The sequence below is a fragment of the Pantherophis guttatus genome, chromosome 6 (genome assembly GCF_059756535.1).
Source record: "Pantherophis guttatus breed Tessera chromosome 6, ASM5975653v1, whole genome shotgun sequence".
Classification (NCBI taxonomy): Eukaryota; Metazoa; Chordata; class Lepidosauria; order Squamata; family Colubridae; genus Pantherophis; species Pantherophis guttatus.
In genome coordinates, this window is record NC_142068.1 from 39079233 (window position 1) to 39194126 (window position 114894).

A 114894-nucleotide genomic window follows, 5' to 3' on the forward strand; every position below is an offset into this window, starting at 1 on the left:
ATGGTTCCCATGTGGCTGTCGGATACCAAAGTACTTTTAGCTGGTCTATATGTCTACTATGTGGCCTGCTGGTAGTTCCCCCTCCCCCCATCAGTCTTAACTACGTTCTTTCTCTTTATTACTATCTCCAGTCTAAATGACATCCCAATATCCTCACTGTAGATCCACATTAGGTCAATCAATGTCTCACTTACGTGACACCATCAATGTACAGGAGGTGGCTGATTATAGTTCCATTATTGAACTGATACTAATACTCATAGTATCTGGTTCTTGTGATAATCCAGCCAAGGGAACATATGCAGAGGAGCAGTGGGGACACTGCATTATCTTGTTATATGCCTCACTTAATAGCCATTTATGTGAGCTGTCTTGAGTTCACTCTCAGTGTTGTCTCCCACAGTCCTCTTGGGGAAGATCCTTAGTGTCCTGTTGACTTTGTGTAGTGCCAGGCATTCACAGATCTGTCTGTTTTCCCCTGAGGCTCTCCTGTAGTCAATCCAGGTTGTGCTCAGATTGGTCTGTCTAGATCTTGAGTGTTGAGGATGGCTCTATTTATCTATAAGCATCTGGTGTTTTGAACTTTTGGTGTTGTTCCAAGTGCCTTTCTGAGCTGTGCTCATGTAGTGGCACATATGGTCCTGTAGTTTGATGGCTATGGTACCTGATAGGATTTTCCATGTTTTGTGAAGATAGGCTAATGGACAATAATTGGACAGTGCTGTTCCTTTGTGGTGGTCTTTTATGATCAGCAATATCCTTCCTTATATTAGCCAATCTGGGTGGGACCCTGGTGCTAGCAGCTGGTTCATCTGTCCTATTAGGTATTCATGCACTACTGTTAACCAGCAGGTGTAGATCATGTCTGGATCAGCTGCTATATAGCATTTCACGTTCTTGAATTACTGTTGGCTATCTGCTACTGCGATTGTAACTGGTTCCTGTTGTGGGAGATTGTATGCTCTGCAGCCACCTGGTGCTATGTGTCTTCTCTTTCTCCCATACGTTCTTCCAGTACTGCTGTTATTGTGTTGCACTGCTGTTAGGTATACACCATGGATGGTTGTTTGGAGAACAGGGCATTTGTCTTCTTGACATCTGCTTCTCTAGTGTTATCTCCTTAGGTTGGTAGCCAGGACTGTAAACCTTTGTTTAGCAGTCTCTAGATCTTCGGATGGAGACAGATCCTTGTGTTTTTTCAGTATCTGAGTTTTATTCTTTCTTCTCCTATTTTCAACCTGAGGTTTCCACCTATCTCCCTGACATTACACACACAACCATCCATCCAGATTTCCTGTTCCTCACACCACAATCTGTAAAATATGATTTACAGTTATATAAAGCTGGGTTTTTTTTAATGTTAAAGTAATGAAGACAGATTGTAGTATAATCAAATTATATGCTTTCAAACAGCAAATGCTTAGAGGAACAGTAGGAAGACATGAGAAGTATAAAATTATATTATACAACACAATCTAATCTATATGGGTGCAGAGATGCTGCTATCTTGGACTAAATAAAGATATAGCTGTCAATCTAGTAAGCTTCTATATAGAAACAGAAAGTATTGCAATTCTTTTAGGCATGTCCTATTTACTTATGTAGCAACGAGGTTTAGTTGCATCTTCTTCTCTGATTCAGCAATTCTCTTTAATTCCTGTTCCCTGAAATCTGACTGGAATCTTCTATTGATCTGAATGTAATTTCAGTTCCCAAACCTTCTAAGATCTGCAGATCAAGCTATTTGTTACAAATCTAGTTACAAGGAACATTTTTTACTTCTATTGCAATAAAATTAGTTTGCTTTTTAAAAATGTGTTTTAGACATGTTGTAAAAACACAGAAGATTGGGCTGAAGGCGCAATGCTAGACTTATAAGCGGTGGCTGAAAGAATGCTTTAGATGCAGTTTTAGAACCCTGAAAACGTGGCAAATTATTAGTAGTTTCATATATTTATTAAACTGAAAACTATTTAACTTTCCTTTCAAATGTCAAAATTTTCTTTATGGTTTTCAGATATATGGATTTTGCAACATATAAAACATGCAATAATTAACTACTCAACTTTGCTTTGAAAACAAATTTATTATGTATATCAAAAGTGTATGTTGTACATGTGTGTGTTTACAATAGCAGCAGAAGGAATGGTACTGTACACTTGGACATAAAAACACATATAGCTCTCCAAACCATTTTCCTATCCAAATTGTACTATTTTATTTTGCCATCATAGGGTTCCCAAATAAATGTTAAACTTAGTAGAAACTAGAAATGAGGTGGGGTGGGGGCGTTGTTTGGGTCAACTGAACAACTGAATAATGTTTAAACTCCCATTGCCAACCCAACGCTTAAAATTACATCTTCTTATGCCTTGCAAGTTAAAATGACTCATGTGGTTTTCTCTCACTGGCTCTGTTTACAATATGTATTTCATTTTCTTATTGTTCATAAAACCAAAAATCAGCAAAAAAACAAGCTGTACTTTAAATTGCTCTATTGCTCAGTTTTGGCACGCAGTATAAGAAAACAACTCTGAATGTTAAGCATAACAAAATATAACTGTCATAAATCAATGTGCCACTAGGTGGTGGTACAACATTTCTTTGTGGTAAGTTTTTTTTTAATGCAGATATTAAAAAACAAACAAAGGTTTGAAGGAACCACCATATTTATGGAGCTGGAAAATGACCTACACTTTCCTCAAACTTTATAGTTTTGTAAACATGTGCAGTTGTTCCCCAATTGTGCACCGCTCTCTTTAAGGCATGCTTCCTAATCAGTTTATTAATCCAGTCGTTTATTTGCATCTTGCTCTTTAGTGTCCTCAAGCAGAATAGAGAATAGAACACTCACTGTGATAAGTGAGTCAAATCTCAAGCAAATATAATGCCGCATAAACTAAACAGCATATTAGTGGTTTTAGATTTAAGAAACTTAACAGACTTGGCTCAGTGGCTAAGACACTGAGCTTGTCGATCAGAAAGGTCAGCAGTTCGGCAGTTCGAATCCCTAGTACAGGTCTCATGCGTGAGCAGCGGGTTGGATTAGATGACCTCCAAGCTCCCTTCCAACACTGTTACTGTTACTTTATCTTTTTGTCTCCCCAAGTACTCTTCAGTTTTGGGAAGTGAGGGAAAGACCAAAATAACAAGTTTTAAGTTAAAGAGAAAGTAACATGAGAAATGTATTTCTTGATGAAATAGCATAGATTTTCATTACTGTAATTGAAAGCTGTCCCTTGACTAAAAATATTCATAGAATTAAAATTTGGATTAGTACCATGTCAAAAAATTCCAAAGTCAAACACATATATGCCTCTAGCAACCAGAAGGCTCAAAGGCAGGGAAAATATTGGAAAAAGTGGCTTCTTCAAAATCTGCCAGTAAAAAAACAGTAAGAACGAACTAGAAAAAAGTTTTTTTTATTTAAAAGTGTACATGTCATAACAACCAACTTTATACATCGACTGGGATTTTTATCCATTCTGGCCTGTATAGTGAAGGAAGTAAAGGAAGAAGCAAAGGCATGAGAGAGGGCAGACAAGTTGAGATTGCTTCTCCCTTGGTCCCGTCCCTTTGGCAAGCCTGGATAATGCGTCAAAGTTGATTGAGTAGAACAGTCTAAGACCCCATAGCCAAATTGGATGGTTTCCCCCTGCTAGCAACTTTTAAGTGACTCATACGATTCTTTTCAGTGTAACAGTTTTCACTTGCCATCTCCATTGTTTTGACATAAAAGCAAGAGAACCCGTTGTCTTCCAAACATCTGTACATCTCTGGCCCAGTCTTGAAGATGCCTCTACCACTGTAGCCAAGGGGGGAGGTTCTCTTTTGCTGGCTGTAGGTGTTCATTTCAATGCCTCTCAATGAGATGAGTTGGCTGTGTGATCTCTGTTCCCCAATACAAATATGTTCTTTTAGCTGGACTACATGCAGCAGAAACTGTTCAAGTTCAGCTGCGAATATAAAATGGTGCCTGTATTGTAAAAAAATAAAAATAAAATAAAAGGCACAAAGGCCAAGTTAATAAGTAAATTTAATCATCATACAAAATGATGCTTGAAGCAGGTCTTGTTGTAGTGTAGAGCTATTCTGGGTGAACAGCTTTATCTTGCATATTGTATTGCTTGTTCCTGGTCAGCTTCCAGCTGAGGAAAGATAATAGCAGAATGCCAATAATTTTGTAGCTAACTTGGAGGCCTAAGTACCTGGAATAATAAAGAGAGAGAAAGAGAGAGATCATTTCTTTTGAAATGCAACTTACCACATTTGTAGAGATGCAATAATAAAACTTTTCTGAATGACTGAGAAAAAATGAGTCATTTGCAAAACATATTAAACTAACCAATGCTGAATTTGAAACAAAATGTTTTGAACTCCAAACAGTTACCCGAGTACAAAGCAAATGTTTCACTGAAACTGGCTATTTCAATAATTTTTTTAAGTGTTTCAAAATGCTCTGTTTTAAGCTCTGTACACTTCCAAAATGATTCAAGTCAGATCTGAATGCAGAAATATGAATTTCAGTTTCTATGAAAATTGAAATTCCAGAACTGGGTGTGAGTTTTGACAGTGAGAACAATTAATCCAGTGGAATGGCTTGCTCCAGAAATTGTAAGTGCCCCATCACTGGAAGTTATCAAGGAGACACTGGACAGCCACTTGTCTTGAATAGTACAAGGTCTCCTGTTTGAGCAGGGGGTCAGACTGAAAGACCTCCAAGGTCCCTTCCAAACCTGTTATTCTATGTAATTCTATGTTGTCAAGAAAAGAAAGCAGAAGGGGGGGGGAAACTCCTCTTTAAGGGACAAAAAACAGATTTATTTATTTATTTATTTATTTATTAGTTAATTAGTTAATTAATTAATTATATTTTTATACTGCCTTTCTCCCGTAGGACTCAAGGCACTGTACAGTCAAGAAAAATATAGACACACAAACATCATAAAATTGCTAATTAAAATTATTACTTAGTTTGGTCAATTAAATAAAACCCAGAATTAGATCACATTTAAAAAATCATTCACATGTTCATATGTTTAGCCCCACCTGTTGGAACATCAGGGTCTTGAGGGCACGGCGGAAAGCACGGAGATCAGGGATATTCCGTATCTCCGGGGGCAGTTCATTCCAAAGGGTTGGAGCCCTCACAGAGAAGGCCCTCCCCCTGGGAGTCGCCATTCGACATAATTTGACTGACGGTACCCTGAGTAGTCCCTCCCTGTGAGAACGAACTGGTCGGTGGGAGGCTATTGGTGGCAAAAGATGGTCTCGTAGGTACCCAGGTCCTAAGCCATGGAGCGCTTTAAAGGTGATAAATAACACCTTGAATCGCACCCGGAAGACCACCAGGAGCCAGTGCAGCTCGCATAGGAGAGGTGTTACATGGGCGTAACGAGCTGCGCCCATAATCACCCGCGCGGCTACGTTCTGGACCAGTTGGAGCCTCCGGGTGCTTTTCAAGGGGAGCCCCATGTAGAGAGCATTACAGTAGTCCATACGGGAGGTAACTAGGGCATGAGTGACCATGCGCAAGGCATCCCGATCCAGAAAGGGACGCAACTGGCGGATCAGGCGAACCTGATAAAAGGCACCCCTGGCCACGGCCGTCAAATGATCTTCTAAAGATAGCCGTGAATCCAGGAGGACACCCAAATTGCGGGCCCTCTCTGTGGGGAGCAAGATCTCATCCCCTATTGTCAGTGATGGTACCAGCTGACTATACCGGGACGCCGGAAGCCACAGCCACTCGGTCTTGGAGGGGTTGAGTCTGAGCTTGTTTCTCCCCATCCAGATCCGCACGGCCTCCAGGCAACGGGACATCACAGCAAGGGCATCATTGGGGTGGTCTGGGGTGGAGATGTATAGCTGTGTGTCATCAGCATACTGATGAACACTCACCCCAAAACCACGGATGATCTCGCCTAGCGGTTTTACATAAATGTTGAACAGAAGGGGTGAGAGGACTGACCCTGGCGGCACTCCACAAATAAGGTGCCTCGAGGTCGACCTCTGCCCCCCTGCCAACACAAACTGCAAACGGTCAGAGAGGTAGGAGGAGAACCACCGAAGCACGGTGCCCCCTATTCCTAACCCCTCTAGTCGGTGCAGTAAGATACCATGGTCGATGGTATCAAAAGCCACTGAGAGATCTAATACGACCAGGATAGAGGAGCAACCTCTGTCCCGAGCCCTCCAGAGATCATCCACCAACGCGACCAATGCCGTTTCCGTGCTGTATCGTGACCTGAAGCCCGACTGGAACAGATCCAGATAGACAACTTCATCCAGGTATCGGGGTAGTTGTCGCGCCACCACACTCTCAACAACCTTCGCAACAAAGCGAAGATTGGAGACTGGACGATAATTTGATAATATAGCTGGGTCCAGGGAAGGCTTCTTGAGGAGGGCCTTCACAACCGCCTCTTTCAAGGCAGCGGGAAAGACACCCTCACTCAGAGAAGCATTTATAATCCCCTGGAGCCAGCCTCGTGTAACCTCCCGGGAGGCCAGTACCAACCAGGAGGGACACGGGTCCAATAAACATGTGGCAGCGTTAAGCTTGCCCAGAATCCTGTCCACGTCCTCAGGAGTCACAGAGTCAAACTCTTCCCAGATAACGCTCTCAAGACCTGCCCCTGTCTCCTCCCCTGGATCTACCCAATTGGAGTCCAGGCCTTCCCGAATCTGAGCAACTTTATCATGCAGGAATTGTACAAAATCCTCAGCTCGACCCTTTAAGGGATCTTCCCGTACCCCCACCTGAAGTAGGGAGTGGGTCACCCTAAACAGCGCGGCTGGGCGGTTCTCTGCAGATGCAATAAGAGCGGAGAAGTAGCTAGACTTCGCCACTCTTATCGCCACTAGGTAGGTCTTAATATAAGATCTCACCTGTGTTCGGTCAGATTCAGATCGGCTTGTCCTCCAATCGCTTTCCAAGCGTCTTTTCCGATGTTTCATCTCTCTCAGCTCCTCGGAAAACCAAGGAGCTAGACGAGATTGGCATCGGGTCAGAGGCCGCAAAGGCACGACGCGATCCAAGGCCGCAGTAGCCGCCCTGTCCCAGGCGACCACCAGGTCCTCAGTCGAATCGTGAGCCAGAGTCTCAGGAAATGGCCCAAGCTCCATCAGGAACCTTTCGGGGTCCATCAGGCGCCTGGGACGGAACCATTTGGTTGGTTCCGTCTCCCTGCGGTGGGAGGAAGTGACTTGAAAGTCCATGTGAAGGAGAGAATGATCAGACCATGACAAGGGCTTGATGTCTATATCCCCTATTCTTAGATCATTCAGCCACTGATCAGAGACAAAAATCAAGTCCAGAGTGTGATTCCCCAAGTGGGTGGGGCCTTGAACTACCTGGGTCAGGTCCATGGCCGTCATGGAAGCCATGAACTCTCGAGCCATCTCCAACATCTCATCAGCGGATGGCAGGTTAAAATCCCCCATAACAATAAGTCTGGGGGTTTCCACCGTCACCCCGGCTATAATGTCGAGCAGCTCAGGCAGGACCGCTGTTACGTGGCAGGGAGCCAGGTACGCAATCTGTAGGCCCATCTGAATCCCCTGACCCCACTTCACAAGGAGGGATTCACATCCGGCTATCTGAGGAACAGTGGCCTCCCTCGGGCAAAGACTTTCTCTAATGATTGCTGCCACTCCCCCAACCCTTCCCTGAGTCCTTGGCTGATGGAATGCATGGAAACCTGGCGGGCACATTTCCACAAGTAATATTTCTTTTGGAGAATTAACAAAGAGGTGGAGATAAATAGTAATTTTTCAATCATTTTATGAAGCGGAATGTTACACCTGGCTGGCGTAACAAGTCTTCCAGGATCAAGCTGTCCTGAACTTCCAGATAACTCCTAGTCATATGATTTTTCAAAAAGAAAAAAAAATGAGGTTATAAGATAGCAGCAATACTATAGAGGTGAGGAATTCATAGTTACTCAGTGAAGCAGTTCCTATCATGGCAGATAAGGGTTAGTAAGTGTGATTCAGTATGCCCAAATATTTTCTGCTGTCTGGAGATCATAAGATGTGCAAGCCAAGTTAATGATTTATAATTATAAAGGCAGGAATATGCTTGCCCCAGACTGGTTTCCATTTTATTTTCATTTTAAGATAAAATTCCTTCCTTCCTTGAATCCATATTACAATCTTCTCAGCCACCAATGATATGAGTCTCCAATTTCCATTATGTATAGATTGGTACCACTACATGTGTTGGAACTGCAAGCCATAGATTTCTGACCATTCATGTCCCATCTGGAGGCAGCAGGTTGGAGAGCTCCTCTACCAATGGCTTTGACTCAAGGGCCTGCACCCTGAGTAGCTGTGGAACTGTGCATTACTATTTGTTCCCCATTCAGTTAGCCCCCGTTAACTGCTCTATTCTAGGAAGGGAAGTCACCTCCACCTCCTAGTTGTTCCTTGGGAGGAAGAATGAAGGGACAAATTGAAAATCAGGATCTTGGCTAAGGCTATACTCAATGGATGCTTAATTCACTCCCACAGCTGGTATGCTAGGAAATATCTGAGATTCCTTGTGAGGTGAATCTCCTGACGCACCAACAGAACAGTCACTGCAGAATGTAGTAAGAGATGCCAAAGGGCCACTGAAAAGACTTCCTTTGTTACTGATTAAAGTCTCAAAGCTTTACTAATGTCGGGGTTACTGGAGTCTTGTTTGGTGGGATGGAAGGAAAGCTCAACCCATCTGCATCCCAAGGAGGAAATTGCTAATGCACTGACAGCCAAGCTTGTTTTCTTAACTTCACCTAGCCAGAGGCAGGCATGAATCAAGGGCAGAAAGGGTATACAGTATATCCCTGCTCTTGAGACATAGAACATTACTGGGGATTTCCTGGCAAGATGCATTCCATTTTTTCTTATTTATTTGTGTTAGTCAAATTCTCTATTGAGGTTCTTCTTTGTAAGTGCTCTGTACCGCAGGAGCTTGCTTCCCTTGTAGATGGCAGAAGCCTGAGGATCAAAGGGAAGAAGTCCTCATCCTCAAATTAAATCTTTGAGACTATACTTTCCTAACGTCCTTAAAGGGCCTGTCCTGGAAATAGTTATTCAGTGATGAATAGCCACAGCTAGTTCATGTTCATAATGCACATAACTTTCCTATAGCATTTGATACACAAACATTTCCCCCAAAAGCCAATGTATTTCAAAATCATGCAGGAGGACAGGACGGGTGGCCTTCTCTCATTTTATTCAATAACCCTACCAGACATTTTGAGCACAGGGTGACTGACTGGCAAAAGTCACCCAGTAAACTCTAACTTCAAATAGGAATATGCATGTGGGTCTTCCTAGACCCAGTAAAATACACTAAAATGGGAGTTCATATATTTTCCCTGAAGCCTGCAACAAATGTGCTTAAAAGTAAGTGAAAAAGACGGCACTTTTGAGAAGACAGCAGTATTTTTGCATTAGGATGGGCGGGGGGGGGTGTTCCTCTCAGAAGAGTGATATAAGGAGATTATGCTTACAGAAGAGGCACATGGCAAAAGTTCTGAGAAAAAGGAATGGGGCAATTCCTGGGAATTTACCTTCTCCTCAAAAACCAAGTCAAAACAAGTATTCTCAAACGATTTTGTGTGCATGTATATAAAAATCCTAAGTGGTTTGTAAAGGAATGCCAAGACATTCACACATTAGGCTCCAGGAGTATAAATAAGTCTGTCTCCCCCAAAATAGTACATTTCTTAAGCTGATTAAACAACAACAACAGCCTTCAGATTCAGCCGATTCAGATGCATAGGTGGAGCAACAATCAAAGCACGGGTGGGTAGGTGGAAGGGGGGGTGGGTGGGCTAAACATAAGAAAGAAGAGCCAAGAAGATTCAGGCATCGACCACCTTTGTTCATACATAGTCAGATGCAGAGATAACTGCATCAAAGTCTTTTAAGAGAGAACCAGAACAAAGCCACATTATGAACAGAAGATTGTCCTGCTATTGCTTTAAGCTTTGTAATTATTAATTTTTCATCTTGCAGACTTGTACCCTGATTGCTAAGCACAATACAGAAAATATTGGACAAATTACTACATTAGATTATGCTGCAGATATTACTACTACTACTACTACTACTACTACTACTACTACTATATTAATGGATGTCAGCATTTTTGAAGGGCCCTGTAAATACTAGCTTTATGATATGATTTATAGAAGGCAACTGTCTATCAGTTCTAACTATCTACCCCAGATAAGAAAATCCCTTGTCTAATTCACACAGAAAACTATTACTATTCCCATCTCTTACCTGCTGCGGAAGAAGCTATTGTTATAATAATGGCAGGCTCCACTCTTACGGTTGCAGACTTTCTTCCACCATATGCAGGAAGAGTCAATCAGGATGCCAAAGAGGGTAGGAGCTGGCAGCCAGGCTTGAAAAGAAAGAAAGGGGGAAAAAACCTACTAGTATTTCACAGCCAAGTACACAACACTACACATTTTTCACCTTCACAAAAATCCCAATGGGCCTACTCAACAAAACCCTTTTATCTTTTAGTTATATCTCTTCCAAGGGAAAAATAATCAAGGAATCATCTGAATCAATATTGGATCCAGATTACAATTAATTTAATGTAACAGTTCATATTATATTTTCAAGGATATGAAAGATCACACTTTGTTGATATCGTTCTCTATTTTGATTTGAAATTACAGTAAAACAAAACAGTAACATTGAAACAAAACAGTAAATTTCTCCAAATCCAATAGCAAATGAAAATTATTCCCTTATCTGAAATTATATTTAAGAAATGTGAAATGTACTGAAATACGAAGAACAATGGATTTAAGATAATCTACACCTGATTTAAACCCTGGGAGGAAGACATTTGTGCACCTTTGCATACGAATAAAGTTTTTACCAATATTATGGGAAGTACAATCGGTATGCTTTTGTGTCATTAAATTCTCATTTATTGTTTAAAACTTCAGTTCATCAAAACATCCATTGTTTTCAATTTTTGATTTATTCTTTTTCTTTGTTTTTGGATTATTAAAATTTGTGTTTAGCTAATTTCTTCTCCTTTATTTGTTGATTAAAGGCAAATAAAATATTTTATAAAGAAGCCTTATTACAGCTAAGTGCAATATGTACATCTAGCCAATGAATTTCTGAGTCGTCATCTTCTCCATTTAGAGCACACTGTTTTCAATAAGTCTTTGGCTCTTTTCTTAGCAATCCCAAATCTATACTTGGCCACACCCTTATATTCAGCATAGCAAAGAAAAGGAGAACTTACTTAAGGATTGGTTACTGGGATTGTCCTGGGTATACGTGTTATACGTGTGTGAAATGGGGGAGAAGAATTATCCAAATGTGATTCGAATCCAGTTCTCATTATTGGAGTTCTGACTGTTAAGCTAGACACTGGTATTTAGATAACTGAATTTCTAAGGCTGTTCAACTTTACAGTGACTTTGATTGCATTTGAAGGAAAATGCAGCCCAACAACATCTAGAGAATGAGAAGTCCTGTTCTGAACTAAATGTCATGTCTTCAAACTAGAAGAGTGTTTCCCAAACTTTTGACATATGTGTACCCCTTCTATAATTTTCGTAATGCTGAGTACCCCTCATAAAAAACATATGGTACCCCTGGGAGTACGCGTAGCACACTTTGGGAAACACTTAGATAACACTGCAATTCTCCGGCGTTTAAACAGCTCCGCGGCTCAACGTCAACTGTTAATGTTCCCTCAGTTTAAAAATGGCCGAACCCGAGCTGCGCGAAGGATGCGCAGAAGTTCCCGCCATAATGAGTTGCGATACGATGTACGATGGCCCCAGTTCCCATGTAAAAACTGCGATACGCGCCTATTTCTTTCCTTGTTCTGTGGGCGCAGCTAAGCATGGTGCAGTGGATCCCACGTGATCCCCACCAAATTCCGGTGCAACGCGTATCCCCACCAAACTCTTCCAGTACCCCTGAGGGTACGCGTACCACACTTTGGGAAACACTGAACTAGAGTATGGAATTTATGCTCTTCATTGTGGCTGATTTTCTTACACTAAATGCAGTTCAGTTATGGAACGAACTGTACAGAGAACTCCCTTTTACCTGATAATTGCAAGCATATGGCTAGCCATCCAATTTTCTGGAATTCTTTAATTTGGATTCTTGTACTAAATAGAGGGTTGAACGTAATGGCCTAAATGGGCCCTTGCAATTTTTTGAGTCTATTGAACCCAATACATCTGGTGGACAGAAGTTTCTCAATCCTCATTTTAAAAAAATTCTCCTTGGGGAAAAAAATCAGATTTAACTCCTACAATGTTTCTGTCCTGCTCTCCCCCCTCTTTTTTTTTTTTTTTATAATCCTTAGTTCATCTTACCTGGAAGACCATAGTAACTACAGGTAGTCCTCGATTTACAACAGTTCACTTAATGACCACTTGAAATTACAACGGCACTGAAAAAAGTGACTTATGACCATTTCTCACACTTATGACCGTTGCAGCATCCCCATGGTCATGTGATTTACATTCGGATGCTTGGTAACTGGTTCATATTTATGACGGCCCTGGGGTCATGTGATCACCTTTTGTGACCTTCTGACAAGCAAAGTCAATGAGGAAACCAGATTCACTTAACAACTGTGTTACTAATTTAACAACTGCAGTGACTCACCTAACCAATTTCTCACTTAGCAACATAAATTTTGGGCCCAATTGTGGTTGTAAATTGAGGACTACCTGTGCACATTTCTGATAAAAACCTTCAAATAGTATTACCAACCTTTGCATGTATATGTAGCAGAGGTGGATTTAAGCAGGTTCTGACCAGTTCCGGAGAACCGGTAGCGGAAATTTTGTGTAGTTCAGAGACCTGGTAGTAAAAATTCTGACTGGCCCTGCCCACATCTATTCTCTGCCTCCCAAGTCCCAGTTGATTGGGAGGAAATGGGGATTTTGCAGTAACCTTCCCCTGGAGTGGGGTGGGAATGGAGATTTTACGGTATCCTTCCCCTGCCATGCCCACCAAGCCATGCCAAGCCCACCAAGCCACACCCGCCAAACCGGTAGTAAAAACCCACCACTGATATGCAGATGCAAATCCCTACTATGTTCAGTGTAGGTTATTGCTTTATAAATAATTCTAGGATTGCTGATACTCACCTAGTAATCTCATCAACAGGAACTGGACTCCAATAGCAAAAGACTTTTCATCATGGGACACCACTCTGTTTAGAATCAAAATACAATAAAGTATGTCAGAAAACCAGACAGGGAGAGCAATGATTTGTTCCTGATCTGGGAAAAGCTAAAAAGCTTAATGATGATTATAAATGGTTGTGGAACAGCTATAATGAATTAGTTACATATTTATTTAGCATATGGCATGTCATACATGGAGTAGCAATATATATTAACATTTCACCTAGATTAATAAAACACAGTAAAATATAAATGTTAAAAAGTTATCTGTTGAAATACCAATGTCAAGGTCATCTAGCCATTTAAGCGCAGCATCATTTATATTTTTTAAAAATCAGATACTGGACTGGTATATGCTCAGTTTACAGTCAGTCACAATGTGATCTACAGTTTGATGTGGGACGCAGCAGTCACACTGAGGAGAGGATACTATGCCCCATTTATACAGAGTCCCAGCAGATGCTGTGTGAGGTGAAATCCTATTCAGGATTGTCCATTGCTGACATGGCAGTTCAAAGCCTGAACTACCTTTTTTTGTGCGGTTAATTATATGACCTCCTACCGTAAGTCTGGGTGCTCAGTGACCCATTTGGCTTTAACCGTTTAGTTATTTAGTCATTTAGTTACATAAAAAGAGGGTTAAAATTGAAAAGGGCATATAAAGTAAAATATTTCTGGTGGCAGTACACTTTCTACACTTTGTAAAATAAGACCAGGTGAAATTTAATCTCTCTTACTTTTAGAAGGCACCTGACTGGCCTGCTGATGGTTAGATTTCAATTTCAAGGCATTTCAGCAAATATTGGTTCAGGAATTTTGGAAGTCGATTCAAATATCAGTAGAGCATACAGATTGGGAAAAGCTGTATGAAAGCATATCAAGGTTTTAGGATTTCTTTTATTTGATTCCATATTGCTATGCTACAGTTGGCATCTGTGTTTATTACAAATTACTAATGTATTGCATTGGACGATCTACTAATGCCTTAGCTCAAGGATGGGCAACTGTGGCCCTTTTACAACCTGGGGACTTCAACTCCCAGAATTCCTGAGACAGCCAAGCTGCCCATCCCTGCCTTAGCTCCTTCTTACCGTAACACCATCATGTAGAGAGGGTTGTGAGATAGACAGGCAATCAATGCAGAAAATGAGATGATGAATATAACAGGCAACAAGAGATGGGCACAGCTAACAGAGCAAGATCCAGTCTTTGCGGAAGATTGTCCATTCTTGGTGGAGATACAGGAGCAATTTGTGTAGATCTAGTTGAAAGAAAAGAAGGGAAATCAATTCACTTCAAGATCAGACCATAACTCAATGGTAAAGCATCAAAATCAGAAGTACTCAGGTTCAATCCCTGGCTTTTCTAGCTAAAAGTACAAATGTTAAAAAAAACCTCTGTCCTAAATGCCCAATTGGTCAGAATGTACAACACTGAATTAGCAAATAGTTTGATACACTATAAATCAGTTGCCAGTGATTCATGACTTAATTACTTCCTGCCCAATTCACTGTTTGGCTGCTGAGAGAATTGTGAGTATACGTTTGAAGGAAAAGGGGAGTTTAGTTGTAGTATTACTCTAGTTTATAGACATTGTATGCACATTTCAAATTATATATTGATATTACATTTGTGAACTACTTTCTGAAACTTTAGAGCAGGAATTAATAAAAACAAATATCTAAGTAGATAAATAAATTAAAAAGTACAGTGCTGATACTGCATCTTAAGCAAATAGCTTTGATCACAAAAAGCAATTTTAAAAGTAAAGCAGGACTTCTAAAGCTAACATATTTTAGATTCTGCAATTCTTGAAGTATATATGAAAACCCAATTAATAAACATCAGACATTATAAGAAGGCTGTTTAGCACATCAATATAAAATCTGTGGTCTCAGCCCTATAAAAAGGTAAAGGTTTCCCTGTCAGTCATGTCTGACTCTAGGGCATGGTGCTCATCTCCGTTTCTTGGCCGAGGGAGCCAGCATTGTCCAAAGACAATTTCAGTGGCCAAAGGCACACTGGAAGGCTTTTACCTTCTCACTGAAGTGGTACCTATTAATCTATTTGTATTTGTATGCTTTCGAATCCAAAAATTATTATATACTGTGATTTTTATTACGAGGAGGAGGAAATGATTAAATACATGGACAATAAATATATTTACAATACTTAATTTACTGATCTGATGCTAAATTTTAATTTAAGCAACAAAATCAACTTTGTTCTGGCCTCACCCATTTTTAAGTGGAGCGTCCCTTTTCACCATACCCCTCAAAATTTAAATGTATCTCCTGGCCTGAAAAAAAATTGTTTACTTCTGTTTGAGAGTGATTATAGATGTGATGAGATATTAAAGAAATTGATTCTTTTTAAATAAATAGGACTCATATGAAACCTGGGGGACATTAAAAAGCTAGTATTGTTTTGATACTACTAGTAAAGCCATCTTATTGTACTACCAATCATGTATTTTTATTATTCAGGTATTTCTTCAATTTTTTTCTTGAGAAGTATATTTTTTAAATTAAAATAATCAGAATTAAAACTGAGATTCTCTGCATGAAAAGCATATATTCTGAGTATTGAATCCTGCTTTAACACCATAATTAAGGAGAAAGCACTTGAAATTCCTGCAGAATGCATGGCATATTGCCTTCCTTATCCATAAGTGATTTGGCCATATTCCCACCCTGTCTATATGATGAGTGTTAGATAGATTTGAATCCACTCTGCATCCTTAACCTCTTACAATTCCAGATGTTGAAGAATTGGAGAAGAAACCAGTACAGCCAGCATGACAGGGAGAGAGGTACTCCACACCATTGTCTCCGCAGACTGGATGGAAGAGATACTTTGAGCAGGAGCAACGAAGGTTACATGGATCTTGTTCTGGGGAACTTGATGTACTGCCAGAAAAAAAGGAAACAAAATAACATGGAACCAATGAGTGAAATATGTTTTCTTGAGTGGACTGGTGATTCCCAGCCTGTTATTTTTGGGTTCTTGCCATCTTGAACCTTGGCCTATTGCCGTCTGAAAGTATTGCTAACATTGTTTAGTTAAATCATATATAATTATTAGATACGCAAACATGTGTAGATAATTTGGGGAGCAATTTATTTGATTCCCGAAATAATCTATCCAATACAAGCCTGTCAGTAGAAATCAAGTGGAAACCAAGGGGGAAAATGTCAAAATGATATTGGAATTAAAATGGAAAAGCTTCTTAAGGCAAAAGTATATTCTCAAGGCAGAATCACATTCTTACAAATCTCTTTTTGAATTGGATCCCTCATTCCCCCAAAATTATGAACTCCTGACCAATGACAATTTAACATTATGAATCAATGGAACACATTATCTAAGCTTTCTCGAGAACTAAGAGCGGAGCCACTTTCATTATAAACATAGATCATACTGTGAAGTGGCATTTGCAAGTTGACACATACATACTATTAGTGAGCATTTATCTCTCTAAAATATCAGGGGAAATGCTTACTAAATATTGGGATTTGCTTGAAACTCTTCTGGGAAAGAGCTTAAAATCTTTTGAATGAATAAGACTTCCATCACTGTAGTTTCTCTATGCTCAGGTTCTTGGAAGAGTTAATGAAAACTGATACAGGACGTTCTCGATTTACAGCCATTCGTTTAGTGACCATTTGAAGTTACAATGGCACTGAAAAAAGTGACATGACTATTTTTCATACGATCATTGCAGCATCCCCATAGTCATGGGATCAAAATTTGGATGTTTGGCAATTGGTTCATATTTATGATGGTTGCAGTATCCAGAGTTATGTGATCACCTTTTGTGACTTTCTAATAAGCAAAGTCAATGGGGAAGTCAGATTCACTTAACAACCGTCTTACTTAACTTAACAAGTACAGTGATTCACTTACAACTACAGCAAGTAAGGTTATAAAATGGGACAAAATTCATAATTTGGAGCTTTTTGCAGTATTATAATATAAGAACAGCTCTACTAAATTGGGCCAAAAATTCAAGTGAGTAGTTTACCATGGGAATTACTGGGATATTCACAGGCAGAGCATGGACACTAACTCTCTTGCTGGTTATTTCAAAGCAATTTGCATTAACTGCCTTCATATCCTGGAATTGGGAAGACCAACAGCCATCCTAACTGACAGCTATCTTTTCCTTCTATTTATCTTTTAAAGCCATTTAAAATAGTGGGAATTCCACCTAATTCCATAATTTAATTATGGATAGTCAGAATAAGCACTCTATGGAGAAGAGTTCATCCCAGATATCACACAGTGCCAGTGATATATAGCCCCATAACATGCAGCAAGGAAATGTGTAAGCATCATTGGAAAACATAAGTCAGAATAGCAAAAACAGTAAAACCACAACAAAACACTAGCTAAAGAATCCGTTTCAGAGTTTATCGTTTAACTCAGTCAACATATTTGTTAGATAAAGAAGAATGAAATAAATAAAATAAAATTTAAAAAATGAAATAAAAATCTAAAGGCTGGGACAAGGAGAAATTGTCAATCTATATATATAAAAGCGAAATACAACTCATGCATCATCACAAAATCTCCAGAACCGTAAAGCCTACAAACTTGAAATTTGCCATGTATGTTCCTCTTGGCTTCTAGGTGCTCACTAAGAAAGGATTTTTCGAAATGACTATCAGAGCATTAGTATTTCCTATATTATTATTAACACGCTCTGATGCTAAGGAGTTCTACGCCCCCTCCCCACCTGAAAAGAAATCTGTTCCAAATGCAAAACACAAGCAGAGGAGAGGAGTTTCAGTTTTAGTTTTACTTTCACAGCAGCAAGCAGGGGATAGGATACAATAGGCTTCTGTGGGGCAAGCCTGAGGGAGAGAAGGGTAGAGGAGAGGCCGATCATAAATTACTCATTAATTTTCAAGCTGTAAGTGTCGATTTATCAAGCCTGATCACATTGTTTCGTAGCAGAGCACGGGTATTCAGCTAGTTCAAGATAAAAAGAAATCTCTGTGCCATGATTTTATAGCACTATGTTCTGCAGGTAGTTGCCACAGAGTACTGCCAGAAGAGTAGAGCGTATTACCTGGACAGATGAATTCCAGCCACGGTCTGTGAAGAGCAGCCCATAAAAAAGAGTGGAAGATAACAAAGGGTGGAGAAAAGTAACACCACAATGGTGAAACGTGGGATGGTTTTGAGTGAGAAAGCAAAACGTTTCATGATGAACCCTCCAAAGAGCATCCCTAGTGCAGCTGAAGGTAAATTCACAGATCCTACAAAGGAAAGGAAGGAGTCGAGTTACAAATCCTTAACAATTGGAAACAGTGCTACACAACTGAAGACAAAAATCTCTTGATGGAGATGGAATCAAGATGGAATCAGTCTTAAGATTGGTGCAGAAAGGATTGCATGTTCTTTTTGCATAAAAAAAACATTCTTTATTTTTATTGCGAGGATCGGATAATCAATTCTGCTATTGCACTTTGAAATTCTTATTGGGATTTTTTTTCTGCATATACAACTGAAAGAATCCTGCATCTTGCACATTAAAAATCCAGCAAAGGTAGACAATTTCTACAGGAAAGGCAACTGCAAACACAGGAATAGGCAATTCTTTTGCAGAGAATACTGTGCCCTCCCAGAGTTCAGATAGTTGTTCTTGTTTTCATGACATTACTAGAAGTTGATGAAGCAAAAATGCCAGCCCTTCATTTAGGTTTTGACGAGCTAAATTGTTGGTTTGCAAGGTCCCTTCCAACTCTGTTAATCTGAGGCAAACCAACATTTTAGCTTGTCAAAACCCAAATAAAGTCCTATGAAACCCAAATGAAGGGCTGGTCATCTAGTCCAACCCACTGTCCAAGCAGGAGACCCTACATCTGCCACTACCTAGGATCGAACTCCCAACCTCTTGATTGTGAGGCAAGAGCTCCACCTCTAGGCCACAGCTTCTTTCTTTAACTCTTTTCAAAGGAGGAGAAAATACATGCAGGGATTTTTGTTTTAAAGATGTGAAATGGAGGCCTTAAGGTTTTGCAAATTAAAACATTCATGCAGTACCTTCAATCCTACGCCCCCCTCCTTCATAAAACTTAAACGAATAGATAAATATTGATGTTCTTCACTTCAAAAGTGACTTGGAAGAGTACAAATGGTTGCTGTAAGGTGCAGGCAACCTTTGCATGTAAGCCAGGGGGAAAATGACATTGTCTCCTTCCAACATAACATTCTCAATGATAGGGAAAACAGTGAACATGCTCCTCTCATTAAAAGAGTTCTAGTTCACTGCTGCCACATGGCAAAAGAGGAGCAGTACTGAGCCAATTATTTTTTTCACAGTAACAGCAACAGCAAGAAAGCCCTAGGCTCTAACCTCCTACACGGTATCTATTTGATGTATAGAGGACGTTTAATTTATCATAAGGATATTGGGTTATCAGGGTTCTTTGGTGCTTTCTGAAGTTGGTTATTTTCTTGCACGTGTTTCATTATCCAAAGTAGGTAACCTGATCAGTGCTAGGAAGGAGTGAGCACCAAAGATCCCTCATTTCAACCCTGAGCTAGAAATATTTTCTTTTATCGATATTGAGGTATTTTATCCATTTAATTCAAAGTGCCTCTTAACTATTTACAGCAGCAATACAGGCCTCAAAGGTGAAGTTGCACAGCCACTATATTTTTTTAAACAAAATAACAAACATATGTATAAAAGGAAGGATTTTGGATGGATTGGCAACTAGAATGCGTAGAAATGCTTGATAAGTTACCTGCAACCACTCTACTGCAGATGCATTCAGAGCAATATTCTCGTTGAGAGAATTTTTGACGCAGATATAAAAAAAAGCATGGTTTCATCCTGACATGTTTTAAGATTTATCAAATCAAGTTGTGCTTCAACTTCTAACTAATTTTCATTGCCCTCAACTTAGTGTTGTTAACAGATAATTTGTTAACAGATATTTGTTTGCACACTGTTGGCAGCCCACAGAAGATTATTTGCTAATTTTTCTATGCTTTCCAATTTCTCGGATTAGATTTTCAAGCTCAATACTGTGGTTGCTCTCTGGTGCCTTATTGGATGAAATGAATATGGAGAATTACCTAAGCACTCTGTTTAAATAGCCAGTGCTTTGTTCTCAAAAAGCCTCAGCCACTATCTCAAATTAGATGGGTTATTCTAGTTTCCTTACCAATGAGGAAGTTAGCATAAGAGGAGGTAACACCAAATTGTTTTTCCAAGTACTTGTTGAGGAAGGTAGCGAGCCCAGCAAGAATAGAGGAGAAGCTGCATTGTGTCAAGACCAGCAAAATGAAGAGTGGATTGAGGAGCAGTCTTAAGAAGCCTTGTGGGAACTCTGAAAATAAAAATAGAAGAGTATGAAGTTTAAAAAAGGAAAAGGGCTTCAGGACATGGGTACACCCAAAGAATTATTATAGCATCTTATTAAGGATGTCAGTTACAACAAGAAGACCAATTCTTAAGGTAGGTCTACCTGGTGTCTTGAGCTTAAATGGACTCCAGAGGATGGTAGAGGACAGGAAAACCTGGAGGAATGTTGTCTATGCGGTTGCGATGGGTCAGACATGACTTCGCAACTAACAACAACCTGGTGTCTATTCTTAAAGATGCTTATGCTTTCCTAGACTAAGGTTCCCCAATCTGATATTCTTCAGATGTATTTAACTAGGTGAAAATGTAGGGTTGAAGTTCAACATATCTGGAAACCACTAGACTGGAGAAGACCAGGCTTGATTGATTTGGGTTTAATGGTTTTCTGCTAAAAGATCATGGAAAAAAAAAAAAAAAGACAAGAGTATGAGGGGAAAGACAAGGCTCTTTAGAATCTTTTTTCCCTCTTTGTCTCCTTTCCCTTCCATCTCACAATAGTGCTAAAGAAGTGTATAAGATAGCTAACACAGATAACATTTACTCATACTTTCACTGTCTTATGTTGAGAGTTATCTCTGAATTGGAGTCTAAGAGACTTAAGTCTAAAATTCTCAAACTGTTAAGGCACATATCTCATTCAGAGCTATATTCCTCTACCTTGTGGACTTTTCACTATGCTCATCAAGTAAAAGTCAACAAGCAAAATCAATATCAACAAAGTATAAAATTACTTTTGGAAAGCAAGCATCGGATGGGAAGAAGGAACCAAGGTTATAGAGTAATCTCTAAGATTAGCTCTCTGTATCTCAGCAGAAACTTCAATCTCAGATGCTGTATGGAAAGTTTGAGATTAAACTTTTTTCCATTCAATCATGTCTGATTCTCGTAAACTGCCTGGACATGTCCCTGCAATTACTTGGCAAGTTCCCCCCCTCCCTCAAAGTGGTTTGCCATTTCTAGCTTCTTAGGACTGGCTTTGTGCCAAAACTGGGTCTAGAATTCAAAGCCTTCCAGTTTCAAGTCTTATTCTTTAGTATGCCAAACTAGCTCAATTAGATTTATCTTATACGGGTGGTCCTTGATTTAAACAGTTCATTTAGTGATCATTCAAGTTACATTTGAAAAAGTGACTTTTGACCGTTTTTCACACTTATGACCGTGGCAGCATCCCTATAGTCATGGGATAAAAATTCAGATGTTTGGCAATTGATTCCTCTTTATGATAGTTGCAATGTCCCAAGGTCATGTGGTCATCTTTTGTGACCTTCTGACATGCAAAGTCCATAGGGAAGTTAGATTCACTTAACAACCATGATATTAACTTAACAAGTACAGTGGTTCACTTAACAACTGTGGCAAGAAAGGTCATAAAATGGGACAAAATTCATTTAATGGCTGTCTTGCTTAGCAACAGAAATTTTGGGCTCAATTATGGTCGTAAGTCGAGGAGTACCTGTATATTATAAAAAGTCATGTGCATATACATTAGCTTACAAAGTACTGAACACTTTACTTGGAAATGAGATTTCTATTTTGAAAAAAAAACTATTAGAAGATATGTGCCAAACAGCTGAGTTAGCCATCAGTTGGAACTAGTGAACAATTTTGTAAGATTACTATACAGTATGCCTAACTGATTATTAGGGCATTTTTTTCAATCATATTTCATTCAGTGTGGAATATCTATTGTCTCTTGGAGTAGAATTTTAAAATTCCTCTACCAGCTAGGCCAGCTACTATGATGTCACCTAAAAATACTGAAAGATGAGTCGATTAGATGGCTATCTCAAATCATAATAGAACGAGTAAGAAATAAATAGCTATTTTTAGTTATCCTGTTTAGTTTAGTTTAGTTTTCAATATTGCTACAAAAATTGAATGAAATCTGGTATGGATTGACTTGAACTATCAAACAATTAATCCATATTAAACTTGCAAATATGAACAGGATGGTTGCATATGTACATATTTTGTTGTTTCCCCCCTAAATAGGTATAATTATTTAGCAAAACAATCATTTACTTTTATTGGAAATACACTTTCATTAAAATTACTTTACTTTTGATAAAAACCATCAGGGACTCTTCCTCTGCCTTTGTTTTCTCAATCTTCTTCAAGATATCTGCTTCAGATGCTTTCTGATGGAAGAGAAAGATTTTTTTTTTTAAAAAAAAAAAATTCACTGCTGGGGATCAGTGAATTTTTTTCCAGGTTCTGTTTTAAAGCATTACCACATTTTTGGGATTCCTCTTTGAAGACCTGAGATTGCTAGGAAGGACTGTTAAGGAGCAGGTAGCAGAAAGCAAAAGTTTAATGTGATGGAAAAAGATTAATGAAATAAGGCTTTTTAATGTAAGAAAACAGAAGGTCATTTGGAAGGTCACGGAATATAAACTGCAGCATGTCCAAAATGCAGTATCCAAGCTTATTTTGGAAATCTGGTGGCCTTGTGCAACATTGGCTGCATTGGCTTCCAGTTGCCTTCCATGTCAAAATAAATTTGTTTTATTTATAAAATCCTATATGGCTTAACTAACATGTAGTATCATTTTTATCTTTTCATTATCTCTGGATCTATTGTTTTCATTATGTATATCAAGATGTTTGTCTATGAATTTAATTCATATATTAAAATGAGGACAGTTTGAGGCAGTTTGAGGACAGTAAAAAAAGAGTTTATACTTTTTCAAAAAATGGCTAATCTAGAACAAGAAATAATCACTTCCCACTGGCAAAGTGAAAGTAAATAGGTATTTTTCTCTTATATAACATGCTATATTCCATTATGGACATGACAGTGGCAATTTAGCAAGATCATCTCCAATGCAATATTTGAGACTTACCTTCCCTTTCAGCATATATCGAGGGAAGAAGAAATAGGGAATGGAACAGAGTAGCAAACAACCAGCAGCAACAAGAAGACCCAACCACCATGCTCCAATCCAACGTGGGTCACTTGGGGTCAGGTTTACATCCTCTAAGAGACATATGGGAAAAGCAAATCACACAGTGAAGTCACCAGACCAGACTTCTAACCTGGCATTTTTAAAATGTACTGGATCTGCAATTCCCCGAATTCTCAGGAAGCATGACCCAAAGTCACCTTGTGAATTGTAATCCCATTGTATCTGGAAGGTACCAGACTGGAGAAATCTGCATTAAGTAATTTGTTACCAAGAAGTTACATTACAATTCTGCCAATACAGAATTGGCATACAGAAAATATGATCCTTCTTGTTCAGTGGCCAAATGCCATAAAATTCAAATTCTTTCTATTGTTAGAATCTATTTTCTCACAGACCAATCCATCACAGGATTTCTTAAAAAAAAAAAAAAAAGCCAGCAATGCTGTCACATTTGATCTGTGGTCCTGTTTCCCATCCTCCCTTCTTTAAAGTTATAGTCAACCACAATTATCTATTATTCAGTAATCCTAACCCTAACCCTAACAATATTTCTTTGTTTAGTTAGTTGGATTATAATTGTCATAATTCCAACAAACCTTAGCAGGACTTCAGCAAGTATTAGTTTTAATGCAAGTTAGCATAGCTTTACATTTTAATAGTGTTTTACAAATCTAGTATTACTTATGTTTTTTTATAGTTTCTATCGTTTCTATCTTAGTTATCTATGGTATTTAGTTGATTGATGGTAATATCGATTGTAATTTTACAGGGTCTCCCTCAAGTTTTGATTCCTGTATTTTGAAATTTTACATTAATAATTTTATTTTACCTTATTTTGTTATTATGATTTTTAATTTTTTTTTCTATTTTAGAGTTACTGTTATATTGTTAGTTTTATGCTGGTCTGTGACTGAAATGAAATAAATATGTATTATTTAGTATAATTTCATTAAGTTGGATTGAAGAAGTGATTCAGAATTTTTAAGGAAAAACTGCTCTAATAATTGACAGGAAATATTATCTAATGACAATTTCTTAGAAGAAACAACCTCTAATGGAATTGTGAATAAAGAACCATAAGTAATGGAGAAACCAAAAGAAAACCTATCTATAGGACCAGGCACCAAATATGAACTTCTGATGAGGCAGAAACTTAGTAGTATCACGTGGTGAAAGGCATTTGTTTAAAATACAGACTTTTAATAGTCTACACCGGAAATGTGAGGTACAGAGAGGCAATGTGGCATGTCGCATTCACTTGTGGAATTGCTGTATTAATTATAGAAACCGTTCTATTCCGAAAAAAAATTCTAGACACCTGATGATTTTTTAAACTGATAGCCAACAATATAAATAGTCAACATAGCTGGAAATATTAACTGGCCTTTCTCTGAAAAGAATCTCATTAGAGCAGCTGTCTTAATAGAGCCAACATTTGGAGCCACTATTCTCCTGAGATCTTAGAGAAGGGACCTCAAATCAGTGTATTTTGAGAGCGGACATCCTCTCAGCAGGAGGTCTTGCTTCAAACAGGCTGCAGATCACTGAAGCTGGCATAGAAAGTGTCGCTCCACATTGTTAATGAGCAGGAAGGAATAAATAGCAATCTTCAGATTTTTCCAGCTCTGTCCAGGTTTCCTGCCCTTCTTCATTAAAAAGCATGCAGGCAAGAAGAACCCACACCCCATTTAAACAATGGTATAAATTTCCTGGATGTGACTAGCCCACTCAAAATTGGGTGACATAATCAAGGGGCAACTAATGAAAAGAAACCCATTGCCACTTCCCGCTCTCAGCTCATTTATTTGCTTAATATAGGACAAGATGTCAGCAACCATTCTGAAATTCCAGTCTGCCAGGATGTTCCTGTCTGATTTACCTGACATCACAAACTTTCTGCTGCTACTTTTAACTGCTTGATCAATTAGGGAAGGTCCTTTCTAAGTTTCTTCCTCTGACTGTTAAGCCACTGGGGGCTCCTGACTTTCTTGTCTGATTCTTTCCTATGCAGAATCTTTTCCCGTCATTTCCCAAGGTCATCCACATGTTACATTACACTTACTGTAAGCTTATAAATCCAAATTCTTAATTTGATGCATATTCCACAAAACCTATTATAATAAAATGTGAATTTCTCCCTAGAAATTCAATGATAAATAATAGAGATGTATCAAGAAATGATATTTGGTTAGATTGGATATGGGAGAATTGGATAAGAAAAGATTGAAGCCGATCTCTCCATTCAAGGGATCCATCTTGACACACAGTTTCTGTAAATTTGATCTGAGTCCTTGTCAACACATTACATGCCTATTATCCACAAATACAAGATAATATCTCATTCGAAGCATTATTCAAGCCAGAGTAGTTTATATATGCATATCCAACTGACTTTATTATGCGACAACAAAATTACCTCCTCCCAATTTGATAATATTCATATTAGAATAATATTCTAATAAACATATCTGCATACTTCCTACTGTTTCTGAACAAGGAGGCATAAATGGCTTTTTGCTTCAAGAACAAAGAACTGCAGAATTTCACAGTGTCTCAAAAATATGCTTGCAAGTGGCAAATGGAGACAGGAACATATTCTGTGTGATTGTAGCTTAATTTTCAGGTCTCTGGTTATTCAAAGCTTATGTGTGAGAGCCCATGGCTTCCCTAAATTAAACCAAACACTTACTCTGGCTAACCCGTCCAAAATCCACAAAAATCTTCAATGCTGCAGAGCCAAGTAGGTAGCCAAAAGCTGGACCAAACACTGAGATGGAAAATAAGATTGCTGAAAAGAAAAAAAAATGAAAAAGTGTATTATTTTGCATGGAATATTTTTTTTCAATGATAATTCATTGGTCTTAATTCTTCCCAGACTTGATATGAATATTTTTTTGTACTACAAACTACCTGGGTAGAGTACTGTGGTAAAATAAATTGTATAATTAAGACTTACTGCAGTAGATTGTTACAGATCTTCTTTAGCAAATCCACTCTTATTTGGCACTGAAAGAAACCCCTAACAATTTTCCAAAAATAAAAAGCATCTCCACTTTAAATGCACAAAATCACATAGCGCAATGCAGGGCAGGAACACTAAAGCTGGAAGAATTTGGACCTAGAGCATACTTGCAACTTATTGAGGGGAGTTGCACGAGGGGATAGATGGTTGACAAGGAGATAGATGGGGAACTCATCAAATTTGCAGATGATACCAAGCTGGCAGAAATAGCCAACACTCCAGAAGATAGGCTTAAGATACAGAAGGATCTTGACAGACTTGAACATTGGGCACTATCTAACAAAATGAAATTCAATGGTGAAAAAAGTAAGGTTCTACATTTAGGCAAGAAAAACAAAATGCACAGGTACAGTATATGTGGTACCTTGCTCAATAGTAGTAACTGTGAGAGGGATCTTGGAGTCCTAGTGGACAACCCTGTAAATATGAGCCAGCAGTATGCATCAGCTGCCAAAAAAGCCAACACAGTTCTAGGCTGCATAAACAGAGGGATAGAATCAAGATCACATGAAGTATTAATACCACTTTATAATGCCTTGGTAAGGCCACACTTGGAATATTGCATCCAGTTTTGGTCGCCATGATGTAAAAAAGATGTTGAAACCCTAGAAAGAGTGCAGAGAAGAACAACAAAGATGATTAGGGGACTGGAGGCTAAAACATATGAAGAACGGTTGCAGGAACTGGGTATGTCTACTTTAATGAAAAGAAGACTAGGGGAAACATGATAGCTGTGTTCCAATATCTCAGGGGCTGCCACAAAGAAGAGGGAGGCAAGTTATTCTCCAAAGCACCCGAGGGTAGGACAAGAAGCAATGGGTGGAAACTAATCAAGGAGAGAAGCAACTTAGAACTAAGGAGAAATTTCCTGACAGTTAGAACAATTAATCAGTGGAACAACTTGCCTCCAGAAGTTGTAAATGTTCCAACACTGGAAGTTTTAAAGAAGATGTTGGGTAACCATTTGTCTGAAGTGGTGTAAGGTTTTCTGCCTAAGCAGGAGGTTGGACCTCCAAGGTCCCTTCCGAATTCTGTTATTCTAATGTTTTTCTAATGTTTTCATCCATTTTCAGCTGCTAAATATAATTTTTTGCTCATGAAGTCTTTCAAACTAATATTTTGCATGCATAAGGACAACCGAATCCCTGAATAAAGAGTTGAAAGTTCCCATTGTCCTAAAAATGATATGAAATGGCATAAGAGCAACAATAATTCAAGGACTTTTTTGTATTGAGGAAAGAAACATCCTTATACTATGCCAAATAATCTTTCCTAATTTATATCTAACTGCTGAGCAATCTTTTTTCCTCGAGAATCATCATAATATTGTATACATGCCTAACCAATCAGGCCAACCTTAAATCATTTTTAGTTGTGCCATTGTTAAAATAGTATTTGTATCCAGAGTTTATATTTATGTTGTAGATACAATCTGATGCCCTTCACCAACTATTTGATGGTAGCGAAGGAGATGCATCCCAGCAGCTGTTATGGACCTTATAAACCAGATTGCCACACTATGCTTATACTTATAAGCCTGAGCAGCAGCTGAAGAGCAAGATGGGGTGGGAAGAACAGCAAGTGAAGCAGGGAAAAGATGGTCCTTTCTCCTCCTTCATAGCACAACACTCAAACACCTGTCAAATGTTGTTTTGGCTGCTTCTGAATATTGGTTTAGTGCTTTTTTGGAATAAGGTTAAGCCTGTATCTAAAAGTAACTTGACTATCAGTTGGTTTTTCTCTGAACATACATAGACCAACTACTTATAAAAATAACCCAGTGTTAAACATGGGTCTAGTATCTGTTAAAATCTTACTTTCTCCATGTAAAAGAAAGTGATTGGTGATGACTTCCCAATGGAACTGGATATTTAATGGGAGACGAAGGAAATGGCCACTTGGTATTACCCTTAATAATTCTGGAACACCATGAATTAGGACCACAAGATCTGCTAGTAATGTGCTTCTGGCAGGATATGGATCACCAAGTGGGAATAGCAAATGTTACAGTGGTCTTGTTTTCTCTTAGCATAAGGACTGGCAACTAACACTGGCATACCAATAACAAAGATGAGATGATTGATAGATGACCAAAGAATCATAGAAACAAAACCAGGATGTAACTGGTTTTATCAGTTTTGATCCATACCTACTATATCTATTCCATTTTTAAATCATTCTTTTAAAGGCTGAAAATGGGGGGGGGGGGGGCTTAAGAGGAGGAAAAGCCTTTTGTCTCAGTCTCTTGTTCAAAATAACAAGCCTCCTTGAACTGAATCCAAACAACAAACAAAAGCCTTGTTTTAATTAACAAATACCAAATTAAAACATGTGGTAAAATTACTTAAGAGCATTTAGAGTTTGACTGGTAACTAAGCATTTGTACAGCATGTCTTTATGCATGTAGGTCAGCCTTGTGGCTGCCAGTTTGTCCCCTTCCTCTCTTTTCCTGCTTAAGCTTAACAGAAATTGCATCTAGTAAGAAGACACAGGAGCATCAGACAGATGGACAACTTGCTTCATCACATAGGGCAGTGGGTTATTTTAAAGAGGTATCAACACTGGTGCTACCATACAGCATATAATGCTGCAATTGCTGGATATGCTGTGGTGAGTTGGTATCTGGCAATTGCCAGAAGACTGTTACTGGTAAAGGCCGCAAAACATCAGTTCTGGAGGATCAAGTGTGCAATGAAACTGCAAAAACCTTACCGTACGAAATGCCAATGGCCACAGATATTATGGCAGAAAACCTCTAAGTTTATTTCTTAAGATTCTTTTCATAAGAGAAGTTCATGAGGCAAAAGCTGCATTACCTATCAGAACACACCTTAAGTCTGTCATCATGTTGTCAATAGTTACCACAATTGAATATGGGTCTCACCTCCTTCCTGGACAGAGATTTTTATTACAAGATTATGTTCCTGACTTATGTTACATCAAAAACAGTTCTTCTGCATCAGTGACACATCCATGACAATTTGCTTAGCACAGTGTTTCTTAACCTTGGAAGCTTGAAGATGGGTGGACTTCAACTCCCAGAATCCCCCAGCCAGCGCTTAGCAGATACCTTCTCAGCCAGCACCACACTGATATTAAAGCAATACAAACCAGACAATAAGGATGTTACAGTACAACTTTCAAACAAATATTTACCTATGTACAAAGCAGAATTGTTTGGCTCAGCGAAGTCATCCACATAGGAAATTCCAAAAGGCTGGATAGGGACTGTTCCAATTCCAGCCAAGAGTTGGGCAAGTATCATTAATCCCCACATGATAGTGGCCTCTGCCTGGATGTTCACAGTGGCATTCAAACACTTAAATCCTCCTTGGCAGAGCTCTAATCTGGACTGGCTGCTTTGGTTATCTGTAACAAAATCAACAATAATTTCAGAGGAACACACTGGGAATTAACTCTTTATGATGCTAAATTCTTATATTAAATCCTATGTTAGCATTTTTGTTTGAAAAAGAAAATTACTACAGGTAGTCCTTGACTTACAACAATTCATTTAGTGACTGTTCAAAGTTACAACGGCACTGAAAAAAGTGATGGATTGAGGAGGTAGCACAAGACACATTTCCTATGATTATTGGTATGCATATTTAGGGTCCAGAAGAACAAAGACTCATTTAACAACAGGGGCTCTGGGGGCACAATAACTCTCTTTGGGATCTAAAGGCCTCACAAGTGGAAAGTGAACATTTTGGAGGAGGAGGGGGAGAAAGCTGAAAACTCCCACAAGCACCTGAAGCACCTTATGCTGGCTAACACTCATTCAGAATAATCCTTTGTAAGAGCAACATCATGGGTGGTAACAACTGCAACTCTTGTAATCTCAGGGATCTACTAGCAAGATCAAGATAGACATGAAAGGTGAATTATATCTTTAAATTTGCTTAATGGTTTCTCATTCCTGGATTGCTGGAGAATTGCCAGACCTATAAACTTTTTTAGTTTAATTAGTACCTGTCATCAATTGTTCTGTCAAGATATGACAGGGGTATGTTCAGAAATATTTTTGGAACTGGGGTTCTAAGGGTGAAGGGAGGAAAAGCAGAGACGCATCAAAAGACAAGAGGATAGTTATTATAGGACCTAAGCAAAGTTAAAACACACATAATGTCCTTGCCTTTCATTCAGTTTTCCTACAACCTAGGTCTTCTTATTTGTATTTTCACTGTTAGTTCAAATATTACCACAATTTTTCAGCACTTAATGAATTACCATGCAGGTTTGTGTACTTCTATGAATTTGAAAGTGAGCAAAACAAAACATGCTGAGCAGTTAATGAAGGGAATTCACTTAATACACTGTACTAACATTTCCATATAAATTAATTACAGCAACAATATTACAGCACAGGAGGCCAGGATGTAATTCCAGAATGTAGGAGCCTTCATAAAAATTTCAATTTTCAATTTTTTTTTTTTTTTTTTTTTGTATAATTCAATTCCCACATGTTTGAGACACATTTCATGACAAAGTACAATTTTTAAAATTGCAACTGTTTGGAGGTAAATGAGAAAAATAATACAATCCAACAATTTCTTTTTTGTTTGTTTATATAAATGCTCTTAATTTTCACTTCCCATCTCTTACTGAAGAGATTCTGAGGAGATCAGAAAGGATCTTTCTGGAAAAGAAAATGGTTTACTGCCCTCACACACATACAATTGAGGTAAATATGTTTTATACTGTATATATACATGTGGAATTGAAATGAATCTACAGATGACATTTAAGCGGTAACTAAGAATTGTTCATTAGAAACAACAAACAACCCTACTTAGAAAAGTATACTGGAGGCAAACTTATAAAAATGAATACATTCCATGATGAAGAAAACTATGTTTAAAAATGCCTCAATACACCTAAGAATATATTCTTATATATTATTTATTAAGGAGGTATGGTCCAGAAGATCATTTAGCTTGAATATGTCTAATAAACATAACTGAAAATGCCCAGTCTCAATTCCCAGAAATTCCCCGAAAGATGAGAGAGGTCTTTATTGCCTTTACCATTAACAAGTGAACTTTATATAATGACTTTGTCTCCAGAGAACTGATTACATCTTCCCCAAGATCTTCAGAACCTCTTCATTAGCCTTAATTTTTGTTTCTAAAGATTGTTTGGCATGATCATTTGGATGAAATGTTTTTTTTTTGATTTTGACTAATGATAGTCCATAATATCCATAATACAGTAGCATTTTGGAACTATTGCCTGCAGCGGAGCATCGAGGAGGTAAATACACAATTTTCTTTGTTTTTCTTAGCTTAATATGAAATGGCCACTTCATTTTACTGAGAATAATGTGAAGGTCGTGTGCATGGTTAGGGAGGGAGGGAGGGAGGGAGGGGGAGAGAGAGAGAGAGAGAGAGAGAGAGAGAGAGAGAGAAAGAGAAAGAGAGAGAGAAGCTTGGAGCTACTTTCAAAGCAATTGTGCAGGTTTAGAAAGAGACTAAGCTTCTTTAATTATTTGAAGAGATAATTCATACATGCTTTCATGTGTTCTAAGGCAATCTTTTGAAAGATTTGCAGAGCCATAGTAAATAAAAATCCACAATCTAGGTAATAACATTTTTGCTGAATCTTCTGCCAAGATCTTTCTTACCAAATTCATAAGCATTTTCAAGATCATAGCATTTTCTATAAAGGTACTTTCCAGTAATTTTATTCCATCATGGTTTGCATAAAGATGGCTCTGTAAAATGAGAGTTATAACAAAAATCTCGAGAAAATGCTGTAAGATGTTATGCTTGTGCTTGTCAGTGACTGTGAATATCCAGATTTCTTCTTCCAGGAACAAATGAGAATAATGTTTTCCTGCATACTTGCTGGATACTTTATAGATAAATATCATGACCGCGTAAAAGATACTATTACATGTTTAGAAGTTTAGGAGACGCCAAATGTACCTGTCAATGCTTCCTAAATGAATTATCTTACCCATCATCCTGAGTTGTTTTTTGATGAATAGCATACTGTTTACAAATTCAGAATTTGAATCCAAATCCTTGGCGACTGAGCAATCAAATCCAGCTGATTTCACTAGAAACAATTGCTCCTGCCAACCTGATGTTGAACTCTTTTCGAGTAAGTACATCAGGCTCCTTGTTTCTACCTGATATTAAAAGGAAATATGGGAAATGCCGGAAGCCAAGCTGACTATATAACAAATCAATGTATAAATCAATAGTTTCCTTTTAAGTCTAAATAGAAATGAGCAATAATACGGAAGTTTAAAACATAATGCACTATAGCAATATTAAAGTAGAGGAAAAAAAGAACCAAAAAGAGAGGGCAATAATAATTTTTTTCTTAGGCACATTTTTTTTGTTTTTTAATTTTTTTTTTATAATCATATCAAATCTCAACTTTTGAATTTTCATTTCAATCTTCATCTCAATGTAAAGCTTATATATCATCAATTATGGCATTAAGCTTAAAAAAGATAAATAACATAGATGGATAATTACGATATATTGCTATGTATGTATATGTATTCTGTTCCTTTCCCTTTTTTTCTTTGTTTTGTTTTTCCTATTGATGTTTTCCTTAATACAGATAAAATACTATATCATATATATATTGAACATTCTCTTTTTATCAGACTTTTCCACAAAAAAAGCTTGTACTATGAAGCAATATCCTGATTACCATTACTTCTCTATCTGCAGACAGTTTCAACTCATTTTGGTAGCATCAAAGAATCCTGATACTTTCAGAGCAGCAATTCAATATATAGAACAATAATTAATGAAACCCAAAACTTGCACTGCTTCTGATTCAACTGGTCCTGATCCAGCTTGGCATGCTCAGAGTAGACAAGTCATTACACAGAGACTGCACATAGCCCTGCAGGGAACGTTGGAAGTTAAGATGGCCAAAGGCCAAGTTACTTTAACATGCAACTAACCTTCCAGACTTACCTGCTAGGCAGAATCACAGGATTCTGTGTTAAATCCCACAGGATTTAACAAGAACAAATCAAGAATTTTGGGATCCTTCCAAATTGAAGGAAAGAAAGTAAAAGCAAAAAAAAAAAAAAAAGGTAGGGAGCTCCACTAAACTTTTAAATATCTACAAAGGGCTTGGAGAAGAAAAGAGTTAAAGAAAGTTACATACTGATTTGTGCTGAAGAATATTCGTATCGACCAGAAAGGAAATGCGGAAGAGTCAAAAGGAAGGCCCCTAGTGCCAACAGCAGACCTCCCAGGCCAATGATCCGAGGTCGATGAACTCGACTACCAAAGTAGCTCACAAAGATGATGAGGATGACATTGCCAATCTGTGGAGAGACAAAAATATACAGATTTGTTAAGAGAGTCCCAAAGGAGGACACAGGTTAATGACTCCACATGATAAGGAGGAGGAGGATCATTTGGATCTCTTCTTTTCCTCCTTCATTTGCTTGTTTTCTGTCTTAGATAGAACGAGAACAGATTCTCTAATTGTGGATTCATACACACACACACACACACACACACACACACCATTAATGCACATATACACTGTCATCCTTTCTTGGTTTTACAGCTAATGGAATCGTTTTTTTAATATACAATTTTATAAGATTTTTTTTAATGTAATACTAATACAAATCAATATAAAGTGAAAAAGAGAAAAGAAGAATATAGAAATCAAAGAGAAAGCTAAAAATGCACAAAAGGAGAGACAAGTTTTAAAAAAAGAAACAAAAGAAAAAAGATGCAAAGAATTAGCTTCTGATCTTTACAGCAGATATAAATTCTATTACAGGTTTACGTCTTCTTCTATTACTACAGCATAACTCTCTTCTTTCTATAATCTATTTAATCCTCAAAGCATAAATCATAAATTCATTATTTTCTGTTTCAAGCAAAAAGTCTATAAGGGGCCTCAGTCAGCATTTAATATAGATGTTGTCATTTCTCTGATCAAAGAAGTCAATTTAGCCTCCTCAGCAAGTTCTATCAATTATTATATATAAAAATAAGTTCCATGACTTTTTTTCAATTATTTGTCCATCAATCCTAAAAGAAAAACATCTCACTCCATTTTGATATTAACCTTTAAATTCTTTTAGTTAATGAATGTATTTGAATTCAGAATTTTCTAGCTTTTGACACATTCATCAGAGATGATAAAATGTCCCTTCTTGTTGTTCACATTTCCAACATAAATTTGATTGTCCATATTATGGACAATCTCCGTTGACATATATTAATAGTTTTTATTTTAAAAATATTTAAGATTATAGTAATGTAAATTTCAACCCTTTCATCCAAATATTTTTCTATTATTCCATCTGTACATTAGAAACATTTTTTTTTTTTGGCCCAGCTATTGGAATTATTCTAACACATAGCCAAGAAAACCTACAATGCCAGTGATCAGGCAGGGGAGCTTGTAGAAAAAGCATGAAAAATAGTTCCAAGCAAAAACATATGTACTTGGCAGGACAGTAAAGATAGCTGTTTGTGGGCTAGAATAAATATGACCATGAAGGCATTTTCGGGGAAGAACATCACAAAGCAGACATTATGGTGACCCTCAAGAGTAAGACCACATCTTTTTAATATAAAAAATATTTAAGAAGTTCCTGTGTTTCCTACCGTAAACGAGGCAATGTGCTTGGAGTTCTGTTGGAACAGCTTTCTGTTGGGTGTCCTCCAGGTATGTGGACCAGCTCCTAAAATTTCTTGCCAGAATGGCCTTTGCTGAAAATTCTAGGAATTGTAGTCCACACATCTGGAGGCTGTTCAGTTTGAGACAAAGAGTTTTGATGTTTGTAACATATTAGTTGCAAAACATTTCTACTGATTTTTAGAACTGCATCTGCAGGCATTTTGTTGAATTTCTACATATTTTATAGTTTACAGAATAAATCACAGTGGGGTCATATGACAAATCCAAACAACACACAATTTGTGTGAATCCAGTCTTTACATGTATCAGCTCATCTTAATGGGATCCACTTCTACATATACAGTCTTTTGATTGCCCAGTTTCAAGACTTTCCAATGATTCTCATAGAAAACACCTATTCCCTTAGAAAAGCAAATGGCATGGAACTGAAATTTGCAGAGATGTGTAAAAATCAATGTGTACTCAGACATACCTAACATACCAACAACATCACATCATGCTGACTGGTAGTGGCTCTCTAATGCCTATTTTAGGATGCTAAAAATTGAACTTTAGGCCTTCTTCAGGAATGAAAATCATGTCCTCTGACACTGAGCTACATACTCTGCTCTTCCCAAAATAAAACTTTCAGCTATAAACCTCTATACAGGAATAACCTTCATAAAATAGCTCTGGGAATTGTGTAAAAAAACCAGTCTTGACTGGCCAATGGGCTACCAGACACATTGCAATTGACTTTCCAGAATGTTTGATCAGAATGGCTAATATAAACCCTGATTGGAATTTTTTTCATTTCAATGCATCTGGAGAGTCATAGTTAGGGGAAGGTACCCTAAAACAATCCTGAACAACAAACTTAATACTATGGTGAGTTAATAGAAATATTTTAACATTCACCACAATGAAAGGTAAAAACGTTTGTCTTCACTTTGCATCTTAGAAGAGATTTATTGCCACTTTTAAGTCCAGGAGAAAAGTCCTTAAATCCGTTCCTCAAAAGAGGATTATTCTTTCCAACCTACCCAAATGTGGGAACCAGAAATCTCTAGAAGCAACAATTTGGAATCTTGAATAAAATAGGTTAAAAAGAAATTAGTTGAGAAGGAGTTCAAGGATTCTAACTCTGGCATTTTACCCATCATGTAAAGAGCCAAGGTGGCGCAGTGGTTAGGGTGCACTACTGCAGCTACTTCAGCTGACTGCTAGTTCAGCAGATCAGCAGATCAAATCTCACCAGCTCAAGGTTGACTCAGCCTTCCATCCTTCTGAGGTCGGTAAAATGAGGACCCAGATTGTTGGGGGCAATATGCTATTTAGTATACTGTCTTTGGTGTAAGCCGCCCAGAGTCCTCGGAGAGTGGGCGGCATAGAAATAATAATAATAATAATAATAATAATAATAATAATAATAATAATAATAATAATAAGTAACTGAGCAATCTGAAAGAAATGCATGGTTATTATTGTAATCATCAGAAACAAAAGCCAGTAACCTACAGCCCTCTTAAACTTTAATTCCCATAGCTCCAACCATCATGGTCAACTGAAGGAATTATGGAAACTAATCTGAAGCATCTGGAAATGTGGTTGTACCAGTATCTACTGAATTACATTGGATTAATAGGCTACATATAGGCTATCCATTTTTTTCACAGAAAAAATAGGCATTTTTCCTATTACACTATCTAATGAGAAGTGCTGATAAAAATGTAACTGCTTTTATATTCACAGTTAATGTGAGATTTGGCAATTCTTTTTTCCTTATGAAATTATACAATACTTTTATCTTAATTTCTAATCAGTGATTCTGCTCTTCTTTTTATTCTTTCCAACCTACTCAAATGTGGAAAGAAATTCTGTAAAGGGCTCAGGATGCCTTCCATCAACGAATTATTTCTCTGAAAATCAAACAGAATGGAACTAAACAGTATAAGAAAAATAAGCAAAAGTCCAGTAATCTATTTTTTTTAATGGACCAGGTCTGATTTGAGGTTGCAATAAAAAGGTATTTCAGAAAAAATACATCTCCGAATACATCCATTTAGAGGCAATGCCTCAATGCTGCTGATTCCTCCATTTGAAGATCATTTCCATATTAGTAATTTATAGTAGCATATTCCAGACTTTTATTTTTTAAACTCAGCATCTTTAAGATGTGTGGACTTTACTTCAGGCTGGCTGTGGAATTCTGGGAAGTTGCCACAGTCATCCAGCCATTGCTATACAAATCTCATGTTATAGGTGGCTCGATGATGCTACAATATACAATAATTCATTGACATAGAAATTACCTAAGGCCCCTGTCCTGGATGCATTACCCAGAGTGGAGTGCCTGTACTCTACTCCCTATGCTTCCCAGTGCACATGTAGATGCAGATAGACAATGTTTGTAATACTACTTATTACTTCTTATTTGTAATTTAGATGCCATAGAAAACATGGTATCTTAGACGATCCACAGTGTAGAGATAGATAACATGTGACATATACCATACTCACTATGCCTCATTTTTACATTCTCAGATTAATCTGTGATAAAATGTATAGCCTATTAATCCTATGTAATTCAGTAGATACTAATACAACCACATTTCTATCACTTTTTGGAAGTTCAGCTAGAGTAACTCTACCACAGCTTCACCCAGAAGCAGTTCCGCTGATACAATTACCTCATGTAAACTGGAGATAAAGCCAGAGGACAAACTGGAGAGGCCAAAGCGCTTCTCGATGGTAGTCAAGCTACTCTTAAAGTAAGCACTGTAGAGGAGTTGAGACAGCTGCATCAGGCCATGGCAGAACACAAACACCTGTTAGCAAGAAGATGCATAGTTAGATGTATTACCATGATGGAAAGCTAGGAAATACCAATATATACTGTATCTGGATAATATTGTTGGATGATTCTTTATATAATGTTTATATAAACTTAAAACCAAAGTCACAAACATCTGAAGTGTTTGCTTATCTGAAAAACAAGCTTTTTTAAAAATGGGGATCTATTGCCATACATGCTGGTTTCAAGGTCAGTGAGTTCTCATTTTCAATACTGGAGGGGGTTGTATTTTTACTCAAAGTGAAATGTGAGATTTCTACAAATCCAGGTACCTAATTGTTAATGTTGGGATTCTTGCTCAACTATATATATACCATATATATACCAAGAATTATGATATTGAAAGAAAAGTTTAAATATTGTGACAGGAGTTGTAAGGAAGATGGAAAAAATCTTTTTGCTTTTGTGATTTGTATAATTTTTGTCGCATGTCAGACTGACAGTGGGTTACACAGTATATAGACTGTGATTGCTGAAGGCATTGCCTTCTGATGGTCAAAACTTTATGCAACAATCATTAATTTAGCTCTTGTTTGACATAGGGATCATGTCTTCATGTTCTGCTTTTAACATGAAATAAATGCTTGTTAAAACAAACAAGGAAATCAATCTGGCATTAGGCTAAAAAAACCCTGGATTTATGTTATTCTTTCCCTCCAACTCTGTGATCCAGCCATATTTTTCCTCTCCTCCCCTACTGGATTGCTCTGAGTTGGTTTTTTTTTTTTTGTTCCTTTTGAGTTTTTAACATTTTATTTTATTTTTTGCATTTTTGTAACTTTGGGCTAAATTTTCTTTTCTTTCTTAGTGGGCTCATTTTGTCCGTATTTCCTTGTGTTTAAAACACTTTTCTAGGATTTGACAGCTACAATCACAACAAAAAAAATACCTGCTTGTTTGAAATGTGTTATATTAATAAAATAAAGATAAAAATAAAGCATAGCTCCTTGCCATCATTTTAAAAAATGAAATATGAAAGACCCCTACCCAATTTGAATGTGTATTAAAAAAAAGCCTTAAAGAAACATTGTAGCGAAATACCGTATTTTTCGGAGTATAAGACGCACCAGAGCATAAGACGCACCTTAATTTTTGGGGAGGAAAATAAGAAAAAAGCTGATTGGCAGGTAGATCGGCTTCCCGGAATACCCCCAATCAGCTGTTCCCAGAGATGAATTTTAGCAACAGGTTCCTTGGTTGTGAGCTCCGTGCCTTGCTTTTTTTGCTTTTTTTTCTGACTCTGAAACTTCTGAAACTCTGTTTCAGAAAAAAAAAATCCTGCCTCTGAAAGCCTCCGAAATGGAGCTTCAGAAAAAAACCTCTGAAGCTCTGTTTGGAGGCTTTTTTTTCTGAAGCTCTGTTTGGGGGCTTCTTTTCTGAAGTTTTGTTTCTGATGCTTTTTTCAGCCTCTGAAACCTTCGTTTGAGAAGCTGGATGGGGCTACATTCAGATTATAAAACACCCCCAGATTTTCACCCTCTTTTTTGGGGGGGAAAAGGTGCCTTTTATAGTCCAAAAAATACGGGGTAATAGAGATTGTGAGATTACAACAGCATATGTATCAGAAAAATCAGCAATAAAAATGAAGTAAGTTTTAAGAAGAAATAAGATAACATGTAAAATAGAATCACAGAATCTGAAGGAACCATTTTGGCATTAAGTCCAACCCCTGTTCAATGCATGAATGAAAAGTAAAGCATCTGGCTGTCGAGTCCCGCTTTAACACAACCAGTGATTGTGATTCCATTCTTAACTGCTTATTCCTTTCAATGTTGCATTGCTCTTACTATTACATGTTTAATAGTAAGCAGATTTATAGGATCTATCTTCCTGTAACATAACTCTTGTCTTCCTTGTCCTGAATTCCGAAAAGACAGACAACAGGCCTTAATCTTTTTCTCTGTGACATTCTTCCAGATATTTAACTGGTGCTATCCCATTTCCTCTCAGTCTCTTTTTTTAGGTCTAAATATTTCAGTTGCTTCATGCCATTCAAAGTACCTTCAAGGTACTTTCACAGTAACCAGGTAAGCAAAATACGTTAGGGAGATCTGCTGTTCTACTTGCAACTGCATTCTCCCCTCCCTGAATCAAATGAATCTGGCTGTGTTGAGCAAATACTGGCTTTTAGTACTGCTTGGCATGATACTATGCAAGTTTAATGGCCAAGTACAGTAGTTTTCTTTAATTCCTTTCTGGAATTTTTATAAAGAGATCAACTATGGGAATATTTGATAAAGAGAACGCAGTAGTAAAATCTTTAACCAAAAACTTGCTTACGTGCTGATGGTGACTGTTTGCTTGTTCGATATTATGTTCTTGCTTGGTCAATTATGGTAGGGAGAGGCATTGAAATATGTATTTTTGAGTGAAAGAAGAGCCAAAAACGATATAAAACATAATAGCAGGATAAAAATTGAATAAATCACTAAATAATCACAACGTGAAATTTGAAATGCAAAAGAGCTTTAAGATCATAAATTAAGAACCCACATTGCCCAGCTGGTAATAGATGCATAGTTTAAATAAATATTAACATGACATATACAAATTAAGTTATACAACACTTTTTTCCAACTCTTGGCTTTTCTAATTCTCAATTCCCCATTGTTGCCGATTGATCTTTTTTAGAAGGGTTATCATAAACATAATTGTTTCCAGTATTTGTTTATGCTTGACATAGAACAGGCATCCATGAGATCCTTTGGCCTCTGTTCCAATGCTAAGGCTGGCAATAGTAATAACATTTTGTGTGTGTGTGTGTGTGTGTGTGTGTGTGTGTGTGTATGTGTGTGTGTGTGTATGCAAACCTAATTTTTGCATGACATTTTTGTTTAACCAATGACAATAAAGAACAGTTTCCCAATCAAGGCCACCAGTAGAACATTCCTTTCCCTCTTGTAGCTCTTAACTCAAATAATATTTAACAAATATGACAGAAACACAGAAAGACAAAAGGAAAGTGAGGTTAGAAAAGGAAGGGACAAAGTTGAGTTTCACAGTTCGAAGGGAAAAAGAGAAATTCATGCCAAATCCTCCTCTATATTATTACTTTTTAAAATTCTCTACTCTTTCTTATTACTAGTCCTCTCAAAACTCTTTTCTACATAACAAAAGTGGCTGTTACTGCTAGTCATTTTCCTGACACAACTTATTACTTTGCATCATTAACTGCAAAACAGGTTACTGCCTTTTTTTTACTCATGAAAAAGAGTAGACTAATCTTTATTTACTCAGCTTTTATAATTTGGTGAAAATGTTCCAATGTTTTTATGTCAGCATTATTCACACATTAGTTATGAATGACAAACAGGGAAGTGCACAGTTTAAGAACAAAGGCTGTGATTGTGAACGTCCCCCAATATCCATAAGCAAGATATGCATGAAAAAATAGTGGTAAAAAACATTATCCTGGCCCACGAAACAGTGCCTTTTGAGATAAAACAGCATGGCCTACAGAAATGAGATATATTGGGAAGCTGATTTATGTGTATAGAAAGGAAAATCAAAAGCATTCCCAAGTTCTGGACTACGATCAAAAAAGCAGACACTAGAATTTCTTAATAGTATCCAGATCAGATTCTTGGTTCTTTTCCTTGGAATTCAGACTGACACTACGGAAGCATAGCCTACTGTTCAGCACACTATGTTTTCTGTATGGCTTTTAACAATTGTGAATGAAGCTGCCATGTTTTCACTGGCTTTGTTGAGTTACAAATACATTAAAATTATTTGACAAAGACTTAACTGGTTAAGTCTTAATTTATTTTTAGCCAACTTATAATAATACTAGTAAGCTCAGTTAGAGAGAAGTGCTTTAGGAACAAGAACATTTATAAAGTGAGTATCAAACAAATTCAGTTCTTGTGTTTTTTTTTAATTAAAAACTGATTGTCTTCCATATGCTGCTTTATACTTATTAGGGCAACTACACCTTAATCTAATGGATTTACCTCTATTATTTGAGCCAGAAAGAAGCTCTATAGTACTATGTATGCTCAATATGTTTTCATCTATATGCTTATTCATGATGGGGTCTAGTGGTAGTAGGGCAATAAAGTATTACAAATGCTGAGTCCCAAGTAGCGTACAGTAAAAAAAACAGCATTTCTCAACATGCATTGAGATTTTGGTTTCCCAGCCAACCTCCATTCAGCTATGCCTTCTGGAAATAATACTAGTTCAGTTCTATACAACCATATAGGGAAGCAATGAATCCAAGGTGTCCATAAGAAGGAAATTCAAGCTCCTTAACAGGAAAATGCCCTAATGTATTTATTTGAAGGGCCCATTTCTTGTTGCTTATTGTTGAGCTAATTAGGCTGCTATTTGCTACTAATACATACAGATAATTCAAAGGAGCCTGTATCAGAGGTGGGTTTCAGCAGGTTCTGACCAATTCTGGAGAACCGGTAGCGGAAATTTTGAGTAGTTCAGAGAACCGGTAGTAAAAATTCTGACTGGCCCCGCCCCTATCCTCTGCCTCCCAAGTCCCAGCTGATTGGGAGGAAATGGGGATTTTGCAGTAACCTTCCCCTGTATTGGGGAAGAAATGGAGATTTTATGGTATCCTTCCCCTGGAGTGGGGAGGGAATGGAGATTTTACCGTATCCTTCCCCTGCCACGCCCACCAAGCCATGCCACCAAGCCATGCCACGCCCATCAAGCCATACCCACAGAACCGGTAGTAAAATTTTTTGAAAACCACCACTGGCCTGTATGTATTTGTGACTGGAGGGGCCCATGTTCTATATATGAATTTTGATTTTATTTTCACAGGTATACCTTTAAGATGATATTTGCTGGTGCAATTTTAATGTTAGTTTTCTGTGGCATTCTAAACTTGCCTATTCAGTCAAACCCACAGTATTTTCATGTAAGCAGGTAAACATAAAACTAATAAAGAATTATTTTAATCTTACATTAATAATTAAAGATATTTCCTCCTACAGGAGAAAAAAGAAGAGAGAACAAGCAATAATGAAAAATAGAATCCAGATGGGCATAGCAGTTAACCTTTCCATGAAAGTAAGTCAGAGGAAATATATATATATTTTAAAAAAACTTACAACTGATATCAAAAGTGTCCTGATTTTAGGCAGATGCATGTTAAAAGTTGAGAGAAAGGACAGCCAAATCCTCCATTTGACAGAAAAAGACATTGGGATTGTCCATTAAAAGGCATCTGGCTAAAATCAGTTGAGCTACCCAGGTTTCTCAATGGGAGTGAGACACTAGCTCCTTCTGAGATATATTACCGTAGTATTTTTCCAGGAAGCGTGTTTCTTTTCATTAGTACAATCATCTGTAGAAAATAATTTTGGGCTCTCTTGAATTGAATGGTAAAAATAAGTCAGTGTGGTTCTAACGCATTAGAAAGGCAGTTACTGGGAAAGAGTGATCTTAGTACGTCATAAAAGGTGCTCCATATGGGAAATTCAATCTGCCATTCAGCTTTGTGAGTGTGGATAAGTCCTACAGGCTGATGGTTTTCTGTATGAATTGACCTAGGAAAACTAGAGGTGTCAAAAAGTATGGTAGCTCTAGGTAATTCTGAGATATCCCTTGTATAGCACAGAGCCAGTCCCCCAGGCCAAAACAGGGTTTTCCCCTTGACATATTTATTTATTTATTTTATTTATTTGTTTAAATTTCTATACCGCCCTTCTCCAATATAGGACTCAGGGCGGTGAACAGCCAAAGTAAAAACAAGACATACATACAAAACATACAAAATCTAAAAACTGATTAAAATAATTAAATATCTTGGCCGTAATTAAAACTGTTCCAATTTAAAATCAATTTAAAATTTGACTCAAGCCAGCCCAGGAACATTTGAAAAGAGTCTCAAACACTGTCACCTAACATTCTACATCTGTGTTTTCTTAAGCCCCCTATTCATTGCCTGGATGTTTATTTGAAAGTTGGACGAATCACCATAATGGCAAAGTGTTTATAGAAATAGCTTAATTCCAACCACAATTTATTTTTAAAATGTCTATTTTTCCCTGCCCAACTCCTATAAAACAGATCCATCACAGAAATGTTATGATTTGCTATAATAGAACCTGGCATAGTATTCATGGGTATGTAATTCACCATAATACATATCCATGTTCAATTATAGAAAAAGGAGTATGCAGTTATAGAAAAAAGCATGCATAGAAACTTACATGCCAGAATGACAAAATAGGCAACAATTACATGTAGAAATTACATAACTAAAATGTAGATATTATATATGTATGTATGTATGTATGTATGTATGTATGTATGTATGTATGTATACACACTTATTAGGAATATTTGATTAAGAAAATAAATGAAAAATTTCAAAATGTAGAATTTATTTATTTATTTATTTAATTTTTATACCGCCCTTCTCCCGAAGGACTCAGGGCGGTGAACAGTCAAAATAACATACATATAAAAATGTGAAATAGAAGCAATTTAAAATAATTAAGCCAATTTGTCTCATCAGTTAAGTTAAGATCTTCAGCATAAAATTTAGACAATTAGAAAAATTTATGCCAGCCCGGCTTGGTGAAACGGAAAGGTCTTAAGTGCATGACGGAAAGTACGGAGATCTGGGATCATTCATATCCTTGGGGGTATCCTGTTCCAAAGGGTAGGTGCCCCCACAGAGAAGGCTCTCCCCCGGGAACCACCAGTCGACATTGCTTTAGTGACGGTACCCTGAGAAGGCCCACTCTGTGGGAGCGTACTGGTTGATGGGAGGTTATCGGTTGCAGAAGGTAGTCTTGTAGGTACCCAGGTCCTAAGCCATGGAGCACTTTAAAGGTAAGAACCAACACCTTGAAGCACACTCAGAAGGCCACTGGGAGCCAGTGCAGCTCGCGTAGAAGGTGTTACATGTGAGCGCCATGTCGCTCTCAATATCACCCGCGTGGCCGCATTCTGGACCAGTTGGAGCCTCCGCATGCACTTCAAGGTTGACAGAATTGACAGAATAGTCTACCTTCTAAGACTTAGTTGCAGAAGATGAGTAGCATAGAAGATCAATAGCACAGCAATTGGAAAAAAGAATTGGAGGATGCAATTCTTTTTATTAAAATGAAACATATATGGAAAAGGATATAGGTCACTGCTAGAGGAGTGGTGTTTTTTTTTTAAAAAAGAGTAAATTATTATTATGAGCTTTTGTGTTATAGCATATCTTGGTATCTGAAACACCCTTAGCATTAAAGCATAAAGTAATGAAATCTATTTTTTCTCTGGTGTTGGGTATCAGAGTAATTAATGTAAATGTATCCTGTCCACATTAGGCAACTAGAATAGCTTATATAAAATAACACAATCAACAACTTTGCTTACCCTTCTAAAGGCAACATTAAAACATCTGCTATAAAAATATAAGCACTGTTGAACATTTCCAGAGATTTGGCAGAAAAAAGTCTGTGCCATTGTTGCAGCATTAGCTAACAAAAATCAAAGTTCATGTATATAGTAACTCCCCTGGAATTAATTATCAAGAAAATCCTACTACGGTTTAGAGTTAAAGGCTTTACTCTCTGTGTTTCAAGAAAAGCAACTTCCCCTTTATACCTTTATATAAAATCAGAGATTAGGATTAAAGCACGGACTCAACCTATCATGCAAGATAATGTTATGAGGTAGAACAGTACAGAGCAAATCTAAATTTGGCACAAAGCCTTCATTTGAAGAATCTTTGCCAGAGGAAAAATAGAGGGAGGAGGTATCTGAAAGCCTTCTCATCATCTTGAGAAACAAAGAACCAAAGACTATCATTCTTATTTGTATTGTAGTTTTCCAGTTTAAATATGTCTAAGTGATGCAAAGGGAATTGTTGAGGTATAAATGTTACCAAGTTGTGGGAAGGAGGAGTTGTAGCAGAACACAGCATAAATACTCAGAGAGTTTAAACATTCAAACATCTAAAACTGTTCTCAAAAGATTGTAACAGATGATCCTCACTTAAATTGAATATTTGGGATTTTAAAAAAATGTTATCACTAATAATTTATACCACGTCTTTCTTTCTTCCTTCCTTCCTTCCTTCCTTCCTTCCTTCCTTCCTTCCTTCCTTCCTTCCTTCCTTCCTTCTTTCCTTCACACAAACATAATTTTCTTTCCACCTCCTATTTTCCCACAACTGCATCCCCATAAGGTAAGTTGAGCTGAAAGAGAGTGACTGACCCAAAGTCACCCCGCTAGCGGAACTAGAACTCACACTCTCCTGGTTTCTAGCCAGCATGTTAATCTCTACACCGAACTGGCTCTCTCTTTTCTTACTAAAAGGTTGTTGCATAAAATGTTTTGGAACTTTACTTGTGGAAAGTTTCCATCTCATTGTCTACCCAAGAGCTGTAATTGTCAGTCAAATCCCTAAGAATTAAGTTTATGCCATAAACTATATATTTTTCTTGGTTTAAGTTTGCTATGGGGTCCTCACTGCTATCTGAGCTTGGTAGTTTTCTTGTAGACATTTCATTACCAAACTAGGTAAAGTCATCAGTGGTTTGCTGGGAACTTGTACTTAGGAAAAATCTTGGAATCTGAACATTTGTCACTTTTTCAAAACTTTAAAAGCTTAGAAAGTATTGCATTCTTCATTCTATATATGGGTTACTAACAAAGTATGGGTGAAATACTATACCTGAGTTTGATCATTCTTTTCATATATAAAAATAATACATGAAAATCAAAAATTAAAAATAGCAAGGAATTTATCTTTCCACTGGAGAACCAAGGAAGTCATTTCACTGAGTTGCCTTTCCAGGTATTTTGTACTAAGAAAAAGGTTGGGGCAAACCCAGACTTAATAATTAATTATACAATTATAACAATAGAGTCTAGGAAATAGAACAGAGGTTATACAAGGATCCCAAATCCATCAGACCTATATTTATAACCTCTGGCCCAGAAAAATTTAATTATATTCTTTAACACAATTTTGGGAACACTTTAAAGTCTGTTTTAAATAATCAGACATGACCACCGAAGTAAAGGGATCAGAAAAAACAAAAAACAAGATAAAAGGGAACATGAGTCAGATGTGCTGAGTGCAAGTGGTTATTATAGATCTATGATGGTGAACCTATGGCACGGGTGCCACATGTGGCACATGGAGGTGTATCAGTGGGCACGCGAGCATTGCCGTAGCTCAGCTCCAGTACCCATACGTGCACTGGCCAGCTGATTTTTGGGCCTTCCGGTCCCACCAGAAGTTGGGAAATGGGCTGTTTCCAGCCTCCGGGGGGCCTCCGGGGGTGGGGAAGGCTGTTTTCGCCCTCCCCAGGCTCCTAGAAAGCCTCTGGAGCCTGGGGAGGGTGAAAACGGGCCTACTGGGCCCACTGTGCCATCACATGCTAAAAATGGGGGGGCGCATGTGCGGGGCAGGACGCATTATGGGTGTGGGCATGCACTTGGGCTACCTCCCCGCACTCCCCCCACTTTTGGCACACGATGGCAAAAAGGTTAGCCATCAATGTTATAGATACTGTGGCCATAGAAAGTTTAGGAAATGAAAAATTGGTGCAAGTTATTTTACAACAATCATGGGGTTCTGCAAGCACTTTTGAATTAAAACTTTAAAGCATGATGATGAGGATATTAAAACTCAGAATCTATATCAATGGTAGATTTTGCCACCAATTAACTACTTCCGTCCAATTGTCACTAACCAGGTTTCAAAGTATCACAAGTTAAGATTGAACAAGAAGAGGGTAGGGAAGAGAAAGACTGAAAAGTGGGGGCTGAAAAATAGTATCTGTAAGTTAAAAGGATATCCATGTTCTCAAAATGAAGATCAGTGCATCTAAGATCAAGTTTCAGTAAAGCAGAAGTAGGCAAGTAGGTAAGGTTAGTACAGAAAAAGATGTTTTGGAACAACTCATGAAGCAATGCTATTAGAAAGAATGGTGGGGGGGGAATGACAACTCCAACATTTGGAAAGCATCAGGTTGTCTGCGCCTATAGTCATGTCAGACTAGTTAATTTTCATCTGTACAACACCTGTTTGCTACTTGGCCCAAAACTGAAATTATATATCGCTTGAAAGCGAAAACACTACTGTTCCTTTAGGGAAACTGCAGCAACAGACTTTTAAATAGCCCCTTAATACTCTTCTATCCCTTTACTATACCCCAAATCAGTTGTGCAAAGTAGCTGCCACACTTTGTCAAATGACAGGGCCAGCTCTAGAGTTCCAGTAACAGATCCTTCCTGGGATGCTACATTACAAAAGCACATTGTCTATGATCCCTGATTTGCATGCATTTCCAAAAAAATGCTTTGAAAGTTGCCACTTCAAAGTAATTATTCACAGAAAGGGAATTATTAAATACTGTACATGGGGAGTAAGCCTATTACCTCATTTAACTAACTTAATTATATAAAATCAAATTAGTCTCCTTACTTTTTGGAGTGTATTCCAGGCATATCATCTAAAGACCAATTACAAATCTTGGCTCTAGAAAAAGTCGCACATCCCTAATATACAAGGCCATTGTCTTTGGATTAATGAGAAATGACTAAGACAATCTGAGTGCTCTAATTGAAACTCTTTTCTCCTAATTTAGGGGCCAATTTATGTCTTGGCTGGGGATTGCTATTATTCAAGAAATCTGCTAGCAAACAGTGAGGTATCTGGATGAAGTTAATGTTTGAAAAAGTACTGGCCTTTTTAGGAAATTCTGCTTAAGTAATTCTCAACATTCTCATTTGTCTCAATTTCAGCAGTGCCCTGAAAAGCACAAAACTGTTCCTTGTTTCCCCCACCCATGGCTTATAAAGATCTTGATATAGACTAGGAATAAAATTAATATTTCAAACAAACAGTTGTTTGTATTATCATTATCCCACTACACATACAGCTGAAGGGCTGCATAATGCCAGTAATCTTGTTCTTTCCCAGGGAGACTTTTACATTGAATGTATGAATGGCTGCAGAAAGACTTCAGGATGCTAATATAATTGAAGCAACACTGTCATAGGAACAAAACCTAATAAGAGGTTGTACTTATCATGTTGAAGTAAAGCTTAAATTGGCTATTGAATCACATGTAGTTTTATCATGTCAAAGGAAGGTAAAACTGAGATAGACTGACAACCCGTCATTCAAACAACTATCAAATATATATATATATATATATATATATATATATATATATATATATATATATATATATATATATATATATATATATATACAGACCTCCTTCCTTTAAAATCTCAGATCAGAGAGATACAGATATTAACTGTCAGGCCTTCATGTGTGGAATTTTACATGACTTCTCGATTTTATAATCTATATTCTAACCTGCTACTGTATTTTTAGCAGTGGCCACCAGGAGATGCCATGTGACCAGTTTCATCCTATTGGAACTCATCAGACATTTCTTTTCCTGCAACTACTAAGCCCCAGAACTTAGATAGCTCCTAAAGTTAATATAATGCATATAGTCGTTGAAAGAGCAAAGATCTGTGAATTCAATTCCTGATGCTTTTTGAATCTCATAACTAGCTATCCATATCTGATGAGATTTAATAGGATGAAATGGTGTCTTCTGGTAATCAATGTAACTATAATTAAGGAAATAAGATTGCTGGAATATGAATCCAGGCTCCTTGGATCAAACCCCCAATTGGTTACACTAAATTTAACTCTAATATTCCAAATCATATAGGAGCACTGGAATCTCTTCTTTACCTACAATCATCTTTTTCCCCATTCAGGTTTTGAAGCCCAAGCTTGTTTGTTCCCTAAGGCAGTATTTCTGAACCTTTATGATATGTGGATTGGCTAAGGGAATTCACATCTTAAATTGGCTGAGACTGAGAGATACTACTCTGAGGCTTGATATGTTTCTGATTAGCACTTGCTTTCTTAGATGTGGGAAGAGGTATTGGCTAGAAGACCTAGGCCGAAATCTTCTTTCAGCCCTGGGACTCACTGGGACAAGTTACTACTTTAGTCTGCACATTGCACTATAGCGAAATGTTATTTGGTTTTGGCTTATAGTGTGATCTGAAAAGCCAGTTTACGTGATTTGTAAACAGAAGTTTATCCAAAAAATCAAACATGCATGAATTCAGTCATTATTAACCCAATCGAGAAAGGGCAGGCGAAACCCATGCAAACTGTCTTGAATTCTATGAGTAAAGGATAAAATTAAAATGTATAAATATTCTGCCACATGCTGATTACAGAGTCCAAAGTTTCTTCCCAAAACCTGTAGTATAAATCTATCAGCTTTGTTAGCAATTGATTAAAACAGTTCCTATTGCTGTTGTTAAAAACAGTCCTTCAGTTTCAATTTGGCTTATTTGCAAACTCATAGTTCCTCCCTGTGTATGTTTTTACCCCATGTTTTCCCAATTTCTATGGTGTTTTTTCCTCATTTAGAAAATAAACGGCACTAATTATAGTCTCCTCTTAGTCTATAATCCTTCAGTTCACTTTCACTTCTCTTGATCTAAACTGATTAACTTTCCTTCTCCTACTAATATCCTACCTAGACTTTGCTCCCAACTGCTCCAGTATTAAATAACCTATCCTTCCTTCTTAGGCTAATCTTATTTTGGAGGGACATTCCTCCCTGAGATTTAAGACTTCAGAATTTGGAATATGCCTTTAGGCATTGAGAACACTGCTCAACATAGAAATCCCAATTAAAACATTCCCAGTGACTCTTTTGCCTTTATTTGAACCCCTCCACTCCCTCAGGAATTAATTCCACTGGCAAATTGCTCTGTTAGAGAAACAAGTTCCTAATATGCAATACAATCTGCCTTCATAGAACTTAAATTTATTATACTGAATCTGGCATTCAGAATACATAGAGAAAAAGCCTTGATTATTTTTTTTCTGTTTGAAATCCTTTCAGTTTTTTTGAAATGCATATCCAGTCCCCAACCCCAATTCTATTCCCAATTTATTTTCTCATCAGGAGGGATCCTACTTAATATCTTAATAAGTTACAGACAAGGCCATGCCATTGTGCTCACCCTTAACTAGTTTGTTAATAAAAGAATTGTGCAGATACATTCTCAGATGCTTTCCATAAATCAAGTTTATTAGATCTACATAAGGGTGAGTTTGGTGTAGTGGTTAAGGCCCTGGGCTAGAAACTGGGCAACATGAGTTCTATTCCCCGCTTTAGGCATAAAGCCATCTGGGTAACCTTGGGCCAGTTATTCTCTCTCAGCACTAAGAAGCAGGCAATGGCAAACACTTCCAAAAAGCCTCACCAAGAAAATTGCAGGGACTTGTCTGGCCAGGTGTCAGGAGTCAATACTAAATCAAAGGCATAAAGGTAAAGGTAAAGGTTCTCCTCACACATATGTGTGCTAGTCGTTTCCGACTCAAGGAGGCGCTGCTTATCTCTGTTTCAAAGCCAAAGAGCTAGTGTTGTCCGAAGACGTCTCCGTGGTCATGTGGCCGGCATGACTAAACGCCAAAGGCGCATGGAACGCTGTTACCTTCCCACCAAAGGTGGTCCCTATTTTTCTACTAGCATTTTTACGTGCTTTAGAACTGCTAGGTTGGCAGAAGCTGGGACAAGTCACGGGAGCTCACCCCGTTATGTGGCACTAGGGATTCGAACTGCTGACCTTTCGATCGACAAGCTCAACATCTTACCCACTAAGCATACAGAAGCACAAAAAACTCCTACAGCATCCACTTAGTTAAACAGTCGATAAAATTAATCTGGCAAAATTTGTGAAGTCTATACTGTTTTCAATGTGATCACAGCTCAGTGTCTTTACATCTGCTCCAAAACCTTCTCATGCATTGCTGTCAAACTGACAGATCAGTAGCTTCTTAGATCCTTTCCCTTCAGTTTGAAGGAGAACAAAGTGCCCTCCTCACTGGTCCTATGGGATTTCTCAAAGATAATATGGAAAGAATTAGCCTTTGTGATTTTGTTTTCCCAAAATCAAAAATGAGCCACAATTTACTGCTCAAGAGTTTCCATCTCTTTCTTTGGACAAGAACTGCTTTTGTGCACTGGGTAGGACTTGAGGACAAGAGGGCAGAAACATCATGCTTAAATGGAAATGCAAGAAAGCAAATAAAAAGGTGCTACAGTTCACATTAGGAAAAAACATTACCAGGGTCCAAGTGATAGTAAAAGCAAGTTTTATGAGATAGGGCTACTCATAAGCACAGGAGTGTATACGTCCTTCAGACTGCTCACATCTACTCTAAACGATCTGACTAAAACTACAGAGCACTTAAGGGATTCTCCTGCCTCCTGATTACTAACAGCTCATTAAAATAATAACAACTTATTAAACATAGCAGGACAAGCTAAGAGAGCAAGACAGATTCTCTGGGCAAAGGAAAACAGGGCATTCTCTATCTTAAGTATTTCATTGATACAAATCTACTTTGCTATTAACCATCCCTTCTCTTAACAGAGCTGCTAAATCAGACATATGCCACATCCTGACTCAATTTCCAATGATCAACACCCTGCTTTCCTACCAACATCTCAAAAGAAGCTAAGGACAGAAGTGGCAGACTTGCCTCAATTGTGGTTGTAAGTTGAGGGCTACCTATACACCAAACTGACCTTCCCTTCCTATCTAAAGGTCAGGAAATTAAATGCAGTTTTGGAGATAACCAGATAAAAATGGACTTGCTGGGTGATCCAAAGTCCACCTAATGCAGCACACTGGTTATAACCAGAAAAGCAAGCTTCCTAAAGGATCTTGTGGGAAGGAATGAAATAACACCTGGATGTCACTTTAACATTAAATGCATTATTTAGAACTTAGTTACACATTAAAATTTTATTTTATAGCAGTTTTTTCCCCAAAGTTAGCAACTTCAACTCCTGGAATTCCCCAGGCAGCATAACCTAATTGGCTGGGGAATTCTGGAACTTGAAGTCCACCCATCTTCAGGTTGCCAAGGTTGGAAAATATGGTTCTATAGCAAGAAATATAAAAAACAATCCTTTATTTTAGTTATTTATAATTATGTAAGCTATTCAAGAGCAGATGACATATACTGGTATAAATAACAAATACATGAAATGTGTTATGCCTTAGAGGCAATAGAAGAAGGAATTCATTGCAGCTACCATACAAAATATACTTTGCATGGATTTTGCACCTGTAAAAGGAGGGTGTTTTTGGTGCTGCTAAAAACAATTCATTTTGATACTCCAATCAGCCACAGAGGAATATTAGTTTCATTAATTTCCCCACTTTCCCAGCAACATAGGCAAATTTTAGTAAACTTTCCCAGGGCAAAGACAAGAAGATCCAATATAGCATAACAACAATATAATATAACAAGTATAATACCAAACTGATCCTATGAGTGATGTTGGTAATGGGTATTATAGCTTCACTCAGATTTGTGACTCTCAGGTGGCTCTCCCAATTTTGCTGACCTCTGGCTTTCAGAAGTTGCAACCAGTTTGGGCAGCTGGGAGTTGTACTTTAGGGGCATTTGGAGATAACCAGCTGTTCCCTCAAACCACTTTTTGGCTTTGATCTAATGGTTCATACAAAGCACAATGTGGTTTGTTAAGATATTGTGTAAACCCAAACATATCCCAAAGTATTGGAAAGTATAATTTATGGTTTAGTATAAATTGAAATGTAATCTTTCAGTATCATCAGACAGCATAACTAAACAGTTGCCTTTTCCTTACCTATTTTATTGTTACAACTACCTTTTCCTGGGTTTGCAAAACTTTGAAAGAGTACTAGATTGCATTTTCTATTCTTTGCTACATTCCTGCCAAATTGTTGTGAATTTGTCTCTTATAAAAGATAAAGTAAATAATTACTTTCTACATTCCCTCATTTTCCTGTTTTAAATGCTTTCAGTCTTTTTGCTATCTCTGTAAGTAACATTCCAGCACTATGATGGGTAAAGAAACATTTTGACAGGTTTTTTTACATTGTCTCTTCACTTATTCTAGCAATGGACTTCAGTCATGGTATCATTTACCATCCAACTTCCACAATAATGCAAGTGGACAGATTTTTAAATCCAGGTCTCCAATTCTAGGATTCCAGAAGTATTTATATGGCCTTGGGATTTTACAATATACATTTTAAAATTAATACTTAATTTATACTTAATTCAATAATTCATCAAGGAATTTATGATGCTGTGTCTAGGACTAATTCTGCTAAGAATCGAGTTAGATGCAATTCAAGCCATCTCTTTTAGTTTAACTAAAATTTACATTCTTTTCACCTCCTTCAATTTGTCAACTCAACAGTCACAAAGATCTTGATCCAGATTAAGACAATATCTACAAGGATAGATTTTTCTAAAACTTGTAACTCCAGGAGCTTTTTTCAGTTCCATGCTCTCAACCCCCAAGACTGCCTTTTAAAGCAAGTTTTTTTTTTAGTCCCGACTATAGATATATCTGAAACTGGAAGAAAATATCTGGTAACATTCAAGAAGCTAAGAAGAGCTCCTTAACTATTTCTAAGCCTATTGGAAGCAGAATATATCAATACAAAGCAGATTTCAATTCATATAAATTACCAGTCAACTTTCTTTGGCTCAGAATTGTTACATTTTCTATTTATTTATTTATTTATTTATTTATTTTTAAATTTGTATACCGCCCTTCTCCCTGAGGACTCAGGGCAGTGAACAGCCAAGTAAAAGCATAAACTACAAACATTAAAATACGATTAAAAAGATATATATAAATTTGGCCCCATGATTAAAAAAATAACAAACAATTAAAAACATTTTAAAAAGTGTTAGGCCAGCCCGGCTTGCTGGAAAAAGAAGGTTTTAAGGGCACGGCGGAAGGCACCGAGGTCTTGGATTCTCCTTATCTCTGGGGGCAGCTGATTCCAGAGAGTAGGTGCCCCCACAGAGAAGGCCCTCCCCCTGGGGGTCACTAGCCTACATTGTTTGGCTGATGGCACCCCGAGGAGGCCCTCTCTGTGGGAGCGCACAGGTCGATGGGAGGCCGTCGGTAGCAGCAGGCGGTCTCGAAGATAACTAGGTCCTATGCCATGGGCCTCAATGAGCCTGTTTATACTGATTCCTATTAAACAAGGAAGTAGTGTTTCCATTTTCACTGCTGCTGTGATTGGTTATTTCAGTGAATAGTAAAAGATAGCACTGTTATTGTTCCATTACTATATTTAACATTTTCTCCCTTTCTAACGCCATGTATATGAAGCATGGAAGAATCACCAATCCTCTAATTAGCTCGATACTCCCAAAGTGGAACGAGAAGTCCCAGATTCCACAATAGTAAAGGTTTTGTTCATGCTGTGTAGAATTCTGGTAATTAATACACCTGAAAGGCTGTTATGTGAAAGCCAATAAGATAATTTATTTAACCTTTTAAAGGTGCTTAACCTACTGTTCACCCATTTCCTGTAATCAGCAGGCTGTGGGTACTCCATATTATTTGACTTAGCCTGCCTCTCCTCTTCTAAGTGCCAAAAGGCAAACCTGATATGAACTTTTAATTATCAGGACTTGTTGCTTAATCATTCAGCAGTCTCAATTGCCAATACCCCAGCCCACATCTTTCGGTGACACCCATGATTCAACAATTCAGATAGCAGATAGAAAAGCTTTTAATTTCTTTATAAACAGCTCAGTTACACTGTACAAGTCATGAGGAAATGATTCAACTGTACGGTGAGGCTCATTCATAAGTTTAAACAGGGAGAGGTGGGGAAAACAATCTCTGCATGCAAAGTTCTATGCTAAATTGATGTATGTTATTGCTGGAGTAGTTTAAGAAAGGCACTTTATAAACACCGCTACAAAACAAACAGGAACTCCATTATCTTGAGCTAACAGACCTCACATTTAAAAGCAGTAATATTGTGCATTGTAATGACAAAAATGGATTTAGGATAGCAATGCCATTTCCTTAGCTTTTGATTGAGCCAATGTGTTTAGTACAGGTAAATTCTTGATGCTGGTCTTTCTTTTACATTGAGCTAACAGTGCAGAGCTGTTGGTATCTGCATGGCATGCTGACATACAAGTCCAAATACCGCTCCCTTGTACAATGCACTTCCTGGGATTAAGATTATTATACCAGGTGTACAAGCAAATAAATGATGTGAGAAGGAAGCCTTGGAATCAGTCCAAGCTAATGAGAGCAATTATGCCATTCTAAAAGATAAATATGAGAAATAATAAAATAATTATATCATCAGAGCTTCACCTTAGAAAGGGAAACCACAAGAAACATCAGAAATGCTAAGCAAATAATGAGGGAATGTCTAAAATAAAGTGGGTATATGCTGCAATGTATGAAAACACTCCATCGTTTCTCTTGATAGTGCTATATCCAACTATTGTACACAGGTACAATAAATTTTTGCAAAGAATCTCATTTGCTGAGAAACACATGTTGCTCAGGGGTTTTTTTTAATGAAAAAATGACAATGTTAAAATTCCGTTGATCTGATAAATGCAGAATAAATGTAATAGACAAAGCACTGTGTTTGAGATTGAATGGAAGTTCTCATCACTACAAAAACATAAATGTCCATAAGAATCTACTTTCTTGAAAAGACCCTTGTTTGCATTTTGTAGAAAAGATGTTGTAGGACTATACTAGTTTTTTATATTGTAAAATATTGTCCAAATACTCTAATTTTCATTATGCATGTCACTGAAACATGTAAGCCCACCCAGAACACTGCACCAGTGTGCTTGGTAAAAGAAGAATGCAAAGTAACATGGAGCAGCATTTCTCAATCTTGCCAACCTTAAGATGCATGGACTTCAGTTCCCAGAATTCCTCAGCCAACAGTCCATGCATCTCAAAGTTGCTGAAGTAGAGGAACACTGAGTTACAGCAATGGTATATTTTCCCGACAAAGAAAGGTTTGTCGGGCTTTACTGACTCTTATAGAAATCTAACTTTTGTACACTTCAGTTATTGGTTCAGTTCCAATCTTGAAAATGCTGGGGACAAAATAGATGTTTGCTTTTGATCCAAAATGATTCAAGACAAGAGACATTTTGTTCTGTTTATTTGTTAGTTTAGAGAAACCAGTCCATGCAAAGTCTGTTAGCTTTGCCCCATTCCTGCTTACATGCCTTGATTGATTGCTATTTTCTTCAATGGATGGTGGCTTGTTGAAGAAAGAACAGCAGCAAAACCAGAGGATAAAACCACTCACTCTGCCTATAACAACTGTCACACAAGCAATACCAGTCTATAATGACTTGAAATTATGCAACAGAGACAAAACACCAAATGATTTGCTGGAATTTTATTATGTTCCCTCAAGGACAGAACTTGGGTGGTATCTGACTGTACCAATTTGGTAGTAGGGAAAAGTCCCACTTCAGGACTTCCCCAGTTTTGACTGATTCAAACATGCAAAGAACAAAACTTAATTTCCCTCTTGATCAACTACACAGACTTTGATCTAGAATCTGTCCCTCAGATTTGACCAGTAGACTCCCAAAAATTGTGCACACGAGTTTGTTTCTATTACTCTGGGTGCTCACTTGTAGCGAATCTGGTTAATGCCTACGCAATGATCCATGCTATAAAGTTCTGGAAGCGATTTATGTAGAAAATTTCAACTTTTGTTTTCTTTTCTCTTTCAGTGATTTTTTAAAAAGTACAGAAAATTAAACTTAACACAAAATGTTTCAACTGCAAATATTCATTGTTATATATGGCCTGACCTCACGTTGTACTACCTGCCAGAATTCAGAAATGGTACATTTGCTCAGATGCCTTTAAAGAAGAAAAAGTGTATGGGCTAGGAGAGGGTGGGGAGGTAGACTATGGGTAAAAACTAACAGACAGTTACATTCATATAAATTGCAAATTTTTATCTGCCTGTAGTCCGGCACATCATTTTCCCCCCCGTGGAAATCCTTTTTTCACCCTGTTGCACTGCTCTATTTACCAGATATTCATTACCAGGAGAGTGGCCTAGTCTCATTTTTGCTTCTCCCAGCTGCCCTGTCTTCCCCAGCTGAAACAATATATATATAAATAGAGCTATACATGACAGAGACTACATCTTTCATCACTTATACATTCTTCTGTCAGCAAGAGCCCTAGCATTCAAAGGCTTCCTTTGAATGGCACTGTTATTTGCACATAAGAGACAGGATGCATGCATTTGGAAATGGTGCTAAGTTCTTCAGGCAGTTCTTTTAACTATTTATAGAGGAGAGCCATAGCTGTCTGAAGAGCATATGTGATTAATTCAAATGTTCTGATTTGATTAATACTAACACAAATAAAACAGAGGACAAGTTATCCAGATGGCAAATGTCCTGAAAACTTCAGTTTCCCAGAAAAACCATAATTCATTCTGTCAATTTGTTATTCAATAAAAAATCTAGTTAGTGGGTAAAAATAAAAAAGATCAATTTAATGTATGAGTATTTGCCATCTCTAAAAATGTTTTCTTGTTGTTACTAATTATCTCATAACATTAATCGCAGGGGATTACTATTAATATCACAAGAAGGGAGAAGTTAGGCTCTCCAGCCTTTTTGTCTCACTAAAGCTATTGAACCTTCCTACCACGACAGTGTCTCTTTGTGAGTTTTCTTGGTAGAATACAAGAGGGGTTTACTTATAGAATACAAGAGGGGTTTACTATTATCCAATATAAACACCTGTTTGGTTTAACTGGATAACTGGGATTATTTTTATGCCGTGCTGATGCTACTGGGAATACATACATCTAGTATACACTCCCAAAATTCTTGCTTAAACCTCCAGGCATATTTCTCTGCCATGATGAAGTAGTAAATGAGGACTGGGGAGGGAGGTAAATTGGAGGAAGAAAGATTAATAATCTGCACATACTAATGATGCTACTTTGACAGATGAAAATGCAAATAATGCCCAAGCCCTAGTCAAGAAAGTCATGAGCACAATTAAAAATGGGACTATGATTACATATAAAGAACAAATTAATGAAAACAGGTACAACAGACAGCCTTAATTGACAGTGAAGATACTGAAGTTATACATAGAGTCTGATTACACAGCAACAATCAACAAAAATAAATTAGCAGTCAAAAATACATTGCAGAATGGTACTTAGTAGAGCAGCAATTAAGATATTGGGAAGTATATTCAGATGCTGGGATTTGTCTATACCTGCAAAGGTCAGAATTGCACAAAGGACCAGTTTAAAGTTACCATATTTTGGATATATTATGTAAATATCTTGAAAAATATGTAATGCTGGAAAAGATAGAAGGAAAGAAGAAGGATGATCAATAGCAAGACTAATGGGCTGCATTACAGCAATAAGTGCATCCATAGACGACTTGAATGGCCAAGTTGGAGATAGACGTTTCTTTAGAAATATTGGTTGCTAAGAATTGACACTGACTTAATGATACATCAATCATATCAGTGAGAAAAAACAGGCAGGAGCTCTCTGTAGGGAAACCCTTGCTGTTAAAGCTAAACCAGGAGGGGAAAAACGAAAAGTAATCCACAACGGAGATGAGAGTTAATAGGATTCTGCATTAATCATTGCAACAAACCTATTAAGGCATTCCAAAATTTCTTCCAAACTGGAAGAAAACAGTGGAAAACCACTTCTGTGTTTCTGCCAATAAAACTTTTTTGCTGTAGCTGGGTTGAGATCTCAGGTGATGAGACACAGAAGAGCTCCTCTATTACTAGAAAAAAAACTCTAAACTTCCAAAAATTGATCTAGAAATGATAATGTACCCAACTATAAGAAAATCTGGTCACTACTCATGCTAATAGTGAAAAGTTTTTCAATTTTACAAGGAAACTTAAAAACAAAGCAAGGGGAAGCATGAGCAAGAAAAGGTTATGTTGTCAAAGCCGGGATAGATAAACATAAGTAGACCGGAATTTGGCACTCTAATTAAATGATTCAGGCATGAAACCATATGAAGGAACAAAGTGGTAACAATCAAACAAGATACTAGGTCATAACCTAATGACCACCATGAGTTATTTGTAAAAAATAATAAAGGTGGGAAATTAATGAATGAATGACTGATTGACTGATCAACCAACCAGCTTGATACACCTGATAGACGAAAACTTTGAGAAATCATGTGGCTAATTGCAAGAGTTCCTAGACGCACTATAAAGAAAAGGCACTGATATTACTGGTGATTTTAAGGCAAATGGGTGATGTCGGAGAACCTGAAATAACTTAAATAATTGGACTGAGTAAATCCAATAATGTACAAATACATAAAGAGAAGACAATCCAATTGGCAACACCTTCAAGACTGTTAATAAACACTGGGTATTACTAAATATATACAATATCAGAATCTAGTAGATTATGGAGTAGAAAATAAAAGATAGATAAATGCGCTCCAGTCATCCAATACACTACCAGAAGCAGATTGTGGAATAGACTATATTAAATATATGGATTAAGTTTAGAAAGCTAAAAGAGTAAATATGCCAATAAAATGAGATCTAGATGACATGCAATCAAAATATAAATACAGAGTACAGAATATTGTTTTTCCACTTTAAGTTTCTCATGTGTCTCACTCTTGTCATAGATCCTCAGCTTTAGTTTCATATTTCACTTTTTGGATGAGGCTGGATTGAGATGTCAGGTGATCACACAACCTATTCTTTAAAGTATCTGAGGGCAGGGACTGGAATTATGGAAAATTATCAAGGAGAGATCCAACCTAGAACTAAGAAGAAATTTTCTGACAGCAAGAACAATTAACCAGTGGGAAAGCTTGCCCCAAAAAGTTGTGGATGGTCCTTCACTGGAGGTTTTTAAGAAAGGATTGGAGAGCCATTTGTCCACGAATGGTATAGGGTATCATGCTTGAGCAGGGGTCCGGACTAGTAGACATCCAAGGGCCCTTTGAACTGTTATTCTCAAAATGAAAAGATTCAGAATGAGTTATCCTAATTGCCTTTGGCAAGAAAAAGTGTATATATTAACTGAACATACTTCTGAATATCACCTTCTGGTATCAAGCTATAAAAGACAAAAAAAACCCTATTAAATAAAAATGTCAGTTAATAGAGAAAAATAAAATGACCAATACTTTTAAGGTAAGAATATTGGAGAAACCACAGGAAAACATGCATTTTAGTTAGGAATACTCAAGAATAATTGTGGAAAAATCCAACAGAGAAAAATGTGATCAAAGAATAATGAAACAACTGTACTCAAGCTGTTTATGGACAGTATTATAGGATGACAAAAAGATAATATGTTCAGAAAGCTATTCACCAAAAAGTGAAGAACAATAGTGGTCAGGTAGGAAAGCAAAATTTAAAGTATATTTTAAAATGGTTGAAAACTATAGGTAAAATGCTAAATTATTACGGTTTCTTTCAACACAGACATTATATGGCCTAGAGAAAGAAAAAGATTACAATTTATACATATGGCAGAGAATGTGCAAATTGCTGAACTACAAATTCTTATGCAAACAAGCATCTTAGAAAGGAGCCATATAGGGACAGATAAATCCCAAATGAATAAGCAGGTTTCAGAAAAAGCAGAGGGCCCCAAGAACAGATAGCTAATATAAGATGGTCTATTCTTGTTTATAAAGTAATATAAAAAGATGAGTTATCTTTGATTTGTTAACTACAGCAAAGCTTGTAGTTAATATCAGAATAAGTTAATGGATGTCAGAAAAAAATATAATAATTTTTGGAAAGACCTTATAATGTATAAGAAAGTACTGTAGGAACAGAGTTTGAAAGGGTTCAGAATTGCAAAGCAAGCAAGAATCACTTCCAACAATTTATTTAGCAAGAGGCTGAAACATCAATTTAAGTTGTGTTGATAACCCTACTTTATTTGCCAAAAGAAGACGTCACCTTAAAGAGCTCATTGTGAAAGCAAAAGTGGGGAAAGCAATACCTGACTTTGTCTTAAAATATTAGGAAGCACTAATGCTTGTGGATGTACAGTGGATGACAAAAAGTGAAGTTGGTGGATAATTTTATTTTCTTGGGCTCAGAATAAGATAAAGGTGGACAACCTGCCAGAGAAGGGATATTCTGGAAGGAATGTCAATGATAAATTTAAGCAAGATCATGAAGGATGTTCCCAAAGATTGAAGAAAAATTTCATGATAATATACTATCATGAAAGCCTAGGCAATAAGTAAAACTCATAGAAAGAAGTTAAATGCCTTCTAGAGATGGTCCATATAAGAACAACAGACTGCAAGAAGAACTAAGTAATAAATCCTGGGACAAATGAAGGCTGATTATTCCCCTCAGACAGTGACTAGTAGGCAGAAATTCAGACCATTTGGATATGAGATGCAAACAGATGATGAACATAAAATAAAACCATGCTTAGAAAAAGGGAAAGGGAGTGGCGGAGGATAACCAATAAGGTGTATGGATGGTGTAAAAACAACCTTCAGGACACATTTGTAGTAGTACTTGGATCTGAAACCAGGTCAGAGGTGAGCATTTGTCTGTGTTCTCCAAGAAGCAAACCCAATTTGATGTATCACCTAATGCTCCAGCTTAATTAAAGTGTTAATCACAGTAAAAGCACACAGGTGTGGACAAGTAAAGAATTTTGGTTTTAAAGAATTTTGTTTTTTTTGCAATATAGCATATGCTTTAGTACACTGCAAAAATGATAATTATACCACATACATACAGAGTAAATGCATTATTTATTCAGAAATGAATACCAGTTGTTGATTTCATAAACTTCCTATCTAAGTTGCACAGGATGGTCTAAATCTTAGTTGCCATGAAAGCTTTATAATATCTTAGGCATTTTCCATTAATTTACTTCCCAGTAAATCAGGAATCCTATTCCTCTTCATAGAATATGCCCTCTGGAACAGCATCTCCCATAAAGCCCTTCTCCTGACAGGGTTTAAAGTCTTTCTTCTCCAGGGCTTGAGCCCAAATGTGTAAAAAAAAAAACCTTCCTACTACAGTATAAGATTTTGAATGAATGATTTTGAATTGATTTTTTTTCTTCTTCTAGACGTGCATTGGTCCTCTCTCTGTTTATATTATTATTTGTTGTTTTTAATGCTACCCCTCACTCAGAGTTTTTATAGAGTCAGGGGACCTTAATAAGTGCATAGTCTTGATGCACTGTACTCAGTTCAGGGGTTGTGTACAGCTTCCAAGAAACCCATTAGGTTTGGAAATCTGAATTAAATACAGGTGGATTTTGCCTATTACACTTTTCCCAATTGAAAACCTGCCCAGTAGAAGGTGGCTTGGATGAGACCAAAAGAGCCAGGCATGAAGAGCTGTGGTGACAGGGGCGAATAGCAGCCAGCGCATCTCGCTCTATCCCTAGAAAGTGGATGGGGTGGGTGGCTAAGGGAACGGCGTCGATCCTCTGCGAACGAAGCCAGTGGCGAGGCGGGCTCCTTCCCAACCACCTCCCGGCTCTTCCTCTCGGAGCGAAGGTCCTTCTTACCTTAATGTTACAGAAGACCTTGCTCGGGCAAGTGTTGAGCCTCGGAGGCTTATCCTCGGTTGCCGAAGCTTTGCTGTTTTCGGACTGAAGCCCCATTATCTGTTCAGACTGCCGAAGCGCCCGCACCACCTCGCCTTGAGTCCGCGCTGTGAGTCCGTTGAAATCGCAACAGCAATCGAATCCCGCGCTCGCTTTGATTCTCCCTTTCCATGAGCCCCTATGGAAAGAGCGGGAGCTGCACTTCTTATAAGCCTGCCCTACGCTCCCAAGTGTCGAGGATACGTGGCTTTCCCCTCCCTCTTTCCTCGGCTACGTAAAAGCGGTCCGGTTCCCGGCGGCTACTCTAGAGAAGCAGGTGTGGGGTTCCAGTTCGGCTCTAGCTGGGGACTTTTGGTAACCCCGCCCGACCTCCCGCTTTGTTTGGCTTTACTTGCAGAGCGTAGGAAGTTGGACGGATCCTATTCGGAACGTCAGCAAATTCTTCGCCTCCGAGTCCCAACTTCAAATCCGCCGAAAGGAGATACTGTGGGGGGGCGGGGGGGCGTCCCTTTCAGTGTCCTGGAAGCGCGCTCACTCTGCGCGCACCTTTCCTGCAGTTTCCGGCTGTTTCGCCAACATACGCATCTCAATATGCTGTTCATATTTACTTCAGCCCTGCTTAGTTCAGCGAGGTTTCTTTATGAACAGAGTCATAGATAAGGCAGCGCGCGGCCTGAGGGGGTTTGGGGAGGGGGGCTGAAAGCGCGCGTTACCGTCCAAGTAGCCCGCGCACATTCCCCACTTCTTTCCCCTCAGTGCCTCGGTTGGTAAGATTTCAGTCTGCGACCTGTGACCCGTTGGGCTTTGTTTGCAAACGGCCCAACAGGGGCACTCTCGCTGGTTGGGGATTTACGCAAAAGTATTGATTGAAGCCGCTTTTACGCAACGCTTCCAAACGATAAGAGACACAAAAAAGAGAAGTGTCAAAATCACATGAGCCGTGTGGCTTTCGGAGGTTCCCAGTCCCTGTCGAGGAAGGCGACCTGCGTATTCTTACAAATCGTAGAAAATGTCTTGCAATATTTCCCTTTGGCACAGATTTCATGGCTTTTGCAACAACAGAGTGTTATTTATTCGTTCGTTTAGACTTAGGAATTTCTAAATGCTGTTTAATATTTAATGGACACATGATACCTATAGATAGTCTGAAGCGCCGTTTTTGTCATTGCTTTTTTTGTTTAATTTATCGTTGCTCTTTCTTTTTTATGTGTCTTGTTTTTTATTTTGTGGGGTTTTTTTGTAAAATTTGTACACGTTTTTAAATCTTAACAATCCAACAGCTTATAAAGAGAGAAAGCCTTTTGTGCTTTACTAAAATATAGAACCCATTTTCTAAGCCAGGGGTCAGCAACCTGTGGCTCTGGAGCTGCATGTGGCTTTTTCATCCCTCTGCTGGGGATCCCTGTTGCTGGTCAGCTCCACAATTGATAGGGCTTTTGGTTAGGACAGGTAGAGGAAAAAGGACGCCGCGCTAGAAGGAGACTATGATGTGGGAATCGGACTTCAGGTCGGCTCCAGAATTGAACAGAGGCTTCTGGTTACGACCTTTGTTTGCTCTTTGAGTGTTTAAGGTTGCCGACCCTGTTCTAAACTAATGTAATTTGAAACTAGTTTGCTGAATTTACAGGGCAGATTAATTTATCTGACTCTGGAGTTTAGGTCAGTGTTTCTCATGCAGGCGGGGGAATTCTGGGAATTGCAGTTCACATATTTTAAAGTTGCAGAGGTTGACAAACACAGCAGCTGATAAGTACCTGTATGAATGAAGCAGATCAATTAAATATTATCCACTTTTACCTCAGTGTATCTGGGACCTAGGCTTACACTGTAGACCCAGGCCTTATTTCAGCTGAATGAGATAATGGGAAGGATTGATTTATTTCAGACAAAAGCTACGAATCAACAACCAAAAACAACTTTCTTTTTATACTATTTTAAACTTTTAGGAAGTTGGACTATGTTAAAACAAAAGTATTTTTAGTTAAGTACACCCACATGCCCCTCCTAGCATTTTATCATAATTTCCGTTATGCTTCTTTCTATTCACTGTAGTCACATCCACTTTCTGTAGTCTTAGTAAGCACGTTCTGTTCTATAGGTCATCCTTTACTAAGAAGAAGTCTACATGAGACATAGAATAGAAAGAACAGAATTCTTTATTGGCCAAATGTGATTGGAGACCCAAGGAATTTGTCTCCAGTGCATAAGCTCTCAGTGTACATACAAGTAACAAGTGATAAATCATCAAATATTTTACAATTGTTGACAACCTTAAATACTAATGTAAACAGGCTTACAGACTATCAAATTGACTGGGCCAAATGAAGTCAGGCATGCTTTGTTGCTTGTTTGGTCTAAGGGATTCTGTACAGACTGTCAAGATGGGATTTGCAAATGGAAAAAAAAGGAATGGAGTTAAATTCCCCCCCCCCTACTATAGGGATACACCCATTTGATTCTAGCCTTTTAAGTTTTTAACTTCTATTACTTAATAGAAAACAGCACCATAATCTTAAAAAGTAAGTTTCACTGGTGAACATCATTTCTGAAATGTGCATTGCAGACATGATGTCCCTGTCTTATGTTTTAGTGATTCTGTTTTAATTTCTTTAACTCGGTCACCGAGAATCAGTCAGCGTGCAAGTTTAATAAATAACAACAACAACAGCACCTATTATTATTTCTTCCTTGAAATAGAGCACCACCCATGGAAATTCAGAGTAGGATCCAAAGTAATAAATTTTCCCTAATGAAACCAAGGAACAAATTAGTTCAAACTCAGCAGAAGTTAATGAGAACAAACTACTTTTAGATACCCTATAATTGCTTCCCTGCTTCTTTTTCTCCCATTCTCCCCTCCCTTGACTCTCCCATCCTGGTAATAAAACACAATTGAAACTGTCTCCCATTCAAATCCATTCCTTATCCTGGATAGGATTGAGAAATAGTTATGTCATACACAGTGCTCTGTGTGCTTCTTCAATTTAAAAAAAAACTCCATCCTTTCAATCTTTCAAAAGGCTGAAACCTGATTCTTAAGGAAGATGATGAAATGATGCAAGGCACGTTGTCTTTATCAGGAAGATACAAGCAAGCAAGAATTTTCAACAGTGACAAGGCCACCACACTCACGGTTTCACTTAAACCTGCAGAACAGTCCTTGCCCATCCACTTGTGCTGCTGCTGAACTGAAGGTTAAGAGTTCAGCTGTTCAACCTGAACAACATTATGGGAACACTAATGCTAAGGAGAGTTTCTATAGTGTTTTCAAGCTGGTTGTGACAGGGTAGTTCAGGGCTGTCAAACTCCCGGTCCGCGGGCCAGATGCGTCATATGCTGGCCATGCCCGGGTTAGTGAAGGGGGAAAAAAGTCCTGATACATCACGTGACACCACTGTGACGCCATGAGTTTGACATCCCCTGGGATAGTTGAATGAAAACATACACACACCCCTATAGGAAAAGAAGCACACTGATGCATTTGGCATTACGTTTATGATATGCTTCACCATGGTTTATTAAATAATTTGTTCATGTAACACCTTCAACCAATATCCATGGTTTATTTATTTATTAATTAGATTTTACTTTGCACAACCCCAGCAACTTTAGGTGGTTCACTTATAAAATCAGAGGAAATAACATTGATATAATAAAAACAAACAATGTAACAAAAGATGGCACAAAGGGGACACAACCAGAGCAACCCACATCCATGAAGGGGCTTTGATTACCCTCACCAAATGCATAAGAGGCACAATAGCTGAGCTCACATACTGTATTGTAAGATTTATGATGGCTACCTGTCCAATTGAACAAGTGAGTCTTGCAAATTGTCAGGGATATAAAGCAACTGTTGCTTGGATCTGATTATTTTCCTATACCCTTTTCCTCTGTCATCAGTATTTTAACTGGGAAGCTATTCTTGTAAACCATATCAAATATTTTTTCAAAAACTAGATCTAGGTATGTGGGCTGTAAAATCTGGATGATTATTGGTAATAATCTGTAATAATCTGGATGCGGTGGTCACCTAAAGAGGTATGGAAAGCTCTAATCCCCTGCTCCATACTGGAATCCAAATTAAAGCATCCTTAACAAAAGGCTACTCACAGGGCTGTCTTAATGCATGGGCCTGATGGGCACTTGCCCGTGGGTCCCACAAGCATAGGAGCCCCATACTAATCTCTGTATGTTAACCCTTCAATCTACCTTGTATCATATAAATACAGAAACATATTTATTACATTTTACTTTTATTGCATTTTTTATTAATACTAACATGCAAATATATGTTTAATTTTAGTGACCATTTACATTTTTATTCCTGTGAGTAGTTGTCATAGGGGCCCCAGTACACTGCTTTGCCTGGGGCCCATAATGCTGTTAAGACGGCCCTGGCTGCCCAGACTCTTAATGGACAGTCAAAATCTGCCTTACTAAATCCTTTATTTCATTATATCTGTGTAACGTCTTTTCAGAAATTTGAAGGGTATTATATCCTGCCTCAGTTGCACCACTTGCAGAATATAGCAAAGTGCTTTAAAAATAGATTTCAAAAACTTGGATTTCAACTCTTTCAAGAGAAATAATGATTTGTAGGGACCCTAAGCTGCAATGAACCGAGTTAACCTTCCAGTTTTGCAGGCCAGTGCATGCAAGGCAAGAATTTTGTAGGGAAGTCACAGAGTGTCCCATAGAAACCATGAAGGTTTCACATGCTTTATACTATCATTATATAATTTGCATCAGTTACATGATGCAAATGGCATAACATTCATAATTTGTATCATTTGTGCAACAGTAAAATCACTTATTCCTCTTCTTTTCTTTGGGATCTTCATGGAGAAACCCAATAGATTCAAATTATGGCATTTGTGTGCCATAATTGGACTTACTTTCTGCTGGAATTCAGGAAACACCTATTTTATTTTTAAAAAAATAACTTTGATTTTTCAATTAAAAAAACTAACAAAAACAATGTCTAAAGTAGAAAAAGAAAGAAATAAAGAATGAAAAAGAAAGCAAAGCAAAGAAAAAGAAATGCAAAAAAGTGACTTCTGACTTTCTTTATAGTAAATGTAAGTATAAATTCACATTAAACTCTTACTTTACAATACAATTTCCATTTTTCTGTTATCTAGCATTTTTCTAATCATCAAATCCATGTCATAATTTTATTTTTTTTTAAATTTCATCCCAAAAATCCAAAAGGGGTTTCCACTCAGCATTAACATTAATCAGTCTTCTTTAATTAAAGTTATCAAAAACACATTTTCTAAAGAAGATATAACATGAAGGTACACATGTAGACACAGAAATCCTGTTAGATTCAGCAGTGCTTTGAATTTCAGCTTTGAAAGTAGGAGTAAGATACACACTGATTGCCCCCATACAGCATAAAGATGGCCTATCTGGAATGAAGTCTTTTAAAAATAATTTAATATAAATAATATATTTAGCAATAAGACTTTTTGATAGCATCTAAAATATGCAATTCAACACAATCTCAAGATGGGATGCTGTTAATAAGATATTTCTGCTTCTTAAACTCAACATACAACTTTCATTAAGAAGCTCCTAGCCCTCATGGTTTTGAATATACATATAGTGGTATGTATGGAATGCCATTTGAAATGTCAGTAAACAACATTATTGCCAATAGATTGTAAGGCCTTTTGAATAGAAAATTGTCAAACCTGTTCTATGTAAGGCACAATTTTTTCAATTGGTTCAATATAAATTAATGATGGCAATAAAAATAGTCAGTATTTCCATGTACTTATTGCCCATGCTATAACTGGAAAAGATAACACTGTGGAACATGAGCGGAAAAATATGTGGAAGAGCAACAGTATAACTTTTAGAACTGCCTTTCTTGTCTGTGCATAAACATATGCACCCAAATATACTCAATAGGGTAGGTTCCAGGTTCCTTCTATTAATTAATGTCATCTTGTTGGACTATGGAGTCATGTCTGCTCAATGGGTCATCTTTTGGTTAACCTTTTGCAAGACATTGAAGTCATGGTTTTTTCCCCAGGCATTTGGATCAAGGGGTGGATGAACTCTCCTGCTATGAATGGTGAGTGGGGTTAACTGCTTAGCCTTGGGTGCTGGGAATTATGTTTGATGAGTTTGTCTATTTTAATCTTGTAAGTCACTCAAAGTCACTTTGAGTGTATGCACAAAATGGTAGGCATGGTGTTTTCTCATGAGAAAAATGGTCTGAGCACAGCCTTCTATGCGCTTGTGCACAATAGTAGCCATGGCATTTTAAAGTCTTTTGAATGTCAGATGACAAGCTTCATTTCCTCAAGGGCTGTGCCTTCTGGATGCCAGTATACACATCTAGCCTTCCACTTCTGGTAGCTAGGCCTACCATGTATAGAATTCATAGTTAAGGATGATTGCTTGACTCTCATATAGCACACAGTCTTAGATAGACAAGTCTGTTAGTTGCCAGCTACCTTAACTTCCGGCTAATGTGATGGAAGGTTAAGAGTCTATAAGTTCCTGTTCGCCATTTTCTATTGCTTACTTATTTTATTTACTTATTTATTTTGAGCCAGTTTATTGAAGCAGTTAAGGCATCAGGCTACAAACCCCAGACTGAGTTCTAGTCCTGCCTTAGTCGCATGCACATACACTCACACACAATTAGTTTTTGAAGGGTATGACATTAATCAATATCAGCCCTCTTGGTTTCAGTTTCTTATTTAATCTTCTTAATTTTAATCATTTTATATTATTATCTTTTTTACCCTTTTATCACTTTGTAGCCTGCTCAGATTCATTGCCACAGAGACGTGGGTGGCACATAAATTTAAACATACATACATACATACATACATACATACATACATACATACATACATACATGAATGAATGAATGAATGAATGAATGAATGAATGAATGAATAAATAAATAAATAAATAAATAAATAAATAAATAAATAAATGTAGATCTGTTTGGGGCTAAGCCTAAATTTCCCCACTCTCTGACAAGGTTTTTCAAACAGACTAACCTCTCTCTAACCCAAGAAAGCATCACTGGCTAACAGATCCACAGAGATCCATTGCAAACTACAAAAAGGAAGAGCTTCAGATATTTTCACTGCAGTTTCTCGGTTAGCAATATTCTCCATGGATATTTCCCTATGCTGATTGTTAGATAAAGCACGTAAAGGTGATCCTCAAATTACAACCACAACTGGGACCAGAATTTCCATTGCTAAGCAAGGCAGTTGTTAAGTGAGTTACACCTGATTTTACAACCTGTTATTGCCATGGTTGTTAAGTGAATCACTACAGTTATTAAATGAATCTGTTTGCCCTGTTGCCAGGACGTCACAAACATCTGGCAGGGAACATCACAAATGGCAATCACACAGTCCTTGATAAAAGGAATAGGATATAAAAGTAAGAAATAAATAATAAATACTCTGGTGTTAGATTTTTGTGTTAGATTGTTGCCCTCTACATAATTTTACCGGCTAAATAAGTAGCATTTAGGAGACATCGCTGGCAGTATCTGAGTCTTCACTGTAGGGGAAAGAGGAGGAGGTCTGCTATTTTTATACTATGTTTGTATTATCAAAAATTATTCCACCTAGGGTGAGCAAGTACTGAATACATAGGCTATTCTGCTGAAATGATAGCAACCTACAGACTAGCAAACTTTGAGTAGAGAATTGCTCTCTCATTCTCTTTTCTTTTATTTCATTTTGTGCGCATCAGGGAAGAGATACAGTATGTGCTTTCTTAAGTAAAACAGGTTCCTGTATGATGCAAATTTTTAGTTTAAAATATTAACACAAGGTGCAGTAGAAATACTTCAGATTATACCAGTAATACATCACAAGATGGAGTAGATGATCTTCATGCTTTTAAAAAAATAGCCTTTGATGATAGGCATTCGTATTATTATTATACATAGATGAGCCCAACCATATCACTCTTCCATTTTTTTTACATTACATTAAAGTTTGTATAGACCAAATGTAAATCTGAAACTGTCACTAGTTAGGAACCATCTCAGCAAAATACAAAAAAATATCCCTGGAGGTGCAAGCAATCTCCAAATGTTGCTGAATAGCAACTACAATATTCAGCAGTTAAAAATTGAGCTTGCATTGTGTGCATGTGAGTGAGTGTGTGTGTTTGTGAGGTTTTCATTATATTTTTCAAAAATTCCTTCCTTTTTAAGATCCTTGTTTCTCTATAGTCATTTTTAATTCTTTTTAAAGCTGTGGGTTTCTTTTTATTATGATGATGTGCCATCAAATTGTTTTTGACTCCTAGTGACCACAGAAATCTGTTTGTGGTATTAGGCCACAGAAAACATCAAACTGATTTATTTTAGCTATAGGATGAGTAGAGAGAAATTTCAGATTCTTTTTATTACTGTTTGTTAAATTGTGCTGACAGGGTACCTTGCAGCAAAAATAAATGATTTTAACCATATAACTCTCCCACCTTTTACAATGCTGTAGGGACCGCTGGTTTTTTGTGATGTTAAAGATTCCATCTTTACACAGGAGCAAAAGCATCATTATGTCTATGTATGCTGGTGGCACTCTGACTAGAAAAGCAGCATCTTACAAACCTAAGATAAAGATGAGAAAATATAAGATAAGAAAGGAAAGAAAAGGAAACTCCCTGCAACACATACCAGATTTATTGAACATTGGTAAAAGGCCCTCTGGTAAAAAATGCAAAGAACAGAAAAAGTATCTGGAAATTTATAATATATTAAACTATTTGCAGTTTATAGGTTATCTTATTCTGAATGACACAGAGAATAAAAATATCAAAATTACAACAGTAAAAAGTACAAAGCTTTAGAACTCAAAGGATGAAATAAAACAGGGGTCCCCAACCTGTGGGCCACGGCCTTCAAGTGGGCTGTGAGGGGTTTGTAACCGGGCTGCGGAAACAGCTGGCGAGATTGTAACCTCACTTGCGCAAGCAGCAAGTGCTGGGAGAACTGACCTCTAAGTCTGGGATGTGTCATCACTTCAAACCTAGTTAATCTGAAGCACATTTAGAGAGCTAGACTTTTAGAAAATCATTGCAGAACAATTTGCTCATGTGTGCCTCAGTTCAGACAATAGGCTTAACAAGATCAATTATGCACCTAATTGGTAGTTTTAGCTTTGGTTACAGATTGTTGGCTGCAAGGTGGGGGGCTTAGTATGTTGTAGGAACTCAAACCATTTGTTTAGTTTAGGATTTACTAAAAAGTTCCCTTTTGAGAATACAGTGGTCTGTATTCTTGTTAACAGTGGTCTGTTAACAAGAAAAACAACAGCTTCAAGCACCCACAGTGAAACCTTGAACAAAAGTCTAGATATCCTCCAGGTAATCTAGATTTCTGTTCTGATTACTTAGAATGATCAGACAAACATAGATTGTAGAAAAGATAAAGGCCATTGCAATGGAAAGGCTATCTTAGGACTGAATAAACAGAAATAAAGTATGCCTACTGGCTTTATTTAAAGAAATAAAAGAAACTAAATGAATAGTTTATATTATTTCACTTATGCATTTATTGGAGTACTCGTGAAGGCCTGTACCTAACATTTCAATGGCATGACAAAACATCCATTTCAGAGAATGGTGGAGTCAGGACTAAGAAGAAAATTTCAATTCAGTTCAGATTCTTTGCTTGCTTATTTAATGCATTTACTGTTATTGTTCCTTATGTTTTTAATAAATTTCCCTTACAGTCACATTAAAAATTCAACTGTGTATTTCTGGGAATTCTCAGAAGCAGTATAAATTGAAACAGCAGTAGTTGAGGATCATGGGAAGTAGGAGTAGTTATGCTCTGATATCCTATTTATGCTCCTGGCGGGTTCTGTTGTCAGAAATGGGATGCTGAATAATACAGGGTTTGATCCTATCTTATCTTCTTAGAATTACTCTGAATTTCCAGAGCTCTTGTTACATAATATGTTTTTCTGAGGAAGAAGAAAAAGCAGAAGTGAATTCCAAAATGCTTCTTTCTGCGTCATGACAAGCTTCTAAAGCATCAGCTAAGTATCAAATAGCTGACAGATTGGAAGCTAGACAATCGTCTCCTGTAGTTCTCGTGCCCTGTGCCCATTTTGCAGTGGTGATGGTGGTCGCGGGGGTGGGTGGGGGTGGGTGGGACTTTTGCTTAGCAGTCTTTCTCAATAGATTGTGTTCTGAACTCTTATTTATCACTTGCCACAGGAAGCAAGCTAAAACAATCATGTGAAAGATAAATGTTCTGAAGAATTTTCAAGTGATGTGTGACAGGATATTTTCTAAAGCAAATAACTGCAATGTTTGAGTTTTCAAAATAAATACTTTTTATCTAATTCCTCTGCATAGAGAGACGACAAGGGAAGTAGCGCATCATTTAATACACCATTTTAATGTATGTTTTTACCAATTGTGATATGTTAATATTTTAATTGTTATTTTTTTGTTGCATATTGTTTGTGTTTTTCAAAGAGGACCGTATGAATATTTTAAATTAAATGGGTTGTAAAGAAGTGCTTATGGATGTCAAAAGAGCATTTAATTTAGTATTAGAGAAAAGCTGATTAGAAGAACTGTATAGTCGTTAAGAAAAATTGGGATGGTATGAAAGATCAGATTTCAGCTCCCTGAAGCCTCATATTCAAAGATTTACCTGAATGATGAACCTGAATCTTCATTGTGTTCCTTGTTTCTGGATTACATTTCCTTAAGCCTGTAGCCTTTCAGATGATCTCAGATGATCTCAAGAAGTCCTCAATTTACAACAGTTCATTTAGTGACTGTTCAACATTACAACAGCACTGAAAAAAGTGACTTATGACCGTTTCTCACTTCTGACTGTTGCAGCAATCCCAAGGTCATGTGATCAAAATTCAGATGCTTGGCAACTGATTCATATTTATGACGGTTGCAGTGTCCAGGAGTCATGTGATCCTCTTTACCAATCTTCTGACAAACAAAGTCAATGGGGAAGCCAGATTCACTTAACAACTGTCTTACTAACTTAACAACTGCAGTTATTCACTTAACAACCATGGCAAGAAAGGTCATGATGAATGGAGCAAAACTCACTTTACAAATATCTCACTGAGCAATAGAAATCTTGGGTTCAATTGTGGTCAAAAGTCTAGGATTACCTGTACAACAAGCCTCATCTCAGCAGTGCAGAGCGTAAACCAGAGGGGATCAAACCACAAAGCACAGTTTCCGGACATTCTAGAATCACACTGCTGAAATTTGACAAGAAAAGCACCAATACTAGGCACCTTCTTTATCTTATTTGGAAAAAATATAGGACAAACCTGTTATCATTGGGTGCTTTTATGAGGCCCTTTAATAATCCTAACCAGAAAACATCTAACATTAGCAATCCCCTGTTCTACTACAGTCTTGAAGAGCCCAACATTTAAAAGTGAAAGGGTATCCCACAATTGCAAAAGGATTGTTCACATTTGCCATAATGGTTTGGTAGTGTTAAGTGCCCCTTAGCTACAAAAAAGGGTGGCCTGCAGAGCATAAGAGTGACACCGAGTGACCAGGAGGTTTCCATTTGTGAATAATGGCAGGAAATCAACCCATCAAGCTCCTATCACTACCTAATAAATGGGCTGAAAGAACACATTACAGATTATATACTACAGCACTAGAAAATTGATATATGTGTGAGAAAGAAACAAATAAGAGGGGTGTGTGTGTGTGTGTGTGTGTGCAGATGCACAAGGTAATATGGGATATACAAATGCAGTCTTGGATTCCCATTTAGCATTTTGCTTCAGCTTCAGAGCTTAAAATGTTATCCACTCAGCTCACGTACTAGCTAGACTAAACTGGATATGTCTTACAACAGCTGACAGTTTCAGCATTTCTCTCAAGTGGTTTGCTGAGAGGAAATGTTGAATTTGAAGATACAAATGTTTGCAAAGGGCGGGATGCACTAAGATATGGCATAGCAGAAGAAAGAATATATTCTTTCAGAATATATTTGGCTATCAGAGAACTATAGAGAGGAATGTTTTGCCAAACAAGCATGGCGTCCTGTGATTAAAATGAGTTAAAAATCACTAGAAAGTTTATCTTCTACCTGTATAGTAGATGATCTGCTTCAGTCTGATTTTTGGGGTGGGGGGGGTCGGGGAGTCGGGTTTCGTTAAAAACTCAAAAGAACATTTGATCGCTTTCTCCCTTCATTCTTTCCTTGAATAAATATGCCCAGTTGCTTCAGCATTTTTTCATAGTTCTTGCATTCCAAACACACCTTATCTTTTGGTCTTTGAACTTTTATTCATTTGTCAATGCCTTTTGTGAAGTGTACAGCATCAAAGAGTAGGGGAACTATTTTGGAGAAAGTTTGCTCAGAACAGAATGCAATAACCTTTTTTTACGTCTTTCTCACAATATTTCTTACTGTTATGATGTTTTTAATGCTCACATTCAGGATCTGAGCCTGCGATCTAGAGTGATCTGAGAGAGGTACCAGATAATCTTTGTCGTCTCAGAATGTTCTGCAGAAAGGAATCAGAAACATTCAGTATGAAGCATTTGTCTTGGTTAGACCATGTAATTAGCAGGCGACTGAACTATCTGTAGCTGTGCCTTCAGACCTGAGCTTCTGTGAAATCATATACATGATGTCAGGGACCAAGAACTGGAGAACACCTCACTCCATTCTAGATTAAGATACTTTTCCCCCTTGGTTCTAGCCTAGCTTTAATATTTATTAACATAAATGAAAATGTTATTTGACACATTTGCCACAACTTGACACTTCAGGCTCACTAAAATGTGATTTTTCCAGTTATTTTTGATGGTTTTATTATTTGCCAGGTTATTTTAATAATCTTTTCCAGGCTCTCTGATGCTTTTTTTCTCTTCTACCCATGGTAGTTTCATGTTTCATTCCACAAGTTCTCAAATATTTGGGTTAATGCTTAAAAGACCAAGTGTAAGATGGTGAAATGACCACCAGTCGAAATCAGTCAACATTGCAACATTCTTCTTAACTCTCATAATATAGAGGCTATATTTTCAAAATGAAACTAGTTACATTACTGTTTCCTGATGACCAATCATTATTATACATAATGTTGCATTTTAAATTTAGCCTCAAGAATTAGAATAGAATAGAATAGAATAGAATAGAATAGAATAGAATAGAATAGCAGAGTTGGAAGGGACTTCGGAGGTCTTCTAGTCTAACCCCCTACTTAGGCAGGATACCCTACACTACTTTAGACTTATGGTTATCCAATCTCTTCTTAAAAACTTCCAGTGTTGGAGCATTTACCACTTCTGGAGGCAAGGTGTTCCACTGATTAATTGTTCTAACTGTCAGGAAATTTCTCCTTAGTTCTAGGTTGCTTCTCTTCCTGATTAGTTTCCTTCCAATCTTTTTTGTGATGCCTTCAGGTGCTTTGGAGAATAGCTTGACTCCCTCTTCTTTGTGACAGCCCTGAGATATTGAAACACTGCTTTCATGTCACTCTTAGTCCTCCTTTTCATAAGACTAGACATATCCAGTTCCAGCAACCGTTCTTTATATGTTTTGCCTCCAGTCCCCTAATCATCTTTGTTGCTCTTCTCTGCACTCTTTCTAGAGTTCATCTTTTTTACATTGTGGTGACCAAAACTGGATGCAGTATTCCAAGTGTGTCCTTACCAAGGCATTATAAAGTGATATTAATGCTTCAAGTGATCCTCAAGTGATCCCTCTGTTTATGCAGCCTAGAACTGTATTGGCTTTTTTTGGCAGCTGCAGCACACTGCTGGCTCATATTTAAATGATTGTCCACTAGAGTTGGATTCCTTGAACATTTACAACAATTAAATAAGGGTTTTATAAAAGAAATAAATATATTAAAAGATTGCAATCTTTCTATTATATTTTATGAGAATGAGGTTTGAGTTTGATAATACTTGAATTTATTTTTTTTATCCTGCTAATGATTTTTGTATCTATCTAATGTTGTTTAATTGGATGTGTAGTTCTTTAGTGTAGAGACATTTTGTGATTCTCTCTCTAAATAATTTTGGCTACTATTGAAGTCCAAGTCATTGGGTGTTGCCCTTACTGAAACATATTTATGCTATCTGAGAAAGTGTACTATGCCTATTTACATTTTTAAAGATGTAAAAGACAATTATAATTATTTATTTATTTATTATTAATTAATTTATTTATTTAGTCACATTTCTATGCTGCCCAACTCCCAAGGGACTCTGGGTGGCTTAATTAATTAATTAAATCACGAGAGTCAGGATTACCTAGGACAAGCCCATTGTTACCATGGACATTATTAATTTCTACCATATTCAAGAGGGTATAGGTTGAAATCCAATACCAAAAGGCAAGGGGATTCCAACTTGGAGTCAAAGTGAAGGAGCCCAGCAAGGCACCTAACTGGGAATTAAGGCAGGCAGCACACCAAAGGGATAATCAGCTTGTTTCAATGGAAAGATCTATGATTTCTCCTTCTCCTCCTTCTCCTTCTCCTTCTCCTTCTCCTGCTCCTTCTCCTGCTCCTGCTCCTTCCATTTTTTCTTCTCCTTCTCCTTCTCCTGCTCCTTCTCCTGCTCCTTCTCCTGCTCCTTCTCCTTCTCCTTCTCCTTCTCCTGCTCCTACTACTCTTTTTCAAATAAATTCTTTTTAATGCACACTGTCGGTGGACAGTGTGATAAAGTTAATGGAACAGTGCAAGTAGAGAGGCTGGTCAGGTCTGGTCTAGAATATTCTAGTTTTAACCAGTGGTGAAATCCAAATTTTTTTACTACCAGTTCTGTAGGTGTGGCTTGGTGGGTGTGGTGTGGCTTGGTGGGCGTGGCAGGGAAACGATACTGCAAAATCTCCATTCCCACCCCACTCTGGGGCCAGCCAGTGGTGGCATTTGCCAGTTCTATGAACTACTCAAAATTTCTGCTACCGGTTCTCCAAACTGCTCAAAAGTTCTGCTACCGGTTCTTCAGAACCTGTCAGAACTTGCTGGATTTCTCCCCTGGTTTTAACCCAGATTTATGGATTAGGATTTTTTAAAAATTTCTTTAAATACCTCTAGGGCTTACATTATAGTTTTCCTCTAGCATAAATGCTACAATATATGAGTTTACAGCACTGCTGATTTTTTGATGTTGCACTGCTGAAATTGAATTGTATGGTTGGTAGCCTCAAGAAAAAGAACCAAAGACTTTTCCTTACAATTTCAGTTTTTAGAATACATACTATGACTCCACAATAGATAGAGGTACATCTGTGAGATACAAAAGGGTCCATATGTTTGATATCCATTTCAATTTAGTGACTTCTATTCTATCTGTTGAGAGATGAAATTTGTATTAGATTTAAATCTGTTTAAAGCTTGGTTAATTGGTTAACAAGGGCCTGGTGGCTCAGCAGACTGATAGCATTGTGATTAACACCAGCTGTCTGCAATTACTGTAAGTTTGAATCTCACCAGGCTTAAGGTTGACTCAGCCTTCCATCCTTTCTAAGGTAGGTAAATTGAGGACCCAATTTGTGGGGGCAATAAGCTGACTTTGTATAAATATACAAAAGTATGAAGGCTATTGCTTAATGCATTGTAAGCCGCCCTGAGTCTCCGGAGAAGGGTGGCATATAAATCAAATTTTTTAAAAAATTAATAATTTGCTAAAAATCTTATGAAGACAGGGATTTAAATAATAAGTTGACTCAACATTTACAACTTCTATAACTCCTAAATCTGTAAACCTCAACATCTAAAATGTTCATTAGTCTAATGACCATGCTAGCCCAGAGTTCTGGGAGCTAAAATTTGTGCATGTGGAAGTTGCTAAGACTGATTTACCTCTGTTAAGTCAATGATTGAAAAACTCTCTTGATTCTGCTGTCTGTTAGCTAAAACAAAGTTCACTATCTCTAAAATTATACATTAAAACACTAAAGACTTCTTTCTTCTTTTGATCCCCTATCTTTCTTCGAAGTCCCACTTTTTAAAAATGATAGTTGATGACATATGTGCAAGTAGCTTGATTTATTTTAAGAAAAAATTCTGAAACAATTTTATTAACAGGGTATATATATATTATTCAAATTTCTATACCGCCGTACTCCCGAAGGACTCAGGGCGGTGAACAGCCAAGATAAAATACAGATAATACAAATATTAAAAATCCCTTAGGGTACATGAGAACACAACAATATTAAAATAGGACTGAATGAGATTTCAAAAGTAACAGTCCTTGTAGATTTTTAAAGCACATTCTTTTACTGTGGAGCAAAGATTTATGATCAATTTGTATTTCCTTTGTAAAGAATGACATATATTACTTAATACACCCATTACATAAGAAACCTTTGGTCGAAAAAAATGCTGTTCCTGATTTGCTCAGAAAAAAAATAATCAGTGTCGTTATCAAAGTTATTGTAAGATATGAATGATTTCAGGAAATATTGTCACATATTTCCCTTTGAGGGAAAACCCATTGCTATGGAAAAAAGGAAGCTGAAAGCAAGCATTTTTTGTGTGTGTTTTTGTTTTTGGTAGATTTTTTTCAGATGTACCGGGTATTTTGTTAGAACATGGAGTATGTAATTGATGGCCCTTCGCCTAAACACAATTGCTTCTATTTTGGTTCATATAACTCAGTTTGTGTGAATTCCAGTCTGTGGATGGATATGTTCTTCTCTTATTCCATTTCTAGCTATTTTTTCCAATTTATATTTGTTCATCTTTTATCTACTTTCACAGATATATACAACCTGAGTCTCTGAGAGATAGCTTGCATTGAGACAAAAGTTTGTATTTTTGCTCTCTACAGATCTATTTTTCTTATGATAGTGAAACTAGAAATTAAAAACAGCTAAAAATGCCTTTTTAATGTAATGGAACTATGGGAAAGAACAATTAAGTATGGGTTATCTAGAAGTTTAGGGGTGAGGACTTGGTTTCTAACGGCAGCATTCTTAGAACCTAGAATCATAGGGTTGGACCGGATCTTGGAGGTGTAATCTACCCCCTTGCTTGAGCAGAACATAACAACCCACAAATGACAAAAGGTTCGAGAAAAGTAGATTCATCCAGTTAATTTTGTTTCTGTTGTTATTATGTCTGCTGCTAGGAAAGGGCTAAAAAGAGTTCAGGTCATGTGCTTTCTTTGAGCAAACCCACAAACCACAGATAAATCCATCAAGGTAGTGCAAATGCTGAGAAAGAAGACTAAAGGCTGACGTGTCAGTTAAGTTCATTTGTAGCCACTGCAATGAAGGTTTGTCTTTGTCTGGAAGCATGATAAATATAAATTTGGCTAGGATTATAAACAATACTTTTTGGATGAAGAAACGTAAGACTTAATGCAATTGTAGGCAAAGTATAATCTACCACATTCTATGCCCATAGTGTTAGTTAAAATAATTAAAAACCAGTAACAGCAAATCACTTACTATAAAAATGGTTTGTCTAAAACACTAATAAAGCCTACATAACTAAAGTAGGGCTCATGGTTTTAGACAACCAACGTCCCATTAGTTTTCATTGTTCCAGCCATGTTTTGGTTTGTTGCTTGGGAATAGTAAGATTATAGTGCAACCTGTCTGTGTGGTGCAATTTTGGAAAGGTTGTGACATTATATTATATGCATGGACTGTTACAAAATTCACTATATGGAGTAGTAGTGTGGGTATGTGAGTCATAAATCTTGATCCATTCCAGTCAGGTTTCAGACCTGGATACAGCACGGAAACGGCATTGGTCGCATTGGTTGATGATCTCTGGAGGGCTCGAGACAGGGGTTTTTCCTCTGTCCTGGTCCTATTAGATCTCTCAGCGGCTTTTGATACCATCGACCATGGTATCATGCTGCACCGGTTAGAGGGGTTAGGAGTGGTAGACACCGTGCTGTGGTGGTTCTCCTCCTTTCTTTCTGACCGGTCGCAGTTTGTGTTGACAGGGGGCCAGAGATCGACCTCGAGGCGCCTTATGTGTGGGGTGCCGCAAGGGTCGGTCCTCTTGCCCCTTCTGTTTAACATTTATGTGAAGCCGCTGGGTGAGATCATCCATGGTTTCGGGGTGCAGTTCCACCAGTACGCTGATGACACTCAGCTGTACATCTCCACCCCAGACCACCCCAATGATGCCCTTGACGTGATGTCCCAGTGTCTGAAGGCCGTGCAGATCTGGATGGGTAGAAACAGGCTCAAGCTCAGCCCATCCAAGACCGAGTGGCTGCGGCTCCTGGCATCCTGATATAGTCAGTTGGTGCCATCTCTGACTATTGGGGGCGAGTCGTTGGCCCCCACGGAGAGGGCTCGCAACTTAGGTGTACTCCTGGATGCATGGCTGTCCTTGGAAGAACATGTGATGGCCGTGGCCAGGGGGGCTTTTTATCAGATTCGCCTGATCTGCCAGTTGCGTCCCTTTCTGGATCGGGACTCCCTACGCACGGTCACTCATGCCCTTGTCACTTCTCGCCTGGACTACTATAATGCTCTCTACATGGGGCTCCCCTTGAAGAGGACCTGGAGGCTCCAACTGGTCCAGAATGCGGCCACATGGGTGATTATGGGAGCGTCATGGCGCTCCCATGTAACACCTCTCCTGCGCGAGCTGCACTGGCTTCCGGTGGTCCTCCGGGTGCGATTCAAGGTATTGGTTACCATCTTCAGAGCACTCCATGGCTTAGGACCTGGGTATTTACAAGACCGCCTTCTGCTACCAATAGCCTCTCACCAGCCAATTCGCTCCCACAGAGAGGGGCTCCTTCGGGTGGCGTCGGCCAAGCAATGTCAGCTGGCAACCCCCAGGGGGAGAGCCTTCTCTGTGGGGGCTCCTGCCCTCGGGAACGAATTGCCCACCGAGATGCGGAGGATTCCTGACTTGCGCACCTTCCGCCGGGCCCTCAAAATGCTTTTATTCCAACAAGCCGGGCTGGCCTAATTTTAAATTTTTTTAATTGTTAACTCTTAATTTTAAATGTCCAAAATGAGTAGTTTTATTTTAATTAGATATGGGCCAAATTATTTAATATTTTTAAAATTGTTTTTAAAGTTTATATCTGTGTGTTTTATTCTGGCTGTACACCGCCCTGAGTCCTTCTGGGAGAAGGGCTGTATATAAATTAAATTAATAAATAATAAATAAATGAATGAATAAGGACTGGATAAATTCATATTAAGAAGCATGGCATGTTTTCAGGATGCTAAAAAGTAAAATAGCAAAGAAATACTAATAAATAAAAATTTGAGATCATTCAATAGTTAGCAGCATATAATTGTATGAAGTAAACTAAAACAATAAACTAGAAATGAATTAGCCTGGATTTATAATCTCTGTTAAACATTCTGTTTCAAGAAAATGAAAATAATTTGGTCTATGGAAAAATAATAATTTGCAAGGTTTAACTGTTGATAAGGGAAAGATGAAAACCTTTGAGACTATCTTTGGAATAATGAGCAGCACGTGACCAGTACCAATATTTTAAGACAAGATATTCTCATAGTATATTCTTCTTTTAAAGGAATTTTAAAAACAAGGCAATACTTAGAAATCTGATTCAATTTGCAAACCTTATAACAAAAAATTCAAAGCACTTGCTAGCCTTATTTACAAATAGTTGGTGAAATATGACCTATACTCTAAAAGTGTAAAGATTGTATCATGAAATGCATGCAGAATTTTAGGCAGAATAATTGATAAGCAACAATGAAATTTTCAATGAAAAAAAAATATTATGTTTATAATCTTGGGAGATGTATTCTCAGATTGATCAGGTTATAATAGGAATCAGAATAATAGGAATTGGAATTCCTTAAACAAAGCCTTAAAGCCTTACTCCTTAAAGTCTCACTCTAATCAACACAGGCAGACCCGGTCCACTCATAAGTGGCGCCAAAAAGACAATAAAACAGACTATTTTGTCTTCCCTATTAAATGGCTAAGGGGGAAAAAAACACATGACTCAATCCAAAGTACTTTGAGCAATCTAAAATGCCGTTTTCCACAGTAGCTTTTCCTGTTACTTGACCCCTTAATTCTACATCCTTTTAATTTGTTTCCAAAGGCAGGCACCGATGGGAATCCCTCTCCTAAAAGCTTTTCCCTGCCTGTCCCCCACCTTCCCTTCAGTATCATTTCTTAACTGAAAGCATTAATAGTCACTCAGCTGCTCAATTCAATGGAAACAGACAGCAGCCCTCACCTTCCTGGAGGTGAACTCTTCCTGACACCTCTTCTCAATAATCGTTCTTGAACAGAAGAATTCTGAAAGCAATCATTTCCTACGGTGGAGTTTCCGTGCTTGATTGACTATTTATTTTAAGCCCTAATAATAGCTAATTACAGCAAGGCGGCACTCTGGAAACTGTTTCTCAATTCTTTTAGAAAATGGTAAATTGAGACAGCAAATATTTATCAAACAAAGGAAGAGGGAGCCCCCTACAATCCGTTACCATTGCTCCCTAATGGAACTTCAGTTATACAGAATAAAGCAAACTTTCTTTCACAGCCAGGATATTAGAAAAAGAAACAAATAAACGAAGCCTAATGAGCATTTCAGTTCAGCACTCCTTCCAGTAGTCTAGACATGAACCTGCCAGCAGAAATAACTTTTTCTCCTCTCTTAACCAGCCAGTTTTGTAATATGAGGCCCAAGGAAGGGTTCTGGATACCTTGAAAAGTTGCTCGTTCTTTTGACTGTTTTAAATTAATTTCAATAATGGTGATACTCAAATATGGACTGAGGGGACGATCTACAAAAGTATGATGTCTTTTTGTTGTGTATTTAATTAATTTAATAGCTTGAAATAATTATACTTTAGGCTTCAGAAATTATGAACAGCTGGGATCTTTTCCACTGCATGTGGGCCTCTTCAAATTTCCCGTTCCAGCTGAAATTATTTTAGGAAGGAAAAAACCACTGTCTTACTAAAAAGCATTGTGTGCATTAGCACCCTTCTTTCCAAGGATATTTTCATGTCTCAGAGGCATTATTAAAAATTATAACAATATAATTTATAATAATAATATAATAATATAAAGCCGAGACCCTTGTGGCTGCCTGGAATAGGGCGGCATCCGGGGCACTGGACCGGATTGTGCCTTTGCAACCTCTCCATGGCGGTGGATCCAAGAAAGCTCCCTGGTTTACCAAGGAGCTCCAGGAGATGAAGCGCCACAAGACACGTCTAGAGCGATGCTGGAGGACTAGTAATTCTGAATCTGACCGAACACTCTTAAGAGCTTATTTAGTGGCGATACGGGCAGCAAAATGTTCGCATTTTTCTGCACTTATTGCATCCGTTGATTCGCGCCCAGCTGCCCTATTTAGGGTGACGCGCTCCCTCCTCGATGTAGGGGAAGTGGAGGAGCCCTTGCAGGGTAGAGCTGAGGAGTTTTTGCAGTTTCTGTTGGATAAAGTCACTCAGATTCAGATGGACCTGGATTCTGATTGGGAAATTCCGATCGAGATGATGGGGATAGGTCTTAGTCCTATTGTGTGGGATGAGTTTGAGCCTGTGACTCCGGAGGAAGTGGACAAGGCTGCAGGGATGATGAGTTCCTCCACTTGTTTGTTGGACCCGTGCCTCTCCAGGCTGGTCTCGGCCAGCAGGGAGGTGACACGAGGTTGACTCCAGGCTTTAGTTAACACGTCCTTGAGAGAGGGGTCCTTCCCGCAATCATTGAAGGAAGCGGTTGTAAGACCCCTCTTCAAGAAGCCTTCCCTGGATCCAGCAGAATTAAAGAACTTTCGTCCAGTCTCCAACCTACCCTTTGTGGGAAAGGTTGTAGAGAAAGTGGTGGCACTTCAGCTCCTGTGGTCATTGGATGAAACGGATTATCTGGACCCTTTTCAGTCTGGCTTCAGGCCTGGCTACAGCACAGAAACTGCTTTGGTCACACTAATGGATGATCTCTGGCGAGCCTGAGATGGAGGTCATTCCTTCATCTTGATGCTACTTGACCTCTCAGCAGCTTTCGATACCATTGACCATGGTATCCTTCTGGGACAACTAAGGGAGTTGGAAGTGGGAAGCACCGTGTTACGGTGGTTCTCCTCCTATCTCTCTGGTTGGTCACAGTCGGTGTTGGTAGGAGGACAGAGGTCGACCCCTAGGTCCCTTGTTTGCGGGGTGCCTCAGGGCTCGGTCCTCTCTCCGCTCCTATTTAACATCTACATGAAACCACTGGATGAGATCATCCGACGATACGGGGTGAGATATCAGCAGTACGCTGATGATACCCAACTCTATATCTCTACCCTGCATCAATTCAGTGATGCAGTGGATGTGATGTGCTAGTGCCTGGAGGCTGTGTGGGTCTGGATGGGAGTCAACAGGCTCAGACTTAACCCAGACAAGACAATCATATAAACAATACTCCAGTCAAGAAAATGGACGTTGGACTTACCTGATACGTCCGTTCTCGTTGTAGGGGAACGGCTGTCACCTTGGGGTCCAACAGTGCCATGCATCATGTGACCGAGTCTACAAATTAGCTTAGCTCCGCCCTCCAACTCCAGTGTTTCGGCGAGGGCGTTGATGTAGACTGATGTGTCTCCCTGGAATGAGAAAGAGTTAGTACACCTCCCACCCCGTGGGACCAGAAGGGAGGGCGTGACAACCGTTCCCCTACAACGAGAACGGACGTATCAGGTAAGTCCAACGTCCATTCTCCGTATAGTAGGGAAACGGCTGTCACCTTGGGGACATACCAGAGCTGAATGTCCTCCAGGGCGGGAAAGGAGATGCTCAGGCCAAGGAAGAAGGAGTCAGGAACGATGAACCGCCTGCAAGACTTGACGGCCAAAGGCAGCATCCGAGGAAGCAAATGCATCAATTCTGTAATGCCGGATAAAGGGCATGATAGACGACCAGGTGGCCGCCCGGCACACCTCATCCACTGAAGCGCGGGTGGCCCAGGCCGCCAAGGTCGCCGCACTCCGAGTCAAGTGAGCCGTAATCCAAGGAGGCACAGGCAGATGGAGTCGTTGGTAAGCGGTTGCGATAGTGGCCCGAATCCAACGACCTAGTGTAGAACCAGAGACCCGGGATCCAACGGAATCCGACTGGAAAGACACGAACAGCGCTTCCGTTTTACGGAATGAACTAGTCCGAGAAAGGTAGATGCGGAGGGCTCGTCGTACATCTAGAGTATGCCAGGATCGCTCGAGGGGATGAGAAGGACGAGGGCAAAAGTTAGGAAGGATCAGTTCCTGCAATCGATGAAAAGGGGAATTGACCTTGGGTAGGAAGGCCGGGTCAAGGCGGAGCACCACTCTGTCCTTGTGGAATACTCAAAGATCCTGACGGATGGAAAGGGCTCCCAACTCAGAGATACGACGAGCCGAGGTGATCGCTACTAAAAACAAAACTTTGAAGGACAGAAAACGGAGAGAGACCTCCCGAAGGGGCTCAAAGGGGGAGTCAGTTAGGGCTCTGAGAACTGAATTCAAATTCCATGTAGGAAACCGATGGACCACCGGAGGTCTTAAATTGGACGCTCCTCGTAAAAAGGTCTTGATGAGCGGTTGATGGGCAAGAGATTCTTTGGAGCCACAAATCAAAACCGTTGAAAGCGCCGCCACCTGGCGACGCAGAGTGGAAGGAGCCAATCCAGCGTCAAAACCCTCCAAAAGAAAGGAAAGGACTGCAATGGTAGAAGCTGTCATCAGATTTATTCTCGAGCGACTACACCAGGAGGAGAAAGCGTTCCAGGTCACCTCATATATTCGCGTAGTCGAACCACGGCGGGCCGCCTGCATAATGGAAATGACCCGCGGAGGAACAGAAGCGTCGGTCAGCAGGCACCGCTCAGCTTCCAAACGGTCAACTGGAGGCTCGACGGGTCCGGATGTTGAAGCGCCCCTTGGATGAGAGATAGCCTGTGTCGAGGAACGCGCCATGGAGTTGCTATAGACAGGGAGCGAAGGTCCGCATACCACGGTTGATGGGGCCAGTGCGGGGCAATGAGGATCAGTTCTGCCCTCTCGACCAGGAGCTTCTGAACTACCCTCGCCAGAAGGGGTAGAGGGGGAAACGTGTAGAGTAGGCCAGGCGGCCAAAGACAGCGGAGGGCGTTTGTCGCCTCCGCCCGAGGGTCTGGATAGCGGGAGAAGAACTGGGGAACCCAGTGATTCGAGGAAGTGGTGAATAAATCGACGACAGGAGTCCCAAACCTGCTCATGATGTCCTGAAAAAGGGACTGAGGGATGCTCCATTCTCCGGGATCTAGAATGTGGCGACTGAGGGCGTCCACCTGAACGTTCGAAGCTCCTGTGATGTAGTCCGCCTTGAGAGACCGGAGGTGACGTTCGGCCCAGAGGCCGAGGCGTAGGGACACCAGTAGAAGTAACCTGGAATGAGTCCCCCCCTGTCTGTTCAGATGGGCTTTCGTGGAAATGTTGTCCATTAGGACCAGTATGTCCTTGTCCTCCACGAGGTGATGAAAACGAAGGAGGGCCAGACGAACGGCTCGCAGCTCCAAGAAATTGATGTTGTTCCGACTTTCTTGTACAGTCCAGAGGCCCTGAGCCTGATGCTGAAGAAGGTGTGCCCCCCAGCCCCGAAGGCTGGCATCGGTCACCAGAGAAAGACGATGGGGTTCGTGAAAGCAACTGCCTCGAGCAATGGCGTCGGATGTCCACCACCGTAGGGATGAGGACACTTGTGGGGTCAACCGCAGGTGGATGAGCGAGGAGCTGTGGCCGGCCCGTTGATGAGGAAGCAGGAACCACTGGAGCTGCCTGCTGTGCAATTGAGACCAGGGAACTATTCCAAAGGTGGATACCATTTTCCCCAACAAACGGGACAATTTAAGAATGGAACAGGAACCCTCTGCTAAACACTGAGAAGCCAAAGAGGAAAGACTAACTTGGCGGTCTGGGGAGAGGAAAACCAACGATGAAACTGAGTCTATAGTAGCCCCTAAGTGGAGAATACGAGTACTAGGGACAAGCTGGCTCTTGGCCCAATTAATCGAGAAGCCATGAGCCTGCAAGGAGGATAACACAGATGCCAAATCCCGTTGAGCGGAAGGGAAGGACGAGGACTGGACCAAAATGTTGTCCAAATAAAATTGTAAACATATAGAAAGGGTCCAGATGTGGCCGATGAGGGCAGCCATAACCTTTGTGAAGACCCGCGGGGCAGATGAAAGGCCGAAGGGAAGGGCCCTGTACTGGTAATGTTGTCCCAAAAAACAAAAACGAAGATACTGACGATGGGAGGGAGCTATGGGAATGTGGAGGTATGCCTCCGTTAAATCGATAGAGGATAGAAAATCCCCAGGTCGAATGCACTCCAGGATGGTAGTTAAGGAGTGCATTTTGAACTGGCGGTAAATAACATACCGGTTCAAAGCCTTTAAATCCAGGATGGGACGCCAACCCCCTGAGGATTTCGTCACCAGGAATAGACGGGAATAAAACCCCTTGCCCCACTGCCCTCGAGGGACCCTCTGAACCGCCCTAATGTCCAACAGGTGGGAAATAGCCGAAGAGACCAAAGCCCTCTTAGTGGCATCCCGGGAAACAGGGCAAGGAAGAAAAACTGAGGGGGGGGGGAGTCAAAAACTCTAAATACAGACCCGATTTAATGGTTGATAGGACCCAGGCATCAGAAGTAGAAGCTTCCCATTGATGGAAAAAAAGGGACAAGCGACCACCAATGGGGGCCGGATTAGCAGAATTTTCATTGGAAACGACCCCTGCCCCCCCCGAAATGATCGTTTCGGAAAGGATCTAACCCCCTGTCTAACCTGAGTGTCCTGGGACTGGGATCTCGCCGGAAAGGAACGTTGATAGCGGTGCTGGTAGGGACCAGGGTCGGGAGCACGAAAGGACTGGGTCCGGGGAAGGGCGGAGAAACGCGACTCTGCCCGCCTGGAGACCGAGGGAAGGATCTTACGACGGTCTCTAGTTTCCACTAGAAGGGGTTCCAGTGGAGGGCCAAACAAGAATCCCGCCGAGTAGGAAGAGGAAGCCAACTGCCACTTGCTCCTCATATCGGCATTCCAGTTGCGCAGCCACAGGAGATGACGTGATGTTACGTTGGAACTAAGAGCTTTAGCAGCAAACCTCGTCGCATTAAGAGTAGCGTCCGCTGAATACTCAAGGGCTGCGGAGATTTTGTTTAGATCTTGGCAAGAGCGCGAATCGGAAGGCGGGAGACGGTCCTGAAGCTGTTTAAGCCATAACAAGGCGGCCCTGTTGAAGAACGAGGCCGAGGAAGAGGCCTTGATGGTCCAGGCGGCAGCTTGGTGGCCCTTGACCAAGGTCTTTTCAGCTCTGCGATCCTCTGGGCGCAGCGAATCCTCTGGGGGGCCCGCAGGACGCAAAGAATTGCAGAGGGCCACAATGGGAGCATCTACCGAAGGAGGTTGCAACAGGTCTGCAAGGGCAGGAGCCGAATTATAAAGTTTCTTGTCAAGGCTGTTCGGACTAGGGCCAGCCCCTGGAAGGCCCCACTGGCGTTGAAGGACATCCAAGAAAAGTTTGGGAGCCGGGATAGTCTCCGGGTCGACTGTAGGCTCTGCAAACACTGCCGAGGCTGGATCTGGAACAGCGGTATCAGGTGGAGGAGAGGAGACCGTGCCCAAACGAGTAGTCACGATGGCCTTGTGTAATAAGGATCGAAAAAGCTGCAGCTTAAAGAGGCCAATAAAAGGAGACTGGTCAGGAACTAGCCCTTCATCATCCGAAAGGGCCGAATCAGCAACCTCATCTAACCCAGAGAGAGAGGCTTGGTCTGCAGACGCAACAGAATCAGCCGGATCTAGCTCTGACACAGAATCCTCTGTTCTATCCAGGTGTTGCTGTCGTGGTACGGGAGGATCAGCCGCAAAAGTGCCCTGCTGAAGGCATTGGGCAAGGCCCTGCTTGATGACCCTGGCCAGCATGGCTTCAAAGGCCTCTGGGCCGGAGAGGGCAGGCGGTGTAGGAGAGGCCATAGGGGCGGGTTGGTCCCTGGTGTATTCTTGAGGAGCCTCAGGAGCAGGCAAAGTCTGAAAAAGAGGCTCAGAACCAGGTTGATGACGTGGCCCAGCCGAGACCGAACCGTCGGGAGAAAGCTCCCTCACCGAAGAGGCGGCCAAAGATGGAACAGGAGAGCGAGCCCTCGGGGAAACAACTGGAACCGGAGGTGTGGCCTGACCCACCTGAACTTGTGCTTTGCGAAATGCTTTTTCAATAGCTTTGTGGCGACGTTGCTCCTCCTTCGAGGGCACATTCACAGTGGCAGAATTGTGCTTGCTGCCTTTAGCCCGTTTAGGCCTGGGCTGAGCAGAAGAAGGACCCTCTAAAGGGTCATCCACGGAAGGCCTCTTCTTAGAAGTAGGTTGTTGCCTCGCCGCCATTTTAAGGAACGGGTGGAAAGCACTCCTAAATGGCCGCCGGAATAAGGGCTGACAGAGAGTTGAACCGCCGCCTCTAATTAGAATGGAGCAATCCAGACAGCAATGAGGAGATCGCTAGCTCAAGGGCTATTATTGCGATTGCAGACAATTAGGTAGCCAGTCCTGGTCTGTCAGCAAATTAAAGCAAAAAAACCGCCAGCTCAAAGGCTGTTAAAGCGGCAAGCTGAAGAAAAACTCCTCCCCCAAAGATCGGAGCATGATCGCCGACCCACTGGTCAAATTGCGATCTCGGCAAAGTCTCTCTCTCTCTCTCTCTGATAAATAACCAGCCGCTTTGAAGCAAGAAAAGCACAAAAAAACACCCCGCAGCGCTTACCCAATAACTAGAAGCGCCAGAGGCCAGAAAGCGCGCGAAAAACGCTGTCGCGCTCACCCGATGGCTGAGGGGAGCGTGAAAACGCAGCGCCGACAATCGAACAGGTTAAAATCGCGAAGAGAAAAACCATGAACGATAAACAGTCCAATAAGTCCAAAAACCAGTAGAAACAAGCCGAATTAATGAGACTGCACAGGGAGACACGACTGGTCAGCACAGACCGAGTCGAAACACTGGAGTTGGAGGGCGGAGCTAAGCTAATTTGTAGACTCGGTCACATGATGCATGGCACTGTCGGACCCCAAGGTGACAGCCGTTTCCTTACTATAAATAAACCAACAGTAAGCAATCCAACCAAAGAACCTCTAAGAGCATCTCCACCAACACTGACAGGGCAACTCACTGGAATATAAACTGAGAGCAAATCCCACTGCTTACTAGCACTGATGATGTTACCTAGTTTGGATAATGAAACCTCTACAACAAAACAACTAAGCTCAGACAGCACCAAAAACCTCTCATTTCAACCCTGGGTTACAAATATTCTCCTTTATTAATCAGGTATCCTATGTCATATTCCAATGCACTCATCATAACTTTTACATTCAACAACTTGATCAATCCTCTATAGGGATTAACTGATAACCTTCATGACAATTACTGGCTTGAATTTTATGTAATTAGAAAAAAATACAATTAAGAATACTGGAAAAAAGAAATATGTAAGAGTAAAATGAGCTAAACCACAATATAATTGCGAACATTAAAATGTTAATAAAAGTATGTCTAAAAATAATTACTGAATTACTGGGTAGCTGAAACAGTAAAATGCAAAAATACTAGTATGTAAAAATATTAAATTAATAACCTACAAATCAAATCACTAGCAAAATACTACCCATATCAAGCTAATGTTAAGATACATTATATTACTTCATATAATAATGCAACAACAACTTTAACAACTATAACTTTATTGTCATTGTACGTGTATACACAGTATACCCATACAACGAAATTCACTTAACACCCAAACACCAGCACACCTAACAATCCCCAAACATACTCCCACCCACCACAATTCCCCACCCCTAAACCACCCAAACATCCACACAGCAGACCAACAACATAACATTTCAAAAGCAATTCAGAATGAAGTAAAGGGGAACACCACAGATTTTTATCTTTCTACAGATTATGCTGTACCCAACAAGCTGCCAAACAAAATTTTGCTATTTGCCAAACAGTTTTATCTGAAAGAAGAACATTTATGTAAAACTTGTCCCCGAGATTTATTTATAATAGGAAAGTTATGATGGAACTATGGATGTACTTTAAATAACGGCAGTACAAATAAACATGGCCCAATGTTTCTAGGACACCTTCGCCACATGGCTAAGTAATATTTTCTTATATCTGCTCTTAAGAATTCCTGAAAGGAAAACGTTAAAATGTACATAGATGGATACTATGAGATATTGTGAAAAATAAGTTGCTTATACTACTACAGTACCTGAAACTAACCAGATCCAGTGCTGGTATTTCAGAGATTCTATCCTGACTTGTGTATTGTAACTCAGAGAATGGCAATAAAGTTGGGGAAATGATTAAAAATACTTTAAAGTGGTAGAGAGTTACCATAGCAAGTGTGGAATTAACTTGTGTTTTAAGAATCTGGATGCCCAGAGTTTATAATTGTCAGGAGTCAGAAGAGGAAAGAAAAATGATTGTTAAAAATCATTTGTTAAATGTTTAAAAAATGATGTTAAAAATCTGCAGGATGGAAAAAATGTCCTGTGCCTGCTATCATTTGCAGCAGCAAATGACATAGCAGTTGGAAACAGCTTATTTCATTATCCACTGAAACAATACATAAAACAAACTCACCCAGTGGAAAAGATATGTAAGTCCTTAATTATGTCCTAACAAACAACAGTTTTTAAACATCACTCATGGATATCTGGTCGGTGAGAGGCACCAACTGTGGTGTCCCTTGTACCTTGTACAGTTGTTCCTACAACTCCAATTGAAACAAATTGTTTGTAATTAGCCACACCCAAATGTTATGACTGGTGAAGCTACAAGATCCTACTTGCCAGCAAAAATTGCAACTGCTACTTACCAACTGTTTTGTCACCCTTAAACATCTGCAAGATGTAAGTGATCAAGCCCTATTGTCATGCCACAACATACAGAACAACTATAATTTTCATTAATAAAGAATGTGCCAAAGAAACTTGTTCTGTAGCAAGATCGTGAACATAACTATGGATTTCAGATAAATGTCTAGCACTAATTGACAAACAAAAACACTGCACATCCAAAAATGTGACATAATATCAGCAACTTAATAAATATGTACCTGTTTCAAACCAGAAGAGAATGCCTATTGGGATAATAGAAGAATAGAAGAATTTGAAAAAGCCACACATTGCAAAGAATATTGCAGTCGTTCCTCATATTGCGTAGTAAATTTCAATATTCATATAATTTCAATATTCAAATGACAAGATTAGAAAATCAGAAAGCAGTTTTGTATGCTGTGGAACTGCATAACTGCATAACTGCATAAGTGACTCATTAGCAAAAGTATTTGCTACTTTTTAGAAGTCACCCTATTCAGGAAGATACTCCAGTAGAATCACAAGGTGAACATTTCAAGAATATAAATCCAGATTCTCAAAAATAAAAGCGACTATTCATTAGTTATAAAGAGGGAAAGCTGCTGGAACAAATGAATTCATTGCAGAAGTGTTCAAATTTGAAGATCATGTGTTAATTTTTTTTTTTGGTTCCACTCCTTTAAATGGTTTGGAAGCCACAAAAACACCAAATCCATTTGAAATAGACAATAAATTACAATTTTCAAAAATGAGGCAATCAAGAATGCTAGAATTACCATGGGATTAGTTTATTTTCAATTGCAGGCAAGATATTTGTGAAACTAATCAATAAAGTCTTCAAAAGCAACTACTGTATCCTATGAACAAGCTGTTTTCCTGAAAGTGAATGCTGTGATCAAATATTTGTACTAAATAATTGTTCAAGAACACAGTAGGTATGGAAAGAGCACCGTTGTTGCATTTTAAAAACTTTTTATTAATTAAACATTAAAAACATTAGACACAGTGCACTCTCCTAGCTTAGTCATTTCCATACAAATTTTAACATACCAACAAATACAATTCCTACTTATCGTGCATTGTTACTTTGATATTATAAACATATCCCTTGTCCTCATTTGCACATTTGTCTAAATATTGTCCAATTTCAGTTCTACAAACCCTCAAACCTTTCTATTTTGACTCCTTTTTCTCATTTCCAACCATTGGTACATTTTGTTCCAAATTTCATAGTATTCTGTCTCACCCTTGTTTTTAAGTTCTAATGTCAGTCTGTCCATTTCTGCACATACCAAAATTTTCTTTATTTTCTCTTCTTCCGAGGGGATATCTTCATTTTTCCAATATTGCACATAAATCGATCTTGCTGCTGTTATAATGTGCAACATTAAATAAATCAACCCTTTGCTATATTTTTCTTTTATAATTCCTAATAGGAATAGTTCTGGTTTCAAATCTATGTTTTGGTCTAGCATCTCTTCCAACCATGACTTTATCTGATGCCAATATTCTTTGGCTTTTATACAAGACCACTACATATGATAAAATGATCCTAATGCTAATTTACATTTCCAACACTGGCGGTGATAGATTCCTTTCATTTTTGCTAATCTTGTAGGCGGAAGGTGGCACCTGTAGAACATTTTATATAAATTTTCTTTGTACACGGTGGCTAATGTTAATTTGCTATTTCTCTCCCATAGGTCTTGCCATTTATCTAAATCAATATTATAACCAAAATTTTTGGCCCACACTAACCATGGTTTCCTTCACTTGCTCTTCCGCCATCTTGTATTCCAAAAACAAAAACACCAAATCCATTTGAAATAGACAACAAGTTACAATTTTCAAAAATGAGGCAATCAAGAATGCTAGAATTACCATGGGATTATCTTATTTTCAATTGCAGGCAAGCTATTTGTGAAACTGATCAATAAAGTCTTCAAAAGCAACTACTGTATCCTACGAATTAACTGGTTTCCTGAAAGCGAATGCTGTGATCAAATATTTGTACTAAATAATTGTTCAAGAACACAGTAGGTATGGAAAGAGCATCATCGTTGCATTTGTTGACATTGAAATGGCATGTAATAGTATCCATCTGCCAACATTGCAGAATGAATGCCTGGTAAAATAATAGCCTTCTGCAGGTACATAAGAAATCATAAAGTCATAGCCATCCTTTAATGTCAACATATCCAAAAACTTCCCTCTATGTGGTAATATAAGACTGCAAAGAATCTTTCTTCCTGTTCAATACTGTGATCAGTGCAGTCATGTTGAAAATCTTGATTGCTATGGTGTCAAATTTGAGCAAGATGAATTCATCATAGATTTAATGTTAGCTGTTAAGAACATGATTTTTACAGAAAGAGAAGATTTTGAAATCTTACTCACTATAAAAACTGCTACTGCTATAAAATCCATACAGTAGCTTTATTATCAATATTGGCAGTACTAAGGTATCTACAAATATTGGCTCTCAAGAAACCTTTTAAGTTTATTGAGTTCAGCTTGAACAATTTGAAGAACAAAATAACTGTAAAAGCCAATATCAACAAATGAACTGGCTAAATTGCCTCAGACTTCAGAGCCCTTGCATGGTGGTTCTGGGAAAAAGCAGCATAAAACATTGCTACTGACATGTGCATCCAGCAGTCGATAGTATCAGTATCTACCAATACTGTTATATGATGCAAAATCTTGAACTTTGCTTCAAAATTATTTGAGAAAACTTAAGTATAAATCAAATTTAAAAAAAATATTCCAAATATATTGTCTGCCCTAATATTAGGGATGTTAATGCATAAAAAGCACAAAATCAAAACATGAAAGAATGGTGCTGTAAACAGCTTATTATAGCCTGTGAAATTCAAATACATTGAATATAAAAGTTTGGACACATTTGCCCCATGATGATTTCCTTATCAACTGCTTTGAAAAATCACACCCTGTAGGTTGGAAAGTACAGCAATTGGTTCCAAAGAAAACTTGGCTGAAGTATATGGGAGAAGTTCTAATGAACTTAGATTTAAGAGGATAGAAGTTAAAAATCATAACAAACAAAAATGGAAGATTATATTGTGAGTGGACTCATAGTACTTAGAACCACATATTGGCTGTAACAATGTTGTACTTACCAGTTGTGAGTTAACAACTTCAAGACTGAGATAAATAGAGATCAAATTATATACTTGACCTACCCTATTATACTTTAAAGATTATATTTTCATACACTTTGGACAAAGGAGTTGGCATAATTATTATATCTTTTAAGCTTTTTCTATTATTTTGTTTTGGAGATATGATCATATGTCTACTTAAAATCAATAAATGCAATAGAGGAGGCAGACAATAATTAAGAAAATAATCTATTTCTCCACCAAATAATGCAATGAAAATTCCTGCTCTTTTGTACTTTTGGCAGCTATGAAACCCACTTATCCATCTGTAATATTTTATAACTTCATCAAAAATTTTCAATTTAAGTTGCATATATTTTAATAATAGTGCTTGCTGCTAGTTATAAAAAACATCTTTCTCCCCTTTTTAAAGACTGGCATAATTATAGTCAAACCTCAATACTGAGTGAATCTGGTCATTTTGCCCATGTGTAATATGTGAATACTGAGGACAAATCACTTTTAATAAGCTTTAGGGTGCATCATATCTTTCCACATTTCAGCAGACTATTCAGTCTAGAGCCGTGATGGCGAACCTATGCCATGTGTGCCAGAGGTGGCACTCAGCGCCCTCTCTTATGGTACTCGAGCTGTCGCCCCAGTCAGCTCTGCTGATCATGCACGCACCTCCCGCCAGCCAGTTGGTCTTCGGGTCTCTGCTGCGCATGCTCATGCGGGGGTCATGCGTGCATGCGGGGGGTGCATGCGAAGGAATGTACATGCATGGGGGGCAGGATGCATGCAGAGGGGCGCACATGCATTGCATTTTGGGATTCAGACATGCGTGCACGCTTTGGGCATTCGGTCTAGAAAAGGTTAGTCTTCACTGCTCTAGAGATTTCTGACGTTTAGCTTGTGGCCAATGTAGGAGTACTCTAAAACCTAATGCAACTCTATTGAATTAATCAACTCTATGTACAGCTCAGAAAAAAAAATCTTCCCCCTAGTTACAGGAATATGGGGCATTATATACAGATAATCAGACAACAAGATAACAATATGCCAACTGCTAGCAGATGATTCCACTCCTCTAATATAGGTTTCCTCTTTGAAATCAGCTGTAATGCTTTTTATGCTGTAAAGTCAACTGTATAGGAACATTAGTTTACCTTATATTCATGATAAATTATTCCCATATCTTTCTTGGCCTTACACATTCATGATCTAACTATTATTTGAGTTAGGTTGGCTTTTGGGCATGCGTGCCACTTGTTTCTTATTTTTCCATTAGTCTATAATAACATTTGGAGACATTGTATTACGTCTTTATAATATATCAGTAGATATATACAGCTTTATGCATTCAAAGTAAAAATATTGCTGCAAAAAGTTGGGTGTTGTCATTTTCACTGAATTTCTCAGCATCTTCTTAATAAAGCTATGGCTTTTCCTGAGGTCAACAATCTCAGGAAATGCATTCTCAGAAAAATATGTGTTTGACTTAAGCCAGTGACTGGATGAGACAATCTTCTCACTCTGTGTGTAAACCCCCTCCTTAGTAAGGAGCATGGTAGTTCACAAGGTTAGAATGCTGGATTGATGGCTGGCAGGCTCGTGTTTGAGACCCATTGCTGCTACGGGAAGGAGTTTCTGTCACATACCCCAGCACTCAGGGTTTGTGGTGCTGGACATGGAGTATAAAATCATCATCATCATCATCATCCCAAGAAATTTCCTACTCATTTCCAGTCTAGAGTAAATTAGCATTGTTAGAAAGAAATCTTACCACAATTGTTTTTGAATTGGGCATAAAATACACAGGCAATTGGCTGAACCAGAGGTCAAGTTTATTTCCAAGAGTGCAAAATATAGAGTCCGCTGTTGGAGGCATACATTCCAAGCCTTCCCTGAAAGAACTTTATATAGAGAAATCTTACTTTTTTTTCTTGAAAGTGCGCAGAAGTATACTCACTCTTTAGGAATTCAGCTAATCTCAGCCTGGAAAGAATATTCAGATTAGATTGACACTTCTGCCACATAATTTTTGCGTTGAGCAAAAATTTTTCATTTTTATCCTGGTGTAACACAGCAGGAGGACATGATTTTCTTCCTTCACTCTCCCCCTTTGTACTTAAAATATTCTAATTTTATGTATACCTAGATAGTGAATTTATGGTTGTAAATCATTATGCAGACCAATTTTGTTTTACTATTTGTCGATTTGCATCATCATTAAAGATATTTGCTTGAGGCATAGAGAGATTGACCCTTGTTTGGGGACAGAGGAATTCACAGCTGTCCCAATATTCACAAATGCAAGAGAGCCCAAAATGTAGCAAGAGTGTCAGAGCAGATTCTTGTGCAGAAATCTGATCCCCAGCCCTCTCCATACTCAAATTGCAAATAGAAAGTATTTCATATAGTTCTGATAACCAATCCAATTTCTGCCTGTGATTCACTTATAAATTTCTACCCATAGTCTCTTTTGGTACAAAGTCACAACTTGACTTTATGCCAAAAAGCATAAGACCATATATTAGAGTGGCTAAGAGTGATGGACAGTTGCTTGAGGCAAGTCCATACGTGTAAATTCAAGTTGCTCCTTTTGGTTGTCCCTTTGGGGAAGGGCTTAGAAGAACTGGTCCTTAACATAGAAAGGTTTCCCCCAGTAGCACAAAAGGCCATAGAAAGATCAAGGTCCTTGATGTCTTGCAGCTTTTGGGGTCCTGAAGGTGCAGAATGGATTTCTTCCTTGGCTCTCAAGTACAAAGGTGCAGCATTCTTCTTGGTTACTGCACAAACACAACATTTGGCTGCAAGGATCTGGTCTAAAACTAAAGTATTTTTCCCAATGGTAGGATTTCTACGTGTAGGGTGCCATTTACTTTGTAGCTGTATCACATACTATTTCTGGTATAAATGCTTCATAGTAATCATAAATATGTATTTCCAATCTTATTACAATGCCTGATTAAAACAAAAATCTTTGAGAAAACATTGCCTGTTACTCTGAACCTGCAGGACCTTTACCTTCCTCCTTTTCCACAGATGACCAGTTGTGAGATGACAGATAAACATTTGTTGTGTTTTCTCAAGATGCCTCTTTGGCTTCTTTTTATTTATTTGGTATTAGACAGGATAAGGCCTGCTGAGATGCAACAGTCCCATTTACAAGGTACATCCTGTTGTCACACAAAGTTAAGTACACATTCCAGGCATGGAACAATGATATGGCAAAGGACAGATCTCTGCAAGCATCATATTGGCTGGGGCAGGACTGATCACAACAGTCAGGCTAGGTATAAAGGAGTAACATCTTTCAGATGTCCCAAGTGAATCTTCTTAAACCAATAAACTTCACTGACACTAAACAGCAAAACATTCCATTTTGGTTATTATCATTTTAGTTTGGCTGCTAACTCAAAGTAAGAATTTCTCTGGCGTAAGGTTAAGTAATGAATCAATTCTGCATGAAGGACCAAAGAATGCCTTGTTTCTTTGGATGAGCAAAATGGAATGGAAATCTTGACTCAGGTAGACCATTGTCAATTATACAGCAGAACAGATTTATCAGAGGTCACTTTTATAGTCAGAGAAGGGGTAAAATTGGTTATGTGTGGCTTCATGATGGACAGGGTTAATATAGCCTCATTGAGCTACAGAATCTCCTCACTGCCATAAGATTCCTGATCATTATACCCTAAAATATTTATTCTTCAGAAGGAGAAAAGAAAATGTGAATCTAATTATTAATGGCACATTAAAATGGAAAGTTCAATCTCCCCTCATCCCAATAAGAGAATATATATACAGTATGTGTAGGGTCCTTGGTGCTCTCTGAGCTGGATAACTTCTTCAAGATGATGTTACTTACTTTGGGCAATGAAACATCTGCAAGAAAACACCCAAGCTCAGAGAACACCAAGGACCCGTCATTTCAACCGTGAGCTACAAATTTTCTCCTTTACAATATATGCAATTCAGCAAATCCAAGGTTTTTGGGTGGAGGGTGAAGCAACTTCCCTGAGCCTTATATGTAGATGGAGCCCCTCCAAATGATGCCTCGGGATCTGGCACATCGTTTGAATATATTTATTTAGGACAGTCAAAGTCAAGTATTTAAAAGACAGTTCTAGCAGCAATTTTGGTATTTTAGATTTTTTCTCATGGACCCATGTGGGGGAGGAAGTAATGTAGAATAAAAATACAGTAGGAAGGGTTCAAAGACACTTTCCATTTGGTGTCTCATACAGCATACTGAATATAGTGGTGACTATATTCAAACATTTTCTAAATTCACTGAATGTCCTGGATTGTAAACTAATAAAATAGTGGGCTCACATAATATTCTAAGCCACAAAATAAAGTTAAAAATAACTTTTTGGATGTTCAGTTAATCTAATTAGTTATATTGTGTGAACCAATTCAGAATTTTCAAAAGCCCTGAACAAGCCTAATTTTTAGGTTTATTCCAAATCTAAAACTAACATTGATTAGCATCTGTCAAGCCATTTCTGACTCCTAGCAACCACATAGGTACATTTTCCCCATGATTCAAATCCACGCAGTTAGACAAATTATAGTATAATAACGTCCCAGAATGATTAGTTGATGGGAGTTTATGGGAAAGCAAGAGAATGAAGCCTCGGTTGGAGAAATGAGAGGCAGGAGAATAGGGAGAGTCTCTAAATATAAGAAATAGATATTTATGCTAGTTTCAGTATGGCACAATAGTGCCCCCTAAAGCTTCTGATAGGCTGACCCCACACTAAAAAGTCTGAAATGATGGGATGTAATGTTTACAACTCTCTCTGTATAGCAAAATTACAACTGGTAAAAATCACACTGAACATTTCAAGTTCCAAAGGTTACTTAGAAGGTTAGATTAATTCTGATTTGTGAGTAGACCCAAGACATCATAGACTGGGCATTATCCCTGCCTGAAGAAAACAACAGTCAGGGCTTATCTGAATCACCAACTTGCTGCAGGGTCAGTAGAAGCTTCTAACTATTTCTTGAGACAGGAACATGACTCTAGCCAATGGGAACACAATCTCCATCTGTTTTTTCTTTTCTTTTAGGGAGTACCCATGGAAAGTAGTGTTTTTCAACTTCTGTGTAGTAGTCAGTAGTACAACTGACTACTGTGCACAGTGGTAGGGACATACTCTCTCTGTAGTCATATTGATCACTGCCCTTGCCATTTTGCCCTGAAAAAAAACTTTTCATTTTCCTTTGTTTCACTGATTAACTAGTGAAACACAATCATTATTATGGTTGGTCACATAGTCAGCTAACTGTTTGAACTAGATTTGGCACTGTTATCCAACTATTGAGTCCTTCCCAAGGACATGGGATAGGCAGATGATATTTGATGTTAAAAGAATCACTGCAGGATGTAAACTATCCCAAGTAAACCTGCCTTTTGCAATTGACTGATAGTGACTCTGTCAATGCCAATGCTGTTCAACTGGTGCTCCAGATTTTTATTTTTATTAATTTTAAATTTTTAAAACTATTTTAGTTGTTGTTATTAGTCCTTCCATTGGGATTTTTACTAAATTCTGTACTAAATTCTCCCTCCCATGTTTCCTATGTGATATGTTTCTTTCTTTGTTTATTATACTTCTAATAAATAGCATTTTAGACAGATTACAATACTAACTGGAGCATTCAAGGCTTTAAATATTTTTTGTATAAAATAATGTCAATAAAATACAATTAATAAAAATATAGGAGCTTTGCCTGTATTTTGGCAAACCCCTATCAAGCCAGAGACAATCATTGGATAGGAATCAAAAATTGAAACTGGAAATCAGAACCGAAGAGCAAATTGATATAATACCAGATCCAAGAAAGCTCTTCTGGATCCTGACACCAATAGAAAGCTTTTTCTAATCCTGGTCTCCTTCCTTAATGTTCCGATCATATCAAATTGTAAATCCATTTCAGTTTTTACCATCCTACAGTAATTCCTACATCTATATTGAGTGTATAATGTTCTTCAGTACATTAGAAGTGCCATCTGGAAGGCAACAGGTTAGGAAAGCTACTTTTATTTAATAGCAAGACTTGCCAATTTTTGCAAATTCTAAAGTTTTAACCACCAAACTTATAACAGAAAAATTACAGAAACTGCCCAACAATTTTCATAGGAAGTAAGGCCTTGCAAAGGTTAGCCGAGAATGTATGTAACTTGGAACAAGACAATTGGGAGTTATCATTCACAACGAGTTTTGCTTTGGATGAGCTTCAGATAATACATACCTGAAGCTTTTATAATGTAAGACGGTTCAGTGAAGCTAGGAGAGGGGGCAATCTAAGGCAGGCAATCCTGTAATCACAACTGCAATTCTAATAATTCAAAGAAAATATATGCTTTAAGTTTAGTGGGTTTTGCCATGCTACATCTTCAGATGGGATAAGAAATGGTCTGACTGTAAAGCAACTTTCTGTACACCTGGATTGAAATGCTTTTAAAACACAGTTTCTCTTCAAACCAATGCAACATCTGTTAAATTGTTGTTTCCTATTAGAAACTTGGGGAAATCCTTTAACAGAGGTGCATTTGTGACTAGCAGATGGTGAAGTGGGCTGCTACATCAGCATTTCTTAATACACTCATCAATTTGCCCAAGACTATCTTCTACATACACAGGAGAAGGTTGACGTACTGAATGAACCGGATGCAACTTGGAGCTGAATTAGCTGGTTGCTATGCTAATTAATCTACATATACCCTCAAGTAATCATTCCCAATATTGCATACAAAAGTTTACATTCCTAAGCACTAATGAATTGTGCAGTAAAATATATTATAAGCCATTCTACTGCCTGAAGGAAGCTCACAGTGATACAGAGCAAGAACTGAAGGAATTCAAAAGATAGCTACAAAAAGCTATAACTTTTTTTAAGTGTTGTTGTTTTAAGTGGGTTGTTTTAACATGAGGATAGTCTGATTTTGTCAAGTTATGGATTCATAATGAAGATCCTCAAGGGTTTGCAAGCCAGTGATAATGATATCACAGCTGCTTCTGCTGTCTAAGCAATAACTCACCTACTAAATTCTGAGATCTTTATGATATTCAGGCATTTCTACAAGTAGGCTTGAGTAGAGGCTTGCCTTTACTTCTCTGGAAACCCCCCTGAGCTATTAAATTGACGTCAACAGGTAGTTGTCAAACAAGATGATTAAAATTTGGCAGGGGGAATAAATTGATGAAAGGTAGTTCTCTTGCTTCTCACACAATGGGCACGTAAGCAATGCCGCTGTGGGCAAATAAATAGGCAAATATGGTAGAGAAAAGACAAAATACAGATATACTATGATTGGTTTACAGAGTGGGAGGGTTCCTACCAAGAATTTCAAATTCAAAGAACTTTGGTTTCAAGTATTCAAGATGGGGGCATGTTAAGGACAGTAGCAGAGATCTTTCATGGAAACACCGAGTGTAGAAAGAGATGACTGAATTCTTGATCATGGGCACAAGTCTGGCAGAAGAACAATTTTCTTCTGAGGGTTGTTCTGTAAAGGGCTAATCCAGAACACAATAAACTCTTCAAGGACATTTGCACTTTTCTAAAAAAACAAACAAACAAACAAAAAAACACCTTTTCTCCAAAATCCACCTGAACTTTCAGGTTTAATTAAAGCCCACTTCAACAGCATAAATGGCTTTTGAAATGCTCCACCCACAATGGAGGTAGTAATAATTCCTCTAAATTTCTCCAGGAAAAGGAGTTATTCAACAATGACTACACAGTGAAAGACAGAACATTCATGCACACACCTTGATCACTTCTTCACTGTGTAACAACAGAATTTGACTGAAATACTTTTTAAAGGAAATCACTTTTAACATAACCAAATTAGAATGGTTAGGGAAAAACTGAGAAAATATCTTTCTGGCACTATTGTAAATTATTACCAGTTACTTCTAGACACATGCTAAATACATATTGACAATGTCTAAAGGCTGTTCTGTCTTTATATTGGGGTGTCAAATTCTTTTTAAAGCTTAAATTGGGTAATCTGCAGAGAAACAAAAATATTGGTTCCAAATGTTTCATAATTACATGCATGCATAGAAAATGGAGCAGGATTATGACAGAGCTTTCCACTAAATTTTCTGTTTCTGGGAAGGCTCTTTCTCAACTTTTTTTATTCTCTGTCTGGGATCACACATCCTTTAAACTTGTATGATCATAATTTAGGACATTACAGCTAATTGATGCAATATACTAAACTCTAGACTGTAGATTACAGATCACAGTGGCTCTTCACACAAATACATTAAGCCAAAATTAAAGAAAATTGCATTAAGGCAATTGTGTGATCTGTGAATCAAGTCCATAACTAAGACTAAATGAGCATACGATCAAGTGATTACAAGTCTCTGGCTCCAACAAAGGGTGGCCAATTTGAAAATTTAACAAATAGAGTAACAGAGTTTGGTTAAAAAGCTATGTGCAGAGTTGAGTCAAATTTAATTTAATTTAATTTAATATTTAAATTTATATACCACCTTTCTCCCGAAGGACTCAGGGCGATGAACAGCCAGAAGTAAAAAACATCAAATCCAAAATTTAAAAACAATTTAAAAATAAATTAAACATTTTGGCCCAACAGTTAAAATCCCCCATTAAAAATCCAAATTAAAATCCAAATGGTGTTGTGTCTATTAGTCTTTGTATCCTAGCACCTTGTATGAATAAAATCTATAATTCATCTGCTCTCCAACGACAGGAACATCTGCAAATGGGTCAAAAATGTCAAGATAACTGTGTGATCAAAACCTTGCCCCTCTTTTGCATGCATTGCACATGAAATCAATTACACGGTCATGGCTCCATCTTAATTTTTGAACTCCTGCCACCTCCAGATATTTTTATGACAGCAGAAAATAGTACTTGCACAAACATGTCTTTGTGAGGACACTTTTAAAATACATCTTGCAAAGTATTCAGACTGCCATATAGGAATACTTTCTAAAATCTTCCTGGGTTTCTCTAGACTCAGAGAATGTTCACACACTCAGCTTTAGGCTTATTCCTTGGAAATGAGAAATCTTGTATGTCTAGATTAGATTCAACTGACTCCAAATTTAGATTGCAAATTATAGTGGAAGGAAGGAACCAATGCTTCAGTTTTTGGGAATCTCCCTAATAGATCAGCAACTGCATCCATTGGCATTGCTGTTCCTTCAGACAAAGGGGTCAAATATGGGCTAAAAACATACAGAATGGATCCCTTGGTTCTGTGAAATTTCCAGAGATAATGGATGGGAAATGTCTCCATAGACATTTTCCAGAGATAACTTCACCCAAACTTTTCTGAAGTTCAAGTACTTAGAAGCTCCCTTGGCAATTATTCTTTACACAGAATGCCCTCTTTATGTTCAGTTTCTCTGCTAAACTCTATTTTCTAATCCAAGACCCTGATGATTTATTGTTCAGTCTCTGATTAGTGTATTTCCTCAGTTTGTTACAATTGACCAGTTCAAGCCCCCTCATAAATCTTTCAGCTCTGGTTTATACTTTTGTGACTGCTTATATGTGTACACACATGTAAATGAATTGCACAATGGAGGTAAATCTAATATAAAGGGTGGAGGGCAGGGTGGGATGTCTGCTAATTGAATGACCTCACTCACTGTTCAGGGAACAAGCGGTACCAGAACTTTTCCAAAATAGCCTTCAATAGACTTGTATATAGCCAAGAAATGTTATTTCAAGCAACTTCAATGGAGTATTGAGACGCACGCAATGAATTATATTGTTTACAATAAAAAATTATATATGGACTTCTCCAACCTAATGGCCTATAGTTATGTGAAGCTGCCATTTCTATGATCCCTGACCAATTGGCCCATCATTTATGGGAATTCTGGGAGTTGCAGTCCCATACATTAGGAGAAAACTAAGTGTGTGTGTGTGTGTGTACGTGGCATGTGCATGCGTATGAATGGGTATAGATTTTTTTCCCTTTTCTAGATTTTTCTTCTAAAGAAAATCCATATTAATAGTAAAAAGAAAAACAGAGTTAACAGGTTCAGAAAATGGCACATTATTTCCTAAAATCATAAATACTTTTGTCAATTTGTCTTATTTTATCAGTGTGCTCACAGGATATGATTTTGCATTTCTGCCCATTCTACATTGATGGGGTCACACCTTCGTTCTGGAATTCTAGTGCTAGAAAATATCAGACAAATTGAAATAGCTGCAAATTAGGTCAACAGGAATGAGCAAGGAACTAGAAAACTATGGTACAGAGAAAGCTTGAAGAAACTGAATGTGTTTAGCCTTGAGAAAGTGGAAAGGAAATATAAATATTCTTCAAATATCTAAAGAGGTGTACAGTAGAGAACAAGCTCTGTTTCCTATTACAGGATCTATAGGACACAGAATAATGAGTTTAAATTATAAGGGGGTTAAATATTAACAATTTTCAAACAGTAAGCACCATTTGACCAATATCAGAGAAGTGAACTTTGAGACTTTTAATTTGAATTCGTCCACTAAGCAGAGAAATGGCCTAAATCTGTGATGGCAAACCTATGGCACGCGTGCCACAAGTGGCACGTGGAGCCATATCTGTGGGCACGCGAGCGTTGCCATAGCTCAGCTCCAGCGCGCATGTGCGCGCTGGCCAGCTGATTTTCGGGCCTTCAGGTCCCACTGGAAGTCAGGAAATGGGGTCCGGAGGGCCTCTGGTGGGGTGGGGAAGGCCATTTTCACCCTTCCCAGGCTCCAAGAAAGCCTCTAGAGCCTGGGGAGGGCAAAAAATGGGCCTACTGGGCCCACCGTACCATCGTGTGCCAAAAGCGGGGGTCGCGTGGTGGGGTCGTGCACATATGCGCCGGGTACATTGAATTATGGGAGTGGGCATGTGTGTACGCAACCCCCCCACGCTCTTCCTGCTTTTGGCACGCGATGGCAAAAAGGTTAGCCATCACTGGCCTAGATGATCCCTTCCAATTCTTTGATATCTTTCAGAACACCAACTTCCTAGACTAGACTCTAATTGGAGAAACAAATATTTCTTTCCCTTTTCCTTCTTTAATAGAAAACCCAGTAGTTACATCTTTATAGGAAAACTTGTGTGCTTCTTTACTTAAAAATCTAGTATCCAGAGAAGCAATACCTTTATTACGCCAGTTGTCAATTGTCAAGACTATTGGAAACCAATTAGGGACAAATAATCATGGATAAAAATCTAACAATGTGGTTATTAAGAGCTGAAACCGACTTGATGGCCCATAATCAATCAAATCAAGTACCAAGAAGTCCTCATTGGGGAAGTAATTGGAGAGGAGGGAAGAGAAAAAAAAACCAGATTAGTAAAAATGTTGCTATCTTAAAACCATCTTTGTAGCAATATATTAGATTAGATGATGTGATAGATGGCTTTCAGACCTGCAAATAGGTCTTATCAGATGTGGAATATTGTTAGAGTGCAATGAGTATTGTGGGAATAAAAAAGTAAATATTGTAATTTGTCTATTTCTGTTAATAATTCTACTAGGTAGTCAGCGTTATTTCCATTCTATCGAGATTCACTAATATAGAAGTCCATAGTTGTTTTTCTTTGTAAGTTTATATTATATGTAGTTTGAATTATAGTGCATGCATGATTTGTTATTATTAGTTATATTTTCTTGGTTAGATTTTTGCTGCAGTTCTCTGCTTATGAAGGGTTTTTTTTTACTTCCTAAATGTTTCCTGTTTCCTTTTCTCTTTTGATTTTATTTAAAGGCATGATTATAGAATGTTTATATACATAAATATGTGCTGCATTATTTTAGAAGCAGTGTCTAAAAGTATGGCATATTAAACTATTGGATTTGTTGGCATTTGAATGATATATATTTAAAAATATATGCAAGTGAATGGCCAATTTCAATTTTCACGGGAAATCATATGGAAACTAGATGAATCAATGACCTGGCCACGATATTTCATCAGACCTTAATAATATAAAGGTAAACATAAAGGTATCCCCTTTCCAGTTGTGTCTAAGTCTAGGGAATAGTGCTCATCTGTTTCTTAATTTAGGAAGCCAATGATGTCCGAAGACATTTCCAGTCATATGCTATATGCTGAGTCACATAGAATACTGGTACCTTCCTACTAAAGTGGTATCTATTTATCTACTTGCATTTGCATGCTTTTGAACTGTGAGGTGGGCAGGAGCTAGATCAAGTAATGGGAGCTCACCCTATCACATGACACTCAGGTCTCAAACCTGGGCTGTCAGCTTTCCAGCTGATAAGCTCAGTGTCTTTAACCACTGAACAATATGCAATGAACCATTGCATATTGACATTTACCAAGTCTCTGACTGGTATGCAGAACAATTTGGATATCTCAGCCTCATGTCAAACTCAAGAGCACTTAAGGCTGACTATTCTGGAAGCTTTCATCCTCAGATAAAAAAATCTTAAACATTCATCTATGCTCATAGATGCATGAATATAAAATCAGAACCTAGGTACTTATCAATGTGCATAGACAAACACCACTCCTCAGTAGGGTCACTGCATATCTGGTTGGCAAAGCCCATATATGTCAACGATGGCCAATATGAGTGTGATTGTTATGTCAATTCTTCTATAGCGTAAAAAGTGTGCTTGATGCTGAATCTAGCTGGTTGACTTTGAGACAACGACAACGACAACGACAAGGACTACTACTACTACTATCAGCAACAATATCTCTTTTTTAAAAAACAAAAGTTTTTATTTTTTTATATTCAAACAACCAAACACTATACAATCAATTATCATACTTCATTTTATCCCTACCCAACCCTCGCTCCCCCATTCCCCCCCCCCCGACTTCCCAGAGCAAAAACAGGATATAGCATTTAATAAAAATAGGCTAAAATATGCTAACTATTACAGAATTCAAAACTCTCTCACACTTGTTAACTCCCCTTTTAAAAATTATACTTCAACCTTCCTTTTATAAATTCTCTTATCACATTTCACATTTATAAAAGAGGAAAAAAAACCAAAACCATAATCTTATTTTAAACATTTTAAAATCTCTTAATACATTAGCAGAACGTTCTCCAAAATATAAGTTTCAAAACTTTCAAAAAGTTATCCATTAAATTTTAAGTTATCCACCTCTAAACTTCAATACTTTAAAACTACAATAAAATTCAGAAAGTTATCCAACTTTAATTAAATCTTTTAACATCATGAGACAATCTCCAAAATATGACCAGTCTTTCTTTCTTTCTATATTTTTTCCAGTCCTCCTTCAATAATACTTTCTTCTTCAGCATTGCTCCTCCCCCTGCTTTTATTTTCAAAAATTTTTGGGTTTGAAATTGTAGTTGGTATGTCTTTGGAATTCGTTCTCTTTTTGGGGTTGTTTCCTTTAATTTGAAGCCCCATTTCGACTCTTCCTGCATTTGTAATCCATCAGTTCATTCCTTATATATTGATTCTGTCTGTAGAGCCAAAACTTCTAAAAATATTTATCAACCTGCAGTAAAGAGTCTTCTTGCTGTTTCTCAGTTAATTGAATGGAAGCCTCTTCCAGAACCTGTGTTTTCGGTATAATAACCTCCATTTTAGCCCCAACAATGTCTCTTTTATCCTCCAAAGGCACATTGTCCTGATTAATTTCTTCCTCTTTTCCAGCCAGCAAGTCATTATTATTCCCCAATTTAAAATCTTGAATAGTTCTTTTATCTGTCTTATTTCAGCACTAAAAGATTTTAAAAAGTCTTTAAATCCTTCGCAGTCACTACTTGTAAATTTGCTGATGTAAATTAGTTAAAATCAATACCAGTCTTTTCCATTCCACTTCCACTTTAAATCTTTTTCTTGAATAACCCGATAGCTTTAACAATGTTACTGATGTTAACAAGGACTTTCACTTATAAGTTTCATTTTCACGCCCTAAGGCGCCATCTTTCCCTTTTTAAACGTAGTTAACATACAATACTTGCATTTTTAGTCTCCTGGATTAGCTCTGCCAGCATCCAAAATCCAAAATCCAAATTCTTTATAATCTTTCTAGTTGCTTTGCTGGTGTTGTCGTGACACTTCGGTCTGCTTATTTTTAAGCAGACTCGTCCCGGCTCTGGAGCTCTGAAGGGCTTTCAGGGAGCTCTCATCCTGCAAACCCCAGGCTTAAAAAAAAAAGCCTGGGGGTCTAGGGGAGCTCTACCCAGACCTTTCTGCTCTTTTCTCCCCCTTTTCCCTGGGGGAGAGTTTTTAAGCCACTAGACAGCTGATTTTCGCTGTTCTAGCGGCTATACGGAGTCACGGGGCTGGAGCTCCTAAAAGGAGCTCCGTCGGTGTTTCGTGGAGCCATCGGAAGTCCGCAACAATATCTCTTCATAGGATATCTCTTTACTTTTAAACTATTATATTAATACAATAGTAGTTGCTTTAAGCAAGGAAGGCCATCCCTCTATTTGGCTAGCAGATCTACCATATTTTTTGGAGTATAAGTCACACTGGAGTATAAGACGGACCTTAGTTTTTGGGGAGGAAAATAGGGGAAAAAAAATCTACCTACCAGCTATTCATCTGGCTAGTCGTTAGCCTGATCAGCTTCAGCACATTAGTTCGCTTGCTGGTGTTGAGGTTGGGGCTGAAAAACAGCTTCAAAAGCACAGCTGATCATCGGAGGGAGCTCCAGTGACTAAAGCAGGTGAAGTGCAGAAGGGGTAAGAGAAGGCAGCAGCTGTTCCAGGTAGCCATTTTGGGCACCCTGCGCGGGTTACATTCGGAGTATAAATTTTCAGCCTTTTAGGAGGGAAAAAAGTGCGTCTTATACTCTGAAAAATACGGTATATCTATGGTTTTATTAATATGATGCTATCGTATTGTTGCAAACCCCAGTAGGGCTTAAAAGAGGCATGGAAGTGCTGGTCCCTTTCAGTAAGGAAAACCTATTACACATTAACTATAAGAGTTTCATTTTTCCTGTCGTTCCTATCCTTGGGGGGGGGGTGTTTATTATTTCATTTAAAATTTTAAACTTCCTTGCCTTCAGTGTTTCTTTAAATTGTAAGTCATTTATAGCTGCTCTTCTGAATTGGGTGGCCATATAAATCTATTAAACAAAGAAAAAAAAATATTCTTGATAAATTCATGATGGCTTCTTATAATTGCTACATGGTGTTCAATGTGCCTAAGATCACTTTCTTAGATATATAAAAATCAGGAATAATATGATGACATTTGAGCAAGCCAGCTAGCAGATATGAAAAAGCAGCAAGAAATAGCAATATGAGACAATTGAAACATAGAAGGGCCTTAGGGGAAAAAACAACAAAAATTAAATATATTGAAGCACACAGAGAACAGAGAATGCAATTTATCTGCCCACTCTATAGTAGCCTGCCATTATAATATTTCCATATCCATCCCCACTATCCTCTGAACATCTTAGAAGAGTTGTGGTGGCAAAGTGGTTAAAATGCAGTATTGTAGGCTAATTCTGCCGACTGCCAGCAGTTTGATTCTCACTGGCTCAAGGTTGACTCAACCTTCCATCCTTCCGAGGTTGGTAAAATGTGGACCCAGATTGTTGGGGGCAATATGGTGCATTTGTAAAACCACTTAGAGAGGCAGAAGCAGTATATAAGTCTAAGTGCTAGTGCTACCTTAATAATAACCCATTCAAGATCTCCTGTTACAATGAGTACATCACCTTTTGCCATCAGTCAGTATGTTAAAAATGAAACATATAATTTATACATGGATACATTTACAAAAGAACTGTAGCATTGTGGAAAATTGACCTGCATGCTATTTCTCTTGTACTGCTTTTACATTAATAGGGAAAAAATATAAATATTGTAATTAATGATTCCTGGACTGTATTTTCAATGAGGGACTAGTCATGTGAATGATTCCCATTTCTGAATGATAAAATGCACGGTCATAATGCATGCTGGATTAAGGTTTGTAAAAAAAAAAAACCTTTCAGTTCTTTGTGAACATGAAAGCCTTCTAAATTTTTGGACCTCAAACTTTTACAAAATTATGGAAAATGTTGATATCATTGTAATAATGTTAATACAGGAAACTTTAAATGTATTGAACTGTACTTAATGTTTAAAAACATTATCAATGCAAATTGAGTGTTTAATTGAAGCATTCTGAATATGGGTCTGTTTAAGAAAGAAAATTTCCCTTCAAGGCATTCCTACCATACAGACATTAACCTACCAAAGTTTCCATTAGTTTTTCTTGTAATTAGCAACCATGGACATTACATTGCCAAGTCTACTGCCCTCTAGCTAATTAGTGCTACTGACAGTATTCATACTTGTTGGTGTGGTTGGGTAAGTATCTGGAGAGCCATAATTCCTATCAAATCTCTCCACAAAATTTAGAACATTTACAAATGAACCCATCTAGTAGGGTTCCTGGACTGCACCATGGAAGGTATCCCAGAAGGCTTCTGTCATCTTTGATATTTAACAAATTTGCTGTATGCTAGAAAGAATTAACTTTCAAACAACACTTTTTTAAAAAGTCTAGGCAGTTGTAGGCACACTTTTCATTATACAGATAAGCACATAAGGTAATAAAGCAGCTGTAGATGCATGTTTTATTAAAAGTAATATATGTATTTTTGTCATGTCGACCATACCAATCAATTTGCTCCTGGTATTAAAGCAAATACCTTATTTTTTGGAGTATAAGACGCTCTGGAGTATACGATGCACATTAGTTTTTGGGGAGGAAAGCAAGAAAAAAAAATTCTGCCTCTGCCTACCTGCATTCATCGGTAGTCATCTGGCTAGCGTCCTTGCAGCAGATAGCAAACAGCCTGGTCAGCTTCAGCACATTATTGCAGCCGGATTCAGCACGAGCAACTGATTGGTGGGCGGATCGGCCTCCTGGAATACCCCCAATCAGCGGTCCCAGGCTGCAAGGATTGCCAGAGACCATTGCCGCCTCCGTGCCTCGTGTTTTTGGCCTCTGAATGCTCCTTTTAGACTCGTTCCAGGCTGCGTGGATCGCCACAGCACATTGCTGCCGAGGCACATCACATTTTTGGCCTCCGCCTGTTGCGCTTTCGGCCTCCGTTTTTGGCCTCTGCACGTCGCGTTCTTGGGTGGCTCCAGGCGGTGATGTGTTCTGGTGATCCCTGCAGCCTGGAACAGGTCTAAAACAGCTTGCGGAGGCCAAAAGCGTGATGCACGGAGGCCAAAAACGGCTGAAGGGTGGGGGCCAGCAGGCGGGCGGGTGTCGAGATCCCCTCGACACCTGGAACTCTAGTAATGACCGTGGATCCTGTAGTGACTTTGGATCCTGATGTTATATACCATACCTGACTCCGGCGGCATGGGGGGAGCTGGTTTGGGTATGCTGTTCACATTGGTGGTAGGGGTGTTTAGCGTAACGATAGGCGGTCGGTCACGCTGCGGTCTGGGTGGAGGGTTTAAGTGTACCCTTCTGTTCTATTAGGATGGGATTGCTAAATCGCGCATAGGCAGAAACCACGGCAACCCGGAAGGGCGTGCAATCAGCTGTAATTGAAGGTGCATGTATTTAAACGGCGTTGGAAGGCAGCCGCTCCCAACGCCAACTTTGTGTATTGCCGCATCAAGTGTCAGGCTTGCTGCTGACGTTGCTAGAAATCAGTTGAAGTAAAAAGCATTTCCAACAAACAAGACCTGTTCATAGCGTTTTCTTTCTTCACCGAGCCAGACACGCAGCTGAAGACCTGATAGCAGGGCTACATTTGGTGTATACGGCGCACCCAAATTTTCACCTTCTTTTAGGGGGGAAAAAGTGCATCTTATACTCTGAAAAGTACGGTATTTTGTATCTCCCTGGACACTCAAAATGGTAAAAGAGGAAGTTAAGAAGAAAACAAGATTAAAGCAAAAGCAAAAATCAACTGAAATTTACTCACTAGATTTCCCTTTAAAGCTTACTAAATAGTGTTGTACAATCATTGATTTTGCAAATTTTGTGTATGTAACTGAAAGAAGTGAAAAAAGTATTCTTCCCTGAATCTAGAGCAAAGTATATGGGCTGGAGTGCTTGATTTTGGCCTAACTTCATTGCTATTCAACTTATTAGAAAAATATGCTGTTTTAAATGAATACTCACTTTCAGATTAGTATCAGGTGTCAACTCGCAAAGCATTCCTGACCTGCTCTCGAGTTGCCATAGGCAGGGGGATGGGAAAACCAAGCCTCATGGCTGCTTTGACAAACTTGCATTTCAGTCAAAATAAAGCACATTCCAGCGGCAACGTCAAGGTCATCTCCAGGGGGAGAGTGGCGGGAGGGAGTGACTTCTATAACCCGCAAAATTGCTTCGTTGGGGACTTTGGGGGGAGGGGGAAACAGGGTCAGAGCCAAGGCGCGAATTAAGTGAGGTCAGAGTTGGCTTCACTTGGATCGTGCTGACATGAAGCTCCTAATAACTGGATTTCTTTTGAAGCTTAGTTTGAGGCTCACGATTTAATTAGGGCATCAGTCGGAACCCTGACATCAGGTTCTAAAAGATGAATCACTCACTGCTGCTCTTGCCTCAACTGTGCCAAATAATTTTGGGGA

The 114894-nt window shown here is 38.4% G+C and overlaps 1 protein-coding gene across 1 annotated transcript; it reads right to left on the reverse strand.

Moving 5' to 3' along the window:
* Positions 1–2066: 2066 nt before the first annotated feature.
* SLCO2A1 (solute carrier organic anion transporter family member 2A1) lies at positions 2067–64436 on the reverse strand. Its single transcript, XM_034439582.3, has 14 exons — positions 63353–64436; positions 37803–37940; positions 33631–33793; positions 29650–29862; positions 26161–26259; positions 23409–23542; positions 22625–22703; positions 20366–20530; positions 18259–18448; positions 15937–16093; positions 14276–14445; positions 13146–13210; positions 10279–10402; positions 2067–4208 (listed from the first exon to the last, which is right to left on the reverse strand). The coding sequence occupies exons 1-14, from the start codon at positions 63446–63448 to the stop codon at positions 4088–4090; spliced, it is 1914 nt and encodes a 637-aa protein (XP_034295473.2). The 5' UTR covers positions 63449–64436; the 3' UTR covers positions 2067–4087.
* Between the last annotated feature and the right edge of the window lie 50458 nt (positions 64437–114894).

Excerpts from the sequence above, each read along its gene's own strand:
- SLCO2A1 (XM_034439582.3), bottom strand. The coding sequence starts at position 63,448 with ATGGGGCTTCAGTCCGAAAACAGCAAAGCTTCGGCAACCGAGGATAAG. Across the intron at positions 14,446-15,936 it reads ATTCTTCAACATCTGGAATT|ATCTACACAAATTGCTCCTG; the intron begins GTAAGAGGTTAA and ends TCTTTCAACTAG. Across the intron at positions 10,403-13,145 it reads CCTGTTGATGAGATTACTAG|CCTGGCTGCCAGCTCCTACC; the intron begins GTGAGTATCAGC and ends TTTCTTTTCAAG.